The sequence below is a fragment of the Sus scrofa genome, chromosome 1 (genome assembly GCF_054392235.1).
Source record: "Sus scrofa isolate SSC_HxYL_T2T_F1_AM1 chromosome 1, Sscrofa_HxYL_maternal_Yorkshire_Landrace_v2.0, whole genome shotgun sequence".
Taxonomy (NCBI): Eukaryota; Metazoa; Chordata; class Mammalia; order Artiodactyla; family Suidae; genus Sus; species Sus scrofa.
The window spans coordinates 218,622,811-218,762,539 of NC_139383.1; the positions used below are offsets into that span (position 1 = coordinate 218,622,811).

At 36.7% G+C, this 139,729-nt stretch overlaps 1 protein-coding gene and 1 long non-coding RNA gene across 3 annotated transcripts; both read left to right on the forward strand.

Annotated features, from left to right (window-relative positions):
* The first annotated feature begins 8,071 nt into the window (after positions 1 to 8,071).
* ZDHHC21 (zinc finger DHHC-type palmitoyltransferase 21) lies at positions 8,072 to 72,994 on the forward strand. 2 transcript variants are annotated; one of them, XM_084985448.1, is made up of 8 exons: positions 8,072 to 8,201; positions 14,360 to 14,558; positions 16,042 to 16,140; positions 22,659 to 22,770; positions 26,063 to 26,201; positions 51,149 to 51,265; positions 64,319 to 64,362; positions 64,905 to 72,994. In XM_084985448.1, the coding sequence occupies exons 2-8, from the start codon at positions 14,405 to 14,407 to the stop codon at positions 65,035 to 65,037; spliced, it is 798 nt and encodes a 265-aa protein (XP_084841574.1). In that variant the 5' UTR covers positions 8,072 to 8,201; positions 14,360 to 14,404; the 3' UTR covers positions 65,038 to 72,994. The 2 variants fall into 2 exon arrangements, with proteins under 2 accessions (XP_084841574.1, XP_084841584.1); XM_084985458.1 differs by having other exon boundaries at positions 14,360 to 14,441.
* Positions 72,995 to 103,952: 30,958 nt separating this feature from the next.
* LOC110255509 (uncharacterized) lies at positions 103,953 to 119,365 on the forward strand. Its single transcript, XR_002335921.2, has 5 exons — positions 103,953 to 104,067; positions 105,433 to 105,589; positions 113,889 to 113,990; positions 116,451 to 116,614; positions 119,241 to 119,365. It is a non-coding gene; the product is annotated as an uncharacterized LOC110255509 (long non-coding RNA).
* Positions 119,366 to 139,729: the final 20,364 nt, after the last annotated feature.

Consider the following 139,729-nt stretch of genomic DNA (forward strand, 5'->3'; position numbering starts at 1 on the left):
GGTGTTTGACGAAAATACAAATTTAGATTGGGAGGTGGATTTTTTGCCTATTTTTCCTGGGTTTCAGGGACCGGAAAGCCAGTAAGTTTTGGGTATCATCTGAAACACTAAGTAAAGCTCCTTTCGGTATGGATTTTGGTTGCCAACAGGACGAGGAAAAATCTTGGATGTCCTGGGCAACTTTGGCTCTTGTCACATGGGGGGTCTGAATGGGGCAAGACCGTTCACTAGTGTCCAGTGCTTTTCAGTCTTTAAGGGGCACGTGTCAATCCCTTGGAGATCTTTTTAAATGTCAGATACTGATTCAGTAGGTCTGAGATGGTGCATTTCTAACAAATTCCCCGGGGATGCTCATGCTGGAGACCCCAATTTGAAGAAGGTACCATGGGACATTCAGAGCCTGCAGGGGTAGAGAGGCCGGTGGGATTTGTCCCGCCCGAACGAAGGGGAATAAACGCAATCCTTAAAGGCAGGCCGCTCTCCAGTCATCCCTGAGAGGGAGGACAATAGTGGGCATGGAGGAGGAGGGCCTGGGCAGAGCTGGGAAGGTGGCGGTAGGAGAGCGCGGAGGCGCCGAGGCGCGTCAGGTGCCAGCGGTCGGATGATGGCGGTCCGATGGCGCAGGCGGCCTAGGGGTCCGGATGCGTCTCCACTCGCTCGCGGCGCGATTTCTGGTCTTACGGCCCTCGGCGGCTCCCATCGCGGCTCAGGGGTGCGGAGCGGGGACGGCGGCTGCGGCTGCCGGTCAATCTGCCGCGCGTGCGGGCGGACACCTACAGCGCCAGCCCTGGCGCTCCGGCTCCCGGAAGCGGAAGGGGACCGCGGACCGGCCTGGGCGGCGGCGGCGGCGGCGGCAGGACTAGAGGAGGTGGAGGTGTGGGAGGAGGCGGAGGGGGAAGAGCCGCCGGCGGCCGCAAGAGCAGCGGCGGCGAGAGGTGAACCCCCTGCGCAGGTGAGTGTGTGCAGGCGCGGGAACGACTCGGCTGCCCCCAGCCGCCAGCCCCTGCCCTGCGCCTTGTCCTCTCTGTCCCCACGTGTTCTCGCCTGCGCTCAGAACCCCGGGTCTTCTCGGTGCCCAGCCGGCCCAGGCCTGGCCCTTCTCCCAGCATCTTCAGCCGCCCGCCACTTGCCCCTCCCATAACTCGTGGTGGGTGGGTTCCTGCTCTAGTGGAGGTGATTTGGGGTAGGTTTTGTTTGTGTGTGTGTGTTTAAATTTTAAAAATCTGTGCCCTGAGCTTCTCGCATGTGAACCACAGTTTACTACCCTGTACCCCTGCCCGACACCTGTGTAGGGATCTGGGATTTATCTTTGCCATGGCAGCCTTTCATTCATTTCCAAATCGAAGGGGTGAGGTTGCAGAGAACTAGCAGGAGGAGAAATAGTTTGCTCCTTTACTGACTTTCTGCCTCTCTTCCCCAGATCCAAGAGTGGTTTTGAGAAAATGGCTTATGGCTGGTAGCAGTTTGCACTTGTTACTGTTCACTGTAATAGGCCCCTGGATTTTAACTGGAAAGTCCATTTAAAGTTGTGGTCTTCCTCAAGCTGTATTTGGGTCACAGTTTAAGATCCCTTGTGCGTCAGTGGAGGATGTCTATCTTTAGGGCTAAGAGAATTGCATTGGTTATTATTTGAAAATATTGCAGTATAGCAGTCTGTAAAGTACAGGAGGAAAAAAAAAATCAAGGTCATTGTGGGCGGTCATAAATCGCAGTGTAAAGTTAAAGGCTAAACTAAAGACCTCTAAGGATAAATAAGCGCACAGGTTAAAAAGATTTGTCAAATGGATCCAAGGCCAAGGGTGGTAATATTTGTACTTTTAAAATTCACTACCTTCCTCGTGGTTAATAATAATTATAGTTATAAATATAATTATAACGTGATGATTGCTTAGTATGTGCTCTTCCTGGACTAAAAGGTTTTTGGTGTTATATCTTGTTAAATCCTTCCAACTCTTTAGATTTTATTTATTTTAAAGTTTAAATCCAAAGAAGTGATTTAGGTGTGCTATGTCTTAATGGCAGACAGATTTTTGAAGAATAGATAAGGTGAGAAATCAATTGAAAAGAAAGAACCAAATTAGTTGGTGTTGTGGAAAGAAAAACTAAATTCTAGTCCCATTGGTGTCACAATCTAGCTGTGAGTTCATGAGTAGCATTTTTCAACCAGGAAGTCAGGTTAAATAAATTCTTTAAGGCTTATTTTAACTTTCCCATGTTTACTTGGCATATGTTAAATTTGTAAATAATATAAGACCATTAACGTGTTAAAGGTACATATAAAGCCTTTACCTGAAGTACTAGTTGAGTTTTATAAAAATGTAACTTTAAAATGTGTAACTCCATACTTTTAGAATAGTATTTGGTGCAGTACTCTTCCAGAATGCCTCATTTTGAAGGTAAAGCAATAGGATTATATTATATACCTTCAAACCGTTGTGATTTTTGTTAAACTTAACATACATTTGAAGCCATAGTTGGAATAAATGAACTGGAGCAAATTTTAAATAAAATGATAACTATGACACACTGCCTGTCTCTGGGGTGTTTTACTTAATAAAAGAAATTTAAGCATTTAAAAATGTAGATATGTAACTATCAGTTTAACAGGTAGGTTCTAAAGAGGAAGCAATTGTTGAATCATACATTTTTTCAGTTCTTATTTATTCACTGCTTGATTAGGGAGTGATTTAGAACATGTGAAAAAGAACATGGATAAAACAATGTCAAATTTTAGTGAAGAAATGAATTGAGGAGTCTAGTAATGTCTCCATGGAGCTTTTATTCCTGGAATAACAATTGAGTGCAAGTCAAATTCTTTTTTAGTGGATTAGGCTACATGGTGGCCATATCAATACTTGTGGGGGTAACAGGGAAGGCAGAGGGGAAAGCTATTTTTACTACCGGGAGGTTGTTCCCTAAGCTCAGTTTTACTTTTAGTTTAAGGCATGAATACATTCTATATTACTTTAGTAAAACATTAGAGCTCAGTTTCAACTTTTCAAATGCACTAAATATAAATGGCATTTTAGCATCTGGTAGAATAATCAATGCATTAATACACATATTAAAGTTGAAAATGTTTGAACTGTTTTGATTTGAATCAGTAATAAATATAGGTGAAAGTAAAGAAAAAAATGGAAAAACACCAGTCTTTCTTGTTAGAATAGTAATTTTTTTTTGTTAAGAATCTTTGGTAAATTGAGTTAGCCTGGTTTAAAAAGCATAGACATGGCATTCCCGCTGTGGTGCAGTGGTCTAAGAACGTGACTGCAGTGCCTCCAATTGCTGTGGAGGCGTGGGTTCGATCCCCAGCCTGGTGTGCTGGGTTAAAGGATCCATGGGTTAAATAATTCAACATTGCTACCGCTGCAACTTAGATTCAGTCCCTGGCCCAGGAACTTCCATATGCTGCAGGTGTGGCCACTTAAAAAAAAAAAAAAAAGAAGCATAAATATGAAGTAGCACTGCTTTCACTGATAGCTACCTTACCAAAAATATCTTAATGTAATGGTAGTTTATTTACTTTTTTTTTCCCTCTTGTGATGTCTTTTGGGAAAAAATGTGATGTTTTCAAATTTTGTCTTCTGCATTTCAGGCTTCCTTTTCTCCTGTGCTTTTCCTCTCTAGCAGATTAACTTTATTCGTTTTAAGAGGCCAAGTAGATATCTGCTCTACCTGTTGCTGATTCTACACCAAAGGGCAGGTTAGGTGAAAATTAGGCTTTTAACACTCACTGATTCATTTAATTTTATCTTAACATGTTCCAGTGTGATATCAGCCAGGCTTCTGTGGTTATGAAATGAGTAACTTTTTTACCTGCTGTAGGATTTTCAGCTTTAGCAAGCAAGGAGAGATTTTCTTTTCTTGTCTTTTAGTTATTATTGTTTTTAAATCATGTCTGCCTTGGTCAAGCCTGGTGTGAAGAACAGTATTCAATCTGTTCTTTGTGCAGTGGGTACTAGAGGTAAGTACTTGGCTTCGCTTCCTTCATGGAGGAACATGCCTGATGGACACCCAGGAAATGCCAGAACCGCATTCCTGGCTGCTGCTGTAGGTAAAGGTTTTTATTTGGGCTGATTTTGGACAAAAGTTGCTTGCGCTGTCTGTCTCTACTCTACATTTAACTCTAGTTCTTCTCTTGGCTGTCTTGTCCCTTTTCTTCACACTCATCTCATAACTTCCTAAATGAAAAGTCCCACATAGACATTTTGTACTGACTGAAACAATATGTGGCAGTCTTCAATTCAGATCATCCTACACCTTCCACGTTATTTTTGCTTTTTGTTAAGAGGTTCTGATGAAGCGTGTGACTATGGTACAATACTTGTAATAAAGGTATTAATTTCCATTTATTTTTTCACTCATGAGGTGGGTACACAGAAGAGCCATAGCTAATGTTCAGTTCTTCCCAGAATATAGTGATTTAAAGACTTAGTCTAGGAAGTAGATTCTTGAAACCATTGACAGTGCAAGATTGCTATGCCTTGACCCTTTGCCCACCTACATTTTGACAGGGTTTTCCTTGAGAACTCAGCAGTTAAGTCAGAATTCCCTACTTTAACAATACATTCTTCCTTAGCTTCTGAAATCAGGTCTGATTTTCTTCTAAGCTTCCTTTCTTCACTCACCAGGCCGTCTGCTTTTACCTGAAAGAGATTTAGATTACAGGTTTTAGCTCAATCACTCTATTTTAAATTGCTGTTTTAGGTTTTCTGCTTGAAGAGAACTCATGCCAGCATGTGGAAACACAGCCACATGCGTAAAGAATTATGCTAGTGAAAAGGCTGTATGCTGAGGTCTCTCATCTCTGACAGGTAGTTCTCAGACTTCAAGTTTAATGGAAAGCAAATGACTGGGTATAGTTAAATTGTATCATAGCTTTAAGGTGGGCAACCCAGAAATGTTGTTTCATTCTGGAGTTTGTAAGAGTAGATGTAAAGCTTATCTTTCGGTACCCTGCCCCCACTCCCCTTTAAAGTTGTGGCTTGAGGGTTAAGGGTCTGGGGTTGTCACTGCTATGGCTCTGGTTACAGCTTTGGTGCAGGTTGGCCCAGGAATTTCCACATGGTGCAGCAGTGGCCACATAAATAAGTAAAGGTAACCATTTTTGAAGGTGTTTATCATTTGCCAGGAAATTTCTCTTTTTAAGTATGACAACCACCTTGTGTGTCGGTATTTTTATCACCATTTTAGAGATGGTGAAACTGAAGCTTGAAAAGAAGCTGAAGCTTGAAGAGCTAACAAGTGGCTGTGTCATAATTTGAGTGTGGCTCTTTTAAATATCTGTACAAGATTAATTTCCTACTCTTTTGAAATACACTGAATACTTAGGTGATATTTCAAAAATTGAATTACCTCATTGGCTAATTATTAAGACAGCTATGGTCTGATATTTTAGGTAGAATTATGTGGCCACTTTTCAGAGTTGATAAAATCACAAGTAAATGACTATATTAATATGTTTAAAAATATATGGTTGTAAATTTTTGTAATCTGCAATTATAAGGTTTAAAATTTCTATATTTCTATAATAACCACTTTCTTTTGACCCCGTGTGGGGAATTTTTCTTCCCCTATAAATTGCTGATTACATTCTTTCAGACATGTCAATGTTAAAAATACTTAACAGCATTTTATAGTTACAGACCATGGAGATACTTGTTACCACAAAGATAACACAGACTAGAATTGCTTTTATACCACATGGGTGAGATTTGATTCTGCAGCGATGATGATGTTGAACTAGAGGAAATGTTCATCACATTTTGGATGCTATGGCTGTGATGTAGCTCTAGTATCTGTAAATGGCAAGTAGGATTATTTTTCCCCTTGTTTTTAAAAGTGACTAAGGTTTGACTCATGGGTGATTGATTTGTGTTATTACCTAACGCTACTGACAGAAAGTACTGTTTTGCTGCAACCCTTAAGAAGCCACCGTAGAGTCATTGCCTTAGCAACATTACTGACTTTGGCCATGTTCCAGAACTCTTCTTGGTACCACTCTTGATTCTGCTTGAGATATCTTCTAGAAGAAGATTCATTCATCCATTCACCACTAGAGTAGCAGTTCCTTTACTATGACATTCTGTATTTTGTCTCTAAGAAGTGAACCTGCAGCCAAGTTAAATTAGCTTAGAAAGACCACTTTAAATTAGCTTAGAAAGTTAGAGTAGAAATAAGTTAAAGTTTCACAATTTAATAATCATGGGCCATGAAAAAAGTGACCCTGGGAGAACATATAGCTTTAAAAAAATCTATAAGGGGAATGGAAGTGTCATGATAATGATTTTGATGTGTTTTTCATGTCCTCAGTGTGTAGCAGGTTCCTGTTGCTACCTAGGGTAAGCAGTATGCTTAGCAAACTCACAACCTGTCCTTCATTTCCTTTCTTGGATAATGGTACCACCCTTCATCTAGACCCTAAGCCCAAACTTGGGAATCATCCTAGAATCTGCCCTTTGCTTCCAATTGATCACCACATCCTATCAATTTGATTCATTATGTTCTTATTCCGCCTTTTACTTGCATACCTCCTCTTTTAAGTGTTCCTTCCTCACCCCAACCCCTCTTCCTTTCGCAGTTTGCTTTTGAGGTACTTACCATGTGCTCTCATTTCTCACTCAGGTGACCAGTAAGCCCTAGCTTATTTTATGTAGTCAGTCCAAGAGTTTTATGTATCCACCCAAGTCCATTCTTCAGACTGTTCTTTCCAAAATGCACATTTCATCCTGGCATTCTTCTGCCTATAATCCTTTGTTGCTTTCCAAACCACTCTCTTCAGGGTGAAGTCCAAACTCATTGGCATGGTTTAACTGTTATTTTTACTCTTAGATCATTCTCCCCTTATAAGTCACAAAATCATTCTGGTAGGCTGTGACCAGCATTATGTATTTTTATTAAGGTGGAAAAGAGTAAAATAATATCAGACTACATCACATATAGTCAGGGTAAATACCACTTCATTAAACTTTTTCAGTTATATAGGTGAACCATATACTCACATATCTCATATATTGATGTGTATTTATGTCCAAATGTTATAAACTATATTTCTTAAAGATGATTGTGGTAAAAAAAGATGTGTTTTACCCCTTTTTTCTATATGCAGTGGCTCTAGTCATTTCATAAAGATTTTCTCCACCTGCGTGTACATCTTTGCTAACTCTTCTCTCTTGTTGAGAAGCGCCTCTGTTCTTATCTAGCTAACTCACAGTCTTCATTTTCTCCAGAAATCTTTTCCTGTTGGTAACTTACCATAAGAAATACATTTTATCCTGCAACCTAGTACACACAAATATTCACGACTGCAAAAATTCCATGAACTAGTCAGTATCCTTTCTCTTTGAGATGCATTCTTGTCCCTGTGCTCTCTCCCTTACCTTGTCTTATGTGTATTTGATCTTGTCTGTTTATTAGTTTCTCTCTCTTGAAGATAGGGCTGGTCCCTTTTTTATCTATACACAGTGCCAAAGCACAGTATATAGTCAACAGATTTTGATTGAATTTGTGAAATATTGAATCAGTATATGTTTTCTAGAACTCTTTACAGTATTATAGTTTAAGCCTGAATTATAGAAACTATCTTTTATGTTTGAGTTTTTTTAGTGGTTTAACTTTTAGGAGGAGAACTTTTTTCCTTAAAACAATTAAACCAAAATGTGCTTTTCTTTTAAACTCTTTCTTTTATGTTTATCAATTGTGATTAGATATTCCTCGCCTAACATCTTGACAGCTATTACATTGCATATTGTCACATCAGTGACCTCAGAATCCATTGTCATTTTGTGATGTGTGGTCAGGAAGTTTGATGAAGCCCAGATGTTGGGCACATAATGATAATTTGATTTTATAGGAACTGGGTGGTTTCAAAAGAGAGAACCTTCATGTATAATGGTAATCAAATAAAGATTTTTGGGGGCTGGATTGCATATGAAAGCATGGAATTAAGTGCAGTTGAGTCATCCTATTTCTAAATTTAAACTATTATAATTGACGTTTTTACTGTTAGAATATTTAGCTGCTTTCAATTTTTATCTTTGTTGTGAGATCATTATTTGTTAAACCTTTATAGATTTCTCATGGCGAATTGTTGCTGAGGAGAGATCCATTTGTTGTGATGTAATAAAAGAATGAATCAAAATAAAACCTCTAAATGCAAGTAACCAGAAAAATTACAACACATCTCAGTGAATTTGCAAGTGGTAAGTGCATTTAATTTTAATGGTAATGTTTCTGACTTATGTGGCATCATGCCCTTAAGGTGTTATGTTTAGATGAATTTAATTATTTTTTACTAGCAAGAAAATTACAGTTACTTTATGTTTATGTAAATTTTTTGTATTAAATTTTAGCTACACATTTTCTTAAATAAGGCTTTTTATATACATAAAAATAATCTGTAAATAATATCAGTTTCAGAAACATCTTTCTGAACTGTAAATCTTTCTGATCTTACAGATAATGCTTCTGTGTTGCACTTTTAAAGATTTTAATTTTAAAAGCATTTCATATAAAGATAATACATAGTGATAAAGAGAGGCTAACATTAAAAATTTTGTTTGTAAGGTGGTAATTTCAGATCATACCACAATGGGTATCTTTATTTTTCATTTTGGTTGAGAAGAATTTAGATATTTATTAATAAAATTAGATGAATACATAAATATACGTGTATATAAAATATGACAGCATTCATTCTTACCACTCTTCTTCAGCTCAATGATAGCTGCTATTAACAGTTTGGTAGATGTATATTTTTTGCACACATACAGAAATTACTTTTTTCTAATAAAAATCATTACTTTTTTCTCTATAACTTAGTTTCCCCTTCAACACTTAATTACAAAAAAAACCAGAAGAATTGAAAGAATTGTATAGTGTGACATCTAAATACCCATCACCTAGATTTACAACTCAGATTTTACTGAACCATAACACATACTCATCCAGGTCTCTGTCCACCTATTAATCTCTCTCTTTTTATTTTTTTTGGTGGGGGGGATATCCATTTCAAAGTAAATTACAGACATCAGTACCGCTTCTCCCCTCTGTCTCCAGTACTTCAGCATATATATCATTAACTAGACTTCAAGATTGGTTGTCAGGGTTTTTTTTTTAAAGCTAAATTTACATACCACAAAATGCACCAGTCTTAAGTGTGCATTTGCTAAGCTTCAAGAACTTTAGGACCAGTGTATCAAACGCGTATCAGGATAGAAATGTCAGCACCCCAGAAAGTTCCATTATGTCTTTTCCTCGTCTGTCTTTATCCTTCTTTTCCTCCAGGAAACTATGTGAAGATACTTCCTCCCATTATAGATTTTTCCTCTATGACTTGCTTCTTTTCGTTCAACATAGCATGAGGGTAACCACATGCAAATGGAGATCTACTTTCCTTCTTTTCTTCATTTTTTTTTCTTTAAAAATTGCAGTAGCTTGGAAAGTCTAAACTGTGGATATATTACAATTTACAGTACATGAGCCTTTTCCTGATCTTATGCGGGCATATACGTGGTGCCATGTTTTTTGTGATTGATTGCAAAAAGTACCGTATGGAATGTCCTTGTGTGTATATGTATTTGTACCCTCAACTGAAATACTTTTGCAGATATTATTAGAAATAAAACTGCTGAGTCAAAGAGTTTGACATTTGAGACTGCCCAATTGCCTTCCAAGATGATTGTATCAGTTTACATGCAGATCAGTAATGGATGAGAAGAGTCCTTTTCTCTGTGCCTTCTCAACATCGAGTGTCACCTATCTTTCTAAAATGATGTCAGTACAAAGAATAAAAAGTGTACTTGTGATTTCACATTTTCCTAGTCAGTAATGATCAGATTTTTTTTTTTCTTTTGTGAATTGACTCTGTGTGTATTTACTTTGCATGCCACTTGCTAGTCCTTTGCTGCAGTCTCCCCCACCCCCAGTCCTTTCTTTGTCTTTTAATTTTGTTTCTGAAGTGTTTTGAGTTTCAGAAATTTTAATTCATACGTGGTCAGACGGGGCTTATGAGTCCTGCTTGTGAAAGTCTTCCTCATTCTAAAATTATAAAACCACTTGCTATTTTCCTCTACTACTTTTGCTTTTTATTTAGAATTTAGAACAGAAAGAGAAATCACTGGGAGAAGAGAAAGAGAAATCAAGGTGCCAGGAAAAATTTCATGTGGAGAGTGAGACTCAAATTGACCTTGAAGTATGAGTTAAATTTAAAAAGAGTTGGCAAAATGGTAGAGGCATTTCAGACAGAAGGAATGGGAAAGGGAATATATTTTTCATATTCATGGAATATTAATAAGATCACTGGCTAATGTGGCAAGTCACATAAAACTGTAAGTTTAGAGATAATTCATTTGGCTAGATTTCTTGTAAATTATCTCAGCTAGCTTTTATCATTTTCTAAAATCTGCATTCTGGTGTTACAGTTCTCCGTCATATAATAGTTTTCTGTCACTTTCTTTTCTTCCTGAGGAAAATATGTGGTGAAATTTAGTTGCCTGAAAAGACAAAAAAGGAAAGGTGGTTTCCTACCAGAGTAGTTTTGAACACTGTAAATATTTACAGCCTAGTTTATTAAAGTTGAGTTATAATTTATTAAAAAAAGTTGTGCTATAGTAATTTACATCATTAATGAAGTTAGTCACCACACTCAAGTATAGTTGCCAGATAGCAATCTTAAAAAATGTTGAAGTACCAGTGTGTCCACTAGTTACATCAAAGTTTGAGTTATGAGCTCACCATTTAATATACAAATTAATATGTTGGATTCTCTAGCTGATGAAAGTATTTACAAATGCCACCCTTAAGACCAGGTAGCAGCATTGTGTTCAGTTTGTTGCTCAGGATGTGTAATAGTTTCTGTTCGGCCATGAGCCGCACCTGGTAGATATTAACCAAGTAGAGCGATCCTGCAGCCCTACCAGTTACACGTTTCTGGTTGTAATCTGATTTGGAGCTCTTGGAAGACTACTGTTTTCTTCTCTACAATCCAGTTGTAAGGATTATATGGCACTAATTTTCACTAATCAGGTATTTAAAAACATTCAACATCTTATCTGTTCATTGTTTTATTTTTCTATCCTTTGCTCACTTTTCCTTGGGGATGCTTGTCCTTTTGTTGTCTGTGTTTACATCCAGGAAAAACAGACACATTTTTAACTATACTTTTCATTAATAGTTTCTATTGTGAGGAATCTCTTGCAGTGATAACAATTGGTTGTTCTCTGGTAGAGGAGAATAAAAACAGAGTTTAAAAAACAAATGAGTGTTTGATAATTTTGTTCCTTGTTTTGCTGGTTTATGTGCTTTTCTGTTTCTAATACTAATAGATTTAGAAGTGATGAAATTATTTTGTATAATTATTGGAATTCATCGTCTGTGTTTTTTGTCTTGAATGGGACTGAAACATTAAAAGAAAGAAGGTACATGGAGTTAATGATATTGAACATGTTGAGAGACAGAGCCTTCTGTCATTTCTTTTAGCACTTGATGGCTGGCAAGACTAAAAATAAACATTCTTTTTAATGTTTCTCTTTTTAGCTATGTTGAGAGTATCATTTGTATTTGAGCTTATTTGGTTTTTAAAATAATGATGCTTAGCAAATTAAATAGCGTCTTTCATCCTGTCTCTTTCCTCATTTTAATGTTCTTGATATATCTTTTAATTTTTTAATTAAAAGGTAATGAAGTTCAACTTTTACTTTTTAAAGGGCCTAGACTTTATTCCTATTTTAAAATTCATGCCTAAGTACTAATTTAGGCCACATCTGATTTACAGTTAGGTGGTGTTGTGTTTGAGTACTTGTCTTTTTGCCTGCTGTCCCACTATTTCCAGGTTCTAGGGATAATAGGATAGGAGTATTCTTTTATTTATTTATTTTATTTTCCCACTGTACAGCAAGGGGATCAAGTTATCCTTACAAATATACATTACAATTACATTTTTTTCCCCCACCCTTTGTTCTGTTGCAACATGAGTATCTAGACAAAGTTCTCAATGCTACTCAGCAGGAAGGAGTATTCTTTTAAAATTAAGTAATACTTAATCTTTTTTACTCGGTCCTAGTAGCTTTGTAGCTTTACAGAACATTGGCAAGGCCTCTAAAGGATACTACCCTGAGGCTCTTCAACTGATGATAAATTATTCCTGAATGGAGTAGTCTGTGATATAAGCTGGGAATCTGGAAGTCATCTCCAAAAACTTACTGGCGTTATTCTATTTCTTCAGTTGATCTCCAAAACTAATTTTGGCTTTTGTCTTCTCATAGCCTAAATTACCTTTAATTTTATCCTCTACACCAGAACTTTGATAATTTGTTTAAAGTATGAACCTCGTTATGTTAAACCCCCTGCTTTAATAGCTTTTCAGTGCCTAAGAATGAAGTCTTAGCATCTGGCATGGCACCTTTATGTCCTTTATGATTTAACCCCTTATTTCTTACTGCTCACTCTCCACTGAAACTTTCATGCTTTATCATGACAGTTTGTAATACATCCTACAATTTTTACTCTTGCGTACCTTCTCTTCTGTCTGTTTGCAGTGTCGCTGTTACTTTCCTTTGCTTGGGTAACTTTTATTCATATTTTAAGACAACTCAGTTCATTCTCTCTTTTTTTTTTTTTTTGGAGGATTTTATTTTATTTTTTTTCCATTTTTTTATTACTCAAATGAATTTATCACATCTGTAGTTGTATAATTATCATAACAGTCTGATTTCACAGGATTTCCATCCCACTCTCTTACAGAGAGTCTTACACTGATTTAATTAGTCCCTATCCTTCTGTGCCTATATTAAGATCTTGTCCACATCTCTGGAATGTATTATATCATACTAAATCCATTTAATGATTATTTTCCCCATTAGACTTTTCGTTCCTATAAGCAAAGACCTTGTCTTATTCATCGTTGTATCTTCGGTGTCTAGCAAGTGATCGATACATAATGGAGGCTCAGTGAATATTTGTTAAACTGAGTTCAACTCATTGCTGTAACACTGAAATCTTAGTGAAGCTCCTGGATTAGTGTTTCCTGGATACAAATCAGCTGTATCAAAGACACCTGGGGAGCATTTTAGATCATCTTATTGGTCTTTGAGTATTGCTCAGTAAAGAATTATGATTCAATAGATCCAGAATGTGGCCTGGGAATAAGTATTTTTAAAAAGCTCCTTAATTGACAGTTTGCTTACAGGCAAACATTGTCCTAGTTTATTATTGTATTATTCCATTGTATTTTATGTAAAAAAAAAAAAAGTTGCCCCCTAGACCTTACATACTAGTTATTTAAGCTTTATAAGTTATATATACTAAAGTAAGGATATATTTTAAGTCACTTTTTTCATACTGTAAGTAGAAGTATCTTAACTAAGCATTGCGTTGGGAGGCTTATTAACTTTTTTTTTTAACACTAAAGTGAAAAAAGTCCCATTTAAGCAAGAGTCTTCTTGATGGTAATATTAGTTGGGCTTTATTCCATAAATTTAATATTTTTGGCAATTTTTAATTACTTCTCGCTTTTATTATACATTTTCAAATTTTAAGCATTTTATTATGTTTAAAATCAGACTTAAGTTGAACAGATCTTAGTTTTTGCATGTGTATATATCCATAAAGCACCACGAAAGACAACATATAGGACACTTCTAGCTCCTTAAAGTTTCCCCCATGTCCCTTTCCAGTGAATAAACACCCCTCCTACCACAAGATGACCATTATTTTGATGAGTATAACCATCAGTTAGTCTCATGTACCAGTTTTTTTAGCAGTTTTTGTTTGTTTGTTTGCTTGCTTTTTTAGGGCCACACCTATGGCATATGGAAGTTCCCAGTCTAGGGGCAAATCGGAGCTACCTTTGCCACAACCACAGCGACATGGGAGCTGAGCTTGCAACCTATACCGCAGTTTACGGCAAGGCCAAATCCTTAACCACTGAGCGGGGCCAGGGATCAAACGTGCATCCTCATGGATACTAGTCAGGTTTGCTAACTCCTGAGCCACAACAGGAACTCCCTTTTTTAGTAGTTTCAATCATGTCTTTTGGTGGATATGTGCACTTATTTCTCTTGAGTGTCAACATGGAATTGCTAAGCTAAGGACAGACTTGTATTTAACTTGGAAGGTACTGCCAATTTATACACTATGATTGCAATTCATAATGAAAATTGAAATTAAATTAATTGAAGCTTATGGTGAAATTTAAATATCTTGAAACGTCCCTTTGCTTTCCAAAGTGTTTTTGTCAGAAGTATATATATGTACAAAGAAAACTCAGTAAGGGCCATTTTATAGTTGCCAATGAGGTAGTTTTGTGTTGGCCAAACAATTTTTTCTCTATAAGTAATTTTCTTCTTTCTCCTTTCCTTAGGTTCATCTTTCCTTGTGGGTTGGCAGGCAGTCGTAGGACTGCAAAATGGGTCTCCGGATTCACTTTGTTGTTGACCCACATGGTTGGTGCTGCATGGGTTTGATTGTCTTTGTGTGGTTATACAATTTTTTTTTAATTCCCAAAATTGTCCTCTTTCCTCACTATGAAGAAGGACATATTCCAGGCATACTGATAATAAGTAAGTTTCTAGATCTTTATTTCTTTACATAATTAAAGATTTTTCTCATTCGAATGTTTTTTGGAGTATTATACCACTATGATAACCTTCCTTTTAGTATTATTCAGTGCTATTAGTTTGAAATTATTTACTGAATTATGGGCATTTTTAAAAAAAGAATGTTCTTTATATATTTTGCAGGGATAGATAAATGTGAAATCTAACTCTACCAAATATATAAAGACCATTTTGTTTAAAAAAAACAAAAAGACTGGCACACTTGTGCTATTTTTGTATGTATGCATGTATTTTAATGTTTCTGTTAAATACTTCTCATATGGAAGGAGTTTTTAGAATGATTATGGTATACATTTTTGAGAAAGAATTTCATGATACAAAAATTATTAGGATTTTGATTATAATACTTTGAATTTCTGGATAATTATTTTCTGCTGTAGCTTACTGGTCATGGCTTGTTTATGATTGAAAGAATAAAATTAAAGTGATATGTTTTACATGTATGTGGCATTTACAGTTTCCATGTTCATTATATTATTTTGACCCTATAAGAGGTGTGGGAAGTACAGTTTTTTTACAAATGATAAAAGTGACCAATATCATGCAGTCAGTCCTGGAGTTAGCATTTGAACTAAGTTTCTTATTATAGGTGCAGTGCCTTTATTCCCCCAACAAAACATGTATTTCTTTTTCATCTAGAAGGTAGAATTGTGATGAGTGAATATATTTTCCCTTACTGTTATTTTTTCTAGTTAGTCACTTTAAAACTCAAAAATTTCAAGATTCTTTATTTTCAAACTAAATACCTTAAGATCTGTTGAAAAGAGCAATGAACATCACTAACTCAAAGTAATTTTGAAGCTAGCCAGTTATAGTTAATGAAAAAGTTTAATTTTAGAATAGATTTAAAAATGCTGCTTTGATTCCTTCAAATATAGTATATATAGTAATTAAAAGGAAGCCAATTCATTTATACCATTGATAGGGTGCTTCTGTTAGTAAAGAATCATATTTATAACACATTTATCAGTTATTTTTATGCAAAATAATATTTTAAATTAGTACATTTTAGATAGTCCTCTTGGGAGTATTATTTGATGAATGAAGTAATCATTTAATTTATCCTTTTTTTTTTTTTTTTTTTTTTTTGTCTTTTTAGGGCCACACCCATGACATATGGAAGTTCTCAGACTAGGGGTTGAATTGGTCGCAATGCAGGATCTGAGCCTCGTCTGTGACCTGCACCACAGCTCACGGCAATGTTAGATCCCCAACCCACTGAGCAAGGCCAGGGATCGAACCCATGTCCTCATGGATACCAATCGGGTTAGTTACTGCTGAGCCGAGATGGGAGCTCCCTAATTTTTCCATTTTATCTTTTGAAAAGTATTTATCCTGATGGTACTAATTCAAATATACATTTAGCATTTAAATATGCTTGTTTTGAAGGGTAAATACTAATTATACATATTTATTTATTTCCAAGTATTCTATGGCATTGCCATATTTTGTCTGGTCGCCTTAGTGAGGGCCTCAATCACCGATCCAGGAAGACTCCCTGAGAACCCAAAGATCCCACATGGAGGTATGGTGCTCTCAGACTTATCACTGTTACTATGCCAGAGGTATCATCTCTATTAATGCATTTCATTGCCTTAGGTATATTAATTGCATATGTCATCTAACACCACCTTCAAGTCTTTTCTCAGATGTTTCTTTCCAGACTTCTCTATTTAAAACCACAAATCCCAGCTGACTTCTCACATCCCTCACTCTCTGGCTTTCCTTTTCACTTTACTGGTTTATTTGTCTTCTCTCTCTCCTCCCAGTCTAGATCTGTATAACTTCTGTGAGGGTGTAGTTTTTTTGTTTTGTTTTCTTCCTTTGTTCAGTGCTGTATCCTTAGTGCTAAATAGTCTCTGTCTCTTAGTAATAGTTGCTGGGTAAATATTTGTTGAATGATATATAATTACCTGAGAAATGATATTTTTCTTAATAAAGGAATTTTTTGATGGCGCCACTGACCTCATAGTATAATATTGCTCAGAGTAAATTTTTGTTGTATTATAATTTGCCTGTATTTCTCCAAGTTCGAGTCAGGGAAAATTTGAAAGCCTTTTATTCTAGTGTCGATTGAAGGTAATTTATGATCACTTTATTGCAGAGTAACCATTCAGACCACAAAAATGAACTTCAAATGTATTGCTTGTTTTATTACATGCCAAATATAGTAAACCTCTTTTACCCTCTTTTTTGAATTTCACTTTGTGATCATTTGCTATATAAGCTTTGAGAACTCTCTGTCCTTTCTTCTAATAAGAAATTTTTATGTCCTTATTGTACATCTTAGAAGCAGAATTTTTTTATAGTAATTCAGTAGTTTCCAATCTTGCTGTACATTCGAATCACCTAGGGAGCTTTAAAACAGTCTCAGTACCTGGATCACATCCCATATTAATTAAATCAGAATGTCTTGGGGTATGAGAGCCAGGTATCTGTATTTTTGAAGGATCCCAGGTGATTCCAATGTGTACCAAAGTTTGGGAACCAATGTAGTAGTTCCTTCCAAAATTAGATTAAGCGGCAAGTCACTTAGAGAGCCTCCCTTGAGTTTCTGATTGTTTTTCAAGATCCATCATTTTGGGCTTACTTGGCCTTCCAAGTTTAATGGCTAAATGGGAATGATATGACACTGATGCTTATGTAGCTGTAGAAGTTTCTGAACACTGTCTGGAATATTTAGTTATTATTAGTTTATAGAAACAGTATCACTGTCACATAGCAGTTATTGTGTGTGTGCGTGTGTGCATATGTTTGGGCAGAAAGGATGGCACTCTAATTTGCTTAGACTCCCTTTTCTCAACTAGCCTAAACCAAAGGCTGTCTAAAATATTGATACATGTATTTATTTTCTACTTCAGTTTTAAAACCCACTGTTCCCAGAAACTCAAAGAGTCAGGCTTTTCCTAACTCAGGATTCATTTCTAATGAAATTGTTGTGCTCAAACATTCAAATGCCACCATGTGCCAGATACTACAAATCAGTGAAAGGGGCCAGGGAGGAATGATTTCATCTTGAAAATCTCATAGCATATCTGAAGGGAGTGATCACTATTCAGCCACAGTGAAATTGTCATGAGGACTAGTATTATTAGGACTTGAAATTTATAAAGAAAAAACATGAAATTTTAATTTTTATGAGACATTTCAAGATTTTAAAAAAACGTTGGCAACTAATTAAAATAATTTAAAGCATTGCTTTTAAATAAATTCCAGATTATATCTGTGGGCCAGATTGAATCTTCCTGAAACTGCTGCATTACCTTTGGCTTATAGATTCCAGTGATGGAGGACATCATGACATCTTGCTAACTATTTGGATATCTGCATTATAATCTGGTTTCAGTTGACATTTGGCCTATTTTTCTTCACTGAATGAAGAAATTCCTTTTTTTTTTTTTTTTTTTTTTTTGCCTTTTTGCCTTTTCAGGGCCACACTCTCAGCATTTGAAGCTTCCCAGGCTAGGGGTCAAATCAGAGCTGTAGCCACTGGCCTGTGCCACAGCTCATGGCAATGCTGGATCCTTAACCCACTGAGTGAGGCCAGGGATCGAACCTGCATCCTCATGGATACTAGGCAAATTCATTTCCACTGAGCCACAATGGTAACTCCCGAAGAGTTCCCTTTTGTCCAGCTGAAAAAATGTGCATTTGTTTAGTCACATTTTAATGTTTCCAAAGTCTTTTGGTATCTCATACGTAAGATCCTGATGGTTTTGTATGAAACATAATAGACTGGGTAATCAGGAGCATTGATTGTCCAACTATTGATTGATAGTTACAGAGCTGCTGTGAGGCCTACATCCTTGTCTCTATCATCTTTTTTACTGTGGATCCTTAATAATTTCACCTCTTTATTTACCTTTGTTTTAGTTTGAAGCAAATACATTGAAATTATCATGTGCTCTTTGCTGCTGATTACCTGATGATTGTGTAAATATGGTTTTAACTTAGTAAAATTTTTTTTTTTAATTTAACAGTAAACAATAATATAGCATGACTAAAGAGTTGGGGCTATGAAACAGTGATATTTATTCAGCATTGTTTTAAGGTTGAGCAGTTTTATGCAGTTGAACACTTTAGAAAACTTAAACCCTAATGCTTTTATTATTTTTTAAAATTGAATTACTCTGAAATATTTCACATGCCTTTCTGTTTTTTTAAACAGAAGACATTTAGTTTCTGTGTGACCCACTAGATATGAGGCAATTTGAATATAAGAGAATGTTCCCTTTTTCCAGGTGAAGATCCCCGGAATTCGATTTTAAATACTTTTGGGCATGTAGACGAAATAGTCAAGTGAAATCATTAAATGTCTACTTAAATTACTCATACACATGTTTGAAATATAAAAATATTACTTTTTGTCATTTTCAAATTTTATGAAATGATTTTATTCAACCTAGTAACTTTTTAAAAACAGCTTTATTGAGTGTAATTCACATGCCATATAATTCACCCATTTAAAGTGTACAGTTTAGTGGCTTTTGTATATACACAAAGTGGTACGACCATCACCTCAGTCAATCTTAAAACATTTTCATTATCAAGCTCTTAACTTGTGCATTAGATGTCAATATTTTTGTCATCACTAGAGCCAATTTTTCCTTTTTTATTTCTATTTTTTAAATTATTGTATATTCCCCTTGCTGTGCCTATTCCCCTATGACTTATTTATTTTGTAAGTTTGTACCTCTTAATCCCCTGCACTTATTTCTCTCCACTCCTTCCCCTCTCTCCTCTAGTGACCCCCAGAGTTTCTTTCTGTTTTGTTGTATTCGTTTATTTTCTACATTGGCAGCTGATCCTGTGAGGAAATCTCTATTAAGACCCAGACATTGTATTGATTTTTGTTGTTTCAAGTTACATTTTCCTCCTCAAAACATTACTTGTGTTTGAAATATATATAGTAATTGAGAGAAGGCCCCCTTATATGAGAGTCTTTTAAGAACTCAAATAGAAGGTAATTCTATGCTTTTTGAAGAATAAACTGAACCAAACCAAATCTTGCTTTGTATTCTTCCATGTATTTACAGCATTAATAAGGGTCTCTTGCTAAACAATATGATGCTGTTTACCTTACATTAAAGAGTATCTGTTATTTATGGAGTTTGTTTTCCTTTTTTTCTTTGATTTAAGTTTTGATTTTTTTCTGTCCTTTGAAAGCTGTATCTGTTAATTTTTAATTTTCTATAGCTATCATAAATTAGCATTTGGAGTCTGTCTGCCATAGGTTTTTATTTTATTTGGTTAGATAGATAGTATAAAAGTCTTACAGGTAGTCATCAGACATTAGAATACATCTGTCACCAGGGTCCTATTTGGACATGAATAAACCCTGAAGAAGAGAAAAGGGAAAAGACTGAGAGATGGCTTATAGATATATGGGGTAGGTTAAAATGGATGGCTTTTTCTCTTGTTCTGCAAGGCAGAAACATAGATGATATTTTAATTACATTTCTGGATTTTAAAAGTAGTGATTTTTTTCTTTGTTCTCTAAACACATAAATGTGTGTATGTGTTTGTGCATGTGTGTGAAAATGTGCATTTTCATAGTATGTTCATCTCAAGATTCTTATAATCTTCAGCTGAGCCTTAAATGGCTCAAACTCTCCAAACAAGTTTATGGTCCAGACCATAGGTCAGCAAATTCTTCTGTACTGTAAAGGACCAGATAGTAAATATTTTTAGTTTTATGGATCAAATCTATGTCACAGCTTCCTTGCTATATCATTGTAGCATAAAAAAAGCATATATAGATAATATATAAATGAATGGGTAAACTTTATGGACATTGAAATTTAAATTCCAAGATTTTTACATGTAACAAGTTATTGTTTTTATCATTATTATTTTTAATCATTTAAAACTGTAGAAAATATTCTTGGCTCAGAGGTCACACAAAATTAGGTGGTATCCTGGATTTGCCTATGGACTGTAATTTGCCAGTCCGGATTAGACTAGAGGATGAGTTACAGGCTTTCTCTGACTGTAGCCAAATGCTCTCTTTTCTGAGGATACAACATCTTAAGTATGAAATAATTTATTCTTTGGAATATTATATGATGAAATTGCCAATAGTGAATACCCCTATTTATGTTTGAAGGGGCTAGTTTTAAGAACATAAAGTTTTTATGTTGGCCTTTAATGAAAGTAAGTTCATTCAAGAGAGTCTCCTTCCTGACTGTTCCTTGCAATATGTAAAATCAAAGTTTTAACATTGGGATATTTGGGAGCATCTAGCTTAAGTGAGGAAAAAAAGTGATATGTTTGTGACGTTGTATTATGCTACATATAAAATGAAATTCTAGTTCACTAACAAAGTATAATAGTTTGATTGTACATAAGTTAAGCTTTAATATTGTTGCTCTCTCACATGTTTTCATTAAAATAAGAATTGTAAGTAAGAAATGGAAGATGCTTTTATTTTAAAATGAAAAAATAAATGTAAAAGATAATATCTCAACTTTCATTTTATTTGAACAATTTATATGCCTTTTACTCATAATTTATTGATTTCTTCAGAGACATTTATAGAAGAGTATTTTCCCAACACTTTGCTATAAAATTCCAACATATTAGAATGGCCATTAAACTTAAAATAATGAAATTAAAATAGGGTGTCTTTAGAAAATTGAATACTACCCACTATTATCTTCTGTTACTTATATTTGGAATCTTTCACTTAAAAAAAACTTAGGCTTTTCATACTAATCAAGGAGTTAATGACCCCTACTGTGTGCTAGGTCTCTATATTCACTCTGAGTATGGGAGTTAGGCTAATTTTACTATACCCATACCTTTAACAGGGTTAGGGTGTAGTTTTCCATAAATTATATGAGATTTAAGAGTTTTGCAAAAGTAAAATTCCATTTCAAGAAATACTAAAAAGATATGTTCTGTATAATAAAGCAGTTACCTTGTCTTGGTAGATGACTATCCCATATAGTTTTTATGGATCTAATTAGATCAGTTTATAATGAAAACAAGTGATTTTCCCTTTCTTTAAACTTCATACTTTTAGCTTAATTCATACTCTTTCCCAACATATTAGAGGAAATTGCTTTTTGGTGGTAGGGTAGAGCTTTGTAAAGAACTCTTTTATTTCGGTTAAATAGCAATTTCTCATAATCTTCATTTCTCAAACTATTCTAATACCTCTTTAGCCCATCTGAAATCTTTCTGCAACCCTCCCTCATAACATTCCCAAATGAAGTTACTGATATTAAAAAAAAATGGTTTTGGGAGTTCCCGTTGTGTCTCAGTGGTTAACGAATCCACCTAGGAACCATGAGGTTGCAGGTTTGATCCCTGGTCTTGCTCAGTGGGTTAAGGATCTGGTGTTGCCGTGAACTGTGGTGTAGGTCCCAGATGCGGCTCGGATCCCACATTGCTGTGGCTGTGGTGTAAGCCAGCGGGTGCAGCTCCGATTCGACCTCTAGCCTGGGAATCTCCATATGCTGCAGGAGCAGCCCAAGAAATGGCAGAAAGACAATAAATAAATAAATAAATTAATTAATTAAATAAAATGGTTTTGTATGGTGAGTTTGGGGGGGTACAGTCTCTTTTTTTCTGATATTATATGATTGATTTTAACTTGGTAATCTATAAAATCAATACTCACCATTATTTTTTCTTTAGAGCCCTTAGATATTACATTTCTAGAAATTAATTTGTTTAAAATAAAATTAAGTAAAATTCTATTAAATAAAATAGTATTAAATAAAATTCTATTTTAATATAATAATTTAATTGTTCCTGAGGGTTTTGTCATTAAATTTTACTTAGAGCATATACTTAAATATATTGTTTTCTATCCTTTAGTTTAACTCTTAATAGTATCTTATTTTTATAGTGTTTAAAATTAGAAACATATATAGTAAAACATGCATAGACTAGAGCAGCAACATTTATGGCAAACATTTACACTGGAGACTTCAACACAGTATCAAATAATTCCTATAAACTCTTATGAATACTTGTTGCTAAATTTCAGCATTACTCATGTACTTTTATTAAATGGATTTTAATTTCCTTCTCTAGAAAGGGAGTTCTGGGAATTGTGTAACAAGTGTAATTTGATGAGACCAAAGCGTTCCCATCACTGCAGCCGCTGTGGCCACTGTGTAAGGAGAATGGATCATCACTGTCCATGGTAAGGAATTAATAATTCACCTTTAGGGAAAAAAAGGTAGTAAAAGTATATCTTAGTACTTAGCAGATTTAAAGCAAGTTTATATCAAAGTTATACAGTTAAAAAATCTTTTATTAAGGATAGCTTTATTTGATCATGTGGTTCGATCAACTCCCAAAGTCATTATTCCAGAGATCCTATATTTTCTAAAAGGAGATATTTGACCAGAAAACTGAGAATTCTCACGCACCTAAATATACCATAGAACTAAGGTGATTTTATTAGATGAAGCAGTGTATGTAAAACATTTAGTACAGTATCTGATGCATAAAAAGTACTTAAATATAAATATAGTAGCTGTTATTGTTTGTAACTGTAATAAACCGTGTACATCTCATTGTATTTCTCTTCCAATTTTTTAACTGAAGAGTAACACAATTCTCATACCCTTATAACTCATTTCACCTCCTTTCAGCCATTTTCAGGGTTATATATTGGATATTGTTATTAACATTACATGCTGGCTGAATGTATAAAAGTGGTAGTAGGCTCATTCTACTGAACATTTTTGGCCAATAGGTGGCTCTCTTGCAATATTTAAAGAAAATGTTCAGTTGCAAAATAGAATTTTTGAAAACAAATGCTGTGAGAGTTCTGCATTGTATCTCATTTCAAAGCTGTCACAAAAATCTGTGAACAAGATATTGTATTTAATTCTGTTTTCCTAGCATGGGATTTCTGTATAAATATTTAAACTAGTATGGTGTAGCACTTTATAAATATATCTATATACATATATATTTTTGTTTGTACACACATGCATGCATATATACTAACTCCATAACGATCTTCTTAAATTTATAATTGCATTTATCTAAGGTCGACTGAAGGGTAGAGTTTAGCTTTGCCTAGTAATACTAGTCAATTTAGAATTTCCCTTATTTTTGATAGCACAAGTTATTAGCCAATTTTTAGTGGAAATTTAGTTTGTATTATAAATTGTTTAAATAGAAAGTAATGTCCTACGATTAAGAAAAAAATCAAAGTACTTCGTTACTATGTAAAAAAAATGTAAGATTCTGTCAATAGTATAGTATAGTGTGTAACATAACAGTTGGTATTTAAAAAATGTGCCTTAAATAAACATATTAATTCTCAAATGATTTTAGTCAGTGATCTCTTTACAAGTTTAATAGTAATAGTTATTAAAAAGCTAGGAATTCCCATCGTGGTACAGTGAAGAATCCGACTAGGAACCACGAGGTTGTGGGTTTGATTTTACCTCACTCAGTGGGTTAAGGATCCGGCTTTGCCATGAGCTGTGGTGTAGGTCACAGACGTGGCTCTGATCTGGCATTGCTGTGGCTCTAGCATAGGCCGGCAGCAACAGCTCCGATTGGACCCCTAGCCTGAGAACCTCCATATGCCGCAGGTGTGGCCCTAAAAAGACAAAAGATGAAAGACAAAAAAATAAAAATAAAAAATTAATTTAAAAAAATGCTAGGTAAAGCATGTATTCGGGTAAGTGGTAATCATACTGAAAAACTCAATTTTATGTACTTTTTAGATTAATATTTCTGACTTAAAATATAGTTAGTGATAAATCAACTACTTTAATAAAAAATATAGTAAGAGTTCATGAAAATCCATTGGGTAGTGCTACTTCCTTTTAAATGAATGCAATAGTTTAAGCTTAAAAAATAACAAAGAAATGTTTTGATACTGTATAGATGAGCAATAGTATTTATTTACTTATTTTTAAGGAATAAAGACTAACTTGATGACCAAAATAAAGCACTGTTTAACCAGAATTTTAAGATTGGGGTGAGATCTCTGTTCCTAGGCCTTGTGCTTCCGCAGTTTTAGTCATCTTCTCAGAACATTGGTGGGAAGGAGAATGGAGGTTAGACCAGGAGCTGTAGTAGATTCAGGGGTTTATGTGATTGAATTCCCTGATAGAGCATTGCTGAGATGTTCAGAGAGAGGAGTAAACTAGTTGCAGTGTAAACTAGAAGCGAGGAGAATTTCTGTAATTTTCAGTAGCTGCTTTCTTAAGAGCTGTAGATTTGGAGGTTAGTTCTTTGATCACCTCAAGACTTCCTCTGTTTCTAGTTGTGATCGCTCTTTCTAAGGAGTTTGTTACCAAAAGAGCTCTTACATGTAGATTATCTCATTGTTTCTTAAAGTTCTCTGGTTAAGAAAAATGCCAGAATTAGAGCAGTTATTTCTCAGATTTGGGGGGTGGGGTTATAGGAAGGATAGAACAAGGATAAGTCATCTTTCAAGCAACAACTGTTGAAGGGTATTTTTGAGTGCATGCAGAAGCATCCTTCTCTGATAGCCCTGCTTGCAGAAAACAAAACACAGGAGGTTTACTTCTTTACAAAGCGTGAGCTCTGTAGTCTAAGAAATGCCTCTCTAAGTTTTTCTGTTCAGTTATTAACCAATTTTTTAAAATAGTTAAATGATGTACCTTTAAAACAATTTAAGTTAGGAGTTTGACCCTCTTATTTACTTATTTTCAACAAATGGCAATATAATGCTATATTGAGATGAAAACATTTGTGAAAGGTAATTTATAGTTTTGAACTAGAGTTTTCTGCTGGAATTTAAAATATTTTGAAAATCTAGATCCAGTAAAAATTTTGGAACAAGAAAATACTTAGCTTGCATTAGCATTGAAAATTTGGGATTATAATATTAATCCTTTTTCCTAGTTATGGTTCGCTGTTATACTGGTAGAAATGTAGCTCTAAAAACTTGTAAATACTTTTGAATATGTGTTTTATTTTCAGCAACCAAGGTTAGATTTTAAAAGTAAGGGGAAAAAATGTGAATGCTTAGCAGTGTGTCAGAGTGGCAGGTTGAAGTTTTTTTACTTCAAATCTTTCCAGTTGGTCTCCAGAGCTAGACTGCTATAGAGGAATAACAGTGTGTAGAAGGGGGTTCTCGTTCTCTTGACCACACTTTCTCCTGATTGTACATCCTCTGGCAAGTGTCCTAACTCCTTTGTTCCTTTTTTGTATCAGTGAAGCAAGAAGACTGCCATCTGTTCTTCCTGCCTCACTGGGTTGTTGTTGAGTGAAGGGAGATCACATATGTGGACTTCTTTGAAAAGTAGAATGGACTTTACAAATGTGCTTTACATATCTTTTCTTATGTACTTTTTGCCTTTAGGTTTGAGTGGCTTTAGCTCACCTCCATGAAGTTAGCACATATGAAATTGTTTGTCTTTATCCCTAGTTTTACTATCCTAAAATTAACATCTTATAAAATGTAAAATATTTTTTCTTTTTCCTTTTTTCCCCTTCAGGATTAACAATTGTGTTGGTGAAGATAATCATTGGCTTTTTCTGCAGTTGTGTTTCTACACTGAACTTCTTACTTGCTACGCACTGATGTTTTCTTTCTGCCACTATTATTACTTTCTTCCACTAAAAAAGCGTAACTTGGTAAGAAATGTTTATATCCACTAATGTTAGAGCGACTGCAGTATACAGTGATTAACATGTGGTGCTTTTAAGTGCAAAAAATGGAAAACAAAAACAACAAAAACCTCAATTTGGTGCATTTAAAAATATACTGGAATTGAAAAATTGGACCCTATTCTGACATTCCCTTTTAAGCAAATCTTTATGATTATTGGTGTTGAGTTATTTAAAAAGCAACATATTAGATTTTTTCACATATGTATTTTTCATTTACACATAGCTGCAATAATGAAAAACAAAGTGAAAATGTTAATTTCTTGTTTCTTTTCAGGAATAAAAATAGATTTGTTTAATTTTTAAATTTAAAAAGGAACATTAAATTCTTGAGAGAAAAGACTTTTTTCCCTGACTTTTTTTTTTTTTTTTTTTTTTTTTTGGGCCACTCCACAGCACATGGAATTCCCAGGCCAGGGATCAGATCCGAGCTGTAGTTGTGACCTATGCTGCAGCTGCAGCAATGCCTATCCTTTAACCTGCTCTGTGGGGCTGGGGATCAATCCTGAATCCTGGTGCTGCAGAGATGCCACCAATCCTGTAGCACCACATCAGAAACTCCTCCTCTGATTTTTAACAGGAGTGATGAAATGAATTTTCAGGATGTCTGAAAAAGTTATTATTATATATACCATTTGAGGCAATGAGTTTCCCATTTGTAGAGGAACTACACTAGATATTAATAAGACTTGCCCCAGTTGGTGGTGTTAGTGGTGATGGTGGTGGTAATAGCAGTAGTAGGAGTTAAGTCTTGATTCTATATCAGCCCTGTGCTGTGGGCGTGTAATTTTAATTCTTACATAAATGCCCACACCAACCACTGGAGGTGGGTCTGATTTTCCCACCATTTTTATAGATGAGGAAACATGCTAAGAGAGGTTATATAACTACTTACTGAAAGTACAAAGCTAGGAAGTTACTCAACTGATTTTAGTTTGGAGCTGGGATTTGAACCTGATTTTGTGTTTTCTGAATCTTTTCTTGTATGTTTTGTGTGCAGAACTGGTATTTGTACCTGATCCTGTGTGTCATTTGGACTGAAATTGTGTTTTTAAAATGCCTTCTATGTGCGTGCGTGTGTGTGACAGAGAGAATATGCCCCAGTGTGCAAGTGTGTGTGAGAGGAAGCAAAGTAGGGAAGAAGGAATAGAATCCCTGATGGAGAAAGGTGTTTTTCTTTTTTATTTATGTCATTTTATACTGTTTAAATCTTGTATATCAGAAATAACAAGTTCAGTGGTGCTATATACAATTAGATTTTGCAATAAGAGAGCAATTGAGAGAAGGTCTTTAAATTCTCTGTACTTCAATTTTTTTTGTACACATGCTCATTTTGTATAATTTAAAGAGGATATTTGTTATTGCTTGGTTGCATATATCAGTGGGGCTTTGTTGTGAGTGAACAATTAAAATTAGTTACTAATAACTGAAAAAAGTTCAAAAGGGAGACAGAACTTTAAATATAGGTGTTTGACATTATCACACTGGTAATTTAGTGCATGTTAGTACTATAGTTTTTAGAAATATTTCATCATATTTATAGATTAATTTCTGATATAATTGGTATTGTAGTTAGAATATATGAAAGGTTATACATATTGTCCCAAGAGTATCTTGTTTCAGATAGATTGAGCCTAATAAGAAAAGTATTTGAATAACATTTACTGGTAAGATTAAGTTCATAATGTTTTAAAAATTGAGAACTAAAATTTAGTAGCATTAATAAAAATCTGGTAGAGTTTCTCTAGGAAGGAATGCATTGTAGTGTAGTAGAGGGATTGGCAAACCATGGGCATTGCATTAAATTTGACCCTTTACTTGTTTTTATTAATAAAATTTTCCCTGAAACACAGCATTCTGATTTGTTTACATATTGTTTACCATTGCTTTTGTGCTACCATAGCAGAGTTGAGTAGTTGTGACAGAGGTATATGGTCCAAAAACCTAACATATTAAGTCTCAGGCTCTTTATGTTGCATTTACTAAACTCTGGTAGTGGAAAGCTCTTGATTTTTTAAACAGATACCTAGGATTAAGTCTTGGCTTTTATTTTAAGTATAACCTTTGACACATTGTTTAACCTTTCTGAACTGCAATGTCTGCTTCTGAAAAATGTAGATAGTAATGAGATTAAATGAGATAACACATATAAAAGTACTTGATAATAGACTCACAGTTTATGTTATTTGATTTTAATGAAAGCACGCAGAAGGAGAGAACAATTTTTCTTTGGCCTATTAACTTTTATGTAAAATTTAGAGACTTACTCAACAGTATTACTAGAGATTGATGACAGACTAAAGAAATTCAAATACTCAAATATAGTGGTAATATTTAATTGAAGGATTTAGACATAACAAATTATAAACTGATATCTCTCTCCAAGTGAAAGGTAAAAAACTCTGGAAAAATTACTGTAGATTAGAGGAAAGATCACTTCTTTTAAATGGAAAAACTGATTTTAGGTAATACTATTTTAATACTTAGAAATATAGATAAAGGCATATATTTTGTCTTTTTAGGGCCACCCCACAGTATATGGAGGTTCCCAGGCTAGGGGCTGAATTGGAGCTACAGCTTCTGGCCTATGCCACAGTCACAGCAATGTCAGATCCGAGCTGTGTCTGCAACCTACACCACAGCTCATTGCAACGCTGGATCCTTAACCCATTGAGCGAGGTCAGGGATGGGACCTGAGTCCCCATGGATACTAGTCAGGTTTGTTAACTGTTGGGCCTTAACAGAACTCCTGACAAAGGCATATATCTATATGCATACTGAATGATGACAAAAGACTAGTTGTATAGTAAATGTTTATTAAAAGATTTAAAATCTAGGAAGAAAATATGAAAAGTGAGTAAAAGTTGGATTTTGAAAATTCAAACTCAGTTTTCCCTAGAGCAATCACTTGCAGAGGCAGTATTGGTGATTTTTAATTAAAAAAAACAATCATGATAATGGTTAGTGGGATTACCAAATGAAAATCAAATAGTTAGCTGTATCATTTTAGTTATGGAGCCACTTTGGTAACAAGCAGTAAATTACAAATAGTTCTACGGACCCAACAGAGATCTTTTACCTAGTAATGCTGAGCAGGAATTGTTCAAGTCTTAGAGTATTCTTTTGTTTAAAGTAGGATGTTTTTATAATTACCTTCATTTTAGATATAATGAAATTGAAACCCAAAGGGGTTTTGACATTTCTGAGATGATTTGCCATCCTGTTGGGTAGTCTAATGTGTTTTAACCTTGTTTATGATAAATTTTCTGAATGAATTTATTCATGTATTTTCAAGTTTGGTATGTGGGGAGAAGAACTTTACCATAATGTTATCCAGTGTAAAAAAAAAAAAATACTATTTTGTTTGACTAATTTAAAGACATAAAAATAGTGTGTTTATTATTGGTGTCACTAACATACTTAAAGTTAGTAAAGCTAAATTCTAGGACAAGAATTACAGCTAAACCTGGAAAAAATATTTTATTATTTATATAGCCCCAAATATTCTAAGGATCTAAAGCAAAATGAATGTTCAGTAGCACTTAGTATTCATTGACATGAACTCTAATTATTGCACTGATTTAGATGTTGATAATTTAAGGCTGTATTACCAGGTTCATACAGTCTTAGAATTCTAATATTGCTTTATTGAGTTGACTCTTGCATTATTATAAATTATACTTCTTTATCTGTAGTTGTTTTTGCCATAAAGTGTTTTCTTTCTGTTACTAATTTAGCTATATCATCTTTCTTTCGGTTAGTATTTTCATGGTATATCATTTTCTGTCTTTTTACTTTCAACCTTTCTCAGTTATGTCTTGATATGTGTCTTACAGACACCAATTTTTTTTTTTTTTAAAGTCTAGTTGGATAATCTTTGTCTGCTAATTGGTAGTCCATTTTTATTTACTGTGACTGATATTAATCCTGTCATCTTACTATTTGTTTTCTACTTGATCCATCTGTTCTTTATTTTTTTCTCCTTTCTTTGGAATTTTCAATTTAAAATCCCTTCTGATGGAATTTCTTTCTTTTTTTTTCTTTTTTCTTTTTTTGCTTTTCAGGGCCACCCCCAAGGCATATGGAGGTTCCCAGGCTAGGGGTCGAATCAGAGGTACGACTGCTGGCCTGTACCGCAGCCATAGCAACTCCAGATCCGAGCTGCATCTGCGACCTGCACCACAGCTCACGGCAATGCTGGATCCTTAACCCACTGAGGGAAGCCAGGGATCGAACCTGCATCCTCATGGATCCTAGTTGGGTTCATTAACTGCTGAGCCACAATGGAGACTCTGGAATTTCTTTTTTAAATAATTTTCCCAGGGATCAAAACATACTTACCTTTTTTTTTTTTAAGTTTAATATATGTTGGTACTTTAACCATTGCCGAGATAATGAATGTAATGGCCTTAGAACCCTTCTTAGCATCATCATTTTTTCTTATTGTGGGGTCATAAAACAGATGTAGAACTAAAACTCATGACATAATTGTTATCATTTACATATTATACGTTATAATGCATATGTCATATGAAGTCAGTATTCATTTAGAGTTACCCTCACATTGATGCTTTTTCTGGTCCTTCGTCTCCTCATAAGTTTCTAAGCTTCTTTCTGAGAGTATTTTTTCCTGCTTCTTGATGGAAGAATACTGGAACATACTCTTCCACTTTGGGTTTACCTAAAAATGTCTTTATTTCTCTTTCATTTTTGAAACATTTATTTGCATGGCCTAGAATTAGAGGTTTGGAGTTATATCCAGGTTTTCAAAGATGCAATTTCCTTGTCTCGTGGTTTCCATCATTTCTTTTGTAAATTCTGTTGTTAGTTTTATTGTCCTTTCATTGAAATAGTGTATCTTTTCTCTGACTGCTTTTATTATTTGGTTATTTAATTATATTATCCACCTTTGTTGAGGTATAATTAACATAGAAATTTATAAAATATTCAAATTGTGCATTATGATAATTTGATGCATGTATATTTTGAAAGGATTCCCCCTATCTAGTTAATTAACACATCCATCACCTTACATATTAATCTTTTCTTTTATGAGAACTTTTATTCTACTCTCTTAGCAAATATAAGTTATGTAATATGGTGTTAAAATTATGGTCACTATGTTTTTACATTAGATTCTTAAACCTTATTCATTTTGTAGCTAAAATTTGTACTATTTTACCAACCTGTCTCCAACCCTAGACCCTGGCAACTACTTTTCTATTCTTAGTCTCTATGAGTTGAACTTTTTTTTTTTTTTAAATTCCACATATAAGTGGTACCATTTGGCTTGTTTCACTTAGTATAATCCCATCGAAGTACAACCATGTTGTCAAAATAGCAGGATTTCATGGCTGAATAATGTTACATTGTGTATATATACAATGTCTTTTTTTTTTTTTTTTTTTTTTTTTGTCTTTTTAGGGCCGCACTCGCTGCATATGGAGGTTCCCAGGCTAGGGGCTCAAATCAGAGGTCTGGCTGCTGGCCTATGCCACAGCAACACAGGATCTGAGCCACGTCTGCGACCTACAGATCAGGTCACGGCAACACTGGATCCTTAACCCAATGAGCATAGTCATGGATGCTAGTCACATTTGTTTCTGCTGAGCCACAATGGGAACTCCCTGTCTTTTTTTTTTTTTTTTAATCCATTCAGTTACTGAAGGATATTTAGGTAGCTTCCATATCTTTCTTGACTGTTGTAGTGAATTCTGTAGTGAATATGGAAGTGCACGTACCTCTTTGATATTCTTGTAAGTTTGATTAGGTCCCATTTGTTGATTTTTGTTTTTATTTCTCTTTCCTTGGGAGACAGACCTAAGAAAACATTTATAAGGTTGATGTCAGAGAATGTTTTGCCAATGTTCTCTTCTAGGAGTGTTATGGTGTCTTGTCTTATGTTCAAGTCTTTTAAGAAATTTTGAGTTAATTTTTGCCAGCACCACTTCTTAAAGAGATTATCTTTTTTCTATTGAATATCCTTGGCCCTTCTGTCATTTTTTTTCCGCTTTTTAGGGCCACACCCACAGCATATGGAGGTTCCAGACTAGGGATCTGATAGGAGCTACAGCTGCTGGCCTGCATCACAGTCACAGCAACACAGGATTCAAGCTACATCTGCAACCTACACCACAGCTCACAGCAACGCCAGATCTTTAACCCACTGAGCAAAGCCAGGACTCAAACTCGCATTCTCATGGATCCTAGTTGGATTCGTTAACTGCTGAGCCATGAAGGGAACTCCTCTTTTGTCATAAATTAATTGACCATATAAGGGTGGGTTTTTTCATGGACTGTCTATTCTGTTCCATGGATCCAAGTGTCTTTATGCCAATATCATACTATTTTAATTACTATAGCTTTGTAATATACTTTGAAAGCCGCCAGCTTTCTTTAGATTGCTTTGGTTGTCTGGGATCTTTTGTGGTTCCATACAAATTTTAGGATTGTTTTTTCTATTTCTATGGGAAATGTAGTCGAAATTGTGATGGGGATTGATTGCATTGAATCTGTAGATTTCTTGGGTAGTATGGACATTTTAAGAATATTTAATTTTTCTAATCTGTGAGCATGGAATACCTTCATTTATTGGTGTCTTCTTCATTTTCTTTCATCAGTGTCTCATAGTTTTCACTATACAGATCTTTCACTTGTTGGTTAAATTTATTCCTGGGTATTTTATTCTTTTTGATACAGTTAAAAATGGGATTGTTTTCTTAATGGTTTTTTGTTATTAGTATATGGAAATGCAACTGATACTTGTATATTAATTTTGTACCCTGGAACTTTATGAATTCATTTGTTTGTTGTAACATTTTTTTGGAGTCTTTATGTATTCTATATGCCATAACATATTATCTCCAAAACAGTGTCAGTTTTACTTCTTTCTTTCTAATTGGATGTCTTTTATTTCTTTTTTCTTGCCCAATTGCTCTGATTTCCATTGTTGTTCAGTAGTATGTTGTTTAATCACACAGTTGTGAATTTTCTAGTTTTCTTTTTATAATTGATTTCCAGTTTCATACCATTGTTGGAAAAGATGCTTGAAATGATTCCAGTCTTAAAATTATTAAGATTTGTTTTGTGGTTTAACATGATATACCCTGGATAATGTTTCATGTGCACTTGAGAAGAATATGTATTTTACTCCTTTTGGATAGAATGTTCTTTAAATATCTGTTAAGTCTGTCTGGGTTTAATGTATAGTTTAAGTCCAGTGTTTCTTTGTTGATTTTCTATTTGGATGATCTATCCGTTGTTGAAACTTAAGTATTAAATTTCCCTACTATTATTCTATTGCTGTCTATTTCCACCTCAAGTCTGTTAATATTAGTTTTATGTCTTAGGTGCTCCTTTGTTTCATGCATCATATGTACAAACATTATATTCTCTCTCTCTTTTTTTTTTTTTTTTTTTTTTTTTGTCTTTTTAGGGCCACACCCACAGCATATGGAGGTTCCCAGGCTAGGGGTTGAATTGGAGCCAGGGATCCTAGCTGCATCTGCAGCCTGCAGTAGAGCTCATGGCAATGCCGGATCCTTCACCTTCTGAGTGAGGCCGGGGATCAGAACCTGCATCCCCATGGATTCTAGTCAGGTTCATTACCACTTAGCCACAATGGGAACTCCCCTATTCAATCCTCTTTTTGAAAATATTTCTTTATCATTGTATATTGCTCTTCTTTGTGTCTTATTATAGTCTTTGGCTTAAAGCATATTTTTCTGTATAATTACAGGTACTTCTGCTTTCTCTTTTTTTTCATTTGCATGAAATAACTTTTTCCTTCCCTTCATTTTCAGTCTGTGTCCTTAAAGCTGAAGTGAATCTCTTGTAGGCACTATATAGTTATGTCTTGTTTTTATTTGTTTTTTTTTTTAAATCCATTCAGCCATTCTTTGTCTTTTGATTAGAGAATTTAATCCATTTACATTTAATTATTCATAGATGCTTACATACATACTATTAATAACTGTAATGTTCTTACTCTTGCCATTTTGAAAATTGTTTTCTGTGTCTTTTGTAATTCCTTTATTCCTTCCTTTTCCTCTTGCTTTGTTCCTTTGTGATTGGGTGATTTTCTGTAGTAGAGTGCCTAATGTGTAAGATTCACTCAGCTAGTTTCTGGATTTCTTTCAGAAGGAATTACTTCAAGCTTATCAGTAGGTTTATTGTGTTTGTGGGAAGAGTTGAGTACAGGAGCCTTCTCTGTTGCCATCTTGGGCTGTAATGCCTATGATTTCTTTTGGTTTTGTGTTTTGGAGTTATTTTATGATGTGTTTCATTGTTGTTTTCTTTGCATTTTTTTCTTTTTGAGAATTTATATAACTTTTTAAATCTGTGACTTGGCATTCTTAAGTTATAGACATTTCTTGGTCTCTGTCATTTGAACTATTACTTCTGCCCAACTTTATTTTTCTCTTGTACTTTTAGGATTCTAATTACATGCACATGAGATATCACTGCACTACATAACTTTTGCAGTCTTTTCTGCATTTTTCTTTTGTTTTTCCCCTTGTGCCTCAGACTAGATATTTTCTACTAACCCTTCTGGTTAACTAATCAACTCTTATAGTCTACTTAATCTCTTGTCGGACTCCTCTCTTGAGTTTATTAATTTAGTTATATTTTTCACTGTCAGAATTTCCATTTGATATTTTTTCCATAGATCACATCTCTAGTGAAATTATTCATTGGTCATCTAAATTTTTGAACATTCTAACCAAAGTTATTTTAATGTTTATATCTGATGATTTCAGTAAAGAGATCTACTTGTGAGTCTGTTTCTATTGACTCTTCTTCTCTCCCTTAGTTTCCAGGTATTTTGTCCTTTCTTCTGATATACCTGATAAGTTTTGTTAGGTACCAGGCATTATGTATGACTAATTGTAGAAGATTTGGTTGATGCTTTCTTTTTCAAGATATGATTTACTTTTTTTATGGATAGTCAATAGAAGGTTTATCTTGATCTAATCAAGAATTTGTATAATAAATCTTTCTAAGGCTTAAATAACAGAACATTGGTCTTAATATAACAGTTCCTTTCAACATGACATGTTCTGTGTTCATTGAGATTTTATAAGGATTTATAATTACTGGATTTTATCTTCATAAGGACCAATTTCACTTGGCCTTTTCTCTTTATGATGTAGCCTTCAGGAGTTTCTCAGCTGGAAACTTCAGTATTTACTTTGGATTGTTCCTTCTCCTTATTGTTTGTCCAGCTCTGTGAGTTTGCAGAAAGCTCTGAGCCTCGACTTCTACTTGACCTTTCATACAGTACTGCTGATGAATTGGCAAGTACCTTAAGGTAAAAAGTAGTGCAAATTGTAGGATTCACCTTAGTGCATTTCTTCCCTTTCTGGAATCTTGACACTTTAAGTCCTGGCTCATTTGGTTATTTCCCAGTATCTTCTGTGAGCTCTTTATTTATCAATAAATTTGATTTTATCTGGCTTTTAGTAGTGTTCTTATTGGAAGGGTTAGTCTCATTCAATCTCTTCCCTTATAGGTGTCACTGGCAGTAACATTTTGTTCAAAAATTTCTTCCCAAGTGGTTTCAATCATTATCACCTGACTATACAACTCCAGGAAATAACACTCATGTCATACATAAACTATGTAAACACTATCCTGTAGATTTGTGTAGAACAATACTCCTGTAGCTGTAAGTTTAAAAAACTGTTGCACTGTAGAGAATGAGACTCACCATGGACTTTATAGTATCAGTAGAGATTAACTAAATGCAGAGATGAAGGAAGTCATTGCTAGATAAGAAATAACAAAAGACTTGAGGCAGTTAATTGGAAATATTGGTTTTAAGTCAGATTTATTCTAAGTTACTAATGAACTCAATAGAAAATATTTATAAGGCTACATAATAGAAAGTTGCCCTTATTGTGACAGGTTTTTTTTTATGACATTTATTGTATTTTTTAATAAAAGTAGGAAATTACCAGTAACTTCAGTACAAAGTCACCATTTGGCATTAAAAAAATAATATTTTATAGTGGAATATTCTTCAAATAGTCCTGCTGCATCAATTTTTTAAAGTCTTTGCTTATCTCTCATTTTTCTCTAAAACAAATAAACAGACTATATCCAGCTCTTCATTTTGTGTGTAAAGTTGTCTGGAAACCTTGTTTATAAACCTTGCTACTCTTTCCATTGTTTGGGATATGGTTTGGAGATTCCCAAATATCCCTAATTATCTTTAGAGACTGTATTACTGATAACTGTGCATCTTTCTTATGGAGAAAATAGTACAATTAAAGTACACCATGGACTTTAACAGTTTATTCTTCTGTCAGCCAGAGTTAAGTGAAAGCTTAGTCTGCATTTTTCTCTATACTCTTTCAGGTAGATAGATGGCAGTATAGTATCTTTTCTAGACGAGTATTAAGTTCTAAAGCTGAGTGCTTATTCTCTGCGTAGGAAAAGAAAGTGTTAACAGCTCTTACTAGGTTTTTGTTTCTTTTGTTTTTTTAATGATGAAAGTGTCCATTCATTAAACAAAAGAAAAAAATGGACTGACTTTTAAACTTTGCGGTGATGTCACTTAACCTGTATTTAGTAGAAAACTGGTACATTAATGGTTAACCACATTGGAAAGAGTTGAGAAATAGCAGACTCTTCACGAACTGGGAAAATAAAGGACCCTGATTTCCTTCCATTTGTGAACTTCTCTTGGCTTTCTGTTTTTAAGGGAGTGCTTTCTCTACTGTATTGTTTTAATTGCTTTACAATAGCTCCATTGTTTTTGAGAGTAACTTTTTTGCTTAATGCTTTTTAGATTTCTTCTTAATCTTTACTTTTAAAATATCCACCTATCATGGACTTTGAAAGATTTATGTGTTTTTACTATGTGAAGTTTTGAGGAAATACTACTTTAGTTAGAGAAGGAGGAAATAGGAGGTATCAGAAATAAGGAATTTATTCATCATGAATAAGTGCCCCAAATAAGGATTTATTTTTATGCTGTTAAGTATTGATTTATATCCTATGTTTTGTCCTAGAGAAAGCTTACAAACCTAAGATGAATTAGTAGTACCATCTTCTTTATAAATAGTAACTAAAACCCCCTCAAAATTCTGTTAATATTAAGACAAAAATTCTTATCTAGAAAAATTGCAGAAATATAATAGCTGTCTTTCTAAATAAATGAGGATAAATTAAACATTTTTAGTTGGAATCACATAATCCAAAATCAATAAAGATTATAAGCTTTGAGGTATTTGGAGTTTTTCGGATTTTAAATGTCAAATTAGTTTGACTATCATTTGTGTTTATCATGCCAATATAATGCTAACTTTTACTAAAATCCTCTTGAAACTAATGTCTTCCTTTAAGTGGTTATTGGCATGAAAATAATTTTCAAGATTTCTGTAGATTGGGGGATCATGTAGCATTTTAAATGAATAAAATGGATGGATATTAAAAAATTTTTTCTTTGCCTAAGGATCTGTATTTGACTATTTTTCACATACTTATTTTAAATACTTATAAGCAAATCCCTGGTCATTTGGTATATTATTAAATCACAGTAATGTACTTGATCTTGTTGTATGATGGTTGTTTACCAAAACCATTGTTAGAAAATTATAGCATTTTGATTAAATATGAGGGAAAGTATCCTTATAATTAGAGGATTTACTTTCTAAGATTTATTATTTATTGATCTGTGACTATTTCATTAGTCATATATTTTAGGATTTTCACTCGATTTGTAAGATTTGATTAGTGGAAAATGTCAGTTCATTTAAAATGTCCTTGAGAGGATAAGTAGTATGATTCCCATTGTACAGAAAAGGTACTGAGATTCAGAAAGGTCCAGCAACTTGTCTAAGCAGAGAATTACCCTACTTGGCAGAGGTGTGATTTGGGCCCATTTCTTTCTTTCCCCAAGTCAGTATTCTTTCTATAGTACCAAGCTGCTCTTCCACTTTTTTGTACTTTTCCCTGAGGGAGTTTTTTAGCAGATTAAAAAATACTCAAGCATCACAAAAGCTTTTTCAGAGAAAGCTTATTGAATCTCCTGATTAATAAATTCATACTTTGCTGCTTTCATTTTTAATTGAGGTAACTCATTTTTAGTAGTTTAATATAAAAGACTGTCAAAATATATCTTATAAAAGCGTTATAATAGGTTAAAATATTTTTTAAAAATATGTACCTGCTGACAACCACATATTAGATAATACTGTCTCTTTATTGTTTTCCTATGTGAGAAAATAAGAGCTTGTTTTCTTTCTTAAATAATTTGTACCTACCTGTTAGTGTGGAGCTTATGTAAGTAATCATTTGTGACAGTTCTAAAGTTACATCTTTTAAATTGCTTTTAGATGAAGTAGATTCAGATAATTTCTAGTTGATTATTTTATACCTATTTTATGTGAAGGGCAAAAACTAATACACTAACTGCATTTAAGGCTATGAGGAGAGTGGCAGAAGCAAGGAAGGAATGGAGAGAATTTCAATAAAGGACATGCTGCCAATATTCAGAAGAGGAAAATAAATAACGCTTAGCAGTTCAGCCAACTCTTTAGCTAGGAAAGTACATTATTATTATTCCAATTAACTCCTATCTAATAGTGTTGCTAGGGATTTGATGTCAGATAGAACCATGCCACAGAATTATTTGCATAGCTTTTTGGCTAACAAAGAATAGATGTAGCCAGGTTGCAGGTAGCTTTGAATATCAGTAAATCTCTTTGTAATTTAGTTTAATCTTTTTATATGATCAATCTTAAGGAATCTTGAGTACTTAGGTTATTTATTGCTATTTTTTTAAAATATAGGCGTTAATATTTATATAGGGTCATATATTATGGACATTATGAATGAATAAAATTACTGAAATATGTATTTTTTTGGCAAGAATAGCCAAGAGTAGTGTGGAACTAAGATAAATTTGAAATGGAAATTATTTTTAGTGCTAGTATAAAGGTAGTTTGGTGCATTTGAATATTTCTCTGTATTTGAAATGCTATTGGAGGTATCATCCTAGAAATTTTCTTTTTCTTTCTTTCTTTCTGCCCGGAAGGTATGGTGTCAGGTATATAATTAGTTTGTATTTTTAGAAAAAAAAATAGTTTAGGAATACCCTCTTATTCTAACAGTTGTCAGTTCTGTATTCAGTATATTCTGTGCTTTTAGTGACAGATGGAACAAAGAAACCTCATGCTAGATTTTGACCTTGCCCTGCACTACCAGGTCTACCAAATATACATCCTCATTAAATTTTATATAGCTAGTTATTTATGAACATTATAGCACTTAGCATAATGATTTAGCAGTTTTACGTCTCTGCAGGAATGTTTCGCTCACTTTAAGTTTAAATGGTTAAACCCTGGCAGCAATTTTATTGTCTCACTTGTCTTTTACTTTTATGACACACTGTATGGCACTATATTAAATGGTAAATATAGCAAGAAAAATGTTTTCTTTTCTTATGGAATTGCTCTAACTTTTCTAGATACGATATGGGAAAGCAGACATAGTGATTTTTCTGAAATATTTTACCCTCAGCCATGAATCTGGCACTCGAGTACCAGTGAAATTTGTTCCCTAAGAAAGCTACATTTATATCTATATCAGAATTTAATGTCTAATTCTGTCTGCTCAGTGAGAGCCATGAGTCAGGTATAAATAGTGTGTTTTTTTTTTAATTAGATATTAATTTGCATTAGGATTTAACAAGATTGGAAAAAAGTGCATTTTACATGAGGGCTAGAGATGAGAGAGGGATGTACAGAATAATCCTGTAACTTCTTTGCCTGTATTTTTTAATATAATGATCAAACTTAAGCTGAGGCCAATTCTAAAAAAGTGCTGATAACTGTATAGATATGGTAGGATTTTGCTTTATGCAAGAGTAGTTTCCACATGAATCTAACCTCAGCATGTGAAGTTGGTTATTTAGCCATTTTGAAAATTCAAATCTGTATATGTTAGATATCTTAGTTGTGATCTAAGCTATTTTCATTTTTGAAAAACAGAGAAATCCTTTCCAGTAGTACAGTGGGGGAAGGAGGGAGGCTTTGCCGCTCTCCTAGCTGACTTCCCCTCTCCCCCTGCTCCCCAGAGGCATTGATAATGATATCTGGAGACATTTTTGGTTGTTACAACTGGGAGAGTGCAACTGGCATATACTGGTCAGGGATGCTGCTAAATACCCTATTGCATGGTAACATCCCTTACAACAAAGTACGACCCAGCCTAAAGCAGAGTAGTGCTGAAGCTGAGAAACCCATTTCCTCAGTAGGAGGAAGATCACAAATACCTCACATGTTAATATTCAGACTAGTTTCATAAAAATGCAGACAACTACTTAAAAATAATAGTTTATAAAAATTGGTTCCTACTTATTAATATAAACTGTTTATATTTGGCATGTAAAATTTTACTTGTGAAAGTTATTTATTTTCACAAATTATGAAGAAAATTCATTAAACAAGTTAACAAATATTTATTGAGTGTTTGCTCTGTGCACTGGTACCTGTTCTAGCCCCTGAGGATGAAGCAGTGAACAAAACAAAGTTCCTACATAAAGAGTTTACCTTCTAATTGGGAGAGACAAGCAATAAACAAATATATGGTATACAAGAGTAGTATTATGAAGTGTAATAAAGCTGAGTAAAGGATAGAAAGTAAAGATTGATAATATAGTCAAGGAAGGCCTTTCTGAGATTGACACCTGGAACTTAAGCATGTTGCTGATATTGGGAGGAAGATCATTCCAGCCAGAGGACAGAACCAATGCCAGGACTCTGAATTGGAAGCATGCTTGGTATTTTTAAGAAGAGTAAGGAGACTAGGTTATCTTGAGTGGAGTGAATTAGGGAAAGAATAGTAGGAAACGAATTGAGGGCAGTGAGGGCTGGCTTGGAGCGGAGACTTTGTTTTCTTAGGGTGTTTAGCGGTTGGGACTTTGGAAGCTATTGAAGGGTTTTGAGCAAAATCACACAAACTGATTTACATTTTAGAAAGAAAACTGATTGCAAGGAAGAATAAATTTGGAGACAGTGATGGCATCAGGAAGACCAGTTACTAGACTATGAAAATATGGTCCAAACGAGATGATCTGGGGAGTGGTGAGTGTTGAGGAGTGGTGCATTATAGTTTAAGAGCTAACAGGATTTGGTGATGGTTTGGATGTGGGGTTTGAGATAAAAAGTGACAAGTCAAGTTTTCATGTCCTGAAAAGTAGAGATAGAGAGATACTATTTACCAAGATGGAGAAGCCTGGAAGAAGAGCAGGTTTTAGGAAAAACTTAAAAGTTTTTGGATGTTTACTTTGAGATGCCTGTTTGACATCCAAGAAGAGGTGTTAAGTAGACAGATACAGCACGGATTTCAGTAGAGTGGTCTGAGCTCACTAGATGATATATTTGGGACCTTTAGGTATAAAGATAGTATTTAAAGCCATGGGACCTAAAAGGAGATTTTCTAGGGAGTGAGTATATACAGACAGCAAAGAAGTCTTGACTATGCCCCAGATACTCTTTAAGTTTTCAGTCAGAAAGGTGAGGAGAAACCAGAAAGGGGACTAAGAAGGTGCAGCCAGTGAAACCAGGGAACACTGGTGAAAGAGGGCCTCAAGAAACTAGATGATATATATATTGAAGAAGAAATTACAACAGTGTCCTGTGGAATGTCAGCAAGTTGGAAGTGAAATAGAGGTATTGAAAATATAGGTATGGGGAGAGGCACAGATTGGAGGTCCCATTGAGGCTGAGAATTTATTAGCCTGGGTGGCCTACAGGGGGTTAGCTGGAAAGGTAGCAGGTGGTATTCAGAGGGTGGTGTGTATGCAGTCATACTATGAGTACAGTGATGGGAAATGAACGGTAGAGGATATAGCTATAGAATTTGGGTGGAGATTAGAAGACAAGATTATTAGAAGAAATGAGTTCCGGAAATTCACAGACCAAGTGTTAGAAGAATTGTCTGCTAGATCTGACTCTTGGTTTATTTTCATTTAGCTTGCAGCAGGAGGTGATGCCACCACTGCTCCTGAGTTGTGTAACATTTTGAAATTTTAATGATACAATTCTGAAAGTTTACTGGTTAGGAATACGGGAATATTAGTTCATGTAAGTGTCCTTCTCTGCCTCTTTTGGTTTGTGTGACACATATGTCTGTCTGTGTACATGGTGCCTGACTGTTTCTTTGTCTGTGTTATCACTGCTATTACGTATGTGTAATAGTCTTCATAGGTGGTACTCTGCCTCTTCACCTATTGGGGGAGGAGACTGCTCTTTTGGCTAGCTTTTTTCCTCATTTTCATTTATTCATTCAATAAATATTTATTGAGCATCTGCCATGAGCTATAGAGAGTTCTACACTGCAGGGACTCACCATTGAACAAAACAGTCAAAAGTCCCCATCTTCAAGAAACTTATTATTGAGAGAGACAGACAGTAAATACATGTATACATACATAAATGTCAGATGGAGATAAGTACTCTAGAAAAAAATAGACCAAGGCCATAGGGAATACTGGGATTTCCTGTGGTTTGGTTCAAGGAAAAATAAGCAAATAGGCCCTGGTAAAAATAAACATGGGTCTCTGATAAAGGTGACATTTCAACAGAAACCTGAAGAAAGTGAGAGAGTAAACATGTGGATGATTTCTGGGGAAAAATTTTGCTAGGAAGCACAAATGTACTATTCCTGATGTGGGATTTTACTTGATATGTTTGAGAAATAGCAGAAAGATTGATGTGGTTGGATCAGAGTGGTCCAGGAAGAAAGTGGTTGATGATATCAGAAAGGCAGTCTGATGCCTCTTCTCTCTTTTTTTTTCCCTCTGTCTCATATCCTTTTCTTTAACTTACTTGATACTTCTTTGTCTCTCCTTTCACAGGCCATATGTCTATAACTAAATTTTATTTTTCATTTTGCTATGTGTATTTTAAGAGTTGTCTTTCTATTCTAAAATTAAGAAGTATTCTAATATTTTATATTTAAGGACTACAACTTTCTTTTTATTGTAATTTCTTTTTTGTACCTTTAATACTGCAAATTATAATACGTATGTATGTGCGAAAATAAAAACATACAGCTCATTGAATGATGGCAAGGCTTCTTTGAGCAATCTTTATAAGATTTATTCTTTTTGCTACATTAGACTCAATTTACTTTTATTGCTAGGAACATTGCTACACATATTCCTAGTATTTCATTTAATGTTCAAAACTGTTTATATGTCCTTTCTATTGGTAGACATTTACATTATTTCTAGTTTGGGGCTTTACAAATAATGCTGCCAGATTCAGCCTTGTTCATGTCTCTTGCTGAATTCATGCATGTTTCACTTGGATGTCCTGCTAGAAGTGGTGGTGTTCAAAGGTTATGTGTGTGTTCCTGTAGACACTGTTAAAGTTTCCCAAAGTGGTATTATCAATTCAAAACCCCCATTGGTAGAATATATAATTTCAGGTTGTATGACAGTCTCACTAATATTTCTTCAGGTCTTCTTTTTTTCCACCAGTGGGCATAATATTAATAGTATCTCCTGGAGTTCCTGTTGTGGCAGAGTGGAAACAAATCTGATTAGTATCCATGAGGATGCGGTTAGATCCCTGGCCTCACTCAGTGGGTCGGGGATCTGGCATTGCCCTGAGCTGTGGTGTCGGTCGCAGATGCAGCTTGGGTCCCATGTTGCTGTGGCTGTGGTGTAGGCCAGCAGCTGTAGCCCCTATTTGACCCCTAGCCTGGGAACTTCCATATGCCATGGGTGCGGCCCTATAAAGCAGAAACAAACAAAAAAAGTATCTACCTATTTATTTATTTAATTTATTAAAGTATAGTTTCTGTATAATATGTAAGTTATGGGTGTGCAATATAATGATTCATAATTTTTAAAGGTTATACTCCAATTGTAGTTATTATAAAATACTGGCTATATTCCTCATTGTTGTACAGTATATTCTTACAGCTTATTTTGAACCTAAAAGTTTGTACCTCTTAGTCACCTACTCCTATATTGTTCCTCCTCCCTCCCCTCTCTCCAGTGGTAGCCACTAGCTTGTTTTATATATCTGTAAGTCTGATTTTTTTGTTATATGCACTAATTGGTTGTATTTTTCTAGATTCCATAGATGGTAACATAATACAGTATTTGTTTTTCTCTGTTTGGCTTATTTCACATAGCAAATGGTCTTAAAGTTTACAGTTTTGGTGGGGATGAGCAGTATTTCACTGTGTTTTAATTTGCATTTTTCCAGCAGCTACTAGTATTGAGCCCCTCTTCATACATTTACCGACCATAGGAAGTTTGTTTGGTGCAGTGTGTCTTAAGTTATTTTACCCATTTGGTAAGAGGGTTATTTGACTTTTTTTTTTCTGGTAGTAGTAGGATTTTTAAGATTTTAAGATTTGAGTGCTTTTTGATTATGTTTGTCATAAGTATCTTTTCTGTGGCTGAACTTTTCACTTTTGTAATGGTGGTTTTTGATGAATAGAAACTTTTTTTTTTTTTGTCTTTTTAGGGCCACAACTGTGCCATATGGAGGTTCCCAGGCTAGGGGTCGAATCAGAGCTGTAGCTACTGGCCTATGCCACAGCCACAGCAACACCAGATCCGAGCCATGTCTTCGACCTACACCACAGCTCACAGCAACGCTGGATCTTTAACTCACTGAGCAAGGCCAGGGATCGAACCCACAACCTCATGGTTCCTAGTCGGATTCGTTTCTGCTGTGCCACAATGGGAACTCCGATGAAAAGAAATTTTTAACTTAGCAGTCTTTTCCTTTTTAGTTAGTGCTTTGGCATTCAATTCAGGAAGTATTTTTCTATTCCTAAACCATCAATATTATTCTCCTATATTATCTCCAGGTATTATACTTTTCACATTTCCACCTGGAATTGATTTTTGTGATTCTTATGAGGTAGGTGTTGGGATTTCATTTTTTTTTTTTTTTTTTTTTTTTGCAGATGGATAGCCAATTGATTTAGCACCATTTATTGAAAAGCTAATTCTTTCCACTCTACTCTGCATACCTATCTTTGTCATAAACCAGGAGCCATATAAATGTATATCTGTTTCTTATTCTTTTCTAGTCCCTTGGTCTATTTGTCTATCCTTGTGGTTGCACGACATTGTTATAGCTATAGTTTTATAATAAATCTTGTTATCTAGTAGAGGAATATTTCTCCAACTTTATAAAAAATATATATTTTATTGAAGTATAATTGATTTGCAATGTTGTGTTAGTGTCTGGTGTATAGCAAAGTGAATCAGTTATTTGTACATCCTTTTTCATATTCTTTTCCATTATGGTTTATTACAGGATATTGGAATAGTTCTCTGTGCTATACAGTAGGACCTTGTTTGTCCAAACTATATATAATAGTTTATATCTCCTAATCCAAACTCCCAATTCATCTTAGACCTTTTTTCATTATTCTTACTCCCTTTAGGAGCCTTTTCAGACATTTTCTCTTTTTCTCTATAAAGCTAAAGACTGGGGAAAAGATTTTGTCAGGTGGATTGATTTGTGGACGGCCACAAATTACTGTAATAGCAAAGATTTTTTTTTTTCTTCCAAGAACCAATTTCTCTCTCTTGGAGGCAGTGCTACCACATTGAGAATGCATTGCAATAGAGCAAATCCTCCTCCTTGTTCTTTTTATATAGAGTCCATTGCATTTGTTTTTTCCAGTGAAGTTTAGAAACAGCTTACTTAGCAACTTACAAATCAAATAAAGCAAAGTAAAAAACTCCTACCAGTATAAACTCTACTGATGGGGGATATTATTAGGATTTTTATTAATTCCATATGTCAGTTCGGATAGTTGACACCTGTACATTAATGAGTTTCCTGATCATAAGCATAGTATACTAGCAAGAAGAACTTGGAAACATGGGTAGTCCTGTGAATAGTTAAGACTTTTCCTAGAAAGAATATTCATAGATTTATTAGTGAGTTCTAGCTCTATCATATATGAAAGGAACAATAATTCCAGTCTTATGCAAACTCTTCAAAAAAACAAAGAGGAAACTCTCCCCAACTCATTTTATGTAGATAGCATATGCTGCATATATAACACATCAAGGATATAAGAGAAATAAAATTGACCTAGTCTTATTATGAACCTAGGTAAACAACTCAAACAAAATTTTAGCAAACTGAAGCTGATTATGTATAACCAGTCTGATTAAGTTGAGTTGATCTTAGGAATGAGAAGTTGTTTTTACATTAGAAAATCAGTGAGCATATTTTATCACATTAACAGATTAGGGGGGAAAAACCCATATGTATGAAGACAGAGATAAAATTTGGCCTCCATTCATGTTCTAAACCCTTAGCAAACTTGAACTAGAGAACTTTTTTAATGAGATGAAGGTTTCCAAAACAAGCAACCAACCAAAAACCACACACAAAAAACACAGCACAATAACTGTAGTGTGCTTCATGATGAAATGTTGACCCTTCCCTCTAAGTTGAGGGACAATGCATTGAGGCCTGCTGGTCCCCATCCTGATGTGAATAAACATAGTGCTAGGAAATCTAGTCAATGCAGTGAGGCAAGAGAAAGAAAGAAATGGTATAACTGCTGAAATAAATAAAACTGTCATTACTCTTAGATGATACAATTGTGTAAATAATTTATCCATAGGTTCTTTGGGATTTTTAAGAAAGTTTAAATGTGACAGTGAAACTATTTTTAAAAATCAATTTTATTTCTATATGCTAGCAGACAATGCTTTAGACAGTGAAATGAATAGCAACACCATTTATATTACAATCAAGAAAAAGGAGGTTCCTGAATTAAATCTGACTAGAGTACAAGAGTATAAGACCTCTAGGGGGAAAACTGGCTCTTAATGGAGAGAATGTGCTATGTGTGTGTGTGTCTGAGTGTGTTGTAACTTGAATCTAATTTTAAGATTTTTATTGAAATACAAATTAAAGTTGACCTTTGAACAACAACCCAGATTTGTACTGTGTGAGTCCACTTATATGTGGACATTTTTCAGTAGCAAATACTATAGTACTTATGTAACCCGTGGTTGGCAGATGGTGCTTATGCAGAGAAACTGTGGCTACTGAGGGACTATACTATGTTATATGCAGATTAACCCCCACATTGTTCAAGGGCCAACTGTATCTAGAATAATGCAATACATACTTGTTTTTTACCAAGGTATAGTTGATATACAATATTATGTTATTTTCAGGTATAAAACATAGTCAATATCTTATAGATTGTATTCCATTTAAACTTATTACAAAACAATGGCTGTATTTACCTGTGCTATATATTACATATCCTTGTTGCTTATCTATTTTACACATGGTAGTTTGTGTCTCTTAATCCCATACCAAGATTTTTTTTTTTTTTTTGCTCTTTAGGGCTGCATCTGTCGCATATAGAGGTTCCCAGACTAGGGGTCTAATCGGAGCTACAACTGCCGGCCTACACGCCAGCCACAGCAATGCAGGATCCGAGCCACCTCTGTGACCTACACCATAGCTCGTGGCAACATCGGATCCTTAACCCACTGAGCGAGGCCAGGGATCAGACCTGCAACCTCATGGTTCCTAGTCGGAAATGTTTCCGCTGCGCCATGGCAGCAACTCCCCATACCAAGATATTCTTGAAAAGGAACAAGTTGGGATGACTTGGCCTATTAGGTATGGCGAATTACTACAAAGTTAAAGTGACTGAGATGTGCTGACTAGTGTAGGGATGAACAAATAAACTAAGAGAATAGAGAGCACACCTCAGACTCACACAGTGCATATGTGGACACTCGGCCTCGGGTCACTGAGGAAAGGACAGCTTTTTAAAAAACCATCCTGGAGCAATTGGGATAGTAAGAGTAAATTCAGAACTGTATGTTTCACTGTGTGAAAAAGAGTAAACATCATTTCCAGGTGGATTGGTGACCTAAATGTGAAAGGCAAAACTTTAGAAGATCATGTCAGAGAATGGCATTATTACCTCAGGCTTGGGAAAGCTTTTTTAAACAAGAAATAGAAGCACTAAAAGATGGAGTTCCCATCGTGGCTCAGTGGTAACGAACCTGACTAGACTAGTATCCATGAGGGTTCGATTCCTGGTCTCACCAGTTTGTCGGGAATCTGGCGTTGCTGTGAGCTGTGGTGTAGGTCACAGATGCAACTCAGATCTGGCATTGCTGTGGCTGTGGCATAGGCTGGCAGCTACAGTTCTAATTTGACCCCTAGCCTGGGAACTTAGCATATGCTGTGGGTATGGCACTAAAAAGACCAAAAAAAAAAAAAAGAAAGAAAGAACTGAAAACAAATACTGCTTATTTGGACTACATTAAAATTAAGAACTTGCAGTTATCAGAAGCTACCATAAAGAGAAGGCAAAAGTAGACTCAGAGTAGGAGAGGATATTTGTAATACATAACTGAAATGTAACATCCAAAATGTCTGAAGAACGAATCAGCAACCTTTACCTTTAAGGTAGAGATGAGGGGAGAGGATGTGATGGGAAAGCCTCTGCGGGGTTTCAAATCTTCTCATTCTTTTCTCTAAATTGAACTTGTGTTTTATGCATTTATCACATTTCTCAACCAAAAAAGTGAAAGAAATGAAAACCATAAAGAGATACAGTTATTGTATTAGTTTTCTAGGGCTGACTTAACAAAGTACCATGGATGGGGGGGAAAGTAGGGCATAAACAACAGAGCCTCATCTCTTACAGTTCTTGAGGCTGAAGTCCAAGACTAGCATGTCCAGTGGGCTTGGCTTCTCTCTCCTGGCTCTCAGGCAGCACCTTGTCACCCAGTCCTCGCACAGCATTCCCTCTGTGCTTGAGCATCCACGGTGTCTCTTTGTGTTTTTGAATTTCCCCTTCCTATAAGGATACTAGTCAGATTGGATTAATGCCCACCCGAAGGGCCCCATTTTGAATGTATTCTCCTCTTTTAAAGGCCCTGTCTTCAAGTACAGTTGCATTCCGAAGTACTGGGAGTTTAGGACTTCAACATACGAATTTGTGGAAAGACACAATTCAGCCATGACACTGGTTATGTAGTAAGGATTTGTTTTGTTTTGTCGATTTGGCCACACCTGAAGCATGAGGAAATTCCTGGCCAGGGATCAAAGCCATGCCACAGCTGTAACCAGAGCCACAGCAGTGACAATACCAGATGCCTAACCCAGTGAGCCACAAGGAACTCCTGTAGTAGACATTTGAATAGTACATGAGTACTTAAGTTTCTCAAGCCAATTTTTGGATTCAAAGTGCTAGATCCAAAAAAATCTAAGATGGAAGTCAGGATGTTGTTCTCTGGAGAACTATGTTAAATGACTCAAAATATGAATTTAGTACTGAGGTTAATTATAGTTGGAATGCATGAAAATGTAAGCATGATAAAAAAGCACTTTCTGAATTATGTTACTATGTTACACAAATGCTCTTAAACATAAACATGCAATTAGTTGCACGTTTAGATGAATAAATGTAATATTTTAAGTAGATCATTTAGTTTCATCTTTACCCCAAACATTTATAAATCTAGTTGGCAAAATTTTTTTTAAATCTTTTCACTGGGAGAAGAGAGGATGCATTTTATTTGGTCATATATGGCACAGGTTTTCCTTAACAGTGGGGTTACATCCTGATAAACCCAACCTACATTGAAAATATCCCAAGTTGTACTCTCTTAAAATCAAAAAATTGTGAGGTGAACCATAGTAAATTGGGGACCATCTGTATTTTTATTATAGTTTAAGTTCTACTATAACATGGTATATGCATTCCTAAAGTTCACTCCAATATGCAAAATCATGCAATGAAAACCATAGTGCCTATGGGAAAATGAAGGCACAAAACTCAGAAACTTTGTCAGTAACACTTAAAAATGTACCTAATAAAATCAGCAGTTTTATGCATTAACTAGTTAAGAAATACGCAAATAGTATATAATTGCATGTTACCTTGAAAGAGACCTGAGGTTTTCCTGTGGAAGTGGGCATCAGAAGGTTTGCATAATGTGAGTTATTGCAAAGTGATGGAAGCAGAGTTATGAAATTGGAGGGAAAATTTTAATACCAGATGTGGGTGAGTGTGGATCATAACACATAGCAAATTGAGGAGCTGGTGAATGTTTGAGGAAGTCTGTTATGTGTATTCCTGCGTGGCTCAGTTTAGCTGGGTGAAGTTTTATTGTTCATCTAGGGTTTCTTGCAGATAAAAATCACACGTAAACACAAAAGTCTAGTTATGCTCAAATTGTTGCTTATTGTATTGATCATGTTGGAACGTATGTGTGTTCGCAAACAGCATTATAGCAGAACTTACTGTTCCTAACTTTTTATATCACTCATAACTCCATCTTGTCATTTTTATATGTTTTGTAAAGGTTCTGCATTAAGCTCTTTTTACTGAAGTTTTGTAATGACTGCCTGATATGCCACTGTTACATAGCACCATAAGTGTCTTAGAGAATTTTAAGTTTTTTCCTGGTTAATAAATTGAGTGGTTTGGGTGTGGAATCAGAGTTTTGCTTGAGTCTGGTAGATGATCACTGTGCGACATAAAAAAGCATCATTTGGGGTTCCCTTTGTGGAACAGAGGGTTAAGAACCCAACTAATATCCAGGAGGATGCAGATTCGATTCTTGGCCTCGCTTAGTGGATTAAGGATCTGGCATTGACACAAGCTGCAGTATAGGTCACAGCTGTGGCTCGGATCTGGCGTTGCTGTGGCTGTGGTGTAGGCCAGCAGGTGAAACTGATTTGACGCCTAGCCTGGGAACTTCTGTATGCTGCACGTGTGGGCCTAAAAAGACAAAAAAAAAAAAAAAAAAAAAAACAATACGAATAATAAGGGAAAATTGTTAGGACCCAATTATTGATCATTATTCCAACTGTAAGCAATTTTTGAATGGTTTTTTCAGACTTTCTTTTTTTTCTTCTTATAAGGACCTCTTCGTTGTTAGACATGAATTGGCCATAATGAGACTAGCTGCCTTTATGGGCATTACAATGTTAGTTGGAATAACTGGACTCTTCTATACACAACTAATTGGCATCATCACAGTAAGTATATTTTTAATGTAATGTATTTATGAACATATTCCCTAATTATGAATTTAATTCCAAAAAGTGACAGAAAGTTTAGAAGTTAAAGGAGAAAATTACCTGTATTCATTTATATGTTCCCATTTCCATATGCCTGTGTAATTTTAAAGTAGTTATAGTCAGTGTACAAAGTATATATATAATTTTGTATCCTGCTTTTAAAAATTAGCTTAAATTATTTTTTTATATGGCTACAGACTTCATGTTTATAGTTTTTAATAGTTGGATATACTATTCAGGGAAGCTACCATATTTTACCTATTCATATTTCTCTTGATCAGTGTCTAGTATAGGGTCCTTTATTTCCCTATATTACAAATAACACTTTGAACATCTCTTTTTCTCTTTAAACTATCTATTTAAGGTAAATTCCAAAAAAGGGAGTTGCTGGTAGAAATATTTTATTATTAATCAAGTTTCTTTTTTTGCATGTATTTATTAGACAAATGGAATGTATCGCAACAGAAACGATTTTTAAAGTGAGAAAATTAAGTATTTAAAAGTTTGGAAATGCACTGCACTGTAGAAGATGTAGAGTATATAGGCTTTCTTGTATGTTATTGGTGGGGTGTAAATTGGTATAACCTTTTTGAAGGGAACATTGTCATTGTCTATCAAAATTTAAAATGCTCAGCTCTTTTGATCAACCTCTAGATTTTTTTTTCACATGTGTGTAAATGTGTATGTTAAAAAAGATCTTCATTATTATGTATAACGTATATATTGTGTATAAAATCTTAAGTGTTTACCAGAATATATTCAGTGAAGAAAATGTAGGAAAAAATGTATCAAAAATCATTATAAAGCAACAACAATCAAGAAAGTGTGGTAATGGCATAAAGCTAGACATATATGTAAATGAAATAAAATTGAGAGTCCAGAAATATACACATATATCTATGGTCCATTGATTTTCAGCAAGAGTACCAAGACTATTAAGTGGGGGAAAGGTAGGTCTTTTCAACAAATGCTGCAGGAACAACTAGGTATCCACATGCAAAAGAACGAAGTTAGGCCCTTGCTTCATACCTTATATGTGTTAACTCCAAATGGAACGTGGAGCTAAATGTAGGTTCTAAAATTAGAAAACTCTTAGAAGAAAACATAGGATTAGGTGATAGTAAATCTTAGACTAGGAAATAGTATCCTAGATATGATACCAGAAGTGCAAACAAAGAAAAAAAGGGGTAAGTTGGGCTTAAAACTATAAACCTTTGTGCTTCAAAGGACACACTATCAAGGAAGTGAAAGGACAGCTCACAGAATAAGAGAAAATAATTGCAAATCTTTTATCTGATAAGGGACTTGTATCTAGAATAGACAAAGAACTATTATAATTCAATAATAGAAAGACAAGCTAATTAAAGCATGGGAAAAGGATCTGAGTAGATATTTTTTCAAAGAAGATACAAATGGACAATAAATATATGAAAAGATGCTCAAAATCATTAGTCATCAGGGAAATGAAAATCAAAAGTATAATTAGGTATCACTTCTCACATACTCTAGGAGGCTATAATAAAAAAAGAAGATAGTAACAACTGTTGATGAGGATGTAGAGGAATCAGAACCCTTATACACTGCTAGTGGGAATGTAAAATGGTGCAGATACCTTAGCAAACAGTCAGGCAGTTTTTTAAAAAGTTAAACATACGGTTATCTTTTGATTCAGCAATTCTACTCCAAGGTGTATACCCAAGAGAAATAAAATATGTGGCCACACAAAAATTTGAACATAAATATTTACAGCAGCATTAACCATAATAGATCAAAAACTGAAAGCATTATACATACCTATCAGCTGATGAACAGATATACAAAATATGGTATATCCATAAAATGGAATATTATTTGGCCATAGAAAGATGAGAGCACTGATATATGTGGTAACATGGATGAACCTTGAGAGCATTATGTATGATTCCATTTATATGAAGTATCCAGAATAGGCAAGTCTATAGAGACAGAAAGTAGATTAGTGGTTGCATGGGGTTGGGGAGCTAAGGGGGCTGAAGATGATGGTTAAAGGATACAGTGTTTCTGTTATGGGGTGGTGGACATGTTCTGAAATTGGTTGTGGTGATGTTTGCATGACTCTGAACATATTAAAAAGCCTTTGAATTGTACATTTTAAGTGGGCGAATGGTATTGCATGTGACTTGTATGTCATAATGCTGTTACTAAAAGTATTTATAGCATAAGTTAAATGTTAGTTTTATTCATTTGCTCATATTCATTTGTTTACTCATTTTGTGTATGGTTTGTTGATACCATTTGTGTGTTTTCTGTTAAAGTGTCCTTTTATGGATTAAGAAACGTTAATTAAAAACATTAACTTTCAAAAAAAGAAATAATGTGGAGATAACTGTCTATCTCTATCCCTCCATCTATATGCAAAGACTCTTTCTGGAAAGATGCATGAGATACTAATAATGGTACTGGCCTCTGAAGAGAAGAACTGGAAGAATGCACTCAGAAATGGAAGGAAAACATATTTATTGTGTAACCTTTAAATATTTTATAAGCTTTCTCCCCTAGATTTTATAGGACAATTTTTAACCACACAGGAAATTTTGAAGAATTTTACAGTGAATACTCAACCACAATTAACATGTTAGAATTTTTGCTTTATCTCATTTCAAACTGTCCATCTCTCAATCCATTGTATGTTGTAATACCTTTCAAAGTAAATTGAAGACATCTGATAGTTCGCCACACAAATCATTAACTTGAGCTCAATGCTCATTAATATTTTTTTCCTTTGAAGCAAAATTTACATACAGTGAAAGACTTAAATGCACACATATGCAACCTCATGCCTCCTATCAGTAAATCCACATCCTCTGCAGAGGCAGCATTCATTTGGTTTTTGTTCTCTGTCATAAATCTATATTAGTTACAGAATTTCATAATATCCATTTATGTAACATAGTCTTCTTTCATTCAATATAATGTTTTTTGATTCATCTGTGTTGCATTGATAATTTTTATTGCTGAGTAGTATTCTATTCTATGACTAGACCATAATTTGTTTATCCATTCTATTGGTAGACAACCAGTCTGGTTCTGGATTTTGGCCATTATATATAAAGATGTTCTGAACATTCTTGTCCAAGTTTTTGATGGAAACATGTTTTCATTTTTTTAGGTAAATATCTAGGAGAAGAATTGCTGGTCACTTAAGATGGTATATCTTTTTTTGCATAAGAAACTTCCGAACCTTTTTCCCAAGTGACTGTACCATTTTGCACTCTCCCCAACAGTGTTTGAGAATTCTGGTTTCTCTGAATCCTGGTCAACATTTGTTGTTGTCAGTGTTTTTAACTGCAGTTGTTTTTAATAGTATCTCATTGTTTTAATTTACATTTCTTTTTGTTGTTGTTGTTATGGCTACACCCATGGCATATGGAAGTTCCTGGGCCAGGGAGTAAACTTGGGCCTTCCCAGCAATCTGAGCCACTGCAGTCGGATTCTTAACCTACTTGGCCACAGCGGGAACTCCAAATTTACATTTCTTTGACAACTAATGATATTGAACATTTCATGTGCCTATTGGCCATTCATGGATTGTATAACATCTATTTAATTAAAAAAATTTTTTTTTGTCAAGGTGTAGTTGATTTAAAATGTTGTGTTAAGATTCAGATGTAATGCAAAGTGGTTCAGTTTTTTATATACATTCTTTCTTCAGATTCTTTTCCACAATAGAGTATTACAAGATAGTGAATATAGTTCCCTGTGTGTACAGTAGGTCCTTGTTGGTTATTTTATATGTAGTAGTATTCATATTTTAATCCCAAACTCCTAATTTATCCCCCTCTCCTCCTTTGGCCTTCAGTGACCATAAGTTTGTTTTCTGTTTGTGAGTCTACTTCTGTTTTGTAAATAAGTTCATTTGTATCATTTTTTTAGATTTTACATATAAGCGTATATCATATGATATTTATCTTTCTCTGACCTACTTCACTTCGTATGATAAGCTGCATCCTTGTTGCTGTAAGTGGCACTATTTCATTCTTATGACCAAGTAATATTCCATTGTATAAATACACCACATCTTCTTATCCATTCATCTATTGATGGACATTGAGATGGTATTCATGTCTTGGTTATTGTAGCTGCTGTGAACTGGGGGGCATATATCTTTAAAATTATAGTTTTCTCTGGATTTTTGCCCAGGGATCATAGTTTAAATATTTTTATTATTATTTAATACCTTGAAATATTTTCTAGCATCTCTTGTGATTTATCTCATGATGATAAATAACATGGTATTAATCATGTTGTTGCAGACGAGAGTAGGTCTTCCCCTAATATCTTTTTTCTCTGCTTTTATACTGATTCATAACTACTTTATAGTCTGTTCAAAAGTCTCATTGGCTGGATTATGCTTGCATTTTTTGAATTTCTCCTTTTGAATTTACTCAAATCATTGGTATATATTTATATCCCCTGTAATGAAATTTCTTCCATTTTCCCCAATTTTCATGGTAATAATTGGAAATGGACATTTGAGGGCATTGCTATTAAGATTACAGGTCACTTAAGAGAGCTCTCAGAGGTGTATAGCTGAGAGTTACAGTTTCCTTCTCACCAAAGTAGCCCTAGCAGCTTCAGAAAGTGGGGTTTAGCAACAAAGGCTTCAAGATCTCTTAAGAATTGGGTTCCTACTTTAAAATTTTAGTATTCACTTCTGAGTTGGACATAAAGTTATCTATAATATATTTTGTTCTTTAAAGAATATATATAGTATCAGATTCCTTTCTGACTCTATTCCACACCACCATGTTAATATTAATTTTCAAATTGTATGATTTTTCTCTTTTGCTATAGTATTGAACATTTCATTGTCTTAAGATAGGAAGATTGGCTCTGATGTGATATTTCTAAAACTGAGTAGAAACCACATTTGTTTAATGATGCTTTCTTCCAGAGTCTCTTCTCTTTCTGTATACATTTAGTACCCTCTCAGAAGTCTTGTGTGCTAGACATGTCTGATGTCTGTAGAAATTATACATTTGTAAAACATTTTTTAAAATGCAAATATTTGTAAGTCTGGCCTTTAGTCACTGTATTTCCTCTTGAATCCAAGTACTTAAAAAAAATTACAGTAAATTTCAACTCCATTTACCTAGCCTTTCATAGTGAAATTCAAGTATTACTCTTTTTAATTAAAAAAAAAATTTTTTTTTTTAAGGTTTCCAGAATGTACTTCTTTCCACATTGGTTTAAGGTTCTTTTAAGGCTTATGATTTAAAGTTGTTAACACATTCAGCATTTAATTTTAAATCAAATGAATTATTAACATTTAAAAATAATATTTAGTATTTAAAGTTTTAAATATGGATTTTGCTTATTTTATAAAATATGCTTTCTGTCTCAATTTTATTAAAAAAACTAAAATTAATACTACTTATGGGATATTTCACATCTGGACATGTTCATATTTCACATCTGGACATTTATAACTTGAATCCATGGATCTCTCTTTACAGTGTGAAAGAAGTGATGAATTTGTCACATAGCATAGGAAGGAAAAGGGGGAAAAGGAATCAGATTATGTGTAACCCTTCCACAGTAGTTTTCCTCCTTCCCCTACTCCTGCACCCCAAAGACCAAGAGGTATTTTGGGAAAACACTGGTAGAGGTCTTACTTCATTATAGAAACTGTGTAAGAACATAGCTTGATACAGGCCTGTTATACAACCAGCAAGTGAAACAGGTGCTGTCTCTTTTTAGGTTTAAACTGAGCTTTTGAGGAAGCAGCATATTAATTTTTCAGTAATTTTTTCCCATTATTTGTTCTTACTTGGAAAAAGAAATGATTTCTCTTCTGTATAAGAGGAAAAATCTCATCTTATTGATAGTAGAAGGTAACAGGATAATCATAGTAATGATAATCTGATGTCATTTTAGACCTAGCAAGAGCAGATTATCTGTGACCCAGATAAAATAATTAAAAATTACTTACATTTAAAAATAGTGGATTTCTAATCCCATTTTCAAGGTTAAAAGATCTCAACACAACCAGATGTTTCTGTGGAATAGACTTATCTTAAACCCAATTTTAAAGGATTACCTTTGATTGTTTTTTAGATTTAATTTTAAATAGGATTTAAAAATATACCTTTGTTCCTTTTTACTAAAATTAATATTGAAGTTAAAAGGGTTTTCAGAGCAGTCTTTGAAGGTTCTTTATTTAGGGAACAGATTATTCTAATTATTCCTTACTTAGACTGTTTAGCCTTTTTGTTTGTTAGTTGTTGAATGAAATGGATAGTGATGTTATTATTGTAATTGATGTTGTCAGAATTTTTTATTCTGTGAACAGTAGTTCACACACAGCCAAGAATAATGTCCATTCTGATGAGCACCAGTCCTAATAGTGCTGGGTGATTGTTTTAGTCATGTTTTCAGTTGCTGGGCTTGGAGAGAGTTAATCAAGAAGCGCTGTAACAGCTGGTACAGCGCCTTCTGGTGCGTTCTGACAGTGAGCTATTGTATACCATGACACCGCTCTGACAGTTTATCTGAATTTTGTATACAAGCATTTTTGTTTTCGGGGTACCATGGAGTTTGTGTAAAAGCTTAAGCTTTTGATGGTGTCTCTAGAGCTTAGTGCTTTTCTCACTTGTGGTGAGGTTGAGGGTTAGTTGGGAAAGATATGTTTTGCAAAAGGCTTTAAATTCTCAAAGAAAACAAATGAGCTTTTTAGATTTGGTCTCACAGGTACTATTGTTGGATGCTACTTGAATTACTAAAGATAGCTTAAAGCAAAGCTTTTCAAAGTAAAAGGAGAAAATGTTTCCTCCCCCTTAATACTGGCTCATGATTACCTAAATAAATATAGAGAGAATCACAAATGCAGGAGTGACTTAAACTTGATTATGTCAAACGGTGAAAAGTATCTTATATTCAAAACGTTAATTTAAATGAGATTATCTGTTAAATAGCATTCTTACTAATCAATTAGTGGACTTACATGCCTTTTAATATGTACCCAGAAATGTAGTCCTGAGATTATTAATCCTTAAAATGAAATTTTGCCAAGTATCCCGCTGAATCAGTGTGTTGAATTAACAGCATTCAGTACAATCTCTGTACAAATTATGTTTGGTTTACTCAATTCCAAATCAGCATTGCAAATATGGGAATCATTGCTAATTATGCTGAACCCAGCTCACTTGCATTTCTCTAAAGGCAGCCCAGTACAGCATTTTTTCCTTTTTGAATTATATTTTTGTTTAATAAAAAAGATTTCTAATGGAGGATTTCTAATTATAACATTATAGGAAGTTTCTTTTCAGTAGCTTTTAAAAACCTAGAAAAATCATTAAAACTTAAAATGCTGTTTCTTATATGCTTTTAATGTCATATTCTAATATAGGCTATAATATTTTTTTGAATTTTGGATACAGTAGAAAACTTTATAGAAATTAGATTCCCCATCACCAAGGAATTGGTTTAAATACATACTAAGTTACAATGCATAGTAATAAAAAAGCTTTTTTTTCTAAAATGTCTAATATAATTATTATCTGTGTAGTTGGATTGCTCTTTAGCATAAATATGTTCTTATGTGAAAATGTGTTTATATTGCATCATCTCTTTCACTCAGTGTAATAAACTCCTTGCAATTACTGCTGATAAGATTAAAAGTAATTTAAAACAATTTAAATTATTCCTATTTTTTTTCAGTGAGAATAGTACATTTTAATTTTCTTAAAGCATTAGTAATTGCTCGAGTGATTAAATAGATGCTTTTTTTTTCTTTTTTTGGTAAGAACATTTATGAGTTTTCCTTTTGTTTGGTATTTTTCCTATTCATTTTAGTATCTCATGTTTTGAATCTATGTGAATTTTTACTCTGACTTTAAAACTCTCTAGGATTGAGGATAAAACAGTGAATCTTGTATTTCTAGTTAACCTGTAGACATTTTTTTATAATGATTCATATGCTTCTCTTTGTCACATTCTATAAATATGTTAATTTCTCCCCAAATCCTAGCCAAAGGGGCACATTAGTCCCTCTTCTATTGATAATCAAAAATCTTACTGAAATATAATTTTGTATTCAAAATGTAAGAGTAGTTGACCTTGATTATTGATTGCAAATGTAAGTTTTCATCTGTTTCTTAATAATGTCAGGCTTATTTATGTAATATGTATAATCATCCTCTGTATATTCCTATAAAATTACTTGTTGTGTATATGACTACTTTCACTAGACTGTGAGCTCCTTGTTGCCAAGGACTGTGTCATAACATGTACTTAGTAAAATTTTAGTAGAGGGATAAATGAGTAAGTGAATCATGGTTTATGTATTTAGTACTATTTTTTCAACTAGGTTGTAGGCCCCTTGTGGGCATTGTATTTTATCTGTGTAGTCTCCTATAGACCATGTCATTTTATCTTTCATTATAAAAACCACTTTTTTGTTTAAATATAATTTTTACAGTTACAGTCTAAGGTAATTGAGATTGCTCTAAACCCTACAACAAAAACTTAGGACTGCCATTTATTGAGGAGTTATTAAGTGTTCTAACTTATTGATTCATTTAATTCCTGCTAAAACTTATGAGGTAGGTATATTATTTGAAAATTGAGATACAACGTTTTAGTTATTTCCTTAAGATTTTCTACAGCCAGAAAATGGCTTAATGGGAATTATTTTGGAAAATAAATGTAAGATTTGCTACCTTCTCACCTTGGTTTCATGACTGATTAAATGTTTATGTGAACTTAAGATCTCTAGTAAAAGATATAGCTGCTCCTTTGTTGAAGATGGATGCTTTAAGAACCATTTATTTCACGTGAGGAATACAGTGAGTTCTGGTTTCAAAGGAGGAGAGAGAGCTAAGATTAACAGGAAAATTTTCTTTTTTTGGATTAAAAAAATTAAAGATAGGAAATCATGTTATTTTTGTCCATGTTCAGTTAGTTTAGTGCTACAAACATACATCGAGTACTCATTTTGAATAATCTGTGCTGTTCAGTGCTATGAAAGATACAAAGTTAATTAAGCTATTGTCTGTATGTTGATCAGAAATGCTAGGAAGTCAAGCAAAAGTCTGTTGTAAAATTAGCAGAAATTAGTAGAAGACAAAACAAGTTTATAATCTCTTGTGATAGACTTTCCTTCACAGTGCTTTTTTACTCCAGGTTAAATCAACAGTCATTGAATCAGGTATGTGCAGCAGAGTTAAAAACATCAATAAGACCTGTAATAAGACTTTAATACATAATAAGACTTTCGACCTGTAATAAGACTTAGACGTACAGATGATCCTTCAGGTTCTATTGAACTGTCCTCAAGGAGTCTTTCTGATAGTTTTCCTCAGGTTTGGCATTTGGCAGATCTAGAAACTCCATCTTGAAATTGTTTCCAGAGTTGATAGGCCCAGAGATAGTGACTCTTACTTCTAGACTCAAAAGTGATAGTCATATAAACCAGGTTGACTATTTATTCCCTTATGTACAATTGTCAGTTGCCAAAGGATTCTGCAGCAGTTCTTTCTCCCCAGCAGTGGTGTGTATGGCAAAGTGTTGCTTTGTTAGAATGAACTCAAAGCAGGATGAGTTAGTTGGATGGATTATCATAAAGCTGTCTCTTCCAAGAGGACTAGATTCTCAGGTCTGTTAACCAGGAGATGGCTAGTGATAAATTCCTGCTCTTTTGCTTTCCACCCCTCCCAATTTTTCCAGTAGGCAATAGATACCATCCTCTCCTTTCCTGCTGGAAACTTTTTTTACCCATTCAAGTTATAATCTTATTAATTAGCATACAGCTTTCTTTTATAGTCAAACATATTTTCTTAGAACTTGAAAGATCATTTCTTAGGGTAAAGTCAGCCATCTTGTATAGTTGATAAAATACATATGGCCTATGTTGCTATATAAGTCTTGCTTGTTTCTAGTTCATTCTTTTTGTAGAAAATAAACTTGCAGTTTTTAAAACAGGAAAGCATTCTCATATGTCTTAGTTTCACAGACTGATGCAAGTCTTAGATTCTTTGATTATTAGACCATAGTCAAGACATAATATTTCTTTGGAAATGAGGTATTTTGATTGTAGACCACACAATGAAAATTTGTTTCTTATTCCTTGAAGACTGATTTTTTTTTTCTAGATAGCTGAGTTTTACATATAACTGAGAATTTAGAAATTATATTTATATGCCTTGAAGATAGAAATTACCTTATTGGTCATTTTGTGGTGGCCAGCAAAGGTACTGAATCTTTTATGTTGAATGGAATTATCTGCATCAAAATCTATTTTAATTATTTTTGGTTTGTTTTTTGTAAAATATTTTGCATTTTCCTGCTTAGTAAACAAAACTAAAAGTATATTCAGACTGGTTTGGCACTTGGAAATAACTTATGGTTGTCAGTGTTCCTGCCAGTAGTTAACTTCTCTTCTAGTTTGCTGGTTTTATTATGCATATGAATGTGATAGCGTGATAACTTGTGTTGCCCTGACTGTATTGTGTAAATGCCTGTACATAAACTTTGTGACACGTTTGGCTATTCAGATACAAATTGTTCTGTTTTCTTATAATAATATTCTAGATAGCTGAGTTTTAGAGAGATAAACATTCGCCATTTCTAGAGGGAAAAAATAGTCTTTTGGCCAGCCTCGTAAATCCCATTCATAAAGTCATGGTAAACATCACATCCTTTGATAGAATAACTGTTTATGATGACTTGAAAGGTAGTATTCTTCTTATTTTTTGAACCATATTCTAGAAAGATGTTGAAAACACTTGAAAATAAGAGCCTTTCCCATATGAAGGCTAAATCTAGATTCTTTAAAGTTGATTCTTTTAGTGCCACAAATAAGTTCCTCAAAGTTATAATCAAGTTGTAAGTTTCTGCACAGTAAAAATCTCCTGTAACGTTAGTCACAGTAGTCTAAGCTTCCTTATCTTAAAAAATAGTTTCCAGTTTTAAGTACTATATACACCTGTGATTTGGGGTCATTTATATACCTTTCCTAAAACACTTCTACATTTCTGTTCTGTCTTTTCCTTTGTATTTTTATACAAGCTATCTTAATTGTTTTGGAATAACCTTTCACCATCAGTTCTAAAAAAATTTTTAAATTACTTCATTCATTCTTTTTTTTAAATGTACAGCCAGAGGCCCACATTTCCTCTAAGTCTCTAATCAATGTTTTCATGTACTTGCAGACTGTGTTTTCACAAAGTAAAACATTATTTTGAGGAAATTACGCAACAAAACTGAGAAAGGTTAAGTAGAATTTTCATTGGATACCATGAATTTCCGAGCATGCTAGGGAAACTAGTAAATAGAGAATATGTAACTAACCTACAGCCTCTTCACAGGTTCCTGGAAAATCTGGAAATGAAACTCAGTTATTAGTTACTAGTCATCTGTAAAACCATCGGTTGTTTTCCTGTATGTGGGCCAATTACAGTTATTCAGCTGTTTATATGTAAGAATTTAATATTGTGAGCCATTCATGTAACCTCCTTAAAGAGTTCTTTTTTTTTTAAGTAGAAGTGGTTTTTAATAGTATAATTGGAAGAGAGTTCTACAACTAAAGAAGTTCTTGGGATTAGAGTTGCTGCCACAAATATTTACATGAGTAGTACTTAATAGTACAGCCTACCTGCTATAAATGAGGAAGCTAATGAAATAGAAGGTAAAAGGAGGAAAACTTAACTTTTTTGTATATTTAACAGATATATTTTCTTTTGTAGTACTTAAAAGTATATTTGAAAGGTAAATATGTATCGAAAATAAGATTGTGTAATTTGTGTTTTGATTATTTGGATATTAATTATCACAGTTTTTCAGTCTAGTGATAAATCTTCTATTAATATGAATTAGAACAGCATGTCTAGAAGCTATCTTCTCTTTGCTGTTTTTATTTGTGTTACAGCCTTTTAGAAAATACATAATAAGAAATTGCATTATTATGAAGAGACTGGTTTTATTGTTAAAAAAGAAACTTTTTTTGGCCATTTTTTGGGCTGCCCCTGCGGCATATGGAGGTTCCCAGGCGAGGGGTCTAATCGGAGCTGTAGCCGCCCACCTACGCCAGAGCCACAGCAACGGGGAATCTGAGCCACATCTGCAACCCACACCACAGCTCACGGCAACGCCGGATCCTTAACCCACGGAGCAAGGCCAGGGATCGAACTCACAACCTCATGGTTCCTAGTCGGATTCGCTAACCACTGAGCCACGACGGGAACTCCAAAAGAAACATTTTTTTTACCAAAGAACACTAATCTTTACTTTTCAGAGTAATAAATGCTGCACTATGGCAAGTGCATAGTTTGCCTTGTTGAATTTGCGTTTGTTTATAGAAATCCATAACCATTAGCACTCTTTGGTGATAGTTTTCTGTTTAATAGTGTCTTTCATTTGGTATACATTTTGGTATTTATTTTTTAATGAATATTCAGTGATGGGTTGAATTAAAAATAGTCTTTCAGAAGAATTATGGTGAGTTCCTGTCATAGCTCAGTGGTAATGAACTTGACTAATATCCATAACGATGCAGGTTCAAACCCTTAGTCAATGGGTTAAGGATCCTGTGTTGCCTTGAGCTGTGGTGCAGGTCACAGACATGGCTCAGATCCTTCACTGCTGTGGTTATGGCTATAGAGTAGGCCAGCAGCTGCAGCTCTGTTTCGACCCCTAGCCTGGGAACTTCCATATGGCACTGGTGTGGCCCTTAAAAAAAAAAAAAAAAAGACAAAAAAAATTATGAAGAAAACAAGTGTAATGAAAGATTACAGTTTAATGAATTGAAACTTCAATTTTGGGGGATCGGGTCGTAATTGAATAAATAAATGGACTTTTTTTTTTTTTTTAGTAAAATGTAATGTTGATTCTCTTTTTCCAAGAAAATTCTTAGTACCCATAGATATGCTGTTTATATCTTCAGAATGTTCTCTGAATATGATTAAAAACATCATAGACATAGAATAAAGCTTCAATAACTGCTACATCTGTTTAATTTTTTTTAATTTTTAATAGGATACTACATCTATTGAAAAGATGTCAAACTGCTGTGAAGAAATGTAAGTATAAAAGTGGAGCAGTGTTCTTATTTAAAAATACAAACAACTGGTTGCACTTGAAAACATGTGCATATAATGGAAAGATAATATAATGATAGCTTTTTGTAGGTGCGTTATCTAAGGCCTGAGCTAGACAGGCATAACCCAGTCTTACAGGAGGGGTCTTCTAGCCATGAGAGTTTTCAGACAAAATAAGTACTGATCATTCTTGTTCTATTGTCTAATGAAAATAAGTTAAATTATTTCTCCTAAAAGTACATCAAAGAGATTTGCTACTGTGTTGTTGACACACATTCTGTTAATCCTGAGATTCTCCTCTGCTTCAAAAGTTGCCCTAGGTTGATTGACGACACAGATACAATATCTGCTATCCAGAGTTAAAACTCAGCTGCATGCCATAATGAAAGAAAAGCTGTATTTGTGATGCTGGGACACAATTCATCAGAGTCCAGTAATGGATCCCCAGCCAACCTGTATTGTTTTAGCTGACTGAAGTGCACCATGGGAGTGCTGTCTTTCACTAATAATGCTGTCTTCTGTAGATCCAGGCCCCGAAAGCCATGGCAGCAGACCTTCTCAGAAGTTTTTGGCACTCGTTGGAAGATCCTGTGGTTTATTCCTTTCAGGCAGAGGCAACCACTGCGAGTTCCCTACCACTTTGCCAATCACGTCTAAACAGATGGATGGTGGGCACAGATGGGTCCTCCATGCTGGAAATGCGTTACAGGTTTTCTGATAATAGAACTATGACAGTCTTCAAGTCAATTAAAATCCACCCACCAATCTTAGGCATCATAATGTGCCCCAGGCTTTATTTTAATAGTGATCTTGATCCTGTTGTGGGACTAATACAAGATCTATATTTAAGTTTTAAAGCATGTTTACTTTCAAATTAGCTTTCCACAGGGATTTCTTTAAATGCTTTTGTTATTAAATTCAAAAGCAGTGATGGGGATGAAATAATGGTACATAATTTCTTTTAGTACTGACAATGTTACAGATTTTAATTTATAGGAAATTTCGTATGTTTATTTGAATTTTTCACTCTTAAGTAGTACTAACCAAATCTGAATTTAGTTCTTCAGGTTTTACAAAAGTTGATACGCCTCATATGCAGATTTTCTTTTTCAAATACAGTTTAAAATATGTAATACTTCCTTTTATATGTGCTGCAAGATTTTTTAAAATGCAGCATATAGGAATGAACAACAACAAAAAAATAAAAATAGCAACAAAGTACAGTGTTTTCTTAGAAGTAGTTTTCTAATGTTTTTTTCCTTCACCAAAATTAAAATAAAAACACTATCAAACACCTACCTTTATTTTAAAGTAAAGATTATTTTTTCCACATTAACTTTTCCATTTCTTTTCCCTGTACTCTTATAATTATCGATTGTTAAAATATTTGCTCCAAGGAGAAATTTTTGACCAAGCAGGCATGTATTCCTATTTTACCCTAAGATTTTGTTGAGCAAAAAGGGTAAAGAATTTGCAATAATTCCACAGACACTTTTTCTAGTGTAGCTATATTAGAATGCATATGTTTTTAAAATACTAGTATAACTAGATAATATATATATAATGTACAGTATAAAGAGAAATATTGTGCTTTTGGAAAAATATGTATACTTTCTACTTTTGTTTACCTACTAATAGATCTGAAATTATACCTTTTAAAGGTTTTTATGTAATAGATATTGGCCAACTAATACTGAAATTTTGTTTATAGGAAGTTACTAATAAAAGTAACTTTTATGTACCTGTGATCACCCAAATTGAAATTAAATTTTAATTGGCCAGCTATAATTTGGATTGAGAGACCTTTTATTAGTAGTTAATGTTAGGAAATGACCTTAAAATAAGAAAAGAATAACGATGATCTATATTCATTATTAGCCTTATACAAATTTAAATTGCTAATAGTGATGGTCTCTTGAAAGCATAGAACATTGGTATGAAAAAATATTTAGTATGCTTTGAAAAAAATTCAGTTTAAACCTTTTTCCATTAGAATACTGCAAAATCCATATATCTTTTTTTTAAAACATCGTGTGCTTACTGTCTTTCCCTTCAAGAAAAGATTGAAGTGGTCCAGGGTTCTCGGAGCATGTCAATATTTTCTTTTTAGTTAATTTTGGTAGTAAGGAGTCATACCTGAGAAATCATGAAACAGAAGGTTACCTTTGTCAGCTAGTTAACTATGTGCTGTGATTAGCTTTCGGAAATTATAAATATCTCCTAAAATAATAGAATAAGCTCTTCTCAGAGATATAAGTACCATGTCTTTCATGTTCTGATTACAATGCTTTATTATTTAAAAACCTAAAAGTGGAAGATGAAAATATTTATTGGTGCTAAGATGCATAGTAAATATAATATAAGAAATATACTTATAGAGCTTAATGAACCACAAAATTAGTATGTTCATCCCAGGTGAATGGGTTGGGTTTTGTGCAAGATAACATACTGACCAAATTTGGCCTGGTGACAGAGCTGTTTATGTATTGATAATGTAGATAGATGTCAGTTGAATGCCTTATGCTGTATACATTCCTTTCAAATGAAGACCTTGAGAGAATAGCAAAACCAAGTGGAGCCCCCCTCAAGAGCTTTATGGATGTATTTATACTTCATTTAGGAGCAGTAGCTACCTTGAAAGGTACCAGAGGGATACTCAGTGCCAACCTCTGCCTCAGTGTTGAGAACCAGAGGTGGTCTCTTTCCCACTCTGAGGGTTTCTGGTTTCCTTAGATATCCTACTTATAAAGTATATTCTCCCCCCTTCTTTCGCTTTACTCTCCCTGGTCCTGATCCCTCTATTCCTGATTCCTCTAAGTTACTATAATACGAATTAATACACTAGGCAAGGTATATATTTATTTTTTCTTGAATGGCAGAAGTGCTCTATATTAATATATTTATATACGAATCTATATTAAAGTACATCTATATATACTTAGGCTGTAACTTTCAGTATTTCCAAGTTAGCACACCTGACTGGGTTTTGTAATTCATGTTAGACAACGTGAAAGAAACCAACTGGAAGTCTCCTGGGGAGTGCATAAACTCTGGTGTTCTCTCTGCGCCCTCTTTTGGCTAGTTGCTGTAATTATACTGGCTCTAGAGATTTATTGCCCCACCGGTGAATTGGATAGCCCAATTCTGAACATTTCAGAGGTATAAACTTAAGGGAAGTGTATGTACAAAAATGTAGGATGTTATGAAAACGAGTGTGTTCCTCTTTATGATTTTAGTGTCTAGTTCATACAAATGTGACAGCTTTGCTTCATTTGTGTACATTCGTATATTTTTACCATCAATTACAAATTATATCAGACCAGAATAAATAAATATAGACCATTTCATTAACCTTAATTTGAACCTTATTTTGGCAAATTAAGTCCTTGGAACTAAAAAAACCATTACCTTAAAATCATCAATTTATTACCAAACAGAAATTTATTGTAGTCGCAATGAAAGCAAGTATCTAATATGTTTTACTGAATATCTGAAAAAAAATACATTTAGTTTTTTAAATCCCAGTTTTGGAATTTTTTTTAAATTGATCCAATTACATTAAAATAATTAGAGATTAATCATTCTTTCTATACTTTTCATTCTTTTTAACTTTCTTACTCTGAGTTAAAGCAGTTGCTTTAGTAGACAATTTATTATGTATTCTAGATAACCATTAAACTAACGATGTTGAGCATTAGAAAATAATTATGAGGAATTCCCATTGTGGTGCAGTGGAAACGAATCCGACTAGGAAGCATGAGGTTTCCGGTTCAATCCCTGTCCTCCTTCAGTGGTTTAAGGATCTGGTGTTGCCGTGAGCTGTGGTGTAGGTCACAGAAGTGGCTCAGATCCTTCATTGCTGTGGCCGTGGCACAGGCCAGCAGCTGTAGCTCCAGTTAGATAGACCCCTAGCCTGGGAACCTCCGTATGTCACAGGTGTGGCCCTAAAAAGCAAAAGAAAATAATTATGAGCAGTGAGATTACTAATGTAATCTGTATATTGGATGAAGTATTTCCTTATAAACATTCCATTTCATTTTAAGCAGAATGTGTGTTCAAGAATATTTTACATCAGCGAAGTGATTAATTGGACTTCTGGAAACGAAAGATTTTTAAGTAGTTATTGTAAGTCAGTAAATTTTAATAATGATATTTGTTGCTGTTTTCTGCAAAAATGTTCATGAGCTCAAAACTGTAGGCAAAAATTGAGTTTAGAATTTTAAAAATATTAACCAATGTTCCATTGTAAGAAAAATACTACTTTAAGAGTCGCATTAAAAATATTTGTGGTTATCATGAGAGATAGGTATATTTAAAATATTAATATGTTATTCACTTTTAACAGAAGAAAGCATGGTTTAATTTTAAGTAATAGAAGTAGAGAACATAAGCATAGATAAAGTTTAGTGTAACAGCTAAGTTAAAACTTCTGTCAGAATAAACATCAGTGAATGTTTGCTAATGCTTAGAGGTAATTTTCTGTAAGGATGGTGGCTAGTTATAATAGCTATTCTTCATCAGGCATTTTCATGTCGCTTTAGTACAGATAATTAGGTGAAGGTATGTTTCACCCAAAAGGATGTATTAATTCTGAATGCTAATCCTGAAGACTTGAGTTAGGACAACACCTTCACCCAGGAAGTAGAAAGTAATTTAAATTATAAATTATAACCATGTAAATTTCTGTGTGTTCGATAATAGAGCCGTTTGAATGTGCTTACATCTGTCGCTATAAAATCACAGGTATCCAGCTCTGGTTTACAATGGCATTAATATTAACAGAGCTGCTAGTCTCTCCCTGGACTTTTCTCTAGTCTCTCCCTTGTGCTTCATGTATGAATAAACTACTTAGCTCAAGTTTACTGAACTATTGCTGCTTCATCAAATAAGTTTGTGACATGACCTCTAATATATGTGATATTGCTAGAATTTATTTGGTAAAATTTACATTTATGAACATTAAATAATTTATTGATAGATATTAAGTATTAGATTTTCTCCCCAATTCTACTGCTATTGCTTTTAAAAATACAAGTGTCGGCAAATGTAGTTAGTAAGTCATAATGTTTAGTATGTTCTACTTGCTCGTGTTGTTAACCATATAATTAACGAATGAATGAGTGTGTTATTTAATGTCCACATTTGCTACTTTCAATCCTAAGAGTCCGCTGAACCTAGCCATTCTCAGTGGAATTCTAGAATATTCTTCAGTAGAATGTTAGAAAGTAATAGAACCAGCTTGCTTGAAGTATTTTGAACCAGTGTTGTTATTCTGTATATCAGTCAATATTTAGTGTTTCTGCCGCCTGTGGGATGATGACGGTTTAACTTTAGGAAGTTGTTTTCTCTGATGTCTCCTTTCATTATCATTGTGCAATTTTTAACAACAAAATTTACCACATTTTTGTGTGTTCTTCAGATGTTGTATTACTGCCTGCTAGTGCTAATTTGAAACAAATAATAATGGTATTTAAAATTCTTATGTCATTGGTATTACCAGTATTTTCCATTAGCATTATATTTTTTATTATTGTTATTTTTGTTTTTCATTTGTCAGCCATAGAGGACAGGCACTAATGAGCAGTGAGTAGCCAAAACTGAATACAGAGAGTAGAAGAACTTATTAAGATAGAGAGAAGGCTAGACAGAACATGTATAATAAGCATCTCAGCAGCTGGGTTTACTGGATACAGTGTCTGTGACATCAGAGAATTCCTGCTACAATCATTTTAGCCTTATCTCTTGTTGATACTGTTTTACTGTAAGAGTTGTTAATGCATGTAAGCATTTAGTTTGAGTTATTTCATCTAAGGAACTTACTTTGCTGATTCTCTTCAGCTCTTCAGATGCCTTTGGGAAATTATTTTGCATTTTAAATATCGTAATTGCGTAGTGTATGCAAACATGAAGTGTCAAGAATTATGTCAAAGTGCAGCTATTTAATGCCAAGGAGAAATGAATAGGTTGCCCAAAATTTGATTGACAAACCTAGGACCTTTCCTAATGCAGAGAAAGGATACTAAATGTTACAGTAAAACTGTCAATAGAGGAAGTGATTTTCATATTAAAATTTGGACTGTTTTGGAGTTTTTGATATCTGGAAGGTCTCCATAGCTATTGGTATTTTGAATCCCTGTAACATATAATGTGGTACCACACTTGTTCAGTACGCTGATCTTTTTGGTATTAATAGCTTTATATATAACCAGAGATGTGGACACAACAGCAGCAACAAAAGGTATATTTCTTTTTATGCCTCTGCTTGCCTGTTTTAAGTACAGGGTTTAACTGCATAGCCTCTTAACTAAAGAGAAAGCTTGTCTGCATAAGCTCTGTGTTCTTGCCAATGTGTGTTGGGTGATATTTGAACTACTGGTGCCTGAAGTTAGTATTTTACAACCTCAACAACTAAAACATCCCGGTGCTACTCACTTTAGCATTGAGTGACATATTTAATTCCTGTACCAAAGAGTTAATTTTCTTTTTGGTTCACTGAGAGTTTTCTTCTCACATCCTTATGTTTATAAAGTAGAATTAAATGCTACTAAGAACAATTTTGATTAACAGTTATTGCACACTGCTAATTCAATTTAGTTGGCTTTAAATGTCTCTAGTTTGGACTTTTTTTGAGTTAGGAAGATAAGTGTGGTCTTTTTTGGTATGGATTAACTACTTTAAAAAGTAATTTAATAGGTTGAATTTCCAAAAAATAACTGAAACACTTTACACAAGATTTTTTTTTGATTTTTTTCTCCAGTAATAAATAAGAAATAATAGGAACTCTATTTTTATTTCTACAAATGAACTTTATAGCTTATTGGGCCCTTTTAATAAATTCTTGAACAAAAGCTAGAAGGTAAAGTTAGGGCCCATTCTGACTACAAATGAAGAATTCTGCCTCTGCATATGTGTGTGTGTGAGAGAGAGAGAGAGATTGTTAGTGGTATTAAAGAATGATTTGCCATTTGACTATTTTGCAAATAAAGATGAAGTTAAATAACACTTTAAAAAGTACATACATGTAACGCGTGCGCACACACACACTTGCCCAAGAGGAATTGCAAAACATTGATTTAAACAAAACTAGTAGCAAATTGAACTTCTCTCTCACACAAACACACACACAAGCCTGGATATTGTTACTCACTTTATATACATTAGAGTTAAGAGTATTTTAAAAATTAATTCTGCTTGTGATTCATTTTAAACTAATGGGAGAAAAATCCTTTAGAACTAATTGTAATTGTCCAAAAGTAATACTGCTACACGTGCTAACCTGGTTCCCTAATTTTCCCCCTCAGACTTTTAAAACACGCCTTTAGTTTCTTTAAAAAAAGCCTGCAGCTGAAATGATTAAAAATTCTGGCCAGAAGGTGATAGTGTGTATGCATTGGAAAAGTAGACAATCACATGTAAGAATGTTTTGCATTATTTTCAATCAACTAAAGTCAATCTATCTTTGAATATAACTACAATATATGGTTTTGCAGTGAATTCTGAATGGATAAAAAAATCAAGACTGAACCTCATGTGAAATATGACAGGATCATTTGAATGATATCTAGAAATACAGATGTACATATTTTTAGGGATAAAAGAAAATTTGAAAGCAAAATGGAAAGAAACAACATTGTCTCTAATTGTTAAACATATACTTTCTAGATTTTGTTGCCAAAATATCAGTTCTGAGTTTTTCAACTTGTCTATGTGTTGTTTAAATTAATGTGGCTGAGTGCAATTATTTGTTCAAGTTAATGGGTACTAAAAAGTTCACAGCTATCCTCTGTTCTCTAGACATGAATTTTAAAAATTTTCTACTTTAGCGTAGGTACAATAAAGCAACTAAATGATAAAAAAAGAATATTCTCCACAATTGGAGAAATTCAGACAAGTGATTTGCAAGTCCTAACTGAGGGAATAGAACAGGCTGTTGGGAGGACTGAGCGTACATGATCCTGCTTCTGTAAGCTTTATGTCCCTGAATTAGTCTTTTTAAATGTCACTGGCCAAGATTAATGAATAGGCAAAATTTGTGATATTTCAAGGCTCCTAAAATTTTGTGTCAACCTCACGTGTCTAATATTATATCCCTAAAATAAAAGACTTTTATTTCCATAGCGGTATGTTCCAAGTACCATGTGAAGATCCTGTACTTAAATTCAGGCATTTTTTTCACTCAGTGGGTATGTTTAAATGTGAGTGCTGTTTTGCTGCATGTCTGCTATTTTACCTTGTCAGTTCCTCTAAGAGCATTTAAGGAAAAATCTTCACTAACATTTCTAGTGCTAAAAGAAATAAGGAAAATAGTAGTTGAGAGGTATGACAATAGATAGAGAAGGAAGTGGGAGCCATGTATCTGAGATTTGCTAGTTTAAATGAAAAGTCTACACTGGTTCTTAAAAATGAAGAACAAACCATGTATCTACCTTAAGAACAATGTTTTATTTTGTTTTTAATTTATTTTAATGTTTCAGTTTTATTCATGTAATATTTCTATATTTCTTTACAGATTGTTTTTAATTTAAATTGTGGGATTTTTTTACTTCTCCTGAAATGTATTATGTACTGTATTTTTAGAAATCTTATTTTTAAATAAATATTTTTTAAAAACATAGGACTGTTCTTCTCCCCCACTTCTTTATTCATTAAAATCAACCCAAATTCTAGATTTCAGTGCTCTCAGTGTGACAGGCCACTTTCTTTAATTTTAGGTAATTTGAATGATTATTGATGCTTAGTAGCCTTAGGATTTTGTTCTCTCACAACCTCAGAATCCTTTACATTTTTAAGAAGAACTAGGTATACATAGTAGGATTGAAATTGATGAACACAATATTTCTTGCTAGGCATTTTTGCCTAGAGATGACCCAATTGGATAGATTTAATCACTCAGTTTATTTAGCATGTATTGTGCCAGACACCATTTTATGGAAATATTTTTTCTTTGTGGAATGATCTACATAAAATAAATGCAGAGAGTATATGTCTAGGCATTGTTTTAGGTCTAGAGATTATTAAATTACTTAGAGCCTTTGCTCTTATATAATTATATTCTAAGAATATCTGTATAGCTTTTTATTGACAGATTTTCTTTGTCTCAACTAATTTCTTGTCCATGTGAGAAGTCAGAAAGGAGACGTGTATATTAGTGAGTGTAAATTAGTAAAAAGTATCTGAAAATATAAATCAGTGTATCTTAGAAACAGTAAAGCAGTAGAAACTATCTGAGATTGAAAGACAGGGGTTTAACTTTATTTTTAAAATCACTTCTTAAATTTTTATTACCAGAAAAGTAATGTTGATAAATACGCTGAGTTAACAGAAATTAAATGAGTCGGTAGAGTTTCATATATAACTGTAAGCTTTGCTATGTTGGGAAATTGTTGCATGCTGACAATCCTTAAAGGATTATAGAAGTGTATTCTTGTTTCTTCTTCAGTTTCCTTTGCTCTGATTCTAAACAGCATTTACAATAATTGTGCTTTCTCAGTGATGATAAATTCTAATCCTCAAAGCTTTTTGGTCTCAGAACTCCTTTACACTTATGAGAATTGTTGCAGGCCCCAAAGAGTTTTTGCTTATGTAGCTCGTCTTTATAATATTGACTATCTATTAGAAATTAAAACTAAGAAGTATTTTAAAATATGTATTAATTCATTTAAATATCATAATAATAAAACCATTGCATGTTAACATAAATAATGAATTTTTATTTAGAGACCTCTGATTTTACATTTTTTTCAGTGCTCTAATATCTGCCTTTATAAAAGAAAGTTGGATCCTCATACTCTTCTACACTCAATCGGTTATATTGTCATTTTGGTTGAAGTATCTAGAAAAATCTGGTGTAATGCAAATAGTGGAGCTGGAAAAAGGAAGAATATTTTAATAGGCTTTTCAAGTGTCTGTTCAATATTCTTCTTTGGTAATATAAAAATCTCAGCAAGTATGGTTTCTTTTTTTTTTTTTTTTTTTTTTTGTCTTTTTGCTATTTCTTGGGCCACTCTCGCGGCATATGGAGGTTCCCAGGCTAGGGGTCTAATTGGAGCTGTAGCCACCGGCCTACGCCAGAGCCACAGCAACGCGGGATCCGAGCCGAGTCTGCGACCTATACCACAGCTCACGGCAACGCCGGATCGTTAACCCACTGAGCAAGGGCAGGGACCGAACCCGCAACCTCATGGTTCCTAGTCGGATTCGTTAACCACTGCGCCATGACAGGAACTCCAAAGTATGGTTTCTTGAAGTTTAGTTGCAATGTAGAACCAGCAGCAGTACCAAGGGATTTTTCATACTTTGTTACTTTAAAAGTCATTGGTTTCTTCTTCACTTTGGAAAGTTCTCTTAACCAACACATAATTTTGTGACATTCATTGGTCACTTGGAAACTGTTAGAGTAATGCAGATCTTCCAAATATTGACACATTTCATTTTACAAAATAAAATTAGATTAAATTAAGAATTTAAAACTAATATGACCACTGATCTTGTCAGAAAAGTAAGTGCTGGAGAACTGTTAAGTGCATAATGACACATTACATTTTGTAAAATCCTGACTTTCACTTAAAAGCTTCTGTTGTTGGTAACCACATAATGGCAATGATTTTCCTTAATGTGACAGGTTCATTTCACTCACTTTGACAAAATGTTTGCCAGGTACCCATGTCTGAAAAACTAAAGTTTGTCATTCTTTCAAGAAAAAAAAAAAGTGATTTTCATGAAAAATGTGGCTAGTTCAGCTTGCAACTCAAATGGTCAGTTGCACCAGTGCTTTTTTTCTTCAGGAATGAATGGCCATCCTTTGGAGTGCAGGTAGAGTGCTTTATGTTTACTTCCCAAGTTGTCAGAGTATTGAAAATGTACTCAAAGGTCAAGATTTAATAAAAAGTAATTATTTTTTACTGATGCATCAAGGGCATATTAAGTGAAACTGGCTTGTCATTTTTCTTTTCTAAGCTAAAGAGTGTTCAAATCTACTTAATTTGAATCTGTTTGAGAGGAAAGCAATGGGGAAAGGTAGGACAGAACATTAGGCATTTGAGGCTCCAGTTAATTTACCCTTTATTTGATAAATGAAAAGGAACATTAGAGAATTTGATTTCTATATGTCTGCTTTTGAAGCACTTAAAATAGAGCATTCTTAAAGATTCCCATCTGTTTAGCGTTGTTATAAAGAGACAAAAAGTAAAAATTCATGATAGTAGTATAATACAGCAAAAATCATTTGAGAAGCTGCCAGATACTGGAAATGAACAAATGCATACAAATGCTGCTCTAGGCTGACCAATTACCCATGTGAGCAGCAATTATATTAGCGTGCAAGGGCAATTGGAGGGAAAATTGGACCCTGTGGACATCCAGCTGAGCAAACAGGACTGAGGAAGGATAGAGGATGTGTGTTGCTTTGGGAAAAAATAATACATCTAAGCTTACTTAAAAAAATATTTGTATCAATCACAGCACATTCTTTGTATGTCCTCTGGCTGCCTAATATTTTTCAAATTAGCCCTTTTCTCCAAACAAAAATGTGCCTCTGCATAAAGATCAAACCCCCAAAAAGCATTGCTTTTTGCTTGTAAGCCTTGTGTTTTGCGTGTAAAAAAAGTCAGAATAATTCAGAAAATAGAGAAGTTGGGATAAATAAATCCAAACATTAAGATGCTACTGTATTCATGTACTCCAGTGTGTCAGTAGTAAATTGTGGAATGGTCTAGGTGGCATCTCTTCTTCTAAATACTGAAATGTGCTATTTGTATAATGAGAAGTGCTCCCTGCCTCTTAAGTGGTAATGGTTCTTAGCATAAACTGAATAGTTGAGGCTCTACTACACTGGAGTTTTTATAATTCCACATTGAACCTATGGATGAATAAAGGTTGACCATCAAGTTAATGAAATTTGATCTATAGACTGTATAAACTGTGTTGTTACAGGCAACATACCCTCATTCCATTTAATGAGTTCATATTTTAATGGCAAGTAGAAGTCACCATTATCAAATTTTTGCATGGTCAATACATGGTATATAACTTGATAAGTCTGATTTAGAGAGTTTCTCAAACATTTGAAAGCATTTCAGATACTCTTAACATGGAGATGTACCCACAGTATGGGAAATTCCCATCCATCCAATGTGCTCCAATTTTTGCCATTCATTTTCCATATTTTTTTATATTTGAAAAATAATTTTAGTGATTTGGGTGATCAGTATGGTAGATAATCTCTAATCTCTAGGAGGTGCCTCTGGTGACCCCTGGTTTTCAAACTCTTGTAGAATCTTCCCCTTTTCCCTCCCTGGAAGTAAACTCTATTCTAAATTTGGAATGTATCATTCCCATTCTTGTTTTTAAACTTTTATGTGTGTAAATGTGAGAAATATTTTATTATTTAAAAAATTTGTATGAACCTCCTCAGAGCTGTTCTTTTGTTCCTGTTTTTTTGTCCCCCTTCCATAGAATTTATCAGCATCTAGAACAAATGTGAAAAATCCTTCAGTAATGGATTTTACTTCCATTGTCCTCCCCAAAGGTAGGATACTGGCAGTGGCTTGCTATCCATCATTCCTCTTCTTTCCTTCACAGATCTTAAATCTATCATCTATCTATGTATCTATCTATCTATCTATCTATCATCTATTCATTCTCATATGCATAGTTGGTTGGCTTTCAAGGAAGATCCAACTGAATTTTCTGTGATTTTGCATTTTAACTTAATATATTGTGGTGATCATCCATATCAAGGCATAATGGTCTACTCCATTCTTTTTAACTTTTCTGTAGATTTCATTATATCTGTGTATGTTATGTGTCATATGTTTAACCATATAATGAACAATATATTCTCTCTCTCTCTTTTTTTTTTTTTTTTTTTTTTTGCTATTAGGAATGTTACAGTAAGCACTCGTAGAAAAGTCTTCATGTCCATTTGCTAGTATTTCTGTAGGTTGATTTCTAGAAGTGAAGTTGATGAGTCAAAGGATGTTTGTAATTTAGATAGGGAATACCAAATTTACTCCCAAAATTCTTTAATTTACATGCAGGCTCACTTGGTACTATTAATCTTTAAAATTTGTGTCCATCTAATAGAGGTGAATATCTGTTCTTTTATTTTTTCTTCTCTAAATTCCTTATTTATGGCATTTGATAGGGCTCTTTACTTTTCCCTATTGAGTGTTAGCTCTTATTTTCTGGGTATTATTTTTTAATTTATTCATTTGTATAAATTTTAGTCCAGTCTCTTGTTTTTCTGTACAGTTTTTCTTTATTGCTGTATAGCAGTTAACCCCAGACTTAGTGGCACGAAACAACCAACCATTTTCTCAGATACTATGAGTCAGGAATTCAGAAAGGGCACAGCACTTTTTCTCTGTTCCATGGTGTCTTGAGACTTCAGCTAGAATGTTTTGAAGACTGGAAAGGAATCTTTTACTAGGAACTGTGGTCAGCCAAAGCCTCATTTACTCACATGTCTGATGGTTGATGCTGGCTGTCAGCTGGGCCCTCAGCAGGGGCTGCCATTGAGAATACCTCCATGGGCCTTTCCATGTTTCTCTTGGGCTTCCTCATTGCATGATGGTGGGGTTCCAGAAGAAAGTGGTCCAAGAGAACCAGGTAGGAGCTATGTCACCTTTTGTGACCTAGTTTTAGAAGTCAAAAGCCAGCCTGTGAAGGAGAACTTGGACCTACCTCTTAGGAAGAGTATCAAATTTACATTTAACAAGAAAAGCATGTTAGCAGGGAGACATTGTTGAGGACATTTATGCAAAGTAAAACTGGGCACCATCATTATGTTTTATGGAAGAATTAAGTTATTTTGAAATTTAAACACTTTAAGATGTCTGGGTTTTACCTTGTTTTTAAAAGCCTTTCCTGTAAGAGTTTTATAGTATCTGTTCTTATATCTAGGTCTTTCATCTATTTTGAGTTTACTTTTGTGTGTGGTGTTAGGAAGTGATCTAATTTCATTCTTTAAATGTGGCTGTCCAGTTTTCCCAGCACCACTTATTGAACAGGCAGTCTTTTCTCCATTGTATATTCTTGCCTTCTTTGTCATAGATTAATTGACTGTAGGTGTATGGGTTTAATTCTGGGCTTTCTGTCCTGTTCCACTGATCTATATTTCTGTTTTTGTGCCAGTACCATAGGGTTTTGATGACTGTTGCTTTGTAGTGTAGTCTGAAGTCAGGGATCCTGATTCCTCCAGCTTCATTTTTCTTTTTCAGGATGTCTTTGGCTATTGTGGGTCTTCTGTGCTTCCAAAGAAACTTTAAAATATTTTGTTTCAGTTCTGTGAAAAATGTCCTTTGTAATTTGATAGGGATTGTGTTGAATCTGTAGATACATAGGCCAAACACTTTCTGATATAAATGACAGCAACATCTCAGATCCACCTCTTAGAGTAGTGACAATAGAAACAAGAATAAACAAATGGGACTTAATTAAACTTAAAAGTTTCTGCAAAGCAAAGGAAACCCTAAATAAAATGAAAAAACAACCCACAGAATGGGAGAAAATATTTGCAAATGAATTGACTGACAAGGGATTAATCTCCAAAATTTATAAACACCTCCTACTGCTCAATACCAAAAAAACAAACCACCCCATCAAAAAATGGGCAGAAGATCTAAACAGACAATTCTCCAAAGAAGATGTAACGGATGGCCAAAAAACACATGAAAAGATGTTCAACATCACTCATTATTAGAGAAATGCAAATCAAAACCACTATGAGGTACCACCTTACACCAGCCAGAATGGCCATCATCAAAAGGTCTACAAACAATAAGTGCTAGAGAGGGTGTGGAGAAAAAGGAACCCTAGTACACTGTTGGTGGGATTGTAAATTGGTGCAACCACTGTGGAAAGCAGTTTGGAGATTTCTCAGAAAACTAAAAATAGAACTATCATTTGATTCAGCAACCAGTACTAAAATTAAATCAGTTATTTAAAAATCCCTAACAAGCAAAAGTCTAGGACAAGATGGCTTCACAGGTGAATTCCATCAAACATATAGAAAAGAGTTAACACTCATCTTTCTGAAACTATTCCAAAAAATTGCAGAGAAAGAAACACCTCCAAACTGATTCTATGAGATCACTATCACCCTGATACCAAAACCAGACAAAGATACTCCCCAAAAAAGAAAATTACAGGCTGATATCACTGGTGAACAAAGATGCAAAAACCCTCAACAAAATACTAGCAAAACAACTCCAGTAACACATTAAAAGGATCATACACCATGATCAAGTGGGATTTATTCCAGGGATGCAAGGATTTTTCTATATCCACAAATCAATTATTGTGATATACCACATTAACAAATTGAAAAATAAAAACCATATGATCTTCTCAACAGATCCAAAAAAAAAAAAAAAGCTTTTGATAAAACTCAGCATTCATTTATGATAACAGCTCTTCAAAAACTGGGCATAGAGGAAATCTACCACAACATAATTAAAGGCCATGTATGACAAACCCACAGCTAACATTACATGCAACAATGAAAAGCTGAAATCATTTTCTATAAGATCAGGAACAAGACAAGAGTGTCCACTCACTGCTTCTATTAACATAGTTTGGAAGTCCTATCAGTGGCAATCAGAGAAGAAAAAGAAATAAAAGGAATCCAAATTGGAAAAGAATAAGTAAAACTGCCACTGTTTGCACATGACATGATGATATACATAGAAACTCCAAAAGACACTAACATAAAACTGCTAGAACTCATCAGTGAATTTGGTAAAGTTGCAGGTTACAAGACTAATATACAGAAATCTGCTGCATTTCTATTCATGAAGGTGGAAGTTCAGAAAGAGAAGTTAAGGAGACAATCCCATTTATAATCTCATCAGAAAGAATAAAATACATAGGGGAGTTCCCGTCGTGGCACAGTGGTTAACAAATCTGACTAGGAACCATGAGGTTGCAGGTTTGGTCCTGCCCTTGCTCAGTGGATTAATGATCCAGCGTTGCCATGAGCTGTGGTGTAGGTTGCAGACACGGCTCAGATCCCGCGTTGCTGTGGCTCTGGCGTAGGCCGGTGGCTACAGCTCCGATTGGACCCCTAGCCTGGGAATTTCCATATGCCCTGGGAGCAGCCCAAGAAATAGCAAAAAAACAAAAACAAGCAAAAAAACATAGAAATAAACCTTTCTAAGGAGGCAAAAGACCCATGCTCCAAAAACTATAAGATACTGATGAAAGAAATCAAAGATGACACAAATGGAAATATATACTGTATTCTTAGATTGGAAGAATCAATATTGTAGAATGACAATACTACCCAAAAATCTATAGATTCAATGCAATCTTTATCAAATTACCAATGGCATTTTTCATGGAACCAGACCAAAAAAATGTAAAATCTGTATGAAAACACAAAAGATCCTGAATAGCCAAAACAGTCGTGAGAAAGAACAAAGCTGGATGAATTATGCTCCCTGGCTTCAGACTATACTACAAAACTATAGTAATCAAAATAGTATGGTACTGGCACAAAAACAGATACATAGATGAATGGAAAATGCAGAAATAAGCCCATGAACTAATGGCCAATTAATCTATTATAAAGGATGCAAGAATATGCAGTGGAGAAAAGAGAGACTCTTCAATAAGTGGAGCTGGGAAAACCAGAAAGCTACATGTAAAAAAATGAAATTAGTATGCTATCTAATACCATATACAAAAGTAAACTCAAAATGAATAAAAGTCCTAAATGTAAGACCAGATATTATAAAACTCCTAGAGGAAAATATATGCATGAAATTCTTTGACATAAATTGCAGTAATGCTTTTTTTGGATTCATGACCAAGTGTAATAGAAAAAACAAATATATATATAACAAAATAACATCATATTATTACTATTATATGTATTATTTTGTTACATATTATTTTGTTATATATATATATGTATAACAAAAAACACAAAGGAGGAGAGGAAATGGATCTAAATTTAAACACTGTTTCTATATTTTATTGGAGTTAAGTGTTAATCCCTAGTAAATTCTGATGAGTTTCTATGGACGTTCTAATAGCTGGAGTAATTACTAAGAAAATAGTCCAATTGAATCTAGTTTTAAAAAAATGGGGAAATTAAAATGGTACACTGAAATGTATATTTAAGAGAGAAGGAGGAGAGGAACAGAAGAGAAAAAGATGTAAGATATAAAAAACAAATAGTAAAATGGCACATGTAAATATAATCATGTCAATAATTACTTGGCCGAGTTCCTGTCATGGCGCAGTGGTTAATGAATCTGACTAGGAACCATGAGGTTTCAAGTTCGGTACCTGCCCTTCCTCAGTGGGTTAACGATCCGGCGTTGCCGTGAGCTGTGGTTTAGGTTGCAGACACGGCTCAGATCCCGCATTGCTGTGGCTCTGGTGTAGGCCGGTGGCTACAGCTCCGACTGGACCCCTAGCCTGGGAACCTCCATATGCCAAGGGAGCGGCCCAAGAAATAGCTAAAAAGACAAAAAATAAAATAAAATAAAATAATTACTTTGCTATAAATGGAATAACAACTTCAATCAAAAGGCACAGATGGTAGACTGGACAAAAAAGTAAGACCCAACTTAGTATGCCTACAAGAGACCAAATTTATCTTCAAAGACATAAATAAAAATAAAAGAATTACAAAAAATGTACCACACAGACAGTAATCATAGAGAGATATAATAGCTATAATGATATCAGACAAGGATAAATTTCTTCCATTTTCCTTTTTTTTCCTTTTGGATATTGTTGTCATATATTTTGCTGGTACTGTGTTATAAACCTCACAATATGTTATTATTACTTTTCTTTTACCAGTTATCTTTTTTAAAAAGAAATTTTGAAGTAGGAAAAATATTTTCAAGATTTGTCCATCTATTTACCATTTCTGGTGCTTCTCATTCCTGTTGTAGATTTTGGTTTCCATTTAAATCATTTTCCTTCTACCTGAAAATTTCACATTTCTTGCAGTTCAGGCCTACTGGCATTGAATTCACTGAACTTCTGTTTGTCTGAAAGTGTTATTTCACTTTCATTTTGAAGGAAATTCATTTTGTTGAATATAGAGTTCTAGGTTGGTGGGGTTTCTGGGTGTACCTCCACCCCCAGAACACACATTTAGCCCTTCTATTCCACTGCTTTCTAGCATGCATCTTTTCTGGTGTAGAAGTGTGTTATTTTTTTCCCCCTTCATCTGTAGTTTCCAGCAGTTTAATGACAATATGTCTAGCTGCAGTTTTCTTTGTGTTTATGCTGCTCAGATTCATTAACTACTTTAAATCTATTACTCATCTCATACGGTGAATTTTTTATCTTATATATCATAGTCTTCATTTATAGCAGTTATCTTTATACATTCATGTCCTTTTTTATTATGTACATATTTTCTTTTAAATACTTAAACATGATTATAATAGTTGTGTTTTAGGCCCCTTAACTGTTAATTCCATCGTTTCTGTTATTTGCATCTGTTTTTATTAACTAACTTTTCTCCTTGTTATGAGTTACATGTCCTTCTTTCTGTGTATAGTGATGTTTGGTTGGATGATGGACTTTTTGAATTTGATATTTTTGAGCAGTGGATATTACGGCCTTTATTTAAGAGTTTGGACTCTGTTATGACATTCAGTTAAGTTACTTGCTTTTCAGCTCAATCCTTTGGAGGCTTTGTTAAAAAGGCTGGTTTGATCCTAGTTCTAAGGCATGAGTTCAACTTGAACATTTTCAATCTTATGCGAGCTCTGAGAATTTTTCGGCTCACAATTTCCAGTCATTTTTTGCTCAGCCTTGTGGAGTCTCACCCCACACATGTGTGGCTCAGTATCCAGTAACAGTCTCAGGAATCCCCATGGGGACTTCTGGAGTTCTTGTTCTATGTGATACCTTTCCATGTAGTACCCTGCCCTGCATATTTCTATCCTCCTCTGCCTCCCTGAATCCTAACCTCTGTCTTCCTCATTTCAGCAAGAGAACCATGCTCTGCATGGGATTCCCCTCCTCTCTAGGAGCCTTCAAAGTGACTACAAGCAGAAATCCAAGGGGATTTTAGGGTTTACCTCATTTGTTTTCCGTTTTTTAGAAGTCATAGTCCTGTACTGCTAGTCAACCTATGTCTGAGAATGATTAGTTCCTAACATTTTTGTTTCACTTTTTTTGTTTTGAGAGTCACGTTACTTTTTTATTATTCAAAACATTTAAAATCTTCACCATCAAGGTCATAAACATACCCATCACTTCCCACAGTTTTCTCTCACTAGCTTTATTATTTTGTATGTATATGGTAAAAACACTTAACACAAGATCTACCCTTTTAGTGAATTTTAAGTAAGCTATGCAATATCATTAGTTATAGGCACTAAGCTGTATAGGGGGCCTCCAGAACTTAATTATTTTGCATGTCTGAACCTTTGTAGCATTTGACCATCACCTCCCTATTTCCCCCTCCCCATAATCCCTAACAGCTACTATTCTACTCTGCTTTTAAGAATTTGATTGTCTTAGGTTCCACATGTAAGTAAGATCATATATTATTTTTCTTTCTCTGTCTGGCTTATGTCACATAACAGAATACCCTCTGAGCCCATCCATATTGTTACAAATACTAAGATTTCTTTCTTTTCTTTTTTTTTTTTTGCATTTTATTTAAATTTATTTTTTTAAATGATATAAATTTTTTTTTCCATTATAGCTGGTTTACAGTGTTCTGTCAATTTTCTACTTTCCTGTTTATGGCCTTGACGGTGGTGGTAGTTTCATAGGTGTATATGTATCCTCAAACTCATTGAGTTGTGTGTATGAGAGATGTACCACTTTTTACCTGCCAATCATACCTCAATAAAGTAATTTGAAAAAAAAATAGTAATCTTCTATTTTAAGAATGTTTTGAACTCTGAAATTCATTCCTTAGGTATATCTATCTCACTTTCAGCTGGTCACAGTCTTCACTTGATTCACGACTTGATCTTCCTTCAGCAAAGACAAACTCGTTTATATTGTTTCCCTTCCAATTCTTTGTTCCCAGGAGACTTTGACCTAGTGAACCTCTGCTCTCAGCAGTCTTCTTCTTTTCCCATGTGATTCTCTGGTGTTCTGAGCCGAGAAAAGGCAGTAGAGAAGTACAAAGACCAGGGTGTACTGCTGTGAAGTCTGGGCTTTGGATTTCAGACAACACACAGTTTGTTCTTTAATTTCTGAGCCTGTGTGTGTGTGTGTGTGTATGTGTGTAGTAGCCCAGTTTCCTGGTCTGTACGGGCTTGATTATCTGAGTCAATGGGCTTATGGTGGAAAGATGTGGAATCTTTTATGTCTTTTCTCAGGCTGTTTCTTATTTCATGATTTAAGGCCAGAGTTGGTTGTGAATTGTAGCCTCTCTCTATGGTTCTCTTTTTAAATCTTGCTCCATCAGCCTTAAAACTAATAATAATAACAATAATAATACTACTACTAATAATGACATATACTTTACTGAGGAATCTCAACACACTGAAGCCAAAACATGAAACTTTTTTTTGGTAAATAATCATGCTCTGTTAACTGCTATTTCCACCTCTGGGTGATGGGTTCCTTGATGATATTTTGCCCAAGTTCTACAACGTTTTCAGTCACTTCTGGTTGTTAAAACGTGTTAATCAGGCTTGTTCATGATAAGTTTAAATTTTCAATTTTACATTAAATTTCCCATCCCCACCCAAGTACTTTCCATCTCTATCCCTACCTCAAATCAAGTGGTAGATGGGACTTCAGAGCTGCTTCCTCTCCAGAGACTTGAGTGGGAAAGGACAGGCCAAAGGACAAGAGCCAAGTTCTTCCACTGTTGCTTGTTCCTGCCTCTGGCTGCCATTAGCAGGCTGTCTACACCTTTCCGTGGTCAATTTCCCCTTGGTGGTCACTGATGGTCTCTTTGGAGGAAGCTGGGAGAGAAAAGACTCTCCTCTGCAGAGCCATGGATTCGAAGGATCAGGCTTCAGCTTGGCCTCTTTCCACCCTTCTGAGTCCAATGAAAGACAGTATCAGCAGTCTCCGTAGATGGAATGCTTTTTCCTGGTGATGAGGCTTCTTGTTGAGATATAGATGAAATGTTCACCCAACCAAGGAAATTTTTGTATTCTCACTCTGAACAAATTGGGTTTTAGCAGTTTCTCAGCCACTTTTTCCCTCAATTCCACCATCTCTTTCCCACTCATTTCTCTGAGCCCAAGGAATGCATTGGATACTCAGCTTGAGATAGGCTAGCACTTGGGACCTGGGACCCTTTGCTTCAGTGGCTGCAGTGCTTGCAGTGCTTGCACTTGGACAAACATCTCCTTGAGCAACAAAATACAAAGAAAACTATAAGGGACTAAAGATAACTGTGTGCATGCACAATTGAGGGAGGTTATGGACAATAAGATATCAACAAAATTTAAAAAAAAAATCAACTGCCATTTTTGAAAAGCTGAGAGCAGAAGCAGGGTGTGGCAGCCAAAGCAGAGCACTAGACATGGCCCCTGCATACACCACCACTGAAGGGGTGGGCAGACCACCTAAGCCACTCTTCTGGACCAGCCTGGACCAGCCCCTATCCTCACCCCATATAAGGAACCAGTGAGCAAGTGACCAAGAGAACCTGCTTATTTTCACGCCCCTCTGTTACAGCAGAACATCCCCAAATGAAGCCTTGCCTGAATTTCTTATCTGGCCTCTTATCGATTTCTGTTGATTAAGGAAGACCAAGAGCCCAGGCTGGTAACAAGCTGACCTGGTGCCTCATCAATCTTCAGGGAAAGAATGATCAGTAATCTCTTGGTTAATGAAAAATGGGGGTGTTGGAAACCCCCAAGCTTAGTTAGAATTTTTCTTAGGATCTCCCCCTTAGCTTCTTGGAGAAGAAACACCAGCTATCTTCCCCCATGGGGAAGGGAGGGTTATTATAGTCTCTTTTTCTGAATATTCACTCAGAGGCTGCAATTCTCTGCCTGTTCTTCCTTTATATCATTTGGGGAGTTGGGGCCGGAGGTGGAGGAGACTAAAACCAGCACCTCTCAGTAAACCTGGAACATTTTTGACATTACACATTTGCTACAATTCCAGGACAAGGAGGAAAATCTTGTTTTACAATGACAACAGTAATAACCATGAAACCACACTACTCAGGCTAACATTTACTATTTACTCTGTGCCATGCATGGTGCTGAGGGCTTCTCTTATCTTCAGGGCAAGCCTGTGAGATTGTCCCCATTATGTCCTCTTTGTAGGTGGGGAAAATTAAGATTACTCAACTATTAAATGTTAGAGCCAAAGTTCAGACCTAGAGTCTGCATTTTTAACCAATTTTCCTCATTGTGCATGTCTCAGTGATGCTATTGGGAGTTTCCCTCTTCAGTGTATCTTCATAGGTATGGACTAGAGAAATTGCAGGGGAGCACTGGCACTGTTAGAAGCCATTTTCAACCAGAAATCTCATTTTCCCCTTGGATTCTGTGATTCAGGCATAGATAATAAATACGGTTTAGCAGAGGTTAATAAAACACTCACTGACTTACTGCCAACTTCACTCTAGGCCCGTGTTTTTTTTTTGTTGTTTTTTTTTTTAGGGAATAACTACCTCTTTGGGAATTAATTTTCCCATGTGGATTTGAATTAATTCCCTCAGGCCACAGAACTGTAATCTGGAAGAGTTCATTTAGCAAATGGCACCCAGCGTTTCTCACCCTGGTTTGCCAAAGACACTGTGAGGCTTTGTTTGAACACAGGCAATGGTACTGGACGGCAGATGTTTGCAAATACCATTTGTTTAATTGCTCAGGCACTTTATAATATATTTTTCTCCTAAGCTGTGGGAAACACATCCTTTATCAGCTTTAAAACAGAGTGCAACTTTGGAGAGCCATTCTGCCTGCCTTTTTTCCTTGTGCATTGGTCCAGACAGATCGAGTGAACAAAAAGAAGAGAAAGGGGAAGCCGTTGGCAGTTACTCTCCTCTTTGCCTCTTTGTAGCAGCATCAGCAATACAGAAATGAGTACCTTTTCCCATCCTGCTCCCTCCCCTCTAAGGAGCCACCACCCAACAGACTAGCAGTCACAGCTAAGAAGCTGAAAAGATGAAAATACCGTCGAGGAGGAGGCTCACATGGCAGTCGCCCTGTGAGCTGTAAGTATGACAACTTACAGCATCTACAGTTAGTGCCTGACTTTGGGAATTTCATAGGGACCCGGCATTGCCCATGGCTGGTGCAAGCACTAAGGCAAGGTTCCCAGGTACACAATTAGTGCCTGGCATGGCCTTTCCCTCTGTGCACCATGACTTCAGTCTCTACGGGGGCTATAGAGTCCCTGGCAATTGCACCTTAGAGAACATGGCTGTGCCATAAGTTGGTCCAGGTTTCAGGATATTTGGAGAAAAAATGTTTTCCAGTGTTAGGAATCAACATGAAAGAGACATTTTGGGCAGTTATTCTAAAGAGGATGGATGAAAAATACAATACCACAGGATGGAAATGAATTTGCACCTTAAGATCACAACTTTGGCTTTCATACCACATTCCACTAATAATTAGAGGAGAGAAAACTACAGCCTCTGGGAGGAAAAATACTCAGGTCATTTCCAACTCAGTTGCCAAGTTTCTGGAAATAGCTCAATGCACCTGGCCACACATGGCTCTTATCTTGTAGATAAACAAGACAGCTTCCTCACAGTGACACAGTATTGAGTGTTCTCATGTTAAATGCTTCATTTCAAAGCATTCATCTCATCTTTTCCAACAGATTACAACAAAAGGACAACATTCTTCTGTTTTCCTTTATTATTTTTTTTTTGCAAGCTGCTGTCTCTGTAATATGTTAGATGGTCATATTAAAACAGACCCTTTCAAAAACACTCTGTCAACATTGGAGTATTTGAAGGGGATATACAAACTTCCATTTTATAAGCTGTGTGGGTGTGGTAACTTTTGCATACTCTGGCATAAAACCAGGTTATGCAAAGAAGAGATTCTGATTCTGCATGGTCCAGACTTACTTCTGACATCAGAAGACACAGACACACAAAAACACACACAGACACACACACACTAAAATAACATGGTTAGGAAATCAATCCTTAGTTCTCTCATTGAGGTATCATGACCTATGCTTCTCGGGGGGATATGGAAGTCTCCTTTTTTATGATTTTGACATACAGCTAGCTGCCTTCAGATGGGTTTGTAGTTTCTCTTCCTGTCCATGGCCAAAACTCAGGAAACTGACAAAATATTCATTGCTTACTGACCCAAACTCCCTTCTTTGGGCCCTTAACAACTTGAGATGCCTGTTTGCCCTATTCTCAAGTGTTTTTTTATTGAGAAAGTTGTAATATGTGAAAGAGTCACTTCATTCATTTTTAATATTATTTTTAATGAAACTACATTATAGAAGATCCAAAAAATGGAAAAAATTACCCATAACTACATTCTAAGAGAGACTACAATATTTATTTTGATGTATTCCCGTCCCATCTTTTCTCGGCTATGTGTATTTATTACATAATTATACTCACAGTATAATACAATTTTGTATTTTTTTTTCATTTAATTTTGTATTTGAAGCACCCACTCACTCTCCATGCCTCATCCTAAAGACTGACACGTAGCCTTCCTGCCTTGTCAAGGAGAGTTACTGGGAGACTAGTATTTACCAACCCTTCTCTCTTTCAAGGGGAATGTACTAGTTGGTTGGTTAGGTCTTAATCCAGCTGTACCCTGCTTACATTTCTTCTTGTTCCTTAAAAACAGAGCTTGTATACCATCCAGGAGGCCTCCATGCCCCTCCTTCAATAATGTGATAGTTCTTTCATCTTCAGAAAATCTGAAGAAAAGAATGGTCTCATTTTTCTATACCCTTGAGTACCTGCTAATTTCACTCATTATCCTACACTTACTAAAAACAAGATTGCAACTGAGATGACCACCTGCTTCAGCATTAGCCTAGAATCACACCATGCATTGCATGATTTGTCCTAAGGATGGCAAACAAGGTGTGTATTTCCATTCCTCATCAATTGGCAGTGGGTAAATAGGAACCTGTGGTCTGTTTTACATCAGTAGTGACATAAGATTGTTTAGCAATGTTTGCCTCATACATTGGGAGAAGTTACATTCACAGACCTAAAATTTGCCATCCACTGAGAAAAATATTTAATTTAAGCCTCTTATATGCTATGGAACTACCATATATATATGTTGTGTGCTTATATCCCTCATAGTAAAACTGGGAAATGGTTACATGTTCCAACACAGGCATGCAGGAGAGCAAAAGTGAGGAGTTCATTTGAACTCAAAAATTAGCTCAGAGGGTTAAGCAGTAAATTTAACACCAAATGAAGTACAGAGAAAGAATTTATCACTTTATGCTAAAGAAACTTTTAGAAAGGCTCCCAGGATAGCAATATGGTTATTTGCCAACAACTGTATCTAATGATCAAGCATATTTTAAAGAAAAATTGTTGTTCAGAAGATGACTTGATTAATAATGTAAACTTAGATAAGCAGGTGACACTGAATCTCATGTTGGCTGAACATGCCCAAGAGGGACCGTTCACTTTGTTACATACAGCAAGCATCCATTCTATTCAGCATCTACTGTGGACTGCGTATTGTCCTGGGTGCTGGGCATGCAGAGATAATGAAGATTTAGTGATACAGGGCTTGCCCTCGAGAAGCTCACAGTATATTGGAGGAAACAGTTACAAATGGATAATTAAAGCAACTGCACAAGGTCAGAGGTTTGCTTGGGTATGTGGAAGTATGGAAAAGTATAGAAAAGCACCTGCCCCACCTGGGAGAAAACAGTGTGGTTTCCTAGAAGAGGTAATTGTTGAAAGAGCCTTATAGTCCAGCATCTCAAACTATCTGTAATAAAGGGCTAATCTTTTTCTCTTTTTAATTTTCAATCTGCCGTATAACACAATAAAGCAATTGAAATTGTTTTTATTGTATTTATAAATACAGTACAATTTTAAAAATAAAGTCAAAAAAAAATTCAAGCCCAGTTTTGCTTTAGAGTACAAAGATAGGCAGTTACTCTAACATTTACTTTAAAATGTTTCTAAATCCTGACTTGTCAACTTGCAGACTTACCTCACTCAGTTCATTGGTTTGAAAAACAAGCAGAGAGCGTTTCACAGACTGGCACACATCCACAGACCACAGCTTGAGTGGCCTGGACTTACAGGATAACTGGGCATCAGACAGCAGCTAAGGGAAGGGACTGAGTAGTAGGGAGGACAGCCTGAGTGAAGAGCTGACTGTGAGATTTCAGGAGTGGATAGTGGGGCTCAGGAAGAAGTGGAAGTTTTGGGCAGATTCTTTTAGCCATTTGAGTGACTTAAATGTCCTTCCTTCCTTCTCTCCTGCTTGTATTTCCTTTCCCTCCCTCACCCACCCTTTTTTCTCTCTTGTTCTGAATAATATGTTGCTGTGACTTTCTAAAAATAAGCTTTCCATTTGCCCTGATTTCTTATATAACTGGATATGTTTTTATAAGTCAACTTATTCTTTTTAAGAACTAGACTAATTATGAATTGATAAATTAAAAATAAATAAAACAGAAAATGAATAAAGGGAGAAAAATTTGCCTTATGAAGTAGCTACAATTTAGTCTCCGCTGCCTACCCCTCATTTGCAGGCACCATCTTCTGAATTTTCAGCACTATATTAAGATTTAGCTCTGCCCACAAGAAGCATAAAGTCTAGTAGAAAGGTGGGCAATCAAGTAGATACATTACAGATAAAACAGGGCTAAATGTGTGACTGTATTCTCATCAGTGTTTTCATTCATGAGTGTTTCAGTAAACTGGACTTATGAACACAGTCATGAGAAAACACATAAATAGAACTGTGGACTTGCTTAGGAGTTAGAGAAGTCTTTAAAGAAGAGAGAATAATTTCAGTAGATTTTGTTTACTTAAGAAAATTGTCAGTTTTTTATTTTGACTAACGAGTGCTTGTACGCAGTTTGGTATGTCTAACAGTTTTACAAGGCATCAGCCAAGCCTTTTTTTTTCCTTGAAGACAATGATTTCCAAGTACGTTTTGAGTTGTAGTTCTGCTACCAATACATTTCTAACTCATATGCTTATGATGCTATTGCTTAATGTTTTCAGAGGTTAAGTATTATGTGTTGACTTCTGTTTATGGAAATGTGGTCCTGGCTTTCCTATTGCCCAACCTCTGCCACCCACCTCCCCATCGGATGGGGAGTTTTGCTGGATGTTGGTTTTGTTGCTGTCCGTTATGGTGGAAGCTTTGTTCAGCCATCTCTTGACCTTGGCAGATTGTTCCCATTGAGGCTTGCACTGAAGCACTGTGTAGCTGGAGGCTTCCCTATGGGAGAATCAGACAGATATCTTGACATTTTATTGAGCAGCTCACCAATGTCAATATTTTTAGTCTTCTCTTTTGAGCTGGTCGGTTTCCCTAAAGAGGAATCTTCAAGTCTCTTGCTTGGGATGGATAAATCCGGTGGCCAGCTTTCTCAGAGCCAAGTTGAACATGCAGCTGGAACTTTCACCTTCTAGTGCCCCTTTAATCCGTCCTTGTAGAATGGTGCCCCTGCTGTGAGCTGTGCCTGTTCTTTCCAATCACAGCATTCCTCAGGCTAAGCCTCTTCAGGATGAAACCTCTGGGCCTCAGGGTGAAGAAGGGTATTCCCCTGGCTGTGAGGGAAAGATGGGAGGATCCAGGGATCAATGGCTTCCTGTGTATTCAGCACATCCAGTTTTCTGCCCCTCCTACTCTGCTTTCTGAGGCAGCCGGTCCTTGGTTCCTCTGGTTCCTCTGGGTTCTGTGAGAGATACACTTCGTTGCTTGGCTAACACATCTTCAGGCGCAAGTCCTCCTCTGGTCTGCCAAGTTGGGCATTGGGCATCTGCTTTCCACATCCCTGAAGTTTTGTTGAAGTATTTTATCACCTGTCATTTTCTCTTCTCTTGGCCCTTGTGGATTTATGCATCTTTATAAAAAGTTCCCTTTATGCACTTTTACCGGGTTTTCATGAGGGAGCAGAGGATAATGCATCTTCCATCAGTCCCTTTTAACTTGGGTTCACTAAGTTGCCCTTTCGAGGACTATTTAATTAAGAATGAAAGTATGGGGGTGGGGATGAAAAAGGCATTTGAGGTCAAGGAAATAGCAAGTCCAAAAACACAGATATCTGAAAGTATCTGGCATCATCTTTGGGAAGTGAGGATTACGGTTTGGCTGGAGTAGAAGGTATAATGGACAGGAGATAAGGAAGGGAAGTTGACAGCCCCTGAGATAGATTTGTTATAATATGGTCCAAATTACTTCCCTCCCCTGAAGCACAGTCCTTGCAATGCAACTTGCAGCTTCCTTCATCAAGTCAAAGAATCTTCCTTAACCCCCAGAATCTGGACTGGGCTGGTGACAGTTCCAGTCAATAGAATGTGGCAGAAGGGATAGTACGCAGCTCTGACTAGGCCACAAGGGGCCCAGCATCTTCTACTTGCTGTTTTGGAATGTGCCCAGGTATCATGAAAGCAAGCTCAGCTAGCCTGCTGGAGAATGAGAGATGTGGGTACCAGTCTTCTCCATCACCTCAGCCCATAGCCAGTCAGACCCCCGGAAGCAGCCACTTAGCTGACTTACAGCTGACCACACACACAAGGAGCTCAATTGAGCCCCTTCCTTGGACACACCCAGGGGCCTCTCCATGTCAGGCTGTGTGCCCCCTGGACCACAATGTGTATGAGACACAAAGGGCACAGTGGCAAAGAAAGATGGTACAGATTGGTGCTATAGGAATGAGCTACCTCAGCTCAGGAGCTACAGGATTTAGGGCCATAGAGACATTCTTCACTAGCATTCATTCCTCCGTCTTGGTCTCTGCTTTATCCACTACCCAAAGGAGAATTAGTTGAGAATGTCAAAATGTCAAAATGTTGAGAATGTCTGGCTGTGTTCTCCAAGGTAGCACAGTCCAAAAGAAATACAATGTCGGCCATAGGTATGGATTAACATTTACTTGCAGTTTTATTAAAAAGTAAATAGAAACAGATAAAATCAACTGTATGTTTTATTGAAGCCAGTAGATCCAAAATGTTACCCTTTCATAATAATTCAAAAATTTAAAGCCCAGGAAAAAATTACAGAGACATTTCGCAGTGCCTTTTTTGAAGAAAACTTTCTTGGAATTACGGTGTCTCTTCTAAATTTTCAGATCGGTCCCTTTTCAGGTCCTTTGGCTGGTGGCTGCTTGAAAGGCCATGCACTCCACTAGGTGAGCCTCACAGAAGAGAAGGGCAATAGGGCCTTTCTCTCATCACCTGCACCTGCACCTGCTCCTCCCTGCTGGGCACCTGACCTAAGGAGTCTTGCACAGGGGCCTCCTGGACTCATGCTCCAATTATGTTTTCAGGGAGAGGCTGCATCGTCCCTCCTGTGGATGGTCGGTGGGCCGTGGGGCTCAGCAGGCCTCCTCTCCTTGGAGTGAAACACAACCGCTGGCCAAGCCGGGCCTGCAAGCATACCTCCGAGCCATCCCCAGGTTGCAGCAATCATGAATTGCTCTTTCTTTTCCAGGGCTCACAAAAAACACTCCCTGACTCCTTTCCTCCCATTGCAGCGTCACAAGGACCTGTGGCAGGAGCTACACAAGGCTCCCTTTGTCTCTACGCCCGGAGTTGTACAATGTACCTGCTTTTGATAAAAGCCTTACCCTGAAAAGCCACATTTTTGTCCCCTTCTTCCTTACCCACTTTTTTTATGGAGCCAACAATCAAACCTTCTCTTTCAACATTTAACCTTATAAAATATGAGCAGGTTGTGCCTTTGGAAGTGGATTTGAGAGTTCCCTGCTCCCCACCCAGGTTTGGCTTTCTGAGAGGAAGGCTGAGAACTCGGCATTGGTTCTGAAGGCTCTAGAAATCCCTTCCGATGCCCCTTGATAATGGGGTGATTCTGTGTCATCTCTATTTCTTAGTAAAATCTTTTCCAAACTTCAGGGGAGGTGTCCTTTAAAGAAATGGATTTGATAAAACTACTGTGCTGTTTGGTAGTTCAAAGAAAACCAGGAAGCCTGGATATAAGTGAAGGGTGACAGCGGCAAGGTTGGTGTATTAGAAAACTCAGTCACCTCCTTGCCTCACCCATCTCCCGCCTCAGGAACTGGTCCCAAAAGGACGCACATAATGTGTCTCTTCAGGTCACTGGTGATAACTTTATTCTCTTATTCTCTCTTTTTTTCTTTTCTTTTTATGGTGACACCTGCGGCATATGGAAGTTCCCAGGCTAGGGGTCGAATCAGAGCTGCAGCTGCTGGCTTACACTGCAGGATCCTTAACCCACTTAGCGAGGCCAGCGAATGAACCTGCATCCTCACAAAGACAATGTCGGGTCCTTAACCCACTGAGCCACAGTGGGAACCCCTGTTCTCTTATTCTAAACCTAGACACCTTACATGTACAGCATAGCGGGACAGGTGGAAACCCTCTCCAAAGATTTTCTGATGTGGCCTTAGGAACACCTTCAAGACAACCAACACTGAAACAAAGCAGCTCTGTGGAGGAGACAGACACGATGGCTTTTCAGAGGCTTATTACAAGGTCCCAGGACATAGGATACTTTTAATGTAGGTAATTAGACCTTTTACTTTGGGAGAGAGCCTTGTTGTTACTGAAACTGGTTTTCCTCTGATTGAAATGATGTTTGTTACTCCTTTCCTTCTTTCCCTCACTGTTTGGTTCCCTCCAGACTCAACCCTCTCCAGGAATTTGCCATAGAGGAACTGCAACTCCATTCAGCGAATGTGTGCTAAGCATCAGTGATGTACTCCCGCAAGACTAAGTCCTAGGGGTGCAGAGAGGCCCTGGAGATGCCATGTCCCCCACCACACTCACCAGCTCTCAAGGCAAAAGCTTTCTTTCTACCCTTTGATTATCATTCCCCTCAGTCTCAGACCAGAGTTTAGCAAACTCTAGCCTGAGGGACAAGTTTGGTCATTGACCTGTTTGTTTGTTTTAAAAAATGTAGTAAAGTATACATAAAATCTATCATCTTACCCACTTGTTGTTGTTGTTGTTGTTTTTGTTTGTTTTTATTTTTTGTTTTGTCTTTTTAGGGTCACACCTACAGCATATGGAAGTTCCCAGGCTAGGAGTAAAATTGGAGCTGCAGCTGCCAGCCTGCGCCACAGCTACAGCCACAGCAATGCCAGATCTGAGCTGCATCTGTGACCTAACACTGCAGCTCCTGGCAACACCGGATCCTTCAACCCACTGAGCAAGGCCAGGGATTGAACCGGCATCCTCATGGACACTAGTCAGATTCTCAAACTGCTGAGCCACAGTGGGAATTCCCATCGTACCCATTTCTAAGTGTAAAATTCAGTAATGTTAAGTACATTTACATTGTCGTAGTCTTCAGAACTCTTCGTCTTACAAAACCGAAACTTTGTACCCTGTGAACAATAACTTCCCACTTCCCCTCCCCCAGTCCCGGGTAACCTCCACTCTACTTTCTGTCTCTATGAATTTGGCTCCTTTAGGTACTTCTTATAAGGGGAGTCATACAGCATTTGTCTTTTTGTGACTGGCTTATTTCATTTAGCATAATGTCCCCAAAGTTTCAGCCATGTTGTAGCAGAATTTCCTTCCTTTTTAGGGCTGAATACTATTCCATCAAATGGATATACCACATTTTGTTTATCCATTCATCTATCAATGGACATTTGGATTACTTCTGCCTTTTAGCTATTGTGAATAATGGTGCCAAAAACATAGTCATACAAATACCTCTTTAAGACCCTGCTTTCAATTCCTTGGGGTCTATACCCAGAAGTGAGATTGCTGTATCATATATTAATTTTTTGTTTAATTTTTTGAGGAACTACCATACTTTTTTCCGCAGGCCAGTATCTGTTTTTTTTTCCCCCCTGCGTTTTAGAGTGGCACCCATGGCATGTGGAAGTTCCCAGAGTAGGGGTCAGATCAGAGCTACAGCTGTCAGCCTACACCACAGTTCATGGCAACACCAGATCCTTAACCCACTGAGTGAGGCCAGGGATCGAACTTGCATCTGCATGAATACTACTCAGGTTTATTACTGCTAAGCCACAATAGGGACTCCCAGGTCTGTATAATTTTACATTCCCACCAACAGCGCACAAGTTTTCCTGTGCCTTGTCTCACTTAAACTACACAACATGCCCTTAAGGCTGAGCTGTTAGGGCCCCCATTTTGCAGAGCAGGACACCTGTTAACTTACCCAAAGTCATACTACTATGGGACTCAGGAGTCAAGGTCAGGAAGTCCAATGTTAGAGTCCCACAACCCCTTCTCTGCTCTAATGCTCTTGATCTTAGAAGCACTGCATAGGGTGTGGGATCAACCAACAGAGTAACGAGTGATTGAAGTGAATACCAGAGATGCATGGAAGACCAGTGTGCCAACTGCATCACGAGCATTGGACCATGGGGATCTTTTTATGTTCATCTCCATGTCCTCGGGATTGCTCAGGACATATTTGCTGAATTTAATTGAGTAGAACACACCACTTCTACCAATATGTCAGCATATGCCCTCTCTCTCAAGAAGGGAGAGAGGATGCATGCATCTAGCAGTACCTACAAAGTGCTGCAAAATCAGAGCTAGCGTCTTTTAAAAGTGGTATCCACCACTAGACATAACATTATGTGTTCCAGGTCATTAAACCTTGTAATTCCCTCACCTTTCGTTGTGTTTTGAACCTCTGTGCTTTTGTTATTGCTGTTCCACAGCCATGGAATCCCTTCCTCTCCATCTCCACCTGGAAAACACATGTTCACACTTGTGATGGTTTAGATGTCACCTATTCTAGGGATGCTTTCTCTGCTACTCTTGGAGGAATCCCTTCTCTGTGTTCTGCACCGACACACTTTATCTTGCCTCCAGGACAGCATATCTTCTCCATTAGTATCCAGCCCAGCATTTGACTCAATGAAGGTATGTAGGAAAAGTTGAATTCATTTAGGAGAAAATGGAGTTCCTATTGTGGCTCAGCAGTAACAAACCCAACTAGTATCCATGAGGATGTGGGTTCCATCCCTGGCCCTACTCAGTGGGTTGAGGTTCTGGTGTTGCCATGAGCTATGGCGTAGGTTGCAGACACAGCTCAGATTCTGCCTTGCTGTGGCTGTGGTGTAGGCCAGGAGGTGCAGTTCCAATGTGACCCTGAGCCTGAGAACTTCGTATGCCATGGGCTTGGTCCTTAAAAAAAATAAGGAGCAAATGAATGTATGGGTGAATATTCTTCAGGAAGCATAACATTTTCCCTGGACACAAAGCATCTTTCCCTGGATAAGAAAAATTTCCAAAACTGTTCCCTGCCATGATTTACCTTCTCCTCTCTTTATTTTTGGTTATTTATTAAAAATATTACATAATGGAAAGTGACTGACCCTTAATTTCTGACTATTTTTATTATGCCCAACTGAGTGCAAATAATCCATTCCACTCCTTGACTATTTTTTTTCAATATTCAACACATATTACTCATAAAAATGTGACTTCCTGCTCTATTTCCAGTGTAACACATGAGGGTTCCATAAAATCTACCAGAGAAAATGAAATGTAGCGCAGACAGGAGATTTTATCTCTTCACTGTGGCTCCCCACTGTCGACTCGTATCATGTAATTCTACTTAGCACTTCTGGGCCCATTTCCTTCAAAGGACTTTCCAAGCATGACCTAAGTGATGCAGTGTATGGGAGCGGATGGGATGCCAGGAACTGGAGCTGTAAACGCAGAACTGTTAAACATAGTTCTGAGGAAATTAGATTTTCAAGTTGGAAAAGAAATACAGTCCTGACACTAACACCCTGTCTCAACTCAAATGACCGAACCTCCACCGCCCCTCCACCATCTCCTCTGTGAGGACAAGAGGATATTATATTAAATGGAAGGACAACTGAGAATTGGTGTGCCAAAGATTATGGAAAGCTATAATCCCCAATGGGCAGCCACAGTAAAACACATTTTTTTTTCGGGATTGTTGGAAAAAAGAACTGCCATCACTTCATAATCAAAACAGAACACCTTACTTGGAAAAGCCAGTGGATTTTAAGCACAACCATTATTTTAAGTTATAATAATGGCAATCACTATTTATTAAGTGCCTACAGTATGCCAGGTGTTTTGCATACAGTTTTTTCTTTTTTTCGTTCTTTTCACAAAATTTAGAACAAGGTAATGATTCCACAGAGTGGAAGAGTTTTTCTCCAGTCTCTGTGATTTCTTTTAGCTTCAGTCTAGGAGGATTTTCTCATGTAAAAAGGACATTTTTTTTTTCTTTTTAGGGCCACACTTGTGGCCATACTTGTTGTTCCCAGGCTAGGGGTCGAATTGGAGCTGCAGCTGCCGGCCTGCCCCACAGCCACAGCAATGTGTGATCCAAGCCATGTCTGTGACCTACACCACAGCTCATGTCAACACCAGATCCTTAAACCACTGAGTACGACCAGGGATTGAACCCAAATCTTCACAGACAATGTGTCAGGTTCTTAACCTGCTGAGCCACAGCGGAAACTACCAGCATGGTATTTTGGTGCATAGATTTGCATTAGTGTTGAAGACTGTGCTTGTAACAAATGGTCCAGGCTGATGAGAAAAGAAAACAAGGCAACTATATGTGTAACTGATGTGTGTGTGCTAAGCTGAGGCCAACGACACTGGATGAAGTTGTGGAAGGACAACTCACAAACGTCACCAAGCCCTTCCAGGACTGCCATGCAAAAAGCACCTGTCCATGGCCATCAGGGCCACATGAGGTAAACCAGTGATTTTTGTGTCAGCCAGAGAACATCACCTGTCACATTAATGCTGTTCACTTGACTTTCATGGGGTTTGCATTTTATTTTTAACCTTTGGTTTTGGAGTAATATAAAAGCCATCAGCAACATTTAATCCTGTTGGTGCCTATATTTAAATAATCTAATAAAAGATAAATACCGAGGAGTTGTCAAAACTTTATTTTAAAGGGGAATTACATTGGAGAAAGACCATTTCAAATGGTTCCTGAAAATATTAAAGCAGACAAAACCAAAGGCAGAGCCCTATGATATGTACCTGGAACTCTTAATCCACAATTTGGCTATATTTTGTCAGTCAGGTGAAAATACACAAAATGGAATTATACCCCACGTGGTGCAGTGCCCGTTTCCATAGGATATACTCACAGACTTCACCTACTGTTTATTAAAATCAAGACACACTGTGTGTTGGGCCCTGTCTCCTCACCTATCTGTCTAGTGACCCTATTAGATGTTGAGGTGACAGATATTTACTAAGGACTCAGTGGGTACCAGACCCTGTTCTGGGGTCTTAGAATCCCAGCCACTGGGGCTCTCAGCACAACCCTTCCAGACTCCTCCTTAGACCTCTACCCAGTAAAGCACTACCACACATACTATTTACCCAACTGCATAGTTTTTATCATTATTCATTAACTACCACACTGGGCAACTGGAAATGGGATGTATGCAGTTTCTGCCTTCCATGAGTTTCAAACTCCTCTAAGCTAAACTCCCATGTGTTCTTCTGACCTCACTCCTAAGGCCAAGTACTGCCCACCTTGCTGGGCTTTCTCTTCCTGTGTAGCTGCTTTCTCCACTGGGCCCAGGAGATCTGTATGATTGCACTTGAACTTACACCTGCTTCTAAGTACACCTGCTATAGTGTGGACATTACAGGTTCTCCCTCCATAAGCAGTGGGGTTCGGTCCTTAATGCCTTGAATCTGGGTTGGATGTGTAACACGGATTGGTATACGAGACACTTGTAAACGTGTTGGAAGCAGGGGGTTAAAACTCACTTGCCCATGGGGGCTTGCCTTCTGAGATCCTGCAGCTGCCACGTGAAGGAGCCCAGGCTAAGCCCCCTGGAAGATGAGAAGCCATGTGGAGAGAGGCCCCAATCAAGTTGTTTCAGGAGTGCCAACTCTCGAGATTTCCTCAAAGAACCATGAACTTTTAAAAATCATTGTTATTTTAAGTTTTGGGGTGGTTTGTTACCCAGTGAAAGGTACTATTCATAATTTCCAAAACTCAGTCCATGTGTAAATCCAACAAGAGGCTGGTTAAATGAAATCTCATATAGTGAAAAATGAGCCAACTGTCAAGAGTGATGATGCTGATACGTGTTTACTGACATGGGAAGCTGTTCTCAACACTCTGGTGAGTCAAAAAAACAAAAACAAAAACAAAAACAAAAACAAAAACAAAAACAAAAACAAAAACAAAAACAAAAACAACGTTCTAAGAGTATTTTACACATGTAAAATATCTCTCTCGGTGTAAAAAATCCAAACCTACATAACCAAGCTACAGCTATGTCTGGCAGGTTATACTCTAATATGAACAGCAGATTATTTTTAAGATTTTGTTTATGATAATTTTTAAAAATTAATATTCTTTACTCATCTCACTTGTCTCATTTGTCTACTTTAATTAAAAGAAATAATAAGGCGGATTTTGTTTTATGTAGAAGAGATAGTGAATGCAGTCTAATTCCTATAGGTGGTATTTCACTTAATTTTAAAAAAGCCATTGTTGGGAGTTCCTGTCGTGGCTCAGTGGTAATGAAACTGACTAGTATCGGTGAGAATGTGGGTCTGATTCCTGGCCTCAAACAGTGGGTCAGGGATCTGGCATTGGCATGAGCTGTGGTGTAGGTCACAGATGCGCCTTGGATCCCATGTTGCTGTGGCTGTGGTGCAGGCTGGCAGCAGCAGTTTCGATTGGAGTCCATATGCCACATGAGTGGCCCCAAAATGCAAAAAAAAAAAAAAAAAAAAGCCTTTGTCTGTATGTGCGCCCAAGACCCCAACACTATATTCATTCCTTTTCTTTCCTTACTTCTACTTTGTGTCTTCTGCACCCCTGCTTTTGGGCTCCCTTTTGTGTCTCCTTTTTCTGTTTTCCTCCCTGCGATTGTTGGGCACCATGAAACATTCATTATAATTTTATTCTTTACTTCTGTCACAGCGCCTTTCTACGCCGGGTTCCCAAGCTGGGTCTGTATTTGTGGATGAAACCCAAGCAGACTTGGCTACAGACATACTTTTGTCTTCTCAGTAAGCAAAGTAACTGAGAAGACCTGGGATAGCACTCATGCTCCCAGGTGCATGAGGATGGTGCTGAGAGGGGAGGTGGGAGATGGCAGAGTGGGCGGGTGGGGATAATATGTTCAGGCTCTGTGTCCTCAAGGCAGGCAATGACAATTTTCACCACACTCTCTCCCAAATACCTGCTTGAGGTTCACACTGTGCCTTTAACCAAGGAGCTGACTTTCTAGAGTGTTTTTTTTTAAATTCTGAGGTAGACATACAGCTCCTTTTCACTGATGGGAATATTGAGTACCAAAAATGACTAAGTGATATATCTTAGGGCAAAGGAAAATCTAATGGTAAACATCATCATCTGATCCCTACCAGTGGTCTATGTACTTGCCGAATGTAAAAAAAAAAAAAGAGAGTGAGACATTCTGAATGGAATAGTGTGGTAATACTTCTGAGTATTTCTACTAGTGAAATGAAAATTTCTTATTAAAAAATTAAAACACCAATGAATGCAAAAGTAGCAATTCATGCACTTAGATTGGGAAAAGAGCAGTAGTATTTGTTTCTACATTTCTACTTACCTCCCTCTCTCTGCATCCATCTTTGCCAATGTATAGATCATGGGAACAAATACTTTTAAAATTCAGTTTATGTAAGTAAAGGCATCATGTTTATGATTCATTTTGGGGCAGTTTCTGAGTCTTACTATCAGATTTTCCAAATAATCAAAATGCTAAGTGATGCAGTGTAATTATGTGCTTTTGTGAGTTTCAGGATAGTTTTTATTTTTTTAATTGGTTCAGCCTCACATTTTCCCTAGTGGTAACAAATGATTTGGGACCTGGAGCTATGAAATCAGCTTAGTGGAAGGTAATCCTGCCCAGGGAGTCATTCACTGTGCCTGGGGGGAGAAAAAGGAATGTTTCATATATTATCAGTGTAAATGGCTGCACCAATGCTAAGCTGTAGCAACTATTAACTGTGGGTGTGTGTTAATCCATAATGACAGTTGAGCCACTTTCCTGGAGTAACCAAAGATTTATCTACTTTGGGTACTTTAAATAATAATTTAATAATAAATTCCTTAAGCTATACACAGTCAGACTAAAGTACATTTCCCTTAAATGTGCTCTCTAAAAGCTATGCCTAACTTTCTATCTTTTATTGGAAATCCATTTCTCATTGACTTATGCATTTTTCTGGCCTTTTTAAAAAGATAAGTTATTATCTTTAAGTCCAGGTACATTGAGGGAGCAGATAGCAGTGATACTAAAATAAGGCTGTTTAAATGAAATAGTTTCTTTTTAATCAAATAAAAATTGTCTCACTGCTCTGGTGAACTCCCCCCACCCCCACCCCTTCCCGTGAGTGAAGGGTGGGGGCTAAATTACCACTCTGGGAGAATGGTGGGTGGCACTTCCTCAATTCAAAGGGAGAATGGTGTGCCCATTTACTAAGCCAAATTAGTGCTTTCAAATATGATGTGCAGAAACTATTTGCTTATTCATTAACTCTTTATTGCCTGTTATGTACCAAGAACTGTGCTAGGATACATCTTCCTGGGACTGTCCTCAAGAAGATATAATTCGGAGTTCCCGTCGTGGTGCAGTGGTTAACGAATCCGACTAGGAACCATGAGGTTGCGGGTTCGGTCCCTGCCCTTGCTCAGTGAGTTAACGATCCGGCGTTGCCGTGAGCTGTGGTGTAGGTTGCAGACGCGGCTCGTATCCAGCGTTGCTGTGGCTCTGGCGTAGACTGGTGGCTACAGCTCCAATTCAACCCCTGGCCTGGGAACCTCCATATGCCACAGGAGCGGCCCAAGAAATAGCAAAAAGACAAAAAAAAAAAAAAAAAAAAAGAAGATATAATTCAAGCCTAATTGGAGACAAAGGCCTGCAAACATATCTGCATTGCAGTGTGGTAAGTAAAAACCATACAGAAGGAGTTACCCTCGTCGCTTGGAGAATAGGGGATGTTTGGGATTGATTTTCCCGGCGACGTAAGAAGGGAGCAAAGAAGGACACTTATGCCTCCTAAATCATCTTGGAACTCTGAGAGCTGAACTGCAGCTGGTAACACCCAGGTCTCTCTTCCACAGATGAGCCAAACTGACCTCATCCGAACTCTGTCTTTCCAGGAAATTTTTATTTGTGCAGCACCCCACATCTTCTTACCTAGACTGCCACACAATCCATGCAACCAGCAGGCGTGGAACACTATCCTCCTGCAGGGGAGAGCCTTGCACTTCAGAGAAGTTAAATGATATATGCAGTTGATAAAGAGAATCAGGGGAGGGCCTTTGGGAACTTCTAAGCCCAGTTCCTTTCCCCAATTTGGTCTGCTCTAATTTGTGTTTCTGTAAATGTGGATTAGCTCATGCACAGCTGGCCGAAGAGAAACAATGTTGGTATAATGAGGAAATTGTGTTGGCTCATATGCAACTGATGCTCAGCAAAGGGACCTGGATTAATGCAAGTAGAATTATAATCTTCAGTGGGAGAGAAAGAAAACCCTTAGCTTGTTGCTATACTGGCAGCAGGAGCCCCTATCTGTTGTAGTTTTAAATATTCAAGATGGAGACTGACCCCCGGACCCCCATCGCAGGCTTGCAGGCTTCCAGTTCCCGGCAGGTTGTATTCTTCCCATGCCCATCTTCATGGCAGCTCCATGGCTCACACAGCCACTTCTCACTGCATTGTTTCATCTCTTTACAGGCTTGCTCTAATTTCCAGCATTTCCACTCTATTACTTTTGTGCAATTTTTATATCTAAGATGACAGCCTCCAGCCATACTGACTTGTCTACAGGGCAGTCCAATTTATCTCCCCAGCTACCAATGATGGTCATTTTTGTTGGTACTCTGGTTACAAAATTGAGTAGGTTTTGAAGGAACTGTTCCTAACTTTGTTTCCCCTTAGTCCTATTAATGTTTCTCATTAGTCCTCTCAGCTTCTTATATGGAATATGTATTTACTGTATTGAAAACTTTATCTATATTACCATGTGAGGTCATAACAAGTACAGGTAATGTAAACTCTGTCGTTGAGTTCTATTATTGCTCCCATTTTACAGAAACAAACAAACAGAGTCTGCGAGGTTTAGAAACATTTTCATGTGGCAGAATTGGAGTTGAAGCCAAGGTCTGCTTGACTATATTGAGATGTGTGGCTGGTGGCTACCATATTGGAGAGCACAGCTCTAGACCACTGTGCTCTGCTCCCTGGTGTCAGTTGTCTGAGTTTAATGGCCTTCTGGACTTGAAATTTCTAAAACTGTAATATAATGCCCAATGACTTGCCAATTGAGACTGCAGAATCAATGCTCAGGCTCCTAGAATGGTGGTTTATAAGGGACTTCTTGTTTTGTTCACATTTTTTGAAGTATTATGTTAGGATTTAAAAGAGTATTTGACTTCCTCCCTGTTATTTTCCCTCCCAAGGCCACATAGTTGGGGTTAGCTTGAAAAACAGAAAACTGGGAGTTAGGATATAGCAAAGTACAAGTATCAGAAAGACAATTTTATGAGAAAGGGCTAGATTTCTGTATGACCAAAGGGGCATGATTAGGAACCGTGGAGATGACCACAAGGATACCCATGGGTAAAGGACAGCTCTATGGGAAGAAAGGAGGCCAGCTTGGAAAGCATTAGACTCTGAGCAATGGAGCTTTTCATGCAAAGTCTAGACAGCAACTTGGTGGGCATATCATAAAGCCACCCCATGCACTGGAACATAATTGACCTACATTCTTACATCCCCAAGAGTCTGAGAGTTTGGAATAATAAAGTATGTTTTTAAACTTTGCGTGATTCTCCTCTAAAACTAAATTGAGGCCTCCATATATAGATTTTTGGCACCACGGTGAAGATATCTGTCTGGTCTAAATGTCCACCAGTCAATAAACTCCCTTGGGTGATGCCTACCAATGGGTGGAGCATGGATCTCTGCAAAAGAAAATAACAAGCCTTCTTGTTTTATTTTGGAAACATCCAAAAGGATCCTTTAGCCTTTGAGTTGATGTTGTGATGTCAAGACCATACTACCAAAATGAAATCTGCATTTTAGAAGATGTGTCATTGGTTTGTTATCAACTCATGAAAGCAGAACATGGTGGCAATCTAAGGATTATTTTCTTAAAAACAACAATGAGAAGGTAAGTATAAAAAATAATAAAACACCCAGTCAAGAAGAGCCTTGTAGTTATCTTAATGTTTATTACAAATCAGACCACAGTAGTCATTTAATAGACTCAGGATGACTTGATATACACTTTGGATAGATTAGGTCAGTGTTCCAAATACATATGAGTTGTTATGGATTGAAGTGCATTACTCTAAAGTGCATATGTTGAAGCCCTAAACCCCAAATACCTCAGAATGTGACTGTATTTGGAGATAGAGCCTTTAAAGAGGTAATTAAGTTAAAATGAAGCCATTAGAAAGGGCCCTAATCCAATCTGGCTAGTGTCCTTATAAGAAGAGGAGATTAGGATAACACCATGAATGCATGCATGCAGAGAAAGGGCCATGTGAGGACACAACAAGAAGGCAGCCACACAAGCCAAGAAGAAAAGCTGCAGGAGAAATCAATCACCCTCACATCTTGATCTTGGACTTTAAGCCCCCAGAACTGTAAAAATAAAATTCTGTGGTTGAAGCCACTTATTCTGTGGTATTTTTGCATGTCAGTCCCAGCAAACTAATACATGAATTTACCTGGGGATCTTCCTAAAATGCATATTCTGATTCAATAGGTTGTGGGTAGAGCCTGCATCTATATTTCTAACAAGCTCCCAGGTGATGCTGATGCTGGTCCAGGGATGACGCTTTGAGTAGCAAGCAACTGTTGGGTTGCAGCAACAATTTTATCCTGAAATCGCAATAACTTAACAAATTAAAGTTCACTTCTTACTATATATCTAAAGTGAGTGGGCTTGGGTGAGGCCATCCACAGAACCATTCAGAAATTTAAACTGACAATGACTTCACTACCTGGAATATTATTTGCTACCAAGTCAGGGAAAGAAGATGTTGAAAGGCTGCCTATGGACTCTTCATTATCTCAGCCTGAAGTGATGCACATAACTTCTGATAATATCCCACAGGCCAGATCTAATCATGTGATCTTGCCTAGGTACAGGAAGTCTGGGAACTGTAGTCTTCCTTGTGCCCTGGAATGAGAGGCTATCTGGATACCATTGAGAGTAATTCAACCACACTAGTAATTTCCACTTCACTTCCATTCTGATTTTACCTTTTCAGACATTTTGCTGCTATGCAAAAATACTGCTGAGTGGGAACAAGAACATACCTGAGTTTCCATTTGAGAAATGGAATGGTAGTATTTTCCCCTTACAATCCACTAAACTTTATTGTAAACACATCTTTGGGGTGGTGAATACTACCTACACCCACAAGATATTAAGGCTCTCTTTCCCTTGTGATGATCTCTTTCAGAGACCACTCAAGATGCAAATCACTGGGGAAAATGTTAAAGAGTTTAGCTGCTATTATTCTCAGTCCATGTACTCTTCTATGATATTTTATTTTTATTTTCTAAGATTTTTATTTTTTCCATTAGAGTTGATTTGCAATGTTCTGTCAATTTCTACTGTGATATTTTAGAAACGTAAACTTACATCTAGTTTTCCATTTCTTCAGATATACTGCACTCTGAAATATATTCCTAGAAGCTGTCTTTCAGATAATCAGGCTGATTGCAAGTCTTTGAAAGGTTTTAAAGTCTAATTAGCATAAAAGAAAGAGAAGGCCAACAAGGGTTTGATGCTGGCCCCTGACAGGTGTCTCAGCAAGATGAGAAGCTTAGAGATCAGAGTGTGGAAAAGTGTGCGAACATGAAGGCATGAGCATTAGGTACTGAGGACCACTTTTTAAAGACTCCTCTCTAAAAAGAAGGAATAATAGTATCCTAGTCTAGGCCATAAAACAAGTCTCGGTCAATTTAAAGGAATGACATTATGCAGAAGATGTTCTCTGACAACAAAGTATTAAATTACAGTATTAAATCAACATAAGCAAACTATCTGTAAATTATCCAAATATCTGCAAAATTAAAAATACACTAGTACATAATGTATGAACCAAAGAATCCTGAGACATTAGAAAATATTTTGATTACCCATGACATTTTTCACAGAACTAGAACAAACAATCCAAAAATTTATATGGAACCATAAAAGACCCAGAATTGCCAAAGAAAACAAGCAGTAGGCATAACTCTCCCAGACTTAAGACAATACTACAAAGCTACAGTAATCAAGACAGTATGGTACTGGTACCAAAACAGAAATACAGACCAGTGGAACAGAATGAGAGTCCAGAAATAAAGCAGGTTAGAAGGAAATATTTAGGTTCCAGCAACTTTATAAGAAAAGAATAAATGTATAAAATCAATGATTTATGGTCAGCCTTTTGTAACTAGAAAAAGAGAAAATTAAACCCAAAGTTAAATTTTAAAAAGGAAATTCTAAAAATAAGTGTGGAAATAAATGAAATAGAAAACACATGAGCAATAGAGGAAACAAAGTTAAAGCTTGTTCTGTGAAAAGATCAGAATAATTAATTAAACCTTAGTTAGAATGATCAAGTCAAAAAGAGAGAAAAAGAATTACCAGTTTCAGGAATGAAAGAAGAGTTATCATGATATATTCTATAGACATGAAAACAATAATAAGAGAACATTTTAAATAAGTTTCAGAATTACCAGTTACAGGAATGTAATATACTGTGATGTATATTCCACAGTTATGAGAATACTATAATTTTATACGAATTAATTTGACAGCTTAGATAAAATGAATGCATTTTTTAAACACATTTTTATCAAAATTTACATAATAAGAAATAGGAAGTCTGAATAGCCTGTAGCTGCTAAAGACATAGATTTAACTTAAAACATTTTCAGAAAGAAAACTCCAGGCTCGGATGACTCCACTGGTGAATTCTATCAAGTATTTAAGGAAGAAATGATACCACTACTGTACAATCTCTTTCAGAAAATAGAGGCAAGAGCAGTCCCCAGTTCATTTAATGAGGCTAGTATTACACTGATATCAAAAACAGATAAGGTGGAGTTCCCGTCGTGGCGCAGTGGTTAAGGAATCCGACTAGGAACCATGAGGTTGCGGGTTCGGTCCCTGCCCTTGCTCAGTGGGTTAACGATCCGGCATTGTCGTGAGCTGTGGTGTAGGTTGCAGACGCGGCTCGGATCCTGCGTTGCTGTGGCTCTGGCGTAGGCCGGTGGCTACAATTCCTATTCGACCCCTAGCCTGGGAACCTCCATATGCCGCGGGAGTGGCCCAAGAAATAGCAACAACAACAACAGACAAAAGACAAAAAAAAAAAAAAAACAGATAAGGTGACTAGAACAAAATAACAGAAAATACCCCTTCTGGATACAGACACAAAAATCCATAAGAAAATATTAACAAATAAAATTTAGCAATGTATAAAAACAATATTTCACCAAATGGGGCTTATCACAAGATTGCAAGATTGGCTTAATGTCCCAAACTTAATTATTAATCCATAATATTAAGAAATTAATGGAAAAGAATTCTATGATCATCTAAATAGATGCAGAAAAAGCATTTGACAAAATGCAACCCGTGATTAAAAAAACTCTCAGCAAACTAGGAATAGAAGGGAATTTCCTCAACCTAATCACTATGAAAATCCCAGAGCTGGAATTCGCTTGTGGCACAATGGGTTAAGGACCTGGCATTGTCACTGCAGTGGCTCAAGTCACTGCTGTGGCACAGTTTTGATCCCTGACCTGGGAACTTTCACATACCATGGGCGCGACCAAAACAAAACAAAACCAAACCAAAAACCAGAGCTAACATCATACCAATGATGAAATATGGGAGACTTTCCTACTAAGAATGGGAACAAGACAAGAATGTATTGTCGCATCACCATATACAACATTGTATATGGATGCTTTGGCCATTGAAATGATCGGAGAAAGGTAAAAAGTGTACAGTTTGGAAAGGAGGAAGTATAACTCTCTTCACAGGTGACAAGAAAAATCCTAAGGAATATATGAAAACCCACTCACACAACACCAAGTACGAGAACTGATGAGTAAATTTAGCAAAGTTGCTGGAAATTGGAAGTCACTAAATCAGTTGTATTTCCACAGTCTATCAGTGAACAATTGGAAAATAAAATATAAAACTCAACTGGCAATGGCATTCAAAAACATGAGATACCTGGAGATAAATTTAAAGAAAGGCATGTGAGACCTCATCACAGAAGACTATGAAACATTGCTGAGAAGAATTAAAGAAAATCTAAATAAGGGGAAATATATAGCCTATTCATGGATAGACAAACTCCAAACTGTTAAGATGTCAATTCTCCCTGAAGTGATCAAAAGGGTCAAGGCAATTCCAGTGAAAAATCTAAGCAGAAATTGACAAGCCAACTATAAAGTTCATATGGAAACGCAAAGGACCAACAATGGCCAAAACATTTTTAAAAAGTCAATACTACTCAAAAGTGATAGTAATCAGGGCAATGAGTATTTTTTGTTAAAGGATAGACAAATCTAGAAATGGAACAAACAGAGTACAACCATTTATCCATATATATATGGCCTTATATTTGGATATATATATGGCCAAATGCTTTCAATAAAGCACAAAAGCAATGCAGCGAGAATGGAAAGTCTTTTAGACAAATGGTTCTAGAACAATTGCCTATTCATATGACAAACAAAAACACTGATATCTACCTCATACCAAACACAAAAATTAATCTGAGATGGATCACAGACTAAACATAAAAACCAATAATGTTTCTAGAAGAAAGCAGAAGAATATCTTTGTAACCTTAGAATAAGCAAAGATTTCTTAAATAGGAACTAGAAAGCAATAATTATAAAATGGAAACAAGGATAAATTGGACTTCATCAAAATTAAAAACATTATTATGAAAATAAATAAAGAAGCTCTGGACTATGAGAAATATCCAGAATACAAATATTTAACAAAGGACTTATATCCAGAATTTACAAAGGACTTATATATCTCAATAATAAAAATAGAAATGAACAAAGATAGACATTAGACTTAAGTAGACACTTCAAAAAGGAGGAGATACAAATCACCACATGAAAAAGCCTCAAAATTATTAGTCGTTAGGTAAATGCATGTTAAATCACAATGAGATACCTTTACAGACTCACTGAAAAGGCTCAATTTAAGAAGTCTGACAGCACCAAGTGTTGGTGAGAATAAGGAGCAACCAGAACTTTCGTATATTTCTTGTTGGTGTGTAAAATGGTACAACTCTTCGGGGAAACTATATGACAGTTTGTTATTAAGTTAATTATACATTTATCTTATGACCAAGCAATGCCATTGCTTACTTACCCAAGAGAAATAAAAACATCCCCAGAAAAAGATTTGTCCATGAAAGTTCACAGCTTTTCTCATTATTGTCAAAACCTGGAAGCAACCCAAATGCCCAAAATCAGAAGAATGGATAGACAAATCATGGTATAGTCATACAACAGAATATGCTTCAGCATTAAAAAAAACAACCAGCTAATAATGTACAATGATATGGATAAATCTCAAAAACGTTACGTTGAGTGAAAGAAGCCAGACACAGAAGAATGGATCCTGAATGGTTCCATGTATATGGATTTCTAGAAAAGGTATACATACATGGTGAGAGAAATCAGAGCAGTGACTATGAGTGGCCTGGAGGAAGTGAGTGTACCTTGGGGAGGGCAATAGGGAGTTTTTCAGGATATTGGAGGCATTCTGTATCTTAACAGCTGTGTGGACTATCCAGATGCAATCGTTTGTTAAAAAAAAAAAAAAATTATCACCAAAGATTTGTATAGTACACTGTATGTAAATTGTACCTCCAAGAAATTTTATTAAGCTAGTAAATAGCAGGAGGTGTTCTGTCTTTAGGTTTATAGTCCTCCTGAGTGCATTTTAAAAGGAGTAGCTTAGGAGGACCCTTAGCAGAACTTTTCAGTTCTAACCTTCATTTGCTTAGGACAGAACTGTCCAGAGAACATGGTGAATTGAAGGTGCTTTCATCCCACCTTCTTGTCCCAGAATGTGATCACCCTGTTAGCTGGATCTAAGTAAAACCAGAACCCAGGTTTCTGAGATAAAGGCCAGAATGAACTTCAAGAATGATTATTGGTTTTATTACTGGAAACCTCTTTTAAATAAAAAAATTATTGAGGTCTAGTTCATTTTTAATCTTGTGTTAATTTCTATTGCATAGCAAAGTGACTCAGTTATACATATAAATTATATATACTATATATTATTCTTCATATTATTTTTCAATATGGTTAACCACAAGATATTGTATAGTAGGACCCTGTTGTTTCTCACAGGATTTTGAATATAGTTCCCTGTGCAATATAGTAGGACCTTGTGGTTTATCCATTCCTTATATATTAGTTTATATCTGCTGATCCCAAACGCCCATCTCATCCCTCCCCCCATCCTTGGCAACCACAAGTCTGTTCTCTATGTCTGTGAGTATGTTTCTCTTTCATAGGTAAGTTCATTTGTGCCGTATTTTAATAGTGATTGGTTTTAGAGTAGGACAGACCAGGATTTGATTCTTCTGGGACAAACAACCTCATTTGTCCTGAGTCTTGACTTCCAGTTTCGTAAAATGAAGAGAATTATCCCAGAGTTCCTGCCGTGGTGCAGCGGAGAAGAATCCGACTAGGAACTATGAGGTTGTACATTCAATCCCTGGCCTCGCTCAGTGGTTAAGGATCCAGCATTGCCATGAGCTGTGGTGTAGGTCACAGACACGGCTCAAGATTTGACGTTGCTGTGGCTGTGGCGTAAGCCGGCAGCTACAGTTCTGATTCGACCCCTAGCCTGGGAACCTCCATATGCTGTTGGTGCAGCCCTAAAAAGCAGAAAAAAAAGAAAAAAAAAAGTATAGAGAGAATTATCCTTGGCTTGAATGTTACTGTGAGGAATAGTGCCCAGATGTCTCCTTTGGTCGCTTACGGGAAGTCTTTCCCTATTTGCCTGACTCTCACAAACCAGCCGCCTTCCCAGTTTACCATGTTTATGGTACTTTATCTAAACACCCATGATAGATGTAATTTTGTATTTACTTGTGTGAACATGTGACTAATGTCACCCCCGGACCCCTTCCCTGGTCCCAGACTATAAGCGACTTCAGGGTAAGAAGCAGCCTGGTACATAGAAGGTAAGCAATAAATATTTTCTGGACAAGTGACTCAGAAAAGCAAGTGAAACTGTGATACTCTGCCATCCATGCTCCCACTCATCCTCTAATTCCAAATACAGGCCTCCCACCCCCAGAATGCCTTTGGGAGCTCCCCCCGCCATCCTTTGTTACCTTTCCAAGTTCACTAGTACCAGCCTCATTGTATAGTGTGTAGAGGAAGGGAGTGGAGGAGGCAGGTGTTTGGGCAGCAAGGGGATTTGTCTCAATGGCAACCTCAGAGCAATAACCTGCCCTCAAGGAACCCTGCAGTGGGAGCTCTGACCCAGTGATTAAGAAAGCAGCAGCCCTCTTTATTCTCTCTTAAGAACCTTTACACTGGAGGGCACTCCAGGCCGCCTATCAAGCTTTCCATCAAGGCTTGGGGGTTTCATGTTTATCTGTGTTATTCACATGTTGAACTTGCACCACCTCCCTGAGTGTCCTCAGGAGCTTTGGTTGTGAAACTCTCCTATCTTTTGGCAAGATTTGCCTTGTTAAAAGAGGCAACATAGGAATATATTGTTACTCTGCCTTCACTGCTGCCTTTTTTTTTTTTTTTTTATCTTATTCTCTGCCTTCGAAAGCCTGAAGAGAAAGTATTTTTACAATCCCATGGACTAGGGGATGCTTATAACACCAGACAGTCCTCTTAGAGTATCCACCACCGGATTTCGGGTTCAGAAGTTCAAATATATTTAGATGGAAATATATTTACTTATTTTTTCTTAATTTTTTATTTTGAAATAATTGTACATTCACAAGCAGATGCAAAAAAAAAAAAAAAAGTACAGAAAGGTCCCATGTGCCCTTCACTCTAATGTTTTTATTTAGAAGTATAATGCATAAGCGTTATAATATTCAAAGGGTACAAAAGTGTATAAAGTGCAAGTTCCTCCCCATTTATAACTGAGTCAATATTCGAGCATTTTTCTATGCATAAATGAATATACAAATACGATTGAATTGTTTATCAAAAAATGGGATAACACTATCCAGCCACCTCCTTTTCTTTACCAGAATCTAAGTAAAAAATCTTCCCCTGTCAGTGTCCAGAGCTTTTGCACATTCTGGTAAATAGCTACATAAAAAGAGAAAATATTTCAAACACTTAGAAAATGTGGCATTTGGGGGGAAATTTACTTGAGGAGGGTTAGTAAGAATAAGCACACTTCAATTCCAGAATCACTTTTTTTTTTTAAGGCATTTCCAGAAAAGAAAGAGGGGGAGAGCACAAATTATTCCTGGTTTCAATCAAATTATCCTTCTTTGGAAACGAACACCTGTCTTCAGGAAAAGCTGCAGGTGGGTCATTACTGGTATGTCTCCAACTTTAATAACCAGTTGTTTCTATTCATGCACCCAATCTCCTTGTTTGGACAGGCAAGAACTCTGCTTCTTTGTTTCAAATATGGCCTTTTATAGGCCCTGGGAACTATGTCTAGTCACTTATGATAGAGCATGATAATGTGAGAAAAAAGAATCTATACATGTATGTGTAACTAGGTCACCTTGCTATACAGTATCAAACTGACAGAATACTGTAAACCAGCTATAATGGAAAACATAAAAATCATTATAAAAAAAATGGCCTTTTGTCCAGCTTACTGGACAGGGCTCTGGGCATCCCTTTGGGAGTCATTAGAGATGGGTGAGAGCAGTTAAGCTCAGGTCTGGAAGACCCAGTGGGAAGGTACCCGGAAGCCATGATGGTGGGGATTGGGGTCCTCCCAAGTGAAGGGTCATGCCCCCTGGCACGGGATGGGCTCAGTCTGGGCTTTCTCCGAGAGGAGATGCTCAGGGGCTGCCCACCCGCTTCTAACAGCATTGCCAGGACGGGACTTTAAAGGTACAGCACTATGGATGGCAGCCAGTCACTTGGACAGGCTCAGGTAGGAAGAGGTGGCCCCCAGGGCAGGAAACCCTCTCAAAATTGCAGTGTATGATGACAGCCCTTGAGCGTGAGGGGAAATAGCTTGTAAAAGGACCACAGGTCTACCCCTGAGTCCTCACAGAGGGTAGAAAGCTATGATTGCTCCCCTCCAAGCGGAAGCAGAATGACTTAATATTCCTTTGCCTCATCCCCCCTCACGGCTGCACATTCCCGTCTCTGTTGCCCTCAGCTGACCCCGGTCCCTGCAGAAAGCTTACCGAACTTTTCTGACCTGAGCCCAGCTTTTTCCGCCAGGTCTAGGTAAATGTTTGGAGAATGTGTCTGACCCTTCCAAACAGGTTCTTAGTGGAAAATATTCACTTCCTACTATGAGCTGGATTTGCAGTTCCTCATGCTTTTCCATTCTGGATCCACCAGGCCCCCAAGCCTGGACCCCAGGTGGTATTGCAGACTCTCCCATTGGCCCAGACACCCAAGACCTGCTCTTCTGTTCTCCATAATAACCCCACCCACATCACCACTGTATGAGTTAAGCCATTCATTTGACAAATATTTGAGTGTTTGTGCAACAGCTCCTGGACATGGGTGATGTATAAACTCAGACCTCCCTCACTAGCCTTGCCCTTTCAGAGCCAGGATTTAGAAGACTAAAGTGTTTTTTGCTTTTTTTTTTTTTTTAATTCTTTGGAAGATATTTTATTGTATTTCCTCTTTCAGATTCTTTTCCCATATAGATTCCCAGAATACTGGGTAGAGTTCTTTGTGCTATACAGCAGGTCCCTGTTGGCCAATCATTCCACATACCTCAGTGTGCATGTGTCTATCAGTTTTCCCCAGGTCTTCTCACTGGGAAAAACTTTATATTTATAGCTCTTAATATATTTACCTTTTAAAATATTTATATATGAAATTATACACATTATGTATAATATTTATGTAAATTTTTATATAATTTTATATTATATATTTATAACATAATACATAAATAATATTTTTAAATACTTATAATAGATAAATATATATTATATAAATATAAAGATTTGTATCTATAAAATATATTTTTTAATCTCTCCTTTTTTGGGAGGTGGAAGGAGTTGTTTCTTCCTTTCTCATGACTCCTTAATTATTAACTATGATTTTTGGGTCAAATTATGGGCCTCTGTCTCCTTATCTATATATAAAGTGTAATGGCAACAAGCATACACATACGTCTGATCCACTAGGCACGATGTTAAACACTGAATTTATAGTAATTGCTGGAATTCTCATGTCAATTACAAGGTGCTTTATTGTTACAAATTCCTTTTCCCAGATGAGAACACTGAGGCAAAGATGTTAATCAACTGGCCTCAGGTTACAGGACTTGTAGGTAATAAGGCTGTGATTTGAATTCTGGCCACGAGGCTTCAGCACCCTTAACCTCACCCCAGGCTGCTTCTCAATGAGGAGAAACTCAAAAGCAGTGCCAGGAATAGTAGCTTGTCTGCACATGTCAGTGTCCCCTGCTTCAACTCTGGGATGATCCCTAAGTTATAAGCCAGTGAGGAAAAAAATCAAAGAAATCAAAGTAGTAATTGGTGATTGATTGATGCCTTTGGGCTAAATATCTGGCTTTTCCTAAGCTTGCTTTTACTGAGTGTAGAAACTGGGGGAGGTGGCTACTGGCAGCGTGGCTGGAAACAAAGACTGGGGGTCAGGGAGAGAAACCTGGGCAGGGACAAATGCCATAGAAAGAGGAATTTGAGGGGAAAAGCCTGATATTTGACGAATTGGGGGGATTTAAACCAGGTGGAATGTAACACTCTACTTACCTCCCCACAAATCTTCCCCATTAGCCATTAGTGCTTTATACATGTTTTTTTATCATTTAGCTAGCTTCTCAACCTGAGTCAGGTGAGATTAATTCAGCTAATGAATCCAATCAACTGACTCCTACCTGTGATCCCGCTTGCCTGATCTCTTAGTGTGTGGACCACATCCATCAGGCGCTCAGAAGTTTCACTCTCAGTACAAGACACCTTCCTGGACCCTGATGGTGAGTGGTCAACCCCCGGGCATGTGTTTTGTAAATACGGCCCCAGTTCTGAGTTGATTCCCTCTCTACATGTGCCAGAGCTCCCGGGATTCCTGTTTTGGGGCATTCCCCAGCTGCACCAGGGAAGCACGCAGATGAGTTATTTCTACCCCATCTCTGTCTCCACGGTTCACACATTTGTAGAGGGAGATGCCGCAGCCTCTCCCCCATGCGTTATCTCTCTTCGCTTCCCACTGGTGTTGTCAGGTCATCAAAGGAGGTGTCCCCACAGTGACAATGACAACGGACATGTGAAGCCTGTGCATTAGCCGTGCAATGTACTAGGATTAAGAGGGGCTTCTGAGGCAGACGGCAGAGGGTTGGTAGCAAACCAGCACCTCAAAATCAGGCTCTGCCTGGCAAGAGCCCTTTGACCCTAGTGAAGCGGAAAAAGGTAGATGTAGGAATTACTAGCAGAGGTGGACTGATCGCAGGGGAGAGGGAGGAAGCCACAGAAGCCACACCAGCCTCACATCCAGTCCCAGAAGCTGGTCAGAAAGAGGGCTCTGGAAATGCATGTGGAATGAGGTCCTGGGTTCCAGGGAACTGCTGGCTCAGAGCCACCAGAGGAAACACCTGCCTGGGCCCATCCCTTCCCCTCAGTCCTGCCTGTCAGGAGTTTGGGTGAATTCAGCTGCGAGATGAATGGGCTGCAGACTTTACCTCATTCACTCTGCAGCCCCAGTGTCCACAACAGGATGCCTGACACGTAAAAGGCTGTCCAGCAGTGCTGCTGTTAGCTCAGAAAATTAAAGAAACCATGATTACCACTCCCGGGCTTATTACCCAGTCATTGTTCAAAATTAAAGAAAAAAATAAGAGGCGAAGAATGCGATGGGGAAAGAGAGGAGGAAAAAAGTAGTCTGTGGGATCATGGGATCCTCCAAAGGCAGTGGCCTGGGTGGGGCATTCCTGTCTCCCGCCCACCCTTCTGAGAATAAGCACAACCAACATGAGGAGGAAGAAACCAGAGCTGGGGGCCAGGAGAGGATCAGCCAGGGCTGTGAAGGGCAGGTTATTTTGCTGTCAGCCCAGAGGCCAGCCACCGTAAGCTCCTGTCCCGTCTGAGACTGTGGCTGACAGGCCTCCCCAGTGAATATAAAAATACCCGAAGGACGGGGGCTCTTCACAGCAGTCGATTTTCCTCTTTGAAGTTCACAGGCCGAAACAAGTTGCCTTTGCAGCCTCACACAAACCTCATGCAGAGAAAAGAAAACGCCGGTAATGCAGCATTTTTTCCCCCTTCACTATATTCTGAATCAAATAGGAGTTTGTCCTTTTAAATTGTCAGCAGCAAATGTAAATTCTAAGCCTAAAAATCATTCGGAGAATACTAGCCATGCACATTGGAGAGAAAAATGACAAAATGTCGTAAGAGGGGTGGCTTGGGTTTGGGGTTGTGTTGCAGGGAACTCAGAAATCGGTGTGACCACTCATAGGGGTCTCTTTGCCTTTTGGGGTTTTAGCAAAAGCAAGGGTAGGAATCCATCTGCTTGACCTGGTCTGAATTTCTAACCGTATGACTCCTTTCAGATTCTCCCTGAAGCATTCCAATTTTTTTTTGCTCTTTAGAAAAGAAGAAAGGCTATTCAGAGCAAGTGGTTTTATTAGTAAAAGTTGGTTCCTGCTTTCTGTGTGTGCTCATTGGAAGAACTAAGTCTAAGTTCAGGATGAAGCTTTTGCTTCATGATTGGTGCCAGGGAGAAATAAATGATTGTCCTTGCAAGGGTAGGACAGAGAAGGACCAAGCAAGGAATTAAGTCTATAGTTGGAATTAGGGACAAACTCTGCCCTTCACTTCTCATTTTTACCAGGTCTTCCTAGATGAAGAAAATAACCTTGCTAGGCAATCTTGCAAAGGGGGAGAAACCCTGGGCCTGATGCCTCCTGTTGAGGAAACTTGTTCTCAAGGCTGATTTATCTTTGCAGACGGCAGGGCTCTTCTTGAACAGAGATTTCAAAGAGTTAAACTGCTTCCATATGTCCAGCATAAGAATGGAGTTTGTAGCCTTTGGCAACCTCGGCTGAATCCAGCTGCAGCTGCTACCTGTGTGTTCCACAGTATGTGTGTGTGTGTGGTGTGTTGGTGTTCACACACACACACCAGCACACCCGTGTGTGCAGCGACATCTGAACCATGTTCCGACTGTGTCAATGAAACTGTTATGTCTTTGTTGGGGGAGATATTAATTCTGAGCAATTACGGCGCCCTCTCCCCCTCCCTCCCTCCCACCCCCTTCTCCTCCCTTCATCTGCTCAGCAAGGACCATGGACCATGTCAAACAATATACAACAGAGAAGAATGCAAATAAACTTTAGTCTGCATAGCCCAGCAAAGCAGTTAGCCGCCCACTTGCAAGATACTTAACTCTTGTACACATGATACACAAAGAACGCTAGCTACTTTCACCAATCCCTTTAGACCGAAAAAAAAAAAAAAAAAAGCAAAAGAACTGATCCTTGTCTCTCTATCTGTGAGGTTGCAGTAGTTCCTCCTGCTAATAAAGGAGCTTTTCCCATGATGCAGTGTGATAAGGATTGGCCTACATGTAGTCCAGAAAGCTACCGCCGATGTTTCCTTGATTAGGTGTCTTATCTTGCATTGAGCTGCATCTGATGAAGATTGCTGACAGCATAATGGCTGGGAAAACATCGGACAGCTCCATAAAATGGCAGCTATGTTATGACATGTCAGCCAGGACCTGGTGGATGGTAAGTTTTGGTGTAATCTCATTTTTTTTTCACCCCCTCCTAAACTTCCTCCCCCCTCCCTGCTTTATTGTTCCATGCACGTGTTAGAAAGTTCCCTGCCGGCGGAAAGTTCAAGCTGAAGTTGTGGGAGCCTGGGGTAGGAGATAGGATTTCCCTGCTATTGTGGCCAGGGACATAGGCCTTCTTTTTTTTTTTTGAAAAGGCAGTGTGAGTTTTTGTTCACTTTTGGAAAAAAAAGCAAAATGCAAATGGTACAGTTGGCCCCAGACTGGCTGGTGTGAAATGTATGGACGGTGGGGGGGGGGGCAGTCAGTGGGGGACTGGAGCCTTCTTGGCTAATTGTTCTTGCATTAGTCTTAAAACAGGGTAATGTACTTCTTTCTTCAGCTTCTCTGAATAATGATTTAGATAGTGTATTGTATCATGTTGTGTGCGGTTCCCTCATCAGTATGCGACTGTCCCCCACACTTCGCCTTAATTTGGAATCCACCTCCCTTTCAATGAATACTGTAACTGGAGCAACCACTGATTACTATGCCACTCAGCGTAATTAAATTTAGTTAATGAGGATATGCATATTCAGTTCATTATTTTTCTTTGCTCAGGCAAATGTGTGTGGGTTTGTTGTTGCTGGGTTTTTTTTTTTTTTTTTTTTTTTAATCTCCATATTTGTCCAGCTGCAAATTTGGGGAAGAGGAAAAACAGCATAAAAATTCAGGACATTGATGAATCCTGTGATTCAACTTTAAAAATAATCTTGGGAGGAGAGAAGTCGTAACTTTCTTGAATCAGAATGCTGCGTTTCAACGCTCTGGTTTTGAGGAAAGAAAACCTTTCAGATCAAAAAACTGCTACATGAAAATTTTCGGTCTACTCATTTCTCCTGTGTGGACAATGGTCTCTTGTAGGCAATAGTCGTGACATGAATGGGGAAACCTGCAGGCAAGCGTTCCTCTATGAATATTAAGTTCATCCTTGGGTTAATTCACCTCAGTGTTTATTGTCTTTTCTTCTTTTCTTTCCTTTTCTTTCTTTCTTTCTTTCTTTCTTTCTTTCTTTCTTTCTTTCTTTCTTTCTTTCTTTCTTTCTTTCTTTCATTTCGTGACGGCTCTTGCTTGCTGGCTTTGATAATTATTATGCTTACTGCCAGGGCTGTTTTCTCTCAATTAGTACAGTGTGAGACAATGGGCACTTTATTCTAGTGGGAAGGGGTATGGCCAGCCCAGCCCTGGTGGTCAGCCCCGTCCCCAGTGCCCAGACAGAAGGGAGAGCCTGGTGATTAGTCCTGGCTTCTGGCACTGCTAGGCAAGGGGGTTTCTTATTGTGTTTGAATTTCCCGAGAGGTGGATGCTCTGTTGTTGCTTCTGGGCTCTTCCTGAGAGCTCAAGTGCAGAAGCTTCCCTACATACTGCAGTCCCTCCCCTGCGCTTTCTCATTAATGTGAGATGTGGGAGCCTGCAGGAAAACTTTGCTGCCGCTGCTACTTGTTGCTGTTTTGAGTTTCAGAAAGAAAGGCCAGTTCCTCAAAGAGAGACAGAAGCCTCTCTCTCTTTTTGCCTCTCTCTCTCCCCCTTCCTCTCTCTCTCTCCCTCAACCATTTCACTCCTGTTGGAGTGCAATTCACAAGTGATAGAAAGTCTGCAGTGGCAGATGTTCGCTGATGGTTGTATCTCTCACTAGACTTTAGCACTGGAGAGTGCATGGGTGCAACGAACTCTTAAAATAACTGGCAGATATTTGGAGAAAAGATACAGTAGAATGAGTATGTAAAAGATTTACGGGATGTGACTGTACCTAGGCTTGGAAGTGATTGTTTGAATAGCTACTGTGCCTCTTCACTATCATTTTTAAATGTTCCTAGAAGTGAGTTTAAAATCAATACTTTTACTAAATGAAACATTTTTTTTTTTTCCTGCTGGAAGGAAAGTCAAAGGTTTTACTTTTTTTTTCTTTTTTTAACTTAAACACTGAGGTTAGTAAGGGTATAGTGAGAATAGTCACTGTAAATATTCTGCCGTTAAGTTTTATCATTCTGGTTCTGTACAGAGAAACCTTAACTTCCTAAGAGAAGTATGTTGTGAATACTATTGTTAAGGGTTTGTGTAAGCTGATGAGTCATTAAAAGAAAAATTTTGTACTTTTGTTGCCTGAGAAGATGCAGAATACGCATAGGGACAGGTTCAGAGTTAAAATATTGCGGAAAATATTTGCATAAATTATTTTCATATTTAATTGTTATTAGATTACATGAAGAGTAAGTTTCTTATTTAGGACAATTCAGTTTTAATAAACTTGGTTAATTTGGGGGAAATGTCTAAGCAATTAATATATAACTTGTCATTGAAAACTTGGCATGAGAGATGCTTTGTGGAAAACCTAATTAATTAAACTAAATTATTGCTTATCATTAGTAATATATTAGAAGAGGGAGGAAAGTACATGCGAGCTGTTTGACTATGATTCCCCTGTTTTGGATTTAAGGAATAATTTTAAAAGGTGTTTTAAGATTCTTACAAACTGTTTTATTGTGATTCTTCTCTCACCATGACATGGGTTCTTTTATTTTTACAATTACTCTGGGGCTTTTGTGTAAGAAAGGATATTGTATCCTTATTTGGCTTAATCAGATGAAGTTTTAGTAACCAAATCCTGAATTCCAAAGCTATAGTAGTCATGTATCCCAGCAATTGCTTCCTGACTTATTGTCCGTTTCACTTAGATTCTCTTATTGTGTGACAATGATCATAAATTCTATTTGACAGGGAAAAAACCCAAACAAGACGTAGTTGTCCAATTCTACATCTGTTTTCCTTCCTAGATAGGCATGTTTTAGTAAAACAGAGGGAGGAAAAACATTTTATTGAGACAGCTAAAAATAAACAAGCACAAGAAAGAGTGAATTCGTGTGTGCCTGTGTGTGTGTGTGTTTGCTGAATATCTTCATATATGCAGTTTTTTTGAATGAGGCATCCTTATATATGTTTTACTTCTTTAGATTATTTGCATGTAAGTTCTTTCAAGGAGAAAAATCATGTAAGCAGTTGTAAGTTACAGTTAGTTGGCTATATTTAGGGTACTGTTGATGACCGTTCACATTTAAAAATAAATAACACTTGGGATATATTAAAGATTTCTCTTATAAAGAGGACTATTTCCTTAATGGTCATTGATGATGTAAATTTCCTTTAGAACTATTGAAAAATGAAATGAACGAAAATAATTTTTGGACTTTCCCTTCTATTTTGTGCTGCTTATTTAAAGCTCTCCATAAGACTTATTAGAACTTCTTTATTAGCTATTTAGGACTTCAGGGTAACGGGTATGCACTAGACATTATTTTTTTCTATATTATGTAAGTCTAATTCTTTGATCCCATCAGAACCAGGCCAGAACATTTGTAAATTTATTTAAGCATGAAAGACAATTATGTAAGTATTAATTCAAAAACTAATGGTTAGTCTTTATGAGACTTGAAATTCTCATGGTTTTGTAAATATTAATCAAAGAAAACAGGCAGACAGACATTAAAACTTAACCACTTCTCACATTATCAAGGCACAAAGGTGATTCTTGGTTGAACACCAAGAATGTAATATACTTTTAATTTTTCTTGAAAGAAACTACTTTCTGAAAAGTTGATGTGTAAAAATACTGTAACTTTACATAAACTTATCATTTTGGTTTAATACAAAATTAATAATCAATTCATCACTCTTTTTTTAAAAATCAAATTCTGTTCTCAATACAAATTTTAATTAAATGACTTGACAACAAATGTCAAAATAGGTACAACAACTTTGAAGAGACTCTTTCAAAGCATATATTTCTCTGAAGTCTTTGAGAAGTTGAGGTGAACTTAGGTTTACAATTAATTTATTTCTAACTGAAAATCCCAAAATTAATATATCTTCTTACAAATGCTAGAATTATTATATGTTAGAGTCTGTATTTTATTTAACTTAACTATAAGCAAAAAAGTTCTTAACCAGTCTAATTTATATGCTAAAGTTATATAAGAAAATTCCCACCTTGCCTAATGACCACGTTCACACTCCTTTGTAACCTACCAGCCATGAAAAGATATATTTGAAAATCAAAATTCATTATTTAATTTTGAATTTTCTTTCTTTAGGTACGTAGTAGAAACTAATACACACCATACAGATAATAACTGTGTCACCTACTTGCCTGAAGATAATATATCCATACAATTAATCTATTTCCAGAATTAGAAGCTATGAAACTTCAGGATGCAAGAGCAACCAAGGCTCTCTCTTTACATTGGAATCAAACCTGTGTCCCAATGGTAGAAGCAGGGGATACTCATGATATTAGTAAAAACTTCTAAAGAATTTGTTTCTTCGGTAGTGTTGCTAAACACGTAGATATTACATTTGCACATTTGTTACTCATTGTCAAAAGTGCTTAATACATCTTTCCGGTACTCTATCTCAGTATCGTAGGCGAATATTAACATTACCATTACCTAAGCCATCTCCTGTACCATTAATGATGTGGCTAAAGACTAAGGGTTTATTAAACATCAGTTCCTGAGTCAAAAAACGACAGTGATATTACTGATGATGGTAGTGTCTGAGTGAAAAAAAAAAAAAAGATTTGAACATCTATAAATAATGTTTGTACTTTTTAGTATTTTAAATTTTATCATAGGTAGATTGCACATCTTCCATACTTATATTCTTTAGTGATATATTTTTATTTGGAATACCATTTAGCGTATTAAAAAATAAGCTGTATGGTAGTTGTAATTAAGTAAATAAAACTACATTCATGTTCTTCCAAGACGCTGGTTTGTCTGAGAATGATTCTTGCATCATCTTCCACAATTTCTTTCCTCTTACGTGCTTGCCTAACAAATGCAATATATAAACTTTGGATAAGGAAAATACCTTTTGGATCCTATCTTCATAAATAGTGATTAGATGGTTATTAATTTAATCAGAGAGTAAGGAAACAGGAGTGCCTGTCTATCCTTTTTTCCAGTTCTTTTTTGGAAGCAAAGTGTCAAGTTCTCAAGGATTCTTATCTCTTCTATCTCTGGGAAAGCTGGTTTTGATTTTCCAGTTCAGAGACTAGTCAGCAAAGAGGGAGAGCTGACGCTCACCACATCATTGCAACTACAGTGTGTTTCTGGGACATGACTGAATGGTGTCAATCAGTCCCCTTTAGGAATTTTTTAATTCCCTGAGATTGTTTTGTGACATTTTCTGTACTATGATTTGTAGTACATATTCTAAGGGGCTGAGAAAATGAACTTGGATTTAGGGAAATATACGGGCCAGTGAAAAAGAATTGCCTTTCTCTATTACATCTCAATGTATAAAATAAGGTAATGCACTTGGGTGCAAAAGTTCTTTTCACAAGGAGGTCTGTTAAGGCATATGTATAGCTAGTTATACTGTCTATTTCACTAAGAAAGCATTTAAAGTCTCATTGCATTTAAAGCACTTAGCAAAGAGCCTGGAGAATACTCAGTAAGTGTTAGTTATGATCATTACTGTTATTTCAACTTATACTTAGCATGCTTGATAATGGGGCAGATTTAGCATATCATGTAATGGACAGCTTTAATAACAGTTTTCATTTCTTACTGTTCAGACATCAATTTCAACCCAGCAATTTTGTAAAAAGATGACTTTATTCAGAAAGCAGGTTGTTTTTGTTGTTTTTTTTTTTAAACTTCTCACTGCTATGTCCATATTCTGGGGTTATAACATAATGGATATGTTTATAAGCACAGGACTGAATCCTGGGAAATGTAGATTTGGTGACCTCTGTCAAATGAATTTGCTCCTCTCATGGCTGGGAGAGCCAGCTGTAAAGTGGAGATAATCATACTCATTACTTGTCGCTCCAACCTGTCGAGAGGATGAATGAGATGGAGTCCGTGAGGCACCTGGTGAATGCAGTGTAAATACCAAGTTCACGGCACAAGGGGCTGCCACAAGCTGGCACTTGCAGGCTCTTAGACTGAGCACTTAGTAGGTGCTTTAAAAATACACAGGGTGGATAAAGTGAATGTAACCACCTTTTTCTATTGGGCTTTCATAACCTCATTGAGTTTTTGAATTCATCTAAACTTATTTGGGTTGGGAACTGCATATATTAAATGAATCCTAAAAATTTATTGCAAATTGTAGCAGATTTCTTCAAATCAGAGCCTCTTGAAGTATTTCCTGATGCTTGGCAAGATTCAATAGCTAATGCCAGTCTTTTACTTAATTTTAAACATTAAATACTATGATTTTAAGGGTAAAAGACTGCATCCATGATTATTGAGGTCATCTTGCTTGCCATGTACTTGGAAAGGCAATTTATATCCGTCAATTTATTCAGTCTTCACCACAACACAAAGAAATAGGAATTAATAGCCTCCTTTACAGATGGGGCCACTGGACTGGAGGTTAAGCAACTCCCTGAAATGTACATCATTAATAAAGGGGCAGGAGGCAGGTGGAAGAACATGGAAATCCACAAAGGCTGAGGTTTGTCTGCTCCTCCTCCAGAACCCAACAGTGGACTGTCTCATCCAGGGATCTGGATTATGACTCAAAATCTGCGACCACAGTCAGGTGTTTTGCCACTGCCTCCTCTGCACCTGCCTGCCCCTCCAGCTTCAAGCCTGACCTCTTTCTAAGGCTCAACTCTCCCTGTATATGCAGTGGAGGGGGTTGCTTGCTCCCCCTCAAACTGAGTCTGAGAATTATACAGCTCTGGAATTGGGGGTGGCTGAATTCCTTGGAAATGTGATTCCATTCATCTTTCCTCGAGACAATTAGACTCGCTATAGTCATAAGCCATCTGGGGGAAATTTTTTGGAAAGAAATTGGCAAGCAAAGCATTTCCATTTTCGAGTTTTGATGATATCTGTTTACCTCATGGGGCTTTTGTAAGGCTCCAATGAGATAATACATAATAAACGACTTGAAAACTATAAAATGCAAAGCCAATTGAAGGTGCACATATTATTATCTGGTGGTGTTAAACATGAGTAGGTGAAAAAAAGCTGCTCAGAATTTTGCCAGTGTTCTGGCGTGTGAGATAATGGTAAATTTCTACCAGGCACATAAAAAAAATGTTGGCTGTCTAAATGTTACATGAGGCTTTCTGCTGATTCTACTGCTCAACTCTGGGAGCTTAATCCTTCACATAACAATGCACTACAAACATCCAACATCCCATATGATAGCAGTAGTAGCTATACCCACTACCTCCTTCTGTATATTTAATGGGAAGACATAAAATCAGCAAAATTTCCCACCTGCACATCTTTCAGTTTATTTCTTAGATTTTTCATTGATATAAATTTGCTGTTTTACTTGTACTAAAAAACCTTAGATTATAGTAATTCTTTGATGAAGTTATTTTAACTCACATTTAGCATGTGTTACAATGGGAATGTTTTATCACATAATACAATGGACAGCACATTTTGCTGTAAATGGGATTTCTTCTCTCTTATCTTCAGAATTGTTAGAAATAACAATATCATCAGAGACTGCTGAAGACACCCTAGCAGGTTTGATGTGTTTTTATGCTCTGTGTAGCCTGCATGGCTATTCCAATACAAAGGAACCTACTTTATCATATGACATTATATATACATAGAACATTTGTCTTATATTATCATTCAGATATGCAACCAAAATTATAAGCCCCCAAAGGATGCTTATTGACCAAATCTAAACAATATTTTGCACATAAGAGTCCCTTAAGACATAATGGTTAAATGGCATCAAGACTGTTGCTAACCCATTTGACTAAGAGAGACATTAAGCTCTGAGTTGATCTGTGATTATATGCTCCTCATCTGTGCTCCAAGTTAGGAACACCACGCTGAAATGATGAAACTGAAATGTGTTAGAAGCAGTTAGAAACTAGGGTGAAATAAGGAGCAAAGTTTTGAAGCTGAGGCAGAGAGTTGGAAGAAGGCCCAGAAGCAAAAGTAGCAAAATCCTCTTTCCTTTCCAGCAGACAGGTTCATGGTGTTACCAAGTGGTAAGGCAGCAGGGAGAGAAACCGTGGTCGCCAGCAGCTGTCATCCTCTACTCTCTCAGCTCTGCCTTTTGCATAGTGATGAAGACCTTGCAGGAGTCTACAGAGTCAGAGGATTTGGAAAAGGCTGACAATGTAGTTTGCGGGATACATGACCAAAGCAAGGTGACTGTGGAATAAGTGAGCATTTTGCTTCATTTAGTATTTTTGATGAAATTTTATTTAAGAGGACTGATTATTTTCCCATGCCTAAGATTTCAGTTCCCTTTCCATGTGCATTACCTTTATTGTTGCTTTTTTATTAAATTTTTTATTATAGTTGATTTACAACGTTGTGTCAGTTTCTGCCATATGACCCAGCCATACGTCCATATACATTCTCTTTTTCACACTATCCTCCATTGTGTTCCATCGCAAGTGATCAGATACAGTTCCCTGTGCTATACAGCAGAATCTCATTGCTTATCCACTCCAAGTGTAATAATTTGCATGTACTAACCCTAAACTCCCAGTCCCTCCCACTCCCTCCACCTCCCTTTTGGAAACCACAGGTCTGTTCTCCATGGCCATGAGTTCGTTTCTTTTCTGTAGATAGGTTCATTTGTGCCATATATTAGATTCCAGATGTAAGTGATATCGTATGTAAGGAAAGGCCTCGGTGGTGGATTGGCATTTTAACAGCTGGTATTAGGGTGAGGACTCAAGGAAGCACCCTGAGAATAACAAAAACCTCAATGGAATGAAGAGTTCCCTGGTGGCTGAGCAGGGTAAGGACCTGGCATCACTGCTGTGGCACAGGTGTGATCCCTGGCCCGGGAACTTTTGCATGCCATGGGCATGGCCAAAAAATAAAAAGTCATAATAAAATGGAATGATTAGGATAAAGAGGGACGTGGGTCTTTGGGAAAGGGAGAGAGAAATATCTTGTTTAATAACAGCTTCTAAGTGATTTTTGTGGAGGTAAAGTGAAAAAAATCATTTGTTTGGACTAGGCCCTTTCCAAACACTCTAAATCTGGGGTCTAAATGAAAACTGAGAACATTGCTCCCTGCTGCCAGCAGTAAGAGTGCTGCTCCAGTATTAGAAACTCGGCAGACCAGTCTTCAGAGCTTGGAAGGTCACCCACTCCTCCTCCTGTGATCCCCTGTCCTTGTACTGTCATATAGCGCATTTGGGAAAGTATTCTGGAGTCCTCCAGAAAATGTTAGGGCTCTCTCAGCCAGATATTGTCATCTACATAAAATACATTTCCATATCTAGCGGAAACTAGTGATATAATAACTGCTCTTGTTTACTTCCCCTGTCCCATTATTCTTTTTGGATACATGAATGTGAAATAATGGTAGAGAAAGATGGGAGGGGGGGATGTGGATCATTACTTTTGCTTCCAAATGCTCCAGTCACTGTTATAGCCAGGAGCACTGTTCTCCCTTCCAAACAGCCTCTGGCTTGAAGGAGCAGGGAAAGAGCTGTGACTACTTGTCAAGTAGCCTTCACTTTACTTCCCCAGTGTCTTCAACTACTCCGACCAAGTTTCAAGGTTTAATGCTGATGCTGACAGCTTAATCTGGGGAAAGTTATGCAGAGCAAAGTAAACTTACATTTCTCAAATTTGGTCTTTGGACAGATGTAGGTGGGAGAATATGAGACTAAAAATAACATCATGTATGTTAGAGCATGCACTGCAGAGGACAGTAACGATTGCAACATTCTAGAATCACAGGTTGTTTGCTATTATTCATAAATCTGAACAATGTCACACAAATGTCTTTCACCTTCTCTGTAAAATTTCATCAGATTTGCTCTTTTAGGAGGAGACTACACTTTATACTAATGACCAAGACTTTTAAAAAAGCAGTGTTGCTTTTTTTTTTAATCCATAAGTAGAAGGAATAACATTAAATTGCCATTTTATTTTTCCAATAAGATATTAATTATCTTATGTGAGGCTATTCATTTTTTTGGCACCGAAGATGTTTATAAATGGTATCCCACATAATACAAACCGCATGTTTATGTAGCATAAATGTTCAATCAATTAGTTTACAGACACAAATGCTGGAATATTGATGACACATGTTAGCTTTTAGTGGGAAAAAAGCCAACGCAGCTAATGGGACGCATTGATCCTTGCGACATATACACAGATGTGAACCTTTGACTTCATCACAAGTGATCTGGCTGACAAACAGTAGCTTGTAATTATTGTTGCGCCATCATAAATTAATTAACAAATCAATCAGTCAGTTCAGAACCAGCCACGTTTGTTGGTTTGGGATGCTTCCCTTCAGTTTATCTCCCTCGCAAGTGCTTTTCTTATCAAGTGTTTTGAAAACATTTGTTGGTGCAGACTGACTTTTTTCTAAGCTTTAATAGGGAAGCATAAGTATAAGGAAGTGTTGCTGATATGTCAATTAATATTCTCTAAACTCTTGGCCATAGATCTATCAATGGGTAAAGAAAATAGTTTTTGAGCATTCAAAAGGTTTTGGCCAAAGCCATTTACCTAGTCAAGGAATAGGAAAACATTATCGTAATCTCTCAGCAAATAGGCAGCATTTAGGGGCTAAGTGATTTGTGAGGTAATAGTTTCCAACATGCCCTAAAAGGTACTTCTTTCATTGTATTTCTACCTCTATCCTATATTGTAAAAGATTCCATTAACTGAACAAGTTGTATTTATGGAGCTGTGAGATATTGCATTTTTCTGACAAGACCATCTTCTAGGCATTCCTATGCACCAGCCTCTCTGCTGGACACTGTGTATTTATGATCTTATTTCTTACAACACACTGAAGAGTAGAGATAACTCCTGTTTTTATAGCAGAAGAAACTGAGGTTCCAGGGGTTTAAGTGTCCAAATTTACACAGCCAATAACCAGCAGTGCTGTGATGAAAAGTCAGTGTACAGGCACCTCGCACAACACCAGGATTAACCAGAGATGTTGAAGAATATCCGAACAGCACATTACAACCCATGTTACCACACAGAGTTCATGGCATTATAGCCAAAGCAAAGGAACTTGCCATTTTAGTTAGAAGCCGTATTCTGGATAAACCCACCATTTCTGAGAGGCTTTCTGAAATGTTTTTTTAAAAAATAGCACTTGGATTGATGGATTGCTTTTCCAGCTTCATTGAGATACATTTGATGAGTTGAAGGTGTACATTGTGATTATTTGATACCTTATACATTATGAAATGATAATCACAGCAAGGTTTGTTAACACCTCCATTACCTCATACAGTTGTGTGTGTGTGTGTGTGTGTGCACGTGAGTGTGGTGAGAACATTTATGATCTGCTTTCTCAGCCGATTTCAAGTGTAGAGCACAGTATTATTAAGTATACTGTACCTTAGATGCCAGAACTTACTCATCTTTTACTTGGAAGTTCTGGGATACATACCATCCTTGAGTCTACTTTTGAGAGTTTCAAAAAGGCTGAGGGCTTTCTGAATCCTAGTGCTTGTCTGTCCCTGTTACCTGCGAGATGTCATCCACTGCTGGGTTAACAGAATATTATTGCTTTCTTTTGTTGGGTTTCATTTGCTCATGCCGAATGAATGGGAGCAGTGGAATGATAGTGACACTAAGAATCAAAGGGACTAGATATGGTCGCAAAACTGGTCTATAAGCATAAGGAAGCCATTTAACCCCTGAGTCCTGTCTGTTACTTTGAGCCACTGTAAGAAGCAAAGGAAATGCCGTGGTTTCCAACTTTTATGGGCCTTCCATCATAAGGTAGCACATACATACATAAATATGTATTAGGAAAATTAAAACATTGTTTACTTCTCATGCTGAGATGCACTATTAATAGTTTTGGGTTTTTTTTGTTTTTTTTTTTTTTAAGGGCTGCACTTGCAGCATATGGAAGTTCCCAGGCTAGGGATCAAATTAGAACTGCAGCTGCTGGCCTACGCCACAGCAGTGCAGGATCTGACCTGCATCTGCGACTTACGCCACAATTCTAGGCAATGCTGGATCCTTAACCCACTGAGTGAGGCCAGGGATCGAACCTGCATCTTCATGGATACTAGTCGCAATTGTTTCCACTGTGCCACAAGGGGAACTCCCCTACTTCATCTTTTTAAATGCAGGTATTTTCATCTAAATTGATATCTTGACCCATGAGAGGGTCATGATACACGGTAGAAAAATGCCAAGTGAAGGTGAAAGTTCTGTGTCGAGGTTGAATTCAGTATCTTCCTATAGGTGCTACAGATTCTTGTGTTTAGAGGTCTTTTATCATCTGAACCCTACCTTTTAAAGGAATTTCATACTCATTAGAAGAAAGTGATTATCTGAAGGACTGTGGTCTTGGCCTGAGCTGTGCTGTGGAATATGCCACAGGGGTGTTTCTCCTCTGAGCTGCTCTAAGAATTAAAGAGTTGGTCTGGTCAGTCCTTGGAAGAACAAGAAGGATGCAGAGTAGGTCATGGCTACTGGGCTGGTCTGTGTTTATAATGTATGTTGAATTCTTATCTTTATTAGTGAAGTATCACCAAATAGGATAGGCCCTCTTGTAGCAAATAAGGTGATGGAATGAGATCAAAGAATTTGAAGGGGAAAAATAATGTGTACAGATTTTTTACTAGTTAATTTCCAACGGGAAACATGAGGAATTGGCCTTTGGGTAAAAAACAAACAAACAAATTAAAAAAACCCAAAAAACCAAGGAGCTAGGATAGGATAGGTGTTTTCCTAAAGAATTTTCTTCCCCTTGAAATTTATAGTAGAAGGAAATCTGAGGTACTTGGTAACGTAGTGTCTATTGCACTTTACATAACATCCTGAGGAATGGATGAAAGTTAGAAAGTATAAATATTTTCTTTAGAATATGGAAACTTTATATTCTCACCAATCTGCATTTTATAATAGTTACCAAGTAGAGAACTGAGGGGCAGATAAAACTGAAATGGAAGAAAGTATAGGATATAAAAATAGCTTTTGTTTCAGATTATGTTGAGACTCAGAATAGAATGCATTTGCAAAAGCCATTCAGAGTCTGGGCTTCTAAGGACAGACTACCGGGGATCAAAGCCCGAATATGCTATTGACCAACTGGATAAGCTCACTGTGCCTCAGTTTCCTTGACTATTATGTATGGGGGTGGTAGCAGGATATGCTGCGTAGGCTTGTTGTAAGGATTCAGTGAGTTAATAATACATAAACTTGCCCAGTATGTAGAAAGTCCTCATGTTGATATAAACTATTAATTGCATCTAAAATGTAATCACAATGCTTTACAGTAAATAAATTCTATAAATAAGGAAAAATAAATAATAAGATTAAAAAAATAAATGCAACCCCTCCTCCCTGCCAGAAAAAGCCGCAGAAGCTACATGTTGGGGAAATGATTCTTAGCAATCAAGTTGGTAACTTTAGGGTCAAGTGAGCAATTAGCTCAAACAAGTCCCAGAATGGCAGCACTTCTTACTTGTTCAGACCAAGTGATTTCTCCTAGATTCTGAGCTCCTGTCCATTTTAGTCCATGTAAGGCAAGTGTCACTGGTTTCGTTTTTCCCCTGAACTCAATGGTAAATTACTGGAGAACAGATCAGATCTTATGTGGCCTCACGTTTCTTCTCTTGACTTCTCCCAGGCCGCATACCCTGGTTCAGGGGGTCATCTACAAGACCTGTTGGATGAACTTGAATTTGCCTTAATTTCCAGTGTGTTAGCACACCATTAGTTCTTTTGACACACAGTTTATGAATTATATAAATATCTAATAATATGTTGCATAATAATAAACATATCATTTATAGACAAGGTCAGATCTGCTTTTCCTAGAAGTGCCCCTGAACACACAAACTTACAAAGGCGTTGTGCTGTAAAGCTCATTGTCAGTCATTAGTCATTCTGTACTGTGTTGAGAAGGTCCTCAGAGGATGCATCAGAGACGGTTTTACCCAGTGTTCAGGTGCAACAGTGACTCTAGGCAGCCAGGGCCAGGAGTCCCACCCCTTTCCATTTCAGGGGAAGAACACTTCCTCCTTTCCCCAGCCCCCTTCTCAGCAGAGGAGAAGGAATTCCCCTACCGCTAAGGGACTGAGAGTAGACCCCACTGCTCTGATCCAGAAAGGGGAGTTGAGGACCAGCAATATGGCCTGGAGAGTGCTGAAAGGGTGATAGTGAACATTTGGTAACTTTTACTCCTCCATCCTTCTTGTCCCCTTCCACTTTCATTTTCCTGTTCTTGGCAAGGAAGGGAGGAAAGAAGCTTTCCTTCCTCTTTGACTTTGTTTCCCCTTCTCTCCATCTTCCTCTCTCTGGGTTTCTTCCTGTGAACCTTTTAAGCCCAGAAACTAGGCGACGCAAGTAGTGGGGGTTGAAGGTTAGGACTGAAGATGGACCCAACAGACCTGATCTTCCTACCCCCTTTCCTCATCTCTACTCTGTTGCTTCTATCCCCCAGTCCATCCTGGATCCCACCACTGGGTACTAGATCGTGATGACAGCTGGGGAATTGAGGCCATCCAGGTGAATAATGGGTGGCATTGATCCCTGAGACCCTCACCAGCCACAGGCCTCTAAATGGGTGGGGAATAAGCATAGACATGGGACAGGAGGCAGGAAAAGGAGTTCCCTTCTCAAGGCAGCTGTGCTCAGCCAACTAGAGCAAGTCAAGAGCTGCCTGTGCCCATAACACAAACACCTGTTCCTCATTAGTTATCTTGCTCCAAAACACAGGGCCATGGGTTTACAGGTCCTGAGCCCCTATATAAAACATACGTCTTTGTGATGACCTTGTTGCCAATATTTTATCATTTCGAACGTTCATCTTTACAATGGCATGTAGACCCAAACCTTTGCCTTCCTGTTAACACTGCATCTGCAGCTGCATATATCTACTCTGTCAACAAATTTGCATAGAGTGTGCACAAAAAAAGCTGCATGAACAAGGCAAACTCTCTTCTCTTCCCATGGGGCTTGCACTGAGTATAGAACACATTGGAACAAGTCCTTTGTTGCTGAGGTCTTGGCTGTCATGAAACTATGTAAGGGAGGCACCAAATTCACCTTGGAGGTGGAGCAGTTTCTCCAGAGGCAAATGACAGAGCGGAGAAGATTCCTTTCTACAGAGGGCTCAGCATGTATTAAGGCCCAGTGGCTTTTGACCTGAAAATAGCACATGGAAGGCATTATGCTGTATGTGAGGGCACTTAAATCGAGCAGAAATATCCACACCAACGGCCCCATGTTACTGATGGCTCTAAATAAAAAAAAAAAAAATTTTCCACCGATACTGACTCACAGACTTTGAAAAACTTCCAAAGGAGACATGGAAATCTTGGGGGTGGGGGGGTGGGCTGGGGGTTTGGGATGGAAATGCTATAAAATTGGGTTGTGATGATCCTTGCACAACTATAAGTGTAATAAAATTCATTGAGTTAAAAAAAATGTCCAGGAACAGGGCTGCAGGCTATGAAAACAGCCCTGCCTGCACTCGATTGGCACTAGCACCCTCACCATGCCGCACACCACACATCCACTGCAGGACAAGGATTTCATTATAGTGAAACTTCACAGACATAGATCGAATAACACAGGACAAGGGTCTAAGCTCAAATGGCTGCTGCTTTCTGCAAGTTTCTGGTTTACCCAGCCTATTCAACTGCGGCCAGATGTACTGTGTTACCTACATAATCCTTATCAGCAGCATTCCATCTGTGTCACGCAAGGAGCAAGAATTAGGCAGGCACCCTTTTGGAAAGTGGCCCAAAGGGTACAAAAAGCAGGTACACCTTGGAGGCATGTAGCCACGTCCCTCCAAGCCGGGAGAGAAGAAAAACACATTGAGTTTCTGCCCTAGATACTCACGAGAAATTGCTCCTGCATTCCAGAGAGAGACTGGTGGGGGGAAATTTGGAGGTTAGCTGTGGGCCTCGGAGTGATGATTACTTTGTAATGGAACAAATTAAATTATGTGAAATTTTAGATGCTTCCCCCCTGCCCTAGTGGCTCCCAATCTATTTAGGGGTAGTCAGGAAAAGGGGACCTTCATAACAGCTGCTTAGCTGCTTGAGCTCAGAGAGGAAAACCATAATTTGTCTGTAATCCCTAATGCCAACAGTTGTTCATTAAGAAACAAAACTAATGTAATCTTGATTATTTGCTCAGATTTCTACTCTATCATGTTTTGTACATCTGGCAGGCTAATGTAATTTTCCTCAGAAACCCAAAGCAATCTGGTGCTCAGACAACACCATGCAGATTTAGGTAAATTCCAGGCTCAGATTAGCATAATACTAACTAATCACGAATATCATTTGCATTCATTAGAGTGTTGGGGAAAAAATTGTTTCTAAATGGCAGAAAATTGAAAGAAAGATTAAGGGCAAGGGCCTGAAAATCCTGTTTGGCTTGATGCGACTATATTACAGCTGATTTTTCTCTTATAAGGCCTAATATTTAATGTGGAAGTATTAATTAGAGTATTGGAAAAAGATTGCATCTAATTGGAAGAAAACTAAGAGAGATTAAAGACCAGGCGTATGGAGTTGCTTTTGCTTGATTCAAGTGTGGAACAGATAATTTCCCATGCAATGCCAAGAAGCTTAAATGTGTAAAAGATAGGGTGATTAATTTTTCAGAGAGAGCCAAGCCTTTTTGGGGAGATAACGGAAAAATACGATTTCTTTCTCTCATGAAGTAACAAGTTCTCGGTCAGTACCTTTGTTTTTATGATCAAGGAAAGAAGATAACAGAATTAAACTCCTATGTCTGAAATACTCCCCAATGCAGGTGAAATCCCATAAAGCCCACCCACTGGGAAAACCTAAAAGTCATGGTAATAGATCCCAAATGTTGTACCAATTAAGAAAAAGATAATACGACAAAGATCCTAACCCCCACCTCCGGGTGGTTAAGCTCTTTTCCTTGCAGTTGCCTGGGTCCAGCCATTTGACAGAAATGGAATTGGTTATCAGCCATACACTGGGGCTGGTGTGAACTGTGGTTGCAGGCAGTTGCCTGTAAATCCTGTCTCTCCCAGGCTGTGCTGCTGTGGGGCCCCATTCAGGGCTGGTTTCCTGAGGGCTCAGAGCAGGTGTTTACCAATGGCTTTGGCTTCTCCCTCTGACAGATGAGCAAGGCGTGCCCTCTCCCCTGGTGAGAAGCCAGCTGAGCAGCCTTTAGCAGGGGCACTTTTGAATGGCCAGGCTAGCCTAGCTGCTTGCAGAAGCCTGACTGCTGGGGATTGCTGGTTTGGCCTCAGGATGGACAAGGTTCCCAGCAGCAGAGTACACGAACGCCTTACTCCAAGTGCGGTCTGGGATCAGCAGCTTTGGCATCCTCTGAAAGCTTGTGGGAAATGCAGAGCCTCATGCCCCACCCCAGAACCACTGAGTTACAATCTGAATTTTCATGTGATCCCGGAAGAGCTAGAGACTTATTAAAGTTTTTTTTTTTTTTTAAAGTATAGTTGATACATAATGTCGTGCCAACTTTTGCTGTACAGCAAAGTGACCCAATCATACATATATATATACATTCCCTTTCTTATATTATCTTCCATTGTGGTCTATCCCAAGAGATTGGATATAGTTCCCCAGGCTATACAGTGCTGTACAATTCTCATTGCTTATCCATTCTAAGTGTAATGGTTTGCATCTACTAATCCCAAACTCCTTGTCCATCCCACTCCCTCCCCCTCTCCCTTGGCAACCACAAGTCTGTTCTCTATGTCTGTGAGTCTGTTTCTGTTTCATAAATAGGCTCATTTCTGCCATAGTTTAGATTCCTTATGTAAGTGCTATCATATGGTGTTTGTCTTTCTCTTTCAGACTTACTCCACTTAGTACAAGAATCTCTAGTTGGATCCATCCATTAAAGTTTATGAAGGGCTCCTGTGTGAGATACCAGGCCTTAGACACTTAGGGACATATCACATCTGAGAACTTGTTTCAATTCACATTCTCAGGATCATGATTCAGTTTCAAGATGTCTGGGGGAGGTAAGGTCCCTGGTGCCTCATTAAAGAAACTCCAGGGTGGAAGAATCAGCATAGATTCAAAGCCACCTCCCCAAATGTATTAGCGGAAATTTGCTGAATAACTTTGTCTCAATTTCCTTATTTTAAACTTAGGGGAAATAACTCCTGTTTTAGAGGGCAGTTGTGTAAAGTCGGAAGCTCAGGGGGCAAAATGTTTTCGTACAGTGCCCTCCATACTTAGAGCCCTTCAGGGATACCGGCTCCCCTTCCTTCTTCTCTGCTTTGCAACCCACTTCCTCCATCTGATTCCTTCATGTTTCCCCATCTCCCACGTCCCCCAAGGACCTACCTTAGCAGTAGCTGCCCAGTGTCTCTTTTACCTTTATCTGTCCAGTTCTATTCTTCTGGCCAGGTCTCCAAACCCCAAGCTTTTTCTAGATCCTTCCAAAATGCATCCATCCCATAGCCTATTCTGTTCTCTGCTATAGTGGAAGATGACTCAGAACTAATAGCTAAGATTGTGTGCAGTGTCTGAAATAAGCCATTTTTGTTTTGGACTTGAGAGAGAATATCTATATCCAGTGGCTCTCAACTATGCCTATACTCTTGAATCATCTCACCATTACTTAAAAAATGCCCAAGGCCTCCACTGCATTGAGATTCGGATTTGTTTGAGGTGAGAACCAGCATCCATATATTTCTTTAAAGTTCCCCAAGTGGTTAAAAATGAGCAGCCAAGGAGTTCCCGTCATGAAACAGTGGAAATGATTCGACTAAGAACCACAAGTTGCAGGTTCGATCCCCGGCCTCGCTCAGTGAGTTAAGGATCTGGCGTTTCCGCGAGCTCTGTGGTGCAGGTTGCAGATGCGGGTAGGATCTGGCATGGCTGTGGCTGTGTCTGGCAGCTGTAGCTCCAATTACACCGCTAGCCTGGGAACCTCCTTACCTCCTTATGCTGTGCGTGCAGCCCTTAAAAAAAAAAAAAAAAAAAAAAAAAAAGGCAACCGAGATTGAGACTAGCACCTTAAGGACAGGAATAAAGTAGGCCAATAAAGAGGATATTTTAGTTCAGACAGACCTTTCAGCACACATGAGACCAGACGACTTTGGTGAAATGGGTGCCAAGCGTTCATCCACATCTTGTTTGGTTGTTCTTCAAACCATTTTGGTTTTTCATGTGAAATGCATCCTGGAATTAACTTCAGAGATGAAGTCCTCTTCTTTGTTAAGTTTCTTAAAAACCCTCTGAGTAAAACATTTTTTCTTTCATAAGTGAAACTAGGAATATTAGGAATATCTCCTTAGTACAGAGGTAATACCACAATGTCTTCCTCATGTTTTCTGTAAACTAGTTCTTGGAAGAGAGCCAAGCAGGTGTGCAAACCCAGGAAGGTGGTGGACATGTGCACGTGCATTTGCACTCCAAAGATAAAACACATAATGTGAAACTTAAGTATAACATCATAGTGAAGGAATTGCAGGATTAGATAACAGACCAACATGGATCAGACTCCTGCATTCCCATATTAGAGCTCTGAGAGCAACCAGCCACATCCACACAATGTCTAGCAATGTTCTGTAATTGTAATACCTTTCCTCATTCATCCATCCACCTCAAAAGCTACATTGCCATAAATTTTAGGAATAGGCCAAACTCTCTAGCTGTAGGGCAATAAAAACTAGCAATTAATGAAAATCATTGGAGACCTAATACCTGAGGTAAATAGGATTCAAAGTAAAAATAAAAATTATTTAGAAAATAAAAAGGTAACCATATATATTTATTCAGCATTTACTATATGTCAATCATAATTGTTTTGCATATATTACCTCATAATCCTCTCAAAAATCCTAAAGTAATTGTTATTATTTTCCTTTTACATATAAAAAAACAGGCAGAGAGGTCAAGTAGCTTTTTCAAGATCATGCAGAATAAGTGATGGAGATGGATTTGAGATAAAACAATCTGCCTGCAGAATTTACATTTTTTCACCAATATTCTACATTTAGTATCAAAATTTAAAGGATTTGGCCAAATCATAAGCAAACCAAAACTATAGATTTGCATTCTTTTTCATTGCCATTTTCATTTAAGCAAATTAAGCTTTTACACAATGTGACAGGGTGAAACAACAAAATAAACCTAAAGAGAGTGAGAACAAGAGATGTTTAAAATTTTATTTATTTATTTATTTTGTTTTTCATGGCTGTACACACAGCATATGGAAGTTCTCAAGCCAGGGATCCAATCCAAGCTGCAGATGGCAGTGCCAGATCCTTAACCCACTGTGCCATAGCAGGAACTCCAAAAAGTTTAAAAAAAAAAAGAAAGAAAGAAAGAAAAAGAAGAAATTAATTGTATAGAAAGAAGAAATATGATAGAAGGAAAAATAAAGAGTAGGTCTTT

What these genes read in the sequence shown, in the direction of transcription:
- ZDHHC21 (XM_084985448.1), top strand. Translation starts at nt 14,405, where the DNA reads ATGGGTCTCCGGATTCACTTTGTTGTTGACCCACATGGTTGGTGCTGC. An exon ending in CCCAAAGATCCCACATGGAG is followed by an intron (nt 16,141 to 22,658) that starts GTATGGTGCTCT and finishes TTCCTTCTCTAG; the next exon opens with AAAGGGAGTTCTGGGAATTG. An exon ending in AACTAATTGGCATCATCACA is followed by an intron (nt 51,266 to 64,318) that starts GTAAGTATATTT and finishes AATTTTTAATAG; the next exon opens with GATACTACATCTATTGAAAA.